Raw genomic sequence first — 144,179 nt, 5'->3', positions numbered from 1 at the left:
GGCCAAACTACCAATTACTCCATGGAGCTCTTTTCGCATACCATGCCTGGGTTATCAAGTCAAATTGTGAATTCCCGAGTCCAAGATGAATCTGACATGGAGTGCACTGATGCACAGCCACTGCTAGATTTTTCTGCTGGTACATTCACTCAGAGCACTACATTGTCCTCTCAGTGTACTGAGGCAGAATCAGACCCTGATGAAACTCAGGTGCCCCTTCCTGCATACTATACCACCTTACACGGTGAGACAGAAGAAGGTGCACATGAAATTGAAGAGGAGGTGATGGATGACCCAGTTGTTGACCCAGATTGGCATCCATTGGAGGAAGGGGGTGCCGCTGCCAATAGCTCAGAAGAGGAGGATCCGCAGCAGGCAACGACATCGCAACAGCTGTTATCTGGCATGACCGTAGCAGCCCAAAAACGTGTTACAAAAACAAAAGAGTTGCAGGACAGCTTGGCCAGATGGTCAAATTAGCACAGCGTGCAAGGTCTCAAATTGTCTTCCATAGTAGGAAGAGTGCAGTGTGGCACTTTTTTGAACAAAATCCTAATGATCAGGCAAAGTTATCTGTAAGAAGTGCGCAAAGACCTTTAGCCGAGGGAAAAATCTGAGAAATTTGAATACCAGTTGCATGCTTAGACATTTAACCACCATGCACTTGCAAGCGTGGACGGACTAGCAAACCTCACGTACCACATGTGCACCTGCTCCGAATGAAGGTAGTCAGCAACGCTACATCGCTTCCCCCACTGTAAGCCCACCGGTTAGCACACCACCAGCAGCAAATGTCGAGGTGTCGTCGCAAGGGCAAAGCAGTCATGGAATCACAATGTAATTGCTACAAAAGACTGAATCTAGGCCATCAGCAACACCACCAACACCATCACCAACCCTCTCCCAGTCCGCCATGTCCACCGCTAGTTCCACCATATGCAGCTCTCAAGTCCAGCTCACCCTACCAGAGACTCTGAGTAGGACAAGAAAGTACTCATCCTCTCATTCGCGTACACTGGCTTTGAACGCCCACATTGCCAAACTAATCTCGTTAGAGATGATGCCCTACCAGTTGGTTGAAAGCAAAGCTTTCCACGAGCTCATGACCTACGCAGTACCACGCTATGACCTACCCAGTCGGCACTTCTTTTCGCGAAAAGCCATCCCAGCCCTCCACGTGCATGTGAAAGACCGCATTGTCCATTCACTCAAGCAATCAGTGAGTGGAAAGGTGCACCTCACAACAGATGCATGGTCCAGTAGGCATGGCCAGGGCCGTTACATGTCCATCACTGCGCACTGGGTTAATGTGGTGGATGCAGGGTCCACAGGGGACAGCGTTGGTGGGACAGTGCTGCCTAGCCCACGGTATAAGAAACAGTTGTAGGCGTTCGACCCTCCTCCTCCTCCTCCTCCAGAAGCGAAAGCTCGTCCACAGAGTGCAGTCGCACGAGCACTCCATTCACAGCTACCAGTGTTGCACACGAGGTACCCCACTATCGAACAGCTAGTGGTAAGCGTCAGCAGGCTGTGTTGAAGATGACACCACGGAGGTACTGCCTGACTACTTGCAGCGACAAACTGAGTCATGGCTGGGCAGTCTACAGCGTGAGGCAGGCAAGGTAGTTAGTGATAACGGCCGGAATTTTGTGGCAGCCATAGCCCTTTCAAAACTCAGACACATACCTTGCCTGGTTCACACCTTGAACCTGGTGGTGCAGTGCTTCCTCAATAATTATCCTGAGTTATCACCCCTGCTCCATAAGGTACGAAGACTGTGCTCTTACATCCGCCGGTCGCAGCAATTGCTCCACCTTCCCAAGCACTGCCTAATTATCGACATTGCAACAAGGTGAAACTCCACCCTGCTCATGGTTCAGAGGCTGTGCGAACAGAGGCAGGCTGTATTTCATTTGTGGGAGGATACACGGGCAGGCAGTTTGCAGGCAGACATGGGGTTGTCTGGTGTGCAGTGGTCGAAGCTGAAAGACCTCTGAAAAGTCCTTCAGTGTTTTGAGGAATGCACACGACTGGTAAGCGCAGACGACGCCATCATAAGCATGAGCATCCGACTTATGCGTCTGCTAATGCAAACTTTGACGCACATTAAGGAGCTGGCATCTGCAGCCGAGGAGGAAGAGGAGGAGGGAAGCCTTGATGACAGTCAGCCATTGTCTGCTCAGGGAAGTCTCGTGGACGAGGTGGAGGAAGAAGAGGAAGAGGAGGAGGAGGAGGATGGGGATGATTATTTTGGGGAGGAGGATGCTTCTCAGGGGACAAGAAAAAATGTTGGCATGGCAAGGTCAGGTACAGGGTTTGTGCGTGACTGGAGGGATGTGGATTTGCCAGAAAGTGCTCCTCCACCCAGCACTCGCAGTGCATCATTGACACCTGGAACATTGGCCCACATGTCTGATTATGCCTTGCAGATCCTAAAAAGGGACCCCCGCATTGCCAAAATGATGAACAATGATGACTACTGGTTGGCCAGCATCCTGGATCCACGCTATAAAGGCAAATTCCAAAACATCATGCCACAGGAGAACCTAGAGCTAATATTGGCTAACAAACAAGCAACTCTGGTAAACCATTTGTTTGAGGCATTCCCAGCACACAGCGGCAGTGATGTTTTTCCAACGAGCCGTAGGTGGCAACATGGAAGAGGTGTTCGTGGTGAACACAGCCGAAGTGGTATTGGACACAGGGGTTTCATGCCCATGTTGTGGACTGATTTTTCAAGTACCGCTCACACGACTGGTAATACTGCATCGATCGAAAGTGACAGGAGACAGCAGTTGTCAACTATGGTAACAAACTACTTTTCGTCCCATATCGATGTTCTCCCTCACCGTTCATTCCCCTTTGACTATTGGGCCAGTAAACTTGACAACTGGCCTGAATTGGCACAATATGCCTTACAGGAGCTCGCTTGCCCTGCTGCTAGTGTGTTATCTGAACGAGTCTTCAGTGCTGCTGGATCAATCCTGACAGAAAAAAGGACCCGTCTGTCGACCCAAAATGTTGATGATCTAACCTTCATTAAAATGAACCATGCATGGGTTTCAAAGGATTTTGTCCCACCCTCCCCTGCTGGCACGTAGATTGCCAGAAAAATGGCTTGCTTTTGTCCTCCCCTTCCGTGGACTTCTCCAATTACTCCATTTGCAGCTGCTGAATGTCCAACATCAACATATGCCAATTTTTCCACCTCCCTAACTGGGATGCCTCCCCCCACAGGGCCAGGGTCACCACCTGGCGCACGCACCCGTGTGAGTGCCGTTGCCCTGGACAGGTGGGTGGGCACACTCTTTGGCAACGGCACTGGCACAAGGTCCCTCATAGTAGAATCAAGTGTCTCTGACGGTGGGGGTGCACACCCGCTGTCAGACACACTGGCGTACTATGAGGGGCCCTGTGCCAGTACCGTCACCCACGAGTGGGCCCCCCCTGCTTGCTCAGGGCACCAGCACTTGCAATACTTACCTCTCCCTGCTCCACCACTGTGTAGTCTGGCCTGTTAAACACTTCACTGGGACTGCCAATACAAATTTGGTGAAATGATAGATGATGGTTAAGACGTAGCTATGCCCTGTCCTGCTGGGCTCTATCTTCAGATGATCAATGGCTTACATTTGTTATGGACATCGACTCACAATGAGATGCAGTGGTGGTTTACCATCAGCTTTCACGGTTTTCCGACTCACAGACGTGTGACATTCCTGCCCACATTTTTAAATGTGTTCTCTCATGCCAATCCAATAGAATCGCCTACGGCCTGTGGCTTGTGTCTTTTGCACTCCAAAGTTACCTGACAGAACATGATAGGCAGTGAGGATAATGTCTACATCTGTCCCTGTGATAACAATTTGATGGAGTAACGGTGATGGGTTCCACGGTATTGCGATACAGCAAACCTTTCTTCACAAGAACTGGTTTTGCTGTCTCCACAGACAAAGTAATTGAGGGTCAGCATCGCCTCTGAGAATTCTACCGGGAGTTTTTACCGTGATTAGTAATTCCAAAATTTCTGCAATCACTCGACTTTCCGTCTGTACTTGGATCCATCTCGTTTCCTCTTGCGGAGAGTCCTTACTGTCTTACTGAGACTGAAAAATATATGAAGATTGAAAAATACCCCAACAGTGTAAACTGGTGTACGCTTCGAATACATTACCTTTTTTCTACTTTTTAGATTCTTGTCTAATCCATACTGAGGCTGTGAGTGTCTTTGTCGGACTCCGGAAATATACACGCAGATTTTTAATGTTTAAACTATGCTATATATACCTGTTATCCAGTGATACTGTACCCTTTCTCAACTTTCTACAATCTTGTTGAATCCATACTGGGCCTGAGAAGGTTTGAGTCTGCCTCCTGATTAGAGATGAGCGGTGTTCGAGTCGACCTGTTCGCCAAGTTAAAATTCCAGCTGTTTTGGGCGGTGTTCGAGCCGTTCGTCGAACTCCAACACTTTGCTTAAAATTCGGCTGTTCGAGGTTCCGTTCGAGAACGGTTCGTTCACCAAAAGCGTGACTTCATTTTCACATCAATAATGGTTTTCAATGTTAATAGACTGTTTCATGGCATAGTAGCGGTGTGTGGTAGCAAGCGGTGTGGTACACCTGTCAAGAAGCCACACCGTGTGTGTTTCTAATTATTTTTTACCGCATCTTGTCCAGAAAATCCTTTTGGTCCTTGTAGCACTGTCTGCTACTCAGCAGAGGAGCCCACCAGTGAACCAAGCTATGCCGCCTGTTTATGTAAGAACTGCGTGCTACTCAGCATAGGAGCCCAGCTGTTAAGCAAGCTACAGCACCTGTGGTTTGGACACTTAATTTTTTCATTTTTTCTGGAATGCCGGTTAGGCCTAATTCTGGAATTCCGGTTGACCTGCACTTACTGGGAAATCCTCGTTCGTGGGGAAGAATTGTAATCCCAGATCCCCATCACTGACGAGGTTCAGCGGGTTATCTGCACCTGTAAGCGACACACGCTGGACCTTTCAGTGTAGTGCGCATGCAGCCCCGGACATGTAAGGGCATGACAGACCTGTTATTGATCGATCTCGCGTGCCAGAGCCTCGCGTGTCCCTTTAGCAAGCTTGACGCGTACCTCGGGGGCATGCCGGAGTCTCGTTCGTTAACGGAATTAAGCTGACAAATCTCTAGCACAACTAAAAATGGACATTCACCACCACCCACAGAATCAACAAAGCTTGCAATCTGTCAATCTTTTCTGTAGCTGGCATGGTGGAGGTTTCCCGGGTGGAGTCCAATTAAGCCGCAGGCTCCACTCCTGGTGGTGCCCTTCTGGACATTCCTTTAAGATTCAGCTTTGCAACCATACTTCACCCGGAAACCAAACACTTTGCCTTCATGGACGCTGTTCGGAGGTTCGTGGGAATAACGCCGCCCGATCAGCAGTTGGCCTAATTTATGGTGGGAAGTCCGACGGTATATGACCGTCTTCGATTTCAGAATTTTACTGTTTTTTGGTATTTTACATTTTTATTCCAGCCTTTCTTGACTTCATAAGGGAATGACATGCCTCTGTGTCTCCTCCTCCTCCTTTTACTCCTCCACCTCTTTTCTATATGTAGTTGCCGTTTTCCATATGTTATTTTTGTATTCTGAGCATTTTGTCTGCTTTGGGACACCTTTTAAGGTGTTTTGTAATTGTTTTCTATGTGTTTGTATGTGTTTGTGTTTGCCTGTCATTGTTTTCAATGGTGTTCGACGTTGTTCGTCGAACGTTCGACAAACATCGAACCAAAACGAACTGGAACACTAGCGGGGTGGCTCAACACTACTCCTGAATATATAGGCGTACATTTTTAATGTTTAAACTATGCTATATATACCTGGTATCTGGTGATACTGTACCCTTTCGCCAGGATGTCCCACATTGTCCCACATGTGTGATTATTTCTTGTGTATCTTCTTGTTATATTGTGGTGTGATCCATCCTGAGCGTCTGAGAGTCTGTGGGTTACTACTGCAATTTATATGTAGATTTAAAAATTACCCCAACACTAGTGTATATAGCTCTACGCTTGTGATACATTACCCATTTACTGCTTTTTATATTCTGGTCTAATCCAAACTGACCAAGTGAAAGTTATTTTCTGACTGTGGAAATAAATACTGAGATTGACAACAATGACCCCTTAACTGTGTACAGCTGTACTCTTTAGATCCATTACCGTTTTACGGCTTTTTATATTGTGTTGTAATCCATACTGAGCCAGAGAGTGTCTGTGTCTGCCTCCTGAAATATCTACGGAGATTTAGAATGTTTAAACTATACTATATATACCTGCTATCTGATGATACTGTACACTTTTTCTACTTTTTATATTCTTGTCTAATCCATACTGAGCCTGTGAGCGTCTGTGTGACTGATGGTATATTGTAATGAATGAGTCACCGGAGGAGGAGAAAACAAAAATACAAGCTAAGTCCAGAAAACCGGAGAGGTTGGTAGCTATCGGATTGCAGACCCCTGATCCTATACACCACCACTAACAGTAGCCGTGGGGGGTTCCTACGGTGCCCTAGACCCCTCATCACAGCCGGAGAACTACATAAGCCTTTGTTTATATGCATTTACATTTTGCATACACATTAATTTACTTTTTCAGCTCAGACCTAGTTTCTCATTTAGTTCAATGTGCATTCTGTGCAAATAAGGGTGTGACCGCAAAACCGGAGCAGAAGTGAACCTTCGCTTCAGCTCCTGAAAAGAAGAAACAGTCTCCGGAGTCCGGAGACCAATTCAGCACATCAGCCCCCTTCTTAGTCAAATCAGTCAATGGTTTGGCAATACCAGAAAAATTAGCTATAAATTTACGATAAAAATTAGCAAAACCCAAAAACTTCTGGAAGGCCTTCAAAGAAGTGGGCTGAACCCAATCATAAATGGCCTGTACCTTGGCCGGGTCCATTTCAATAGTTGACGGAGACAAAATAAATCCCAAAAATGAAATCCCCTGTACACCAAAAAGGCATTTCGATCCCTTGACATACAGGGAATTCTCCCTCAAAATCCGGAACACAGTCCGAACATGTTCCACATGAGAGTCCCAATCCTTGGAAAAGATCAAAATATCATCCAGATAGATGATCAAAAATTTATCCACAAAGTCTCGGAAAATATCATTCATGAAGCACTGGAAGACAGAAGGGGCATTAGTGAGCCCAAAAGGAATCACCAGGTACTCAAAATGTCCCTCCGGAGTATTAAACGCCATCTTCCATTCATCCCCCTGCTTAATGCGAATAAGATTATACGCCCCCCTGAGGTCAAGCTTGGTAAACCAGCAAGCACCTTTAACTCTGGAGAATAGATCAGAAATCAGGGGTAACGGATACTGATATTTAACAGTAATTTTATTGAGGGAACGATAGTCAATACAAGGCCTTAATGAACCATCTTTCTTGGCCACAAAAAAAAACCCAGCACCTAAGGGTGAAGAGGATGGTCTAATATGACCCTTCTCCAACGACTCCTTAATATAGGATCGCATAGCCTCGTGCTCGGGTACAGATAAATTGAAAAGTCGACCCTTGGGAAATTTACACCCAGGGCTCAGCTCAATTGCACAGTCATAACTCCTATGAGGAGGCAAAGACGCAGACTCATTCTCACTAAATACATCATAAAAATCAGCCAAATAGTCAGGAACATCATGCGACTGGGGAGAGGTGGAGAAAATAGGAGCGTCACTAAGGGCACACCGACAACCCCAACTCACCACAGACACAGATTTCCAATCCAAAACTGGATTATGGATTTGCAACCAGGGAAATCCCAGAACGATGGTATCAATCAAATATGCAACACCAAAAATCTGCAATTTTCTTGATGGTCTGGGGTGACCCGCATTACCACCTGGGTCCAAAACTGAGGTTTATTCTTCACCAAAGGAGTAGCATAAATACCCCTCAAAGGGATAGGCGTCCGTAGAGGTGTCATAGGAAACCCACAATGTTTAGCAAAACCCAAGTCCATCAGGTTCAGAGCTGCTCCCGAATCCACAAAAGCCTTAGCGGAAAATGTGGACAGGGAGCAGATCAGAGTAATTGCCAGAAGAAACTTAGGTTGAACACCACCCACAGCAAATGTGTGTGCAAAACGTTTCTCTCATTTAGGGCAGACAGAAATAATGTGAGAGGCATCTCCACAGAAAAAACACAGCTTATTACGCCTTCTGAACTCCTGACGTTGCACACTAGACAAAACTCTATCACATTGCATAGGTTCAGACATTTGTTCAACAGGTGGCAACACCTCTCGTGCAGTTTTGCGTTCACGCAAACGCCGATCAACCTGATTGGCTAATGACATAGAATCGTCAAGACCAGAGGGAACAGGAAATCCCACCATTGTTTCTTTTACGGTTTCTGACAAAACCTTCCATAAGAGAGCTGCCAAGGCACCATCATTCCAGGTAGTAAGGACCGCCCACTTTTGGAATTTTTGACAGTACAACTCTGCAGAATCCTGACCCTGGCTCAATGCCAACAGGGCCTTTTCAGCCTGATCAATAGCATTAGGTTCATCATACAACAACCCTAAGGCCTGAAAAAATGCATTCACATCAGTCAGAATAGGATCATCAGGTTTCAAAGAAAACGCCCAATCCTGGGGATCGCCACGCAGCAAAGAGATGACAATTTTAACCTGCTGCACGGAGCTCCCCGATGAGTTAGGCTTCAAGGCAAAAAATAATTTACAATTATTCTTAAAATTCAGAAATTTAGACTGATCCCCAAAAAACACATCAGGAGTAGGGATCTTTGGTTCAGCAGCATGTGAATGAGCAAGATAGGCAGAAATTCCCTGCACTTCAGCAATAAGCTGCTCCACACGATCAGACAATTGCTTAATCTCCATTGAGAAAAAATTCCCCCTATGGCCTCAGAGAAATAGAGGAAAAAATATACACAAAAAAAAAAAATTCTGACACTTTTTTTTTTTTTTTACGATTCTCTCCTGCTATTGAGCACCCTAGAATCTGCGGTATGGCTGGTGATTCTGTTATGAATGAGTCACCGGAGGAGGAGAAAACAAAAATACAAGCTAAGTCCAGAAAACCGGAGAGGTTGGTAGCTATTGGATTGCAGACCCCTGATCCTATACACCACAACTAACAGTAGCCGTGGGGGATTCCTACGGTGCCCTAGACCCCTCGTCACAGCCGGAGAACTACATAAGCCTGTGTTTATATGCATTTACATTTTGCATACACATTAATTTACTTTTTCAGCTCAGACCTAGTTTCTCATTAGTTCAATGTGCATTCTGTGCAAATAAGGGTGTGACCGCCCTGTTTCTGAGTTGGAAAATCCATCCTGTCTAGCCTATGCTTTACTGGTGGTTCAGCCCCTCAGTCCTTGTTCACATTTAAGTCACTTGACAAGTGGAAAGGTTTTAAATACAAGAGTTAGGACTGTCCCACAAGGGTTGCCTTGACGTGGCAGGATGGCTTGTACATTCTTTTGATCAAAATTATGTTTACTAAATAAACTTATTATTATTACTACCTTCATGCAATTTTTGCAATTTATTTTTTACTTTTTTATTTTAGGATATTTGTTTATTGTTTTTGGCTTTCTCTGTGTAAAGGTCATGTGTTTATATGCATTTACAAGTACCATACTGTATATAGAAACCGTATGCACCAAAGAACTGTGACCTGCCGGTAGATTCTTGGCGATGATTATTAAGAGCAAACTCAGACAACGGACCCGTGGAAGCGTGTTAAAGGCGAAACGGCCATAGTCCTGTCTCTTGTCTGCATACCTGCACTTGTCCTGCCCTCATAAACCTTGTCCATGTATACTTTTCTAAAATAAAGGACTTAGGTTTTTTGATACGGTAAACGGAGTGTGCTGCTTTTTTTTTCTTATTGTTTGAATTGCCTCATGTGTGCTTAGTCAAGCAAGCACCTTCACTACCATGCTTCCACCCTGTAAAGTGTCGCTGACTCAGAGTCCACCCACTCCACCAGTAAGTTGACTGTTTCTTAGTGCCAATCTATTTTTTTTCTTTTTTATCGGTCAGCCAACGGTAAATAAGGTGCCCAATCCTCCTGGTTTTCGGAGACAAAACACCTGAGCTAAGTCTCTAAATTCTGATTAATGCACTCGGTCTGTCCATTTGACTGAAGATGGAAAGCATAGGAAAAGGACAGCTGCACACACAGTTGAGTACAGAAAGCTTTCCAGAACTTAGAAACATATTGGGTCCCCCAATCTGACACCACATCGGAGGGGACCCTGTGAAGCCTCACAATCTCATTAATAAAAACTTGAGAAAAAGTCTTGGCATCCGGAAGTGCCGGTAATGTGATGAAATGCACCATTTTACTGAAGCTATCTATAACCACCAGAAACACCATCTTGCCTGCTGATACAGGTAGGTCAGTAATAAAATCCATGGACAGGTGTGTCCATGGTCTACTAGGAATGGGTAGTGGAAGAAGAGGACCCGACGGATGGGTATGCAATACTTTAGAACGCGTGCAAACACTGCAAGCAGACACCTGTTCAACCACATCCCGATGCTACCCCGGCCACCAAAAACGACAAGAAAGGAGGTCCGCTGTTGCCTTACCCCCTGGATGACCAGCAAGCACCGAGTTATGATGTTCCCTAATAACTTTATGGCGCAAATCAGATGGTGCAAATAACCTCCCCGAAGGGCAGTAGGCAGGAGCGTACCCCTGAGTCTCCAACACATCTCCTTCCAGGTTAAGGTACAAGGCCAAAATGACTACCCCCTTCTGCAAAATTGGGGCAGGGTCCTCATGGTCACTACCACCAGGGAGGTTCTGAAACAAAGCATCCACTTGTTGTTTTTTTTTAACTCCTGTACAGAAAGTGACAACAAAATTGAATCTAGTAAAGAACAGGGACCACCTAGCTTGTCTAGGGTTGAGACATTTAGCAGATGGAAGATATGGCAGGTCTTTGTGGTCCGTGATTACAGTAATAGGATGAACTGCCCCCTCCAACCAATATTGCCATTCCTCAAACGCCAGCTTAATTGCCAAAAACTCGCTATTACCAATGGAGTAATCGCAGGCACATGGGATGCAGTGACGAGACGGGAGCTGGAGTGAGCTTAGAACAAACCTATATATATATATATATATATATATATATACACAGTATATATATGTATCTATAGGGGCTATCTCGAGTAACCAACATGCTAACAACAGTTATCCTCACAGGGATCAGAACAATAATACACAGGTGATATGATAATAACTACCCGGTCGGAACCGGTAACTAAGAGGCCACGGTATGGCCGACTACGGGTCCAGAAACTATGTTTGATTAACTACAATGTGTCACTTATCCTCCTCTGACGTCCAGCAGAGTGGTGGTCAGTGTTTCTTCGGTGTGTCAGCCGCTGGGCCCAGCCGACGAGGATTAGGCGCAGGCTTCTGACTTTCTTACACCCAGGCGGAGTGTGGGCACAACAGGCCCCTGAAGAGTTCCTCTGCGTTGCGGAATGGGGACAGCTGGGGCCCGAGGCGTGTAGGCCGCAGCCGCAGGCTGGGGCTGGACAGCGGCGGCCGTGGGTGGCAGCGGGCGGGCCGCAGCCCCAGACTGGTGTCGAGCAGTGGTGGTCACAGGAGGCGGCAGGCAGGCAGCAACCGCGGGCTGGAGTCGAGCAGTAGCAGTCACAGGAGACGGCAGACAGACCGCAACCACGGGCTGGAGTCGAACAGTGGAGGCGGCAGGCATCAACCGCAGGCTGGAGTCGAGCAGTGGCAGCCATGGGAGGTGGCAGGCAGGCCGCAACCACGGGCTGGAGTCGGGCAGTGGCAGTCGCGGGAAGGGGCAAACAGGCCGCAACCATGGACTGGAGTCGAGCAGTGGCGGCCACGGGCTGCAGCGGACAGGCCGCAGCCGCATGCTGTAGTCAGGTAGCGGCGGCCACGGGTGGCAGCGGACAGGCTGCAGCCGCGGCTGGAGTCGGGCAGTGGCGGCCACTGGAGGCGGCGGGCAGGCCGCAACCGCGGGCTGGAGTGATGGGAGCGCGGTCGTTTGATCGGTGCCTCGCTGCTGAGCTGCTCGGGGCTGTTTCCTCCTTGTCCGTGGTGAGTCTCTCCTCAGTCCCTCTGGTCGTCGCTCACTCCTTTTGGCTTTGGCTCTCTGGTGCCACCTAGGCTCCCTGCTCCTTCTCTCCCGTGCTGTCGAGTGCCCTCTGCTGGCGTTCTCAGCTCCTTTTATACCTGCTCTGCCCCCACTCCTTCTAGAACTGTCTCTGGTCCGTCCTCCAATTATGTCCCCCCGGAAAAAGTCACCCTAGGAACCTTGGTGACAGTCCCCTTGGTTCCGGCCCAGTTACACAGTGGGGACTTTTCCTCCTACAACTGCGTCATTATTAAATCATCCAGGAGATGAAGAGGAGTGTAGACTACAACAATAAGAACTGATTAAACAAATGATGCAAGGAACACGCCGATGCTAAACATCTAAAGGTACGGTCACACTAAGCGATATCGCTAGCAATATCGCTATAACTTGTGACGTTATAGCGATATTGCTAGCGACATCGCTATGTCTGATACTTACCTACAACCCGCTCCCACACTGGTTATCGCTGATCGCGCGAGAACGTCCAGGACTGTTTCTCGTCTTCAGCTTCCTGCGGCGCTTCCTGTGGAGAGACGAGCGACGAGCGTGGAGCTGGGCGGGAGGACGCAGGATCGCCTAGTGTGACAGGTAAGTAGCGACCCCCGTCACCAGCGATGTCGCTGGTGAGATCTGCTTGTGTGGCAGCTCACTAGCGACCACTTAGCGATGTATCAATTCTGGTCAAATATCCAACTCCTTTGGCTGTGAAACAACCCTATATGATCAGGCTTTCTCCACTAAACTTGACAGTTCCTTCAATTTCTCTATCCATTAGCCCCTTTTTTCCCTTGTTTTATCCAGACAAACTTGCACCCATCAGAGACTAGTCTATTAACTTTTGTATCCTTGTTCCAAATCACTCGTTTCCAATCTTCTACTGTTCACTTTTTGCATTTTTTGCAAAATCGAGCCAATGCTTGTTATGATATTGAAGTTGAGGTGCTTGTGAGGAACTGAAATACTTTCCCAGCACAGATGACTAGTTACCTCAATTTATGTTGTATTTACATGCAATGACCTTATCTGGTGGGGGAATATGTGCCTTTCTTTCTCTCGGCAGGGGGGCCACTTGGGTTCACACCACTCCAGACTGGCCGGAGACTTCACTGGCTGTGAATTCAATGTACATTGGTTAGGGGGTTGGGAGTAGAGTTGAGAGACTTGATGGGGGAGTGCAGTTGTGTCTGGGGATCTGAAGCGAAAGGAGCAGAGTTAAGGCCGCTCCTGGAACCCATGAATGGACTATCGAACTTGGAACTAAGTTTTCTCGGGCTTCGGTTGTGAGATCTATATTCCCCTAGGAATTATCCCATGGACTATTTTTACTGACTTGTTGCTGATCCCGTGGACTGGGGGCATTACATTGGGGTCATCTACCTGGACTTACTGAAATGCTTGTATGGATACAAATAAAACTTGTTGCATCGTTAACCTGCCTAGGTGATTACTAACACCCACAACTCTAGATCTTCACAAGTGGTGGCAGCAGTGGGATCACCTATCTCTGAACAGCGCAACAGAGAAAGTTACTGATGGTGACTTGGCAGAAGAGATGGCAGACTCCATCTACAAGAGACTCAAGTAGGAGCAGCTGAGAGCCCTGTGCTCTGGGAGAGAGCTGGAGTGGTCGATGGCGGACAACCGGATGGCCCTAATACAACGCTTGGACGAGTGGGATCGAGAACACCCACAGGAGGAGATCAGTCCAGATGTAGAAGAGGACAGCCCAGTGGACGGACAACAGCCGCGGGCAATCATTCCGATGGCAGAGGATCGATTGACCAAGTTGGGGCGGGTGCTGGCTGCGCTAGGAGAGCGGGCCACAGAAAGAGAACGGGCGGCTGTGATAAGCAAATATCTGGGTGTCCGTGTAGCCGTAACCCCACCACCCTCTGCGCAGATGACAGTGGATAACGGGAGAGAGGGACCCGCATCTTTGAGTTTCCGGGACATACCACAGTTTAATGAAGACACCACGGGTATTGATGACCATCTTTGATTATTTGAGAACCTCTGCCTGCTTCATGAGGTGTCCATTGAGGACTGGCCGAGATTTTTGAGTGCTGGCCTGACCTGGAAAGCCAGAGAAGCTTTTAATAACTTGTCTTCTGGGGATCAGAGGTGTTACACTACCATTCGCAGCGCATTACTAGAGAGGTATGCCGTCACACCTGAAACCTACCGGAGGAAGTTTCGGGAGACTGAAAAGCTCAATGCACATACGCACCGGGAGTATGCCAACACATTACATACAGCATGTGCTCGGTGGTTCGAAGGACTGGGAGCTCGGGAAGCTGAACATGTCTTGGATATATTCATGCGGGAGCAATTTATGTCCAAGCTCCCACGTGACATAAAGGAATGGGTGGCGGATAGAAAACCACGGAGTCTGGAGGAGGCTGTAAGATTGGCTGATGATTGGTCTGCCAATCGTCCAGGGCGGTGTGGGAGAACAGCTCCAGCAAGTCAGGAACAGGGGCTTCCCGAGAGGCCAGCGAGACCCATGGTCCAGCGAGAGGAGGAACTGCGAGGATTTCGTACTCTACAAAGAGGGAGAGGTCTCCAAAAACCCCAAGTATGGCCAGCATCAGGGCGAGGGGGATTAAGCTGCCATAGCTGTGGACGCATGGGACACTTCGCCAGGGAATGCCGGGCCCATTCAGGTCCACGTCATCCGCATTTCCAACCTGTGAACAGTGTACTGCAATGGGGCTGGAATGTTGGGGGCGAGAAAAGAGGGGGAGGTCCCCCAAAACCCCAAGTACGGCCCACATCAGGGCGAGGTGGATTAAGCTGCCATAACTGCGGATGCAGGGGACACTTCACCAGGGAATGCCGGGCACATTCGAGTCCACGTAGCTGGAGGAGAATCTCTGAACATTCGGACAGCCCGACTACATTTAGACTGGAGACACAGCAAGGGAATGGTGGATGTGGGGGTAGTGCGACACCTACCTGTGGATGTGTTGCTGGGCAACAACTTAGGAGCAGTGTTGGTGTGCCACTGGACCAGTTCGCAACTCGAAGCCAAGGACTCATTCCCGCTGCATCAGAAGACCTTGACATGCCAAATAACCTCCCGCCAGTGTGGGAGAGACCACAGCAATGCCGATGGACTATTGAGACAGACTGAGGAAGCCACGAACTCTGGTAATTGTCGTCAGAAGAAGGATAGTGGGGGAATATGTGCCTTTCTTTATCTCGGCAGGGGGGCACTTGGGTTCACACCACTCCAGACTGGCCGGAGACTTCACTGGCTGTGAATTCAATGTACATTGGTTAGGGGGTTGGGAGTAGAGTTGAGAGACTTGATGGGGGAGTGCAGTTGTGTCTGGGGATCTGAAGTGAAAGGAACAGAGTTAAGGCCGCTCCTGGAACCCATGAATGGACTATCGAACTTGGAACTAAGTTTTCTCGGGCTTCGATCGTGAGATCTATATTCCCCTAGGAATGATCCCATGGACTATTTTTACTGACTTGTTGCTGATCCCGTGGACCGGGGGCATTACATTGGTGTCATCTACCTGGACTTACTGAAATGCTTGTATGGATACAAATAAAACTTGTAGCATCGTTAACCTGCCTAGGTGATTACTAACACCCACAACTCTAGATCTTCATAAGTAAACAACCCTATATCATCAGGCTTTCTCCACTAAACTTGACAGTTCCTTCAATTTCTCTATCCATTAGCCCCTTTATTCCCTTGTTTTATCCAGACAAACTTGCACCCATCAGAGACTAGTCTATTAACTTTTGTATCCTTGCTCCAAATCACTCATTTCCAATCTTCTACTGTTCACTTTTTGCATTTTTTGCAAAATCGAGCCAATGCTTGTTATGATATTGAAGTTGAGGCGCTCACCTTTTTTCGGATCACCATTCCAGACTTGTGTAAACTGCGTCACATGGCGCTGGTGTAAGAAGATGAGCTGAGACAGAGTCAGTGGTTTCCGGTGCCGTTTATGGCCTGAACTATCGGGACTGTCACCACTGTTGCCAGGGGAGGTTTCTTCTGGGAGAGAAGGACCTTCACGCTGGGCAGCAGGGGGCGCAGGGAATATAAGGAGGACTGAGTGTGGGAACGGGTCAGACTTGGCGGGAAAGCAACAGGAGAAGGTTGACTCCCTCTCTGCTGCTCTCGCTGACAACTCCATGCCATTCATCCCTCAGCATAATGACTCTCAGATTGACTTTGACACTACTGAGTTATTGTCTGATCCTGTTCTTTTGAGCAGCTCTGTCCTGTCTGCAGTTACAGAAAAACTGACCTGCTCCGTTCCTAGAGACTACTCCAGAAAACCGCCCACTGCCACCGTCTGTGAGCGTTACCACGGTTCTTGCCCGGCACCATTCCTGAGGAATCTACACAATGGACTGTTCCCACGTTCCAGTGCACCCAAGCCAAACCAAACCGGATACATCAGCACCGTCAGAAAACAGTGCTTCTCATTCCTCCATAACAGAGCCAGAGACTTTGTGATGCCGTCTTGAGATTTTCCAGCCCTTCCCCTGCAAGAACTGCAAGCGATAAGTTACCTTGTTTTTGTATATCTTTTTCTTGTGCATTGTGTTTGGGTGCAATTCCCGTTGTTGCTGTTAGTAGTCTTGCCTCCTTGAGTGGAATATTCCTTGTTCGGTTGCCTGTTCAGTAAATCCTGTTAACCCCTTCTCTGCCTCCAGCTCTCCATTTCATCCAATGAACCTCTCTCCTTTACATTTTGGCATAGTCGGCAGGATGCAGTTTGATAGCACGGAGGTGGCAGAACAGGCAGCTGGGCCCAGAACCAGTATTTCTCTGGGGGCCATGCTGAGTAACTTGCCAAAAATTACAGGGTCTAATACTAGTTTGTAGAGTTGGACGGAACTTTTGAGGGTATGATGGGAATGCACCCTATGACCTCTGCACTCGAGGCCAAGGTGGCCATTATGGCTTTGGATGGGCATGCTCGAGACTCTGTGATGCTGCGTACCCCCCGAGACCGTGATACATTTGCAAAAGTGCTCCAAGTCCTTGAGGCGACCCATGGGGACCCCACTGACATAGAAGAACTTAGGACTCGCCTGTTTAGCCGTATGCAAAGAGAGGGGGAGACGGTTACACAATATATGAATGCCCTACAAGAATTACACACCGCCATTGTCAGAAAAGATGGGATGGGGATAGGGCTGACAGATGTTGTGTTGCGTGACTTGTTGGTGACTGGCCTGCGGGACGCCAGGACCAAACAGACCCTGAAAGAGCGGAGTGGTGAAGCAGCAGTGCTTCTCGTTCCTCCGTAATAGAGCCAGAGACTTTGTCCACGATTGGCGACGCTGTCTGGAGATTTTCCGGCCTTTCCCTTGCAAGAACTGCAAGCGATAAGTTACCTTGTTTTTGTATATCTTTCTCTTGTGCATTGTGTTTGGGTGCAATTCTCGTCATTGCTGTTATTAGTCTTGCCTCCCTGCGTGGAGTATTCCTTGTTCAATTGCCTGTTCAGTAAATCCTGTTAACCCCTTTTTTGCCTCCGGCTCTCCATTGCATCCAACGAACCTCTCTCCTTTACACTTGCATGGACGTGTGTGTCCTCACTATTACAAATCATACGAGCCACCTCCACTGCCGTGTTTGTCGCGCTAGAACTGATAGACCTCATGATGAGCCGACTAGTTGACTCCGAAATTTTGCCTGGACGTCCACCTCTTGGGCTTCTGAATGGATGGATGGACTTGATTTCATATTTTTCCAACTGTTTGTTGTTGCACTCACATGATGCAATGTGCCAATTTTCTTGTCTGACAGACCGCTGTCAATGAGCTGGATTATGCTGTTTCTCTTTACTTGGGAAATCTTCTTCATGTCTTTGCCTTGATTCAAACCAATGACCTTTCACTTGGGAATCAACCTAATAACACTGAGCTATTAGGGAATGGTGAGAACAGGTTGTAATTTGTAGTATACAGGAAGAAAAAGATTTTCCCACCACCAGGAGCAAAACAGTAACAATGCAGTGATATGACAAGAATCTGCATAACTAACCATATGCTAAATAGTTGCAAGTCAAATTTATGTATGAGATATCCAAGATGATTGTCACATTCGAAGCAGTAGTGCATGGTGAGATATGGAGGCTGGAAGTCAAAAGTTCAAAACATTGTTACGCTTTTGCTCGTTAGTGTATATAATTCAATTTACTTTACTGATCTGTTTCTGTAGTGAGCATTCTTGCATAATTGATCCACTTATGTAGTTCTTATGGCTGACATACCATTTATGCAACTGCAAGGGTCTGATACCACTTTAATTAAAAATTCCTTAAACTGTCTACTGTCAAATGTTCCCTGTGCTTATAATTACAATTAAATAACGATCCACAAGATATGAAATGATCTAAAATCACAGTATGACAATTGCCTTCTAATGATAAATTAACTTTTCAACAGCAAGGGACCAACATATTGTTGTTGCACAAGGGCTGACTTCTGTCCATCTCAACCACAGTAATCAAGTATTTAAGTGTTCTAGTGGGAACATTATGCTGTATAAAGAAGGGCTTTTAACACTATCTTTTCAATGTTGATCATCTCATTGTTCTTATCGGCATTCTTAAGGTTGCTATTACTTTAACATCTGCTATATAATTACTTGTGTTACACATACCTTCTATTCTTGGGGTTTGTATTTGTGCAGCTTTGTATTACTTTATCAGCTGGTATTAATGACTCATCAAGGATTTTAACAGATGATTAAAATATATTATCAAAGTTTCTCTTTCATTTTGTGTAGCGCACGTTGCATAGAAAGAGTTGTCATTTTATACCCAGGGATGATATTCTGCCCGTGCTCACTGGAACCCTTGAACCAGTTGTTAAAATGACATTCCATTTGGTAAACCAATGAACGCAGGATGCCGATTTGGTGCCCTGACTCCTGGATTAATTTTTATCTGTAAAATGCAAATACAATTGAACATGAGTATGCCGGAAATGCAGAAGCAAAGTAGAGCTAATCAGCTTTCTGTCCCGAAGTTTAGCGGCTTGATAAAGCCACCTGTACTGCAGCACAGTGGTGGCAAAGACGGGGCAAAGGTCAGCGCTTCATATTGAAGCTGAAGATTCAAGGGCAGCTTGGAAATGCTGTGAAATTGACCAGCAGCATGTTATAGAGGAGGATGAGCTGAACAGATTAATATATACAGTGGGTGCGGAAAGTATTCAGACCCCTTTACATTTTTCACTCTTTGTTTCATTGCAGCCATTTGGTAAATTCAAAAAAGTTCATTTTTTTCTAATTAATGTAAAATCTGCACCTCATCTTGACTGAAAAATAACAGAAATGTAGAAATTTTTCACATTTTTAAAAAATAAAAACTGAAATATCACATGGTCATAAATATTCAGACCCTTTGCTCAGTATTGAGTAGAATCACCCTTTTGAGCTAGTACAGCCATGAGTCTTCTTGGGAATGATGCAATAAGTTTTTCACACCTGGATTTAGGGATCCTCTGCCATTCTTTCTTGCAGATCCTCTCCATTTCCATCAGGTTGTTTGGTGGATGTCTCTCCAGAAATGCTTAATTGGGTTTAGGTCAGGGCTCTGGCTGTGCCAGTCAAGAATGTTCGCAGAGTTGTTCTAAAGCCACTCTTTTGTTATTTTAGCATTTCTACATTTGTTTTTTTCAGTCAAGATAAGGTGCAGAGTGTACATTAATGAGAAAAAAAATGAATTTACCAAATGGCTGCAATGAAACAAAGAGTGAAAAATTTGAAGGGGTCTGAATACTTTCCATACCCACTGTAGCTTTGTGGAAAATGTCAGTAACATTTGTATTTTCAAAAATGAAATCACTGCTCTTTATGGGCACACAGGTCCATTTTTATGGTCCTGCATACTCAGAAGAAGAGTTAAAGGGGTGGTCCGAATGCAAATCATTTTTCCCTATCTATTTAGGCCCATAATTTTTATGCTGGGATACTCAAACAAAGCGTCATCAAAACAGTGGGCAGAAGCTGGGGTCATCATCATAGCCTTTGCCCCTCCTTGAAATGCAGCCACATCACGGTACAGAGGCTACAATCATTGTCACAGCCCCTGCCCCCTCCCTGAAATGAAGCATCATCAGTGATGCTCGTGTCCGTGGCTGTGCTGTCCATGCGCTATACGCGAGGTTCTCCTCCTTTGTACAGTGTGTTAACCAGTGCCCTGTGCAATGAGCGTTTTGTCCAGTCTGCTGTCTGCTTAGCTGAATAGTAATAAGCTGGCATCAGAGCAGTGCCGCTACACCTTGTGTGCAGGAAGACTAGCACCTCCCCTGCAGGTGATGGTCACTGGTCTCTGCGGGGAATAGTGACACCGCTCTGCTGCTCTACTTTTTTTCTCTGTCCATATACTGGTCTTGTTTTACCTTTCTTGGCTGGCTTCTCTCCAGGTGTTTTTCATTTTCCATTTTGGAAAACTGTCCTATCACATTTTGTGATGGGCTTTACATTTTCACCTTTCACTTACTTCACTTGCTGGCTAAACTTCCATATAGATTAGTGTTTGGAGTTCCAGCTCTTCAGCTATCGGTTTACCTTGTACGGTAAGTCCCAGTTGTTTTTACTGCTGCAAATCTGAGTTTTCCTCCCTGGCACCTTTCTCTTCTTCTCCATGTTTTAGGGTCTGGGAGGTTTCACTTATTCAGATTGTTTTTTGATTCTCCTTATCAATCCCTTTCTATCTTTTGTGAACTTGTTTTACTTTCTCATCCTGGGTTCTTGTGTCACCCTGCACGCTTTCCTGTACCTTTGTAGAATTTGTTTTTCCGGCATTCTCTCTGGTTTCTCAATGATCTTTTAGGGAGCCTGGTCCAAGGAGGTGTATATGATGAAGATTTCCCAACAAAAGAGAAACAGCATTATCCAGCTCAACAACAGCGGTCTCTTGGCCAAGAAAATTGGCACATTGCATCAGTTGAGTACCATGACAGTTGGAAGAATACGAAATTAAGTCCATTCAATCTTCTTAGGCTAAGTTCACACGTACCGGAACTCTCGCGGAAATTACCGCGAGAATTCCGGAATTCCAGTCCGCGGGAAAATCGCATTTTAAATTCCCGCAATTTTCCCGCGGAAAAACTAGCATTTTGCAAGCGTAATTAGCTTGCAGAATTGCTAGCGTTTTCCAAGTGATCTGTAGCATCGCTTGGAGAACTGATTGACAGGTTGGTCACACTCGTCAAACATAGTGTTTGACGAGTGTGACCAACTTTTTACTACTGAGGCCGCCTATGCAGCATCAGTAGTAAAAGATAGAATGTAAAAAAAAATAAAAAATGGTGTTATTCTTACCCTCCGACGTCCCGCACATCCGTTCCCAGTAATCCTTTGCGAAAATGCCCGCGATGACGTCCGTTCTCGCGGGATCGCGATGTCTCGCGGTAATTCGCGATGACGTTGCGTGAATGACCGCGAGACTTCGTGATCCCGCGAGAACGGACGCCATCGCGGGCATTTTCGCAAAGGACTACTGGGAACGAGAGCGTGAAGAGAAGCGGGAAGACTGCGCGGGACGTCGGAGGGTGAGAATAACAATATTTTTTATTTTTAAATTCTATTTTTTACAGGGATATGGTACCCAAAGCCCGGAGGACAGTCTCCTCTCCTCCGGACCGTGGGTACCATCCGCAAATGTTCTGCTTACTTTCCGCATGGTGTGCACAGCCACATGCGGGAAGTAAGCGGAACAATGCATTCCTATGGGTGCGGGATCGCCGCGATTCCGCAAATTAATGAGCATGCTGCGTTTTTTACCGCGAAGCGATTCCGCCGCGGTAAAAACCGCAGCATTAGCACAGCATTGCGGAATCCCATAGGAATGCATGGGATGCTTATTTTTCGCGTTTTCGCGGCAAAATCGCGCGGTTAAAACCGCTGCGGAAACGCGAAAAAAACGCCACGTGTGAACTCAGCCTTAAAGTCAAGAAGTGGACATCCAGGCAAAATATCTAAATCAAAAAGTTGTTTCGTCACAAGGTCTATCAATTCTGGCACAACAAACATTGCAGTGGAGGTGGCTTATATGCTTCGTAATACCAGTCCATACAAGCACTGTGCACACACGTTACACAATTCTGGAATGGTGGCCCAAAAAAGGTGAAGAAATCTCTTCAATATCATCATAAGAAGCATCTGATTGACTTTTCAAGAAAGTATGAAAAGTGGACAGTGGAAGATTGGAAATGGGTGATCAGGAGTGATGAGACAAAATTCAATAGACTAGGCTCTGATGGGTGCAAATGGGTTTAGAAGACACAATGGGAAAAAAAGCTAATGGATTGAGAAATGGAAGGAAATGTCAAGATCAGATGTGGAAGCCTGAAAATATTGGATTGTTTCACAGCCAAAGGCATTGGATACTTCCGCCCCCTCTTTATCCAGCCTGTCAGAAATTTCTCCGGGAGGAGAGGGGCATGGATGTTCTCCCTGGGCTCCCAGGACCTCTCCTCAGGCCAAACCCTCTTCCAATTCACAAGAAAGAACGTCTTTCCTCTTACCTTCTTGGTGTCATGATCTGCTGAATTTGTGTGATCAGGTAGTTCAGAGGTTAATCTGGACAGCCTCACTCTGAGATTCTGGGAGGCTTTTTATAGCCTCATTGTGGGCTCACTCCTTGTCGCTTATATTCAGACCCTTGTCCGAGTGTATGACCCTGGTGTGCTTTGTGACTGATACTTTGTGCTTGCTTGGTTTTGATCTGGTTCTGTCCCTGTTACGAGTTCTGCCTGTTCCTTTTGTACTGCTCTGCTATTCCTGTGTATGACTCTTTTGCCTTGGACCTGACTACTCTCTGACTGCCTCCCTTGTACTGCGTTGCTATCTCTGTGTATGATTCATTGCTTATGTTTTGACTATTCTCTGCTTGTCCCTCTGGTACCGCGCCATCCTCCCTGTGTATGACCCCCGCTTGTCTGACCTGAGTTTCCATAGCCTTTGCTCCAGGATTCCTGTAATAGAACCCTATCCTGCAGCAGGACGCTAAGCCACGCCCCCTGTGCTCACATGATCGTAGGTCCTTGTACTGCTAAACTGCTTTCAGTGTCACAGGTCTTGTTGTCTGAACTTTCCCTGCAGTATTGGACCCCGGGTCCTCCCGTAGTCTGGGTGAGTTACCCTGTTCAGCTGCGGCAGTCTGCCGGCACTGACAGGATCCTGATACTTGGTGGCCAAAATGTTCTTTACCTCAAAAACATCCTCAGTGCTGAAAAGAATCAGAGTGGCACCAGGAACCTTGAAAAAAGAACTGAGGACAACAGGTTTGAGAAGAGACACATGGAAGGAATTGGGGATCGCAAGGAGGCAGGGAGTTTGAGTTTGTAGGCTACTGGATTAATCCATTTCAACACCTTGAAGGGACCAATGAAGCGAGGACCCAATTTATAGGATGGTATCTTGAGACGGATATAGTTAGATGATAGCCAGACATTATCTCCAAGATGAAACAGAGGTGAATCCATACGTCTCTTATCCATGTGTCTTTACATCCATTTGGAGGATGTTACCAAAGATGCTTTGGTGTCTTCCCAGATCTCAGAAAAGTTCCTGACGAGGGAATCGGCAGCAGGAATATAGGAGGTGACAGCCACATGGAATGGCACCTTGGGGTGTTGACCGTAGATCACAAAAAACAGAGATTTGGCTGAAGACTCGCTCACGCATTTATTGTAATAGAATTCAGCCCAAGGTAGGAGCTCAGTCCAGTAAGTGTGATGAGCATTGACAAAATGTCAGAGAAAATTAGTCAGGATCTGATTGACTTGTTCCACTTGGCAATTGGACTGAGGATGGTAAGAAGATGAGAAATCCAAAGTAACACCCAGTAGCTTACAGGTGGCCCTCCAGAAAAGAGAGGTAAACTGGACACCTCTATTGGAGACGATGTGAAGCGGTAGACAATGGAGACGAAAAATTTGAAGAATGAATTCTTTTGCCAATGCTGGCACAGATGGAAGACCGGATAGCGGGATGAATTGACCCATCTTGGAAAAACGATCCACCACCACCCAGATGACGGTACATCCAACTGACACTGGCAGATCCGTGATGAAATCCATGGAGATATGCTGCCAGGGAGCAGACGGCTCAGGCAAGGGAAGCAACCGACTGGTTGAAAGCTGTATGGGAGTCTTATTTTGGGAACACGAAGGACAAGCAGAGACGAAATTTGCAACATCTTTGTGCAGAGTTGGCCACCAATAGTGTCGAGAAATAAGGATAGTAGTGTTCGTCTGTCCAGCATGGCCTGCCACTTTAGAAGAATGTCCCCAGAGAAGAACCCACTGTCAGGATCAGCCATGTAAGTCTTACCAGAGGGTAGACAAAATAAGTCTAGTGGAGCGACTGTGATTATTTTGGGGGGCTCAATGATATGTTTAAGCGCGTCCGCCTTAACGTTTTTTTCAGCCGGACGGAGTGGAGTGTGAAGTTAAAGCAAGCAAAGAACAAAGACCACCTGGCTGGATGGGGGTTAAGCCACTGAGCAGACTGCAGATAAGCCAGATTCTTGTGGTCAGTGTAAATTACCACAGGATGTAACGCTCCTTCCATCAAGTACCGCCACTCCTCCAGAGCCTCCGAGAAGAGTTTAGAGAAAAAAAAAGCAGGACACCATTCGACCAGATGAAGACTTCTGAGTGAGGACGGCTCCGACCTCTATGGAAGATGCATCCACCTAAAGGAAGAACTGCTTGTTTTGGTTTGACGATCCATCACCGGAGCCGAGGAGAATGCCTGCTTGAGGGATACAAAGGCGTCTGCTGCTTCAAGAGTCCATTCCCTAGGATTGGCTTCTTTGCAGGTTAGGGCAGAAATAGTAGCAGTCCGGGAAGAAAAATGCAAAGTGAATTGGCGATAACAATTTGTAAATCCGAGAAACTACTGGATAGCCTTAAAACCGTTTGGATGGGGCCACTTCCTGACAGTGGATACTTTTTCGGGATCCATCTTCAGACCGGTCTCAGAAACGATGTACCCCAGGAACGGAAGGGAGGACTGTTTGATGACACACTTTTCATATTTGGCATAGAGATGGTTAGTTCTTAACCTTAGTAGAACCTGGCAAACGTCCCTCCTGTGTGTTGTCAGATCAGGAGAAAATACCAAGATGTCATCCAAGTATACTACCACACACGTATAGAGCAGGTCACGGAAGATGTTGTTCACCAGTACTTGGAAGACAGCTGGGGCATTACAGAGTCGAAACGGCATAATGAGATACTCGTAATGGCCATCGCTGGTGTTGAAAGCCGTCTTCCACTCGTCTCCCTGGTGAATTCAAACCAGGTTGTATGCCCCTCGTAGGTCAAGCTTCGTCAAAACTCCAGAACCCTTCAGGCGATCAAACAGCTCGGAGATCAGGTTTAGTGGGTACTTATGTTTTACTGTGATTTGATTAAGGTCTCTGTAGTCAATGCAGGGTCGCAGAGAGCCGTCCTTCATCTTCACAAAGAAAAACCCAGTTCTGGCTGGAGATGAAGATTTCTGGATAAATCACCTAGTGAGTTTCTCTTCTAGATACTCAGGCACAGTGCGAGTCTTGGCCTGGGACAGGGTGAAGATTTGGCCTCGTGGAGGTGAGGTGCCAGGCAGGAGGTCAATCGGGCAGTCATACGGCGTATTTGGTGGCAAGGTCTCAGCCTCCTTCTTGTTGAAGACGTCCGCATACATCCTGTATGCCACGGGCAGGCCAGACAAATTAGCAGGAGAAGTAGGAGAAGTAGTAGACCGGACAGGGCATTTAGGAGCAAGGCACATTTTGTGACATCCTGAGTCCCAACGGATTACTTCTCCAGACCTCCAGTAAGGAACAGGTTTGTGTTTTTGCAGCCACCGGAGACCTAGAAGCAGAGGATAATAGAGACCAGGCTGCACATGAAGCGAAATCTTCTCCGAATGCAGCATCCCCACCTGAAGCTCCATGTGCTCCATGATGAACTGGATGGTCTCGGGAAGACGCTTTCCATCCACTGAAGAAATCACCAATGGATCCGGAAGACATAGGACAGGAATCTTGTACCGCTCTACCACAGCCTGTTGAACAAAGTTACCCTGGGAGCCGGAGTCCAGGTGGGCCAATTCAACAAAAGACCCATTGCTGCAGGAGGCAGATACAATGAATAAGGTGTTCGGCACTGCATCATTAGAAGCATGTCTTTTTGACCCTATGAACCTATTGGCGACTCTTGGATAGCTTCACCTGGTCAATCTGCATAGGTTCAGGCGAAGAAGTCACAGCAGAAGCTTGCTTAATGACCAGTTGTTAATAGGTGGGAGTCAGGTGTAACTATCTTCTCTCGCGGTTCACCTATTTGGTCGGTTCCTGGAACCTATTGTCAATTCATCTAGAGAGGTGGGTATCTCCCAGCCTACCAGTTCGTCCTTGACTCACCCGGAGAGACCTTCTGAGAAGGTTGCCACCAGAACCTCATTGTTCCAAGCAAGTTTAGAAGACAAGGTACAGAATTGGACCGCATACTGGCCCACGGAGAGGCTACCTTGGCGCAACCAGATCAGAGAAGAGGCTGCAGAAGAAACGCGCCCGGGCTCGTCGAAGACCTTACGGAAGGCCTCCAAGAAGGACTGTAGGTTTGACACTAACCTTGGTGTAACCAGTGCAGAGAAGAGGCTGCAGAAGAAACGTGACCGGGCTCGTCGAAGACCTTACGGAAGGCCTCCAAGAAGAACTGTTGGTACTAGGGCCTCACCAGATAGATGTGACATGATGAAGGCCACTTTGGCTCGGTCCAAGTTGAACTGATGAGCCAAGAGTTCGAAGTGCAGCGTGCACTGATTAGTGAACCCCCGACACATGGTGGGATCCCTGCTGAAGACTGGAGGAGCTGACAGATGAGGTCCGGAACCTGGTGCATAGCTTGCTGCCTGTTGGGTCACCGTGGTGGTAACTGCCGCATGAGAGGATGTGGAAGCGGCCAGTACTGCCAGTGTATAAAGACTGGTATTCACAGACCGTAGGTAGGATAGAATCTTGTTCTGCTGATCCTTCTGGCGGGAGACCTCCTGGTATAGATCCGAGAGGGAAGATGCCTGGGAGCAGCGGATTACATGGCCTGTGCAAACTGTAATGGGCTGGGTGGTGCAACCACTGTGCCAAAGCCCAAGGAAGACCTGGAGGGCCATGACTAGGAGCCTCACCCAAACCGACCATGGACATGCAGCAGCTAATGACACCGAAGTCTGTGGAGAGACAAAGGGAGGTGATCCAGGTGCTATTCCAGGACTGACCTTGGGTAGATGGCAGCTGACCCCTAGGAACGGGTAGCTGGGATGGCCTGGAAGAATGGCCAACAGATGCAGGCAGGAAGAGAAGATGACAAGAACCGCAGGTGCAGACAAGACAGTCTGAAGGAGAGATTGCTCAGTTTGGCTGGACGGCCAAGTCTAGGAAGACTTCAGGTGGTCCTAAACTTCTTCCATTTAAGGATTATGGAGGAAACTGTGCTCTTAGGAACCTTGAGTACTGCAGAAATTCTTTTGTAACTTTGGCCAGATGTGTGTCTTGCCACAATTCTGTCTCTGAGCTCCTTGGCCAGTTCCTTTGACCCCATGATTCTCATTTGGTCTGACATGCACTGTGAGCTGTGTCTTATTTAGACAGGTGTGTGCCTTTACAAATCAAGTGCTATCAGTTTAATTAAACACAGCTGGACTCCAATGAAGGAGTAGAAAAATGTCAAGGAGGATCACAATGAAATGGACAGCATGTGACTTAAAAATGAGTGTCTGAGCAAATGGTCTAAATACTTATGAGCATGTGATATTTCAGTTTTTATTTTTTAATAAATTTGCAAAAATTTCTACATTTCTGTTTTTTTTCAGTCAAGGTGGGGTACAGAGTGTACATTAATGAGAAAATAAGAACTTTTTTGAATTTACCAAATGGCTGCAATGAAACAAAGAGTGAAAAATGTAAAGGGGTTTGAATGCTTTCCGTACCCACTGCAGATTAAGGGCAGTTTCACACGTCCAGATAATTCTGGTACCGGAAAAACCGGTAACGGAGCTATCCGTGCCCGTGTGTCCGTGTGCATACGTATGCCATCCGTGTGACATCCTTGTGCTATCCGTATGTCCGTGTGTACCATCCGTGTGCTGTCCGTATGCTCTCCGTGTGTCTGTGTCCGTGTTTTTGAAAAATTATTTTCAATGTTATCCCTTTGACTTTTAAAAACGCACACAGACAGCACACGGACAGCATTCGTGTGCGGTACGTGTTTACATGGACCCATTGACTTGTATGGGTCCGTGTGATCCATGCTGTTGCACAAAAACGGACATGTCAGCGTGTTTTGCACACGGACACACGGTCCGTGAAAACATGAAAACACGCTGACATCTGCATAGACACATTCATTCGAATGTGTCTACGTTTGTCAGTGTCTCCGGTACGTGAGAAAACTGTCACTACACGTACCGGAGATACTGACATGTGAAACTGCCCTAAAATGTTCTGAAAATGCTAATTCTATTTTTTCATCAGTTGCATATCATATTAACATGTCAATCTATCCTGTAATTTCCATAATTTTATGACTTTTCCTTATTGGTGATGCAAGGTTGGTGATTGTGTGTGTATATATATATATATATATATATTTTTTTTTTTTTATTCTTAGCAAGAAAATAAATGGTTTTCAATGTCTCTCCCACCAGTAAATGAATAGTTAAATTGTATTTCAAGAATAAATACTGTGATTAATTAGCTAATTCTATTTGCGTCAGGCTATAGACAGAAAAAGAAGCAAGAACGAGCAATGAAATTATGCAATAATCAATAAATTAAGATGTGGCCCTTCTGTTCTTTTTTTCTCCATTCTCATTTACATGAATAGGGATGTAATGGAAGCTGCTGGAGGAGGGTAAAAAAAAAAAAAAAAGAACTATGAGCATTTGAAAATAGATTTTTTTTTCTCTGTATTTTGAAATGATCAAACTTTAATTAGAAAAGAAATGGTATAATCCAACTTTTCAGGTTAAAGAAAACATGAAAAACTGCAATGTATGAAGGCGGCTTGATTTAGAATTTCTGTCATTGTGCTGCTTATTACTAATATATGACATTTGGGGGGATGCCTGCGGTCAGACCCTAACACGCGCGATCTCCCTGTCTTCGCCGCTTTCTCGGGATGCATAAGGAATAAGGATTCATTTCAAACTGTACTGGGATGACACGATCCAACCAAAAAGCAAGATGCAAATGAGGCCAGTGCATTGTGTGCCGGTGCTTTCCTCCTGCCTGGTTGTTATAGTGATAAGCCCAGGGCCTGTGCATCACCGCCTCTACTAAGAAGAATTAAACAACAGTCTTCTCTTCCTCCCGGGAATAAGGCAAGAAAGCTCGGAAAAATATCCACTACACTACACTGAATCCCCCAGAGAAGTTGCTCATTGTGGAGGGAGCTGCGGAAAGCATCTTCTGGCCATGCCAGTTCTCAGCCTTGATGCTGAGTCAGAAACAGGTATCCCAAAATCCCTTTGTGGTGAGCTTCCCCTAGAAACCATGGAAGAATTGGAGCACACTTGTCCCCATCCTCGCTCGGTGAGTAATATGCTGCTCGACATATGGGATGTCTGGAAAATAATAGGATTTAGGAGCAGAAGGTGATGTAAACAACTTGGCCGCAGACTAATCCATCGTGTGCGTCTCGGGCAGCATCTGCAGTATAGGAAGTTGCATTACAAAGCAACATTTCTGTGTGGTGCTGAGACGGGAGTCTTCTCTTCCTGCCTCATCTTCCCAGGCCGGCACGCTCATTACTCCTCAATGCTAACGCTTCAGCCCTGAACAGTGGATAGAAGAGCATAAAAGGGCCATAAATCCTATACAAAGTATCGAGCTTATAAAAGTAAAGCTTCTTATACGAGCAGGCCGCTATTCTCAGCCCAAATTTGTATGTAAATCTTCTGGGAGACTCTTAGAAAGGGGGAGTTGTTAGATAAAGTAGTGATCATGGGTCAGAGATTTTTAAGACTTTGGGCCCAATTCATTATTGCACTCGTTTGTTTTTTTTTTGGTCGACTTTTTCGTCCCCAGTTGAACGTTTGCAGTGGTTTTGTTATTAAGCCACCTTTCTTTTTCTGTCTTGTGGTATTCACTACCGTGGTTTTGTTTTTGCAACATAATTTTCCAATGGCGTTCATAGTTCATGAATTTTGCACAAATTAAAAAAAATGGTCTTTATTCTTGTCTTTTAAGCTTTTGTTTTGCAACCATTTAGCACATTTTACAAAATGATGCATTGAGAAAAAATTTTCTGGTATACGTAAAATCATTCCGGGGGACGGGGGATTAAAGTACACTTTCAACAAATTTTGTGTATTTTTTTGTCTCTAATAAATAAGGCAAACATATTTGGAAGCAGATGAATAAATATAAGAAAAGAGTTCAAGTGAAAAGATGAATATGGCGCAAATAAAAAAAAACAGGCGAAAGCACCAAAAACTAGACAATAAGACTGGAGCAAATGCAATAATGAATTGGGCTCTTTGTATTTTGCACCTTTTTTTCTTGGCACCTTATTTCTGTTTCCATTTGCACTTTGTTTTTAAAAAGAACCTGTCATCAGGATTTAGCACTACTGTATAGATTAAAGTCATGGCCATAATGGTGCTGTTATGCTGGCACCAGATCGAGATTTATGCTTTATGAAGACGCCATATGGCCTAGATCTCGATCTGCGCATGTGCCGCTACTGGCGCCATTTTATTGAAGACCGTCCATAGAATCACATTGCACAAGCACACTCATATTATGGTGGCGGCACATAATTTTAAAAGGGAGGCAGGTCACTAAATAATCAGTGAGCTGTAAAAGAATCACAGTAGAAAAAGAAAAGTAGAAAAAAAAAGAGAGTAGAAAAGATCCGACACCCATCCCGATGCACAGAAGAAGTCATTAGAATAAAACTTTGGAGGCTAATTAAACAACCAGTGATCAAATTCCTTCACTGCAGATATCAATTTAAGGATGGGGTCACACTTGCGAGAAACTCGCACGAGTCTTGCGTCTCAATACCTGGCACTGCCGCGAGCACTCTGACCAGAGCGCTCAGCTGCATAGAAATACATGCAGCCGCACACTCCGTCCCGACTGCCGGTGACAGTGCCAGGTATTGAGACGCGATAGTCATGCGTTGAGACGCGATAGTCATGCGAGTTTCTTGCAAGTGTGACCCCGGCCTAATCAGCATAACAGCGCCATTATGGCTATACCTTCACTTTATAGTGCTAAATCCTGCTGACAGTTTTTTTTAACCCTTTAACATCCAATGACGGATATATCTGACATTGGATGTCTCACCCTCTTTGGTGCAGGCTCCGGCAATGAGCCCGCACCTTTTCCAGAACATGACAGCTGATCTGATCACCTGTCATGTGCCCCTAGCAGCTGCGTGTGGAATCGTGATCCACCCTGGGTTGTTAACATGTTAAATGCCGCTGTCAATCTCTGACAGAGATCTGGAAGTGCGTCACTAATCCCGCCCATCAGCGCCCGTCTCACATGACCGTGGGTCGCCAATGGGTTGGCATGACAACCCGCTATGAGCGCCATCCAGCCTAAGATCACAAAAAAATGGAGATGCTAACAGTTTTGGAAAATGGCAACTTTTTTTTTTTTTTACAAACTTTGGATTTTTTTGTCACCACTTAAATATAATAAATAATAAAATAAATAAAAAAGAACCTAGACATGTTAGGTATCTAAAAACTCATTATGACCTGTAGAATCATAATGGAAAGCCAATTTTAGCATTTAGTGAACATGGCAAAAGAAATTGTGGAATTGCACTTTGTTTGCACTTTCACCTCACTTTGAAATTTTTTTCCCATTTTCCAGTACACAATTTAGTAAAATCAATAGTGTTGTTCAAAAATACAACTTATCCTGCAAAAAACAAGCCCTCACACGGCCATATTGACAGAAAAAAACAACAAAGTTATGGCTATGGGCAGTACGGTGGCTCAGTGGATAGCCTTGCAGCACTGGAGTCCTGGGTTTGAATCCCACCAAAGACAACATCTGCAAGGAGTTTCTATGCTGTAAAGCGCTGCGGAATGTGTTAGCACTATATAAAGATTATTATGGCTCTGGGAAGAAGGGGAGCGAAAAACAGAAGAGCAAAATTGGAAATACCCCTGGTCCTTAAGGCGTTATGTTTGTTTAATGTGTTCGTCTGTTGTTTTATTTGTTTTTTTTAGTTTACCATTGTGGGAGGAGTTTATGATTTATAGATGTTTTTGCCTGATTCATCGTTTGAGATTTTTTGAAAAAGTCACAATATTTTTCTCAAATGTACTCATGTGCAATTTTTTAACAAAAAGTTAAGGATCACAATAAAGACCAGCATTGACCTTATGCAAAATTCATGAACCACGTGCGCTATTTTGAATAATTAAGCACAAAAAATGGCAATAAATACCACTAGACAAAAAAGAAGCTTTTAGGGTGTGTGCACACGCTGCGGAATGCTCTGCGGATTTGTCCGCGCGGATTTAGTAAAATCCGCAGGTCAGAAGATCTGCGGTTTATCTGCGGTTTTGCCCTGCGGTTTATTATCTCTACAATGGAGCAGATGGCAAACTGCAGCAGAATCCGCAGAAAGAATTGTCATGTCATTTCTCTGCGAATTGAGAACCGCAGCAAAACCGCGCAGAAAAATCCGCACCGTCTGCACTGCGGTTTTCGTTTTCCATAGGTTATAATGCTACTATACACCGCAGCAGAAACTGCTGCGGATCAGGACCAAAAACCACTGCGGATCCGCAGCAGAATCCGCAGCCTGTGCACACACCCTTCGGGCAGTTTCACACGTCAGTGTCTCCGGTACGTGTAGTGACAGTTTTCTCACGTACCGGAGACACTGACACACGTAGACACATTCGAATGAATGTGTCTATGCAGATATCAGCTTGTTTTCACGGACCGTGTGTCCGTGTGCAAAACACGCTGACATGTCCGTTTTTGTGCAAACAGCACGGATCACACGGACCCATACAAGTCAATGGGTCCATGTAAACACGTACCGCACACGGATGCTGCCCGTGTGCTGTCCGTGTGTGCAATCCGTGGCTCTTTCTTTTTATTCATGAAAACACTAAAAAAAACCTTCAAAATATTGCTCTTCTGCAAAATTTGTAAAACTGCCAAGTGCTTGAAATTCGTCTTCAGTATAGGCCACATAAGATTGTTATTGCAGCAGTAAGTGTTCCCTTGGACCGTGATGTAAAGATGCAATGTGGGTTGCTATAAGTATTCTATGAAAGCATGTGTTGTCATGGAATTCAACTATAGATAGAATGGGCATCCCGATAATTGGTATCACATCATCCAGCAGCTTTTTACAACAGGCAATGAAAAATTCCAATGTAGCCAAATATGTGAAAAATCCATTATTTTTTTTATTAATGTTCCAATATTTAGCATGGAAGGATAATAACTGGCACATGTGGAGTTGAGTTACCGCTCCCAAGTGCAATATAAATCTGATCCATTAGTGGGTAACACGTCCTCTTTATTAGTCTGGAAAGTAGGGTAAAATATCAGTGAACCAACTAACGGCAAGTAGGGGCAAGTTTCAAATTATACATGGAGTCTGAGGCTGCAATCACACATGCTGCAACATGGCCGATTACTATGCGATAAATTATCGCAAAGCACTCGTGTAATTCTATGGGGCAGCTCAGAGCTGCAATTATTTTCTCATGAGCAGACAATCGCAGGAAGTTGCATTTGCGCTCGAGAATTGGATTGCACTCACTCATACATGTCTATAGGTGCGTGTGAAACATCGGACTGCACTCGGATGTCATCCGAGTGCAGCGCGATTAACACAAATAGAGGAGATGGAGAAATTACTTTTTACGTCCCCTCTGCAACTGTGCTGTGATCCTCTCAGCATCGGTATGGCTGCCAAAACACAATGACAATAGCGTGTGAAACCAGCTGCTGTGACGAGTGGTGATGTCATTAAGTTTATCGCAGTTCACAGCCGTTGAACTTCGTTAACTTACTGACGTCACCACGTGTTGCAGCAGCTGGTTACTGTCATTGTGTAACGGCTGCCGTACTTAGCGGTCACATTACTGATGTCACTCCTCAGCACTGCATCCCCATATAGCAGATCTCTTTGGATTATTTTATTTTTTTAAATTAGTAAATGGGTAAAAGAGGTTATGGGGAGTGTTATATATGACTAAAGGACTTTTCTTTGTGTGTGTGTTTAATACTTTTGACTATGGGGTTAGTACTGGGAGTGTCTTATTGACGTCTCTCCATTACTAACCCCTGGGCTTGATGTCAGCAGACATTACACAGATGATATCAACCCCAAAACCTTTTTACCTTGCTTTTCATCTCACCAAGGAAAGCAAGACGAGCTAAGGCTAAGGCTGGAGTCACACACAACCATTAAAAAATCGGTCCCATTTTATCGGTACGAAATCGCACAAAGAATTCTTGGCCAGATATCCGTCTGTCATCCCATTTTCCAGCAAGGAACCAATTTTAATCGCATCTAAGCATCAAATTGACATCCAATGCCAATGCCTGATGCCCTATCCTGTAGACCTGGAGAAGTTGTGCGATTTAATCGCAAGTCACACGTTTGGTGCGTTTTCCATGCGTTTTTTTAATGCATCCATAGACTTGCATTGGGGAATCCGATCCGAAAATCGGTGACAATCGCAGCATGCTGCGATTGTCTCGGTCCGAGGATCGGATGTGATAAAAAAATCGCATGATGTGAGCTGCCCCATAGAATAACATGGGTTTGAATGCAATGCGATTTTTTATCGCATTGCATTCGACCGTTTTAATCGCTAGTGTGACCCCAGCCTAAGTGCCAGAATTGAGGCATATAATGGATGCACCATTTCTGGGGCAGCTGAGGGCTGGTGTTCTTAGTCTGGGAGTGAGACAAAATACATGACTCCTTCCCAGCCTATTCATTTCAGTCCACAGCTATCTGCTTAGTCTTTGCGGGTTATTAAAAATAGTGGTAACCCCATGTCATTTTTTGGGGCCTCCCCCCCCCCTTTTTAATTGCCAGTAAAGGCTACTCAGACAGCTGTAAGCTAAAATTAATAGCCTGGGAAGCTTCATTGATATTGGCCCCTTCCCAGGATAATAATAACAGCCCTTAGTTGTTTGCTTTCCCTCAAGCTGGGTATTAAAAATAATGAGGACCCCACTCCATTTTTTCCATTATTTCTTTGTTTATTAGCTAAATACATGTACAGTAAGCTACATATGCACTGCACTAATTATATACTGCATCTCACTGAAGTATTTCTTACTATGCACAAGCACTGGCTGATGAATTCTCTCTCCAGATGTTTGGGTCCCCAATTCACTTGAATGGAGTTCGGGATCAAGTTAAACCAAACTTTTTTTATAAAGGACAGGACATCCATAGGTCTGCCCATCCCTAGTAGTAATGATTTTGATTTCATGGGTGTTTTCCAGAAACAAGCAGCAGTGGGTATTGCTGAGTGAAAATTGCAAACTGCCATTGTAGTGCCCAGTACGTTATAGTGCCCAGTACATTGTAGTGCCCAGCTTGTGCTTCTAGAGACATGCACCAGTAAAATAGAAGGGCTCTCATCACTATAGAAATGCCAAACGTGGACTCTAAGGCCTCATACCCACTGGCGATTAAAAAAAGGTCCGATTTTTGGACTGTAAAAAAGGGTGGAGTGTTATGCGAGTGTCATGCGATTTCTATGCGATTTTTAATCTTTCCATCCGTTTTCGATCTGTTTTCCTTCCGTTTTACATCCGTTTGCAATCCGTTTTTTTTACAACCAACTCTTTTTCTACAGTCATTTACAGGACCATTTACAGTGTTCTATACCACAGAATGGTAATGTATCCGTTTAAAACGGATGGAAAACGGATGGTCCGTTTTTGGTCCTTTTTTTAATCGCACCCATTGATTGTATTGGAGAAAATCGCTGCAAATCGCAGCATGCTGCGATTTTTTTCTCAGACCGATTTTGGATGAGAAAAAAATCGCAAGTGAGATTTCACCCATTCAATAACATTGGTCAGAGTGCAATCCGATTTAAAATCGGATTGCAATCGTCCGATTTTATCGCCAGTGAGTATGAGGCCTAATTGTGGTTTAGGCACACTGAGGCTCAGAAGGAAGGGGAGCATTTGGATTTAGGCACCCAGAATTTGATGGATTTTTGTTGGGGGATGAGGAGCCATTTAGCTTTTCCAGAGCCTTTGTACTACCAGTAAAGTTGAAGCTCCCTATATTTCTGTTAACAGATGACAGACCTGAGTGGAAATTTGCTTTTTTTGTGGATTGATTTGAAGTTTTTGTTGTGAGCATTGGACATAATATTTTGGATCACATTTATCCTGCGCTTTATGCTGAGCACTTTGGGGTTTCCATCTAAATCTCACAGTGACGTGATTCAGGTTAAACCCCCGAGGGATCCATTCACTATAATGAGGCAGCAGAGAAACTCTGGACTCCATCTGGCCTCTGTTCAGCACAGCATTATCCTTATAATAGTCTGGTATGTTCACAGACTTACCAGTGGAAAAGCCAAACTTCACATGCCACAAATGCAAGCTTGTGTCCCTGTTGGAGGAAAAGTTGCAAAATCTCGAAGAGAGGTTAGCTACGTTGAAGATCATTAAGGAAGGTGAAGAGTTCTTGGACAGAGCAGAATTATCTCTTCATGTTACAGAAAGAGAAGAAATTCGAAGTGCACCTGAAGAAACAGAGGAATGGAGACATGTGACCCAGAGAAGCAGGAGGATCAGGAGGCAGTCAGCACCCATACTGCTCAGAAACCAGTACCAGGCTCTCACGCAGGAAAACAATGAAGAAATACATCAGGATAAGACTTTGCCAACAAGCAGCAACCTTGTACGCCTTCAGAGTCCTCCTGGATGGAGAAAGAAAAATGTTGTGAAGAAGAAACGGAGAGTGGTGGTCATGGGGGATTCCCTGTTGAGAGGAACTGAGGCCGCTATCTGCAGACCGGATATAACTTCAAGAGAAATGTGTTGTCTTCCAGGTGCAAAAATTAAAGATGTGTCTGACAGGATATCAGGACTCTTCAGACCTACAGATGACTACCCATTCCTGCTACTACATGTGGGGACAAATGACACTGCAAGAAACGACCTGGAAACCATCTGCAGAGACTTTGAAGACTTAGGCAAGAAAGTGAAAGAACTGGGAGCGCAGGTGGTCTTCTCTTCCATCCTCCCAGTGGATGGCCATGGAATAAGGAGGTGGAATAAGATTCTGCAGGTGAACAACTGGCTACGTCGATGGTGCCGTCAGCAACGATTTGGATTTCTGGATCACGGAGTGAACTACTTATACGATGGACTACTTGCTAGAGATGGGGTGCACCTTACGAAGACTGGTAAGCATGTATTTGGAAGTCGCCTTGCTACACTTGTAAGGAGAGCTTTAAACTAGAACAACATGGGAAGGGAAGCAAAAGACCAGAAAAAGCCATACACCTGACAAATGCTATTGAGAACTCTGCTATTAGAAGTGGAAAGGAAGAACAAAGACGAAAGAATCTAATTAATAAAAATATTGGAGAAAGAGAAACCAATCACAAACTAAAATGTTTCTATACTAATGCACAAAGCATGGGCAACAAACAAGGAGAATTGGAACTACTAACACAGGAAAAGAAATATGATGTCATTGGAATCACTGAAACTTGGTGGGACAATACACATGATTGGAATACAAGACTAGAAGGATACAACTTATTTGCAAGAAACAGACTTGATAAACGAGGAGGGGGAGTCGCATTGTATGTTAGAAACGCGTATATCTGCACAGAGATTGAAGCTTCAGAGACTGGGAGTTCTGTGGAAACTGTTTGGGTAAGAATACAAGGACAGAACAATGGAAAGGACACCATTGTAGGCATTTACTACAGGCCGCCTGTGCAAGCTGAAGCTATGGATGAACTCTTTATGCATCAAATGGCCAAGTTCTCCAAAAAATATGACATAGTTGTCATGGGAGATTTCAACTATCCAGACATTTGTTGGGAATCTCTCTCAGGCAAAACTAACAGGTCAAGGAAATTCTTATCCTCTCTTGCTGACAACTTTATCTTCCAAAAGGTAAGGGAGAAAACAAGGGGAACTGCTACCTTGGATCTAATCCTTATGAACAGGGAGGAAATGGTTGAGGAGGTAAAAGTGGATGGGACCCTAGGAGGTAGCGACCATGCTATTTTAGAATTTTGGATAACTAGAGGCGGAAGACCTGTGAAGACTCAGACGTCAAGGTTAGATTTCAGAAAGGCAGATTTTAAGGGATTCAGAAAGAGAATTGGAGGGATCCAATGGCTGGATATCCTTAAAGACAAAAATGTCCAGGAAGGATGGGAAATCTTGAAAAATGAAATTCTCAAAGCACAGTTGTTAACAATTCCGAAAAGAGGGAAGAATAGGAAGCAGTTAAGGAAACCAGGATGGATGAACACAGAACTTAAGCACATGCTAAAAAGGAAGAAAAAAATGTTTATAAAATGGAAAGAGGGAGGCATATCTAAAGAAGAATATAATGCTGTCTGCAGAACCTGCAGGGCACAAATCAGATTATCTAAAGCTGAAAATGAATTGAGGCTTGCAAGAGATGTCAAAAGCAATAATAAAGGATTTTGGGGATATGTCAAAAGTAAAAGAAAAGTCAAAGATGCTATAGGATTTTTACAGGATGAAAATGATGAAATGGTAAGACAGGATGTTGAGAAGGCTGAACTTTTAAATTCCTATTTTGCATCTGTTTTCTCTCAGAAACGAAATGTAACATCAACTGTTCTTCACTGTCCTATTAAGGGAATAGAAGAATCCAGGATATCTATAAACAGAAAGATAGTGAGGAAACACTTAGCTAGCCTAAATGAATTCAAGTCTCCAGGTCCAGATGAATTACACCCCAGAGTACTGACGGAGATAGCAGAAGAAATTTTTGAACCCCTCTCTATAATCTTTGAAAATTCTTGGAGAACAGGAGAAGTGCCAGAAGACTGGAGAAGAGCAAATGTTGTTCCTATCTTCAAAAAGGGGAAGAAGGTGGACCCAGGCAACTATAGGCCGGTGAGTCTGACTTCTATACCAGGAAAGATCTTTGAACAAATTATTAAACAACATGTATGTCAATACCTGGATAAGAATGAAGTGATTAAACAGAGTCAGCATGGGTTTGTAACTAATAAGTCATGTCAGACTAACTTAATTTCCTTCTATGACGGTATCACTGATTGGGTGGATCAAGGAAATGCTGTAGATATAGTATATCTTGACTTCAGCAAAGCATTTGACAAAGTCTCTCATACAATCCTTATTGAAAAAATGATTAAGTATGGAATGGACAAGGCAACTGTTAGGTGGATTCATAACTGGCTTAGTGATCGGACCCAAAGAGTGGTCGTAAATGGCTGCACATCCAGTTGGAAGAATGTCTCAAGTGGGGTACCACAGGGCTCTGTCCTGGGCCCTGTATTGTTCAACATCTTTATCAACGATTTAGATGAAGGAATTGAGGGTAAACTGATTAAATTTGCTGATGACACAAAGCTAGGAGGGATAGCTAATACTAGAGAAGAGAGAGAGAGGATTCAAAAAGATTTAAATAAACTGGAGAAGTGGGCAGCAACTAACAGAATGGTTTTTAACAGGGAGAAATGCAAAGTACTACATCTGGGCAATAAAAATGGAAAAAGCATATATAGAATGGGAGGAATAGGGCTAAGTGACAGCACATGTGAAAAAGACTTGGGTATACTAATAGATCACAGACTGAATATGAGTCAACAGTGTGATGCAGCAGCAAAAAAGGCAAATGCAATTCTAGGATGTATTAACAGAAGCATACAGTCTAGATCACGTGAAGTCATTATTTCCCTCTACTCCTCTTTGGTCAGACCTCATCTGGAATATTGTGTCCAGTTTTGGGCACCACATTTTAAAAAAGACATCAACAAACTGGAGCAAGTTCAGAAAAGAGCGACCAGAATGGTGACCGGTCTGCAAACCCTGTCTTATGAGGAAAGGTTGCAGGATTTGGGAATGTTTAGTTTGCAAAAGAGAAGACTGAGAGGAGACTTAATAGCTGTCTACAAATATCTAAAGGGCTGTCACATTGTAGAAGGATCAACTTTATTCTCATTTGCACAAGGAAAGACTAGAAGCAATGGGATGAAACTGAATGGGAGGAGACACAGATTAGATATTAGAAAAAACTTTTTGACAGTTAGAGTGATCAATGAGTGGAACAGGCTGCCACGAGAAGTGGTGAGTTCTCCTTCAATGGAAGTCTTCAAACAGAGGCTGGACAGACATCTGACTGGGATGATTTAGCGAATCCTGCTTTGAGCAGGGGGTTGGACCAGATGGCCCAGGAGGTCCCTTCCAACTCTACGATTCTATGATTCTATGATTCTATGATTCTATGATTATATTCAGAAGTGCAGAAAACTGTGGCAAAGCGCTTTTATGCGTGCCTGAGGCCGGAGTCACACTGGCGAGGAATACGGGAGAGTGAGAGGCGCTAAAAGCACGCATTACACACGGACCAATGATTCTCTATGGGGTCACTCGCACCAGGCGTATATTTCTCATCCGTATCCTACGCTCCGTGCCAATCGCAGCATGCTGCGATTGTCAGCGTACTACGGCCGTAGTACGCCAATGCAAGTCTATGGGTGCGCAAAAAATACGGATTACACACGGACCACGCGTGTGACCTGCGAGAAATACGCACCCGGTGTCTTTTGCAAAGCCGACAATTCAGTGCGCTATACAGTAAAGTCATCCTGGCAGGTTTAATAAAGAAACGAAAGAATAGATATAGACACATAGAATACATATATATATATATGCATTCTATTTGTCTATATCTATTCTTTGGTTTCTGTTAGAAACCCTGTCATAGGGCTCCATTATATGTCCATTTTGCAAGCCTGCGAGAAAATCTCACCATACGGATGCCATACGGATTACATACGGATGCAGACATGCGCAAAATACGCGACCACACCTTGATTACGGATGACATATGGAGCACTGTTTAGGGGCCATTCATCCGTATTACGCATGTAAAATACTGACCGTATTTTGCGTCGCTTAGTGTGACCCCGGCCTAAAAAGACGGATATCTCCGGATCATAGGCCAGACTGTATTTGTCTCCATCTTCCTTATTATATGGAATTTTCCTCTGGGGTTCCTTCTGAATCACGTATTTCAGAGATGTACACAGAAACCCTGGAGCGGAGTATTAATTTGAGCCGAGCATTACTGAGATCTTTGGGAGACAAAATGATAAAATCAACAGCAGGTCAAGAATAGGTTTTATTAATTTTTTATGCTGTTCCTCATGCGGCATAAGTGATTAGAAAACTTTATTCTTCAGGTGAGTGCAATTACAGCTTTACCAGATTTATACAGTTTTTTTCTGTTTGGCTCCTGTCACACACTAAAAAATGCTTACAAGTTTTTGCAGTGCCATATTTTGAGAGCTCTAATTTTTCCATATTTCGGCCGACACAGTCATGTGAGGTCTTGTCTTTTGTGAAACGAGTTAACGTTTTTATTAGTTCCATTTTTGGGCACATAATGTTTTTTTATCACTTTCTATTCAAACTTTTTGGAGGCAGAATGAACAAAACACAGCAATTCGGGAATTTTTATTTTAATGCCATTTGGAATGTGGTAAAATTGATAAGGCAGTTTAATTCTTCGGGCCAGTACGATTACAGCAATACCACATTTATATTTTTTTTTTATGTTTGGCGCTTACACACAATAAAATCTGTTTTAAATAGAAAAAATAGTTATTTTTGCATAGCTGTGTTCTGATACTTATAGCTTTTTTTATTTTTCTGCTGATTGAGCTGTATTGCGGCTTGATTTTTGATGATGTTTTCAGCTATACCATACCAATTTTATTTACATTTGTCTTTTTGATCGTATTTTATTCCACTTTTTGTTCGGCGGGATGATGAAAAAGCATAGTTTTTATCCCCCCCTTTTTTTTTACGTTGTTTACTGAAAGGGTTAACTAGTGTGATCACTTTATGGGGCGGGTCGTTGTGGACGTGGTGATACCAAACGTGTACTTTTCTCTTGTTTATTTTTTTTTTTTACATAAAAATACAATATTTTATTTTTTTCATTATTTAGTGATTTTTGGGATGATGCAATTCCAGCATTTAGGGAATTAAACTGTCTTGCAGTGACAGCTGGGTGTCAGCTATGATATTAGCTAAACACTTGCCAGCGATCGCATGCACAGCTCCTATGCATGCAAAATCGCCAGGATGTATGCAGTACGTCCAAGGTCGGGAAGTCATTCGCTTCCATGACATACTGGTTACGTCCAAGGTCAGGAAGAGGTTATATTTCTGCATTCCCACAAATCCATCCAGTGACTCAACCTATTTATTTAAAAATGCAGTAAAACTCAATAGAAAAGTAAATATTTAAATATATACATATATATATATATATATATATATATATATATATATAAAACTTTAAATCACCCATCCTCCTAAAAAAAATAAAAAACAAAACCACAAACATATTTGGTATTGTCGAGTCCATAAAACATCAAAATCTAAAAATATTTATACCATAAATTGAATTCCCCAAAAAATTAGAAATGCCGGAATTGCCTTTTTTCTGTAGCTGCGATTCCTTAAAAAAATTCAATAAAAATGTATCAAAATGTTATATGCATCCCAAAAAGGTATCAATAAAAAAATTATGGATCAGCCCACAAAAAGGAAGACTTTATAAAACTAAGGGACCACATGAAGACTCCCACACAGGGCTCCCCGAAGCACGAGCATATCATTAACTCAAACCTGAAAATAAAGATTAAACAATGACCACAAGACCGATTTCATCACCAGGTATCAGTGTAAGGCCATGTGCACACACTGAGTATTTGGTGTGTTTTTCACCCCAGTGTTTGTATGCCAAAACCAGGAGAGGAACGGACAGAGGAAAAGCATAGAAACATTTGCAGCACTTCTGCATTTTTCACCCACTCCTGGTTTTGGCTAACAAATACTGGGGTAAAAAACTCACCAAATACTCAATGTGTGCATCTGGCCTAATCAGTATAACGGCGCCGACCTGACACTGTCTGTAGGTTACTCACCACTATCCTGCTGACAGGTTCCCTTTAAGCAAAGACTCACCAAAAGTTTTTTTTGTTAATAAAGTTGTGTCTGGCGTCTGCAGCGAAAACTGCACCCCAGTATGTAAGTTTATACTACAGATTTTCAATGCAGGATTCTACAGATTTCCCTTTGTAACCAAATCTGCAGAATTTTTACAACAAAATCTGTAGTTTTCCCCACTGTGGATTTTATTGAAGCATTTCCTCTGCAGAATGTCTGCAGTTGATCAGTCCTGTGTGGCAAATCCTAAAGTTTTTGTCAAGTCAGTATAGGCCGTATGTCATATGCTCTAAAAATGCAACCTTTTCTTAAGAGCCCCATACACATTAGACTAAGGTCAGCTGAACCTGCTGATATTGACAGGTCTGCAAGACGGTTTAACGTGTATGGGTGAGTCACCCAACTAATGATCGGGAGAGCTGTCAGATTTTGGACTGCCGATCGCTTTGTTCTTCCGTTCTTCCATAAATAAGCCGCCAGCCGACTTGTCAGTTTTCTAATAGAGAACACAGGAGCACTTGTCGGAACAAGGATCTAATACAGAAGTGAACAGTCCTTAGACTTCAGGAGCAAAATGTTAAATGTAATAGCTCTCTGGCTCCTGTGATTTAGGGGTTGTTCACATGACTGTATTTTCAGTCCGAGTGCGAACTGATAAAACAGATCACACTTGAACTAATGTTATTCTATAGGGCCGTGCACGTGTCCGATTTTTTACTCGGACCGAGTGATTCCGAGGAATAAAAATCGCAGCATGCCCGACTTGGTTCCGATATTCAAATAAGGCCTGGATCACACTTGCGATTTAAACGGCCGAGTCTCGCATGGTAATACACGGCGCTGCCGCCGGGACTCAGGAGCGGGGCGTGCGGCCGCATAGCAATACATGGAGCTGCACGCCCCGCTCCAGAGTTCCGGCGGTAGCACCGTGTATTACCATGCGAGACTCGGCTGTTTAAATCGGAAGTGTCATCCCGGCCTAACACTCAGCCACACAAAGTAATGAGTTAGTGGAAAACATGGTGCTGTACTAGGGTGACATCTGAGTGCAGTTCGATTTCTGCGCACTGACAGAATGGAGAAGATGGAGAATTATTTATTCTATTTTTTCTTCATCTATGCTTAGACTCTGATAAAACTCTGATCAGCGTGTGATTACCATAATCGCCCCAATTGTCTCGGATAAGAGAAAATGCTCTTGTGTGACCCTAGCCTTATCATGACTAATTCTTCATTTAATTCTGTTTTGATAATTTTCAAACTAAGATCTCATTCAGACATCCATGACTAGAGTACATGTTCTAGCTATGTTTTTCAATGATAGAGCTCAGACTGATTCATAGTCTACGGGGCTGCTCACATGTCTGTGAATGTTTTGCTGATCAAGCAGTCTGCAAATAAATCACAGAGATGTTTCTGTTTTTGATCTGAGACCTAGATCAAAATTACACAAACAAGTCTATGGGTCCATGAAAATTATGGACAGTACAAAGATAGCATCAGTAATGAATGGCAGTAATGACAGTAAAGATAGCTGTCCGTTATGAACATTGCAAAGGTTTAGAGATGATTTTTAATGTATTAATTTTTTACATACATGAGAATCACTTTTGAAACAGAGATGCAAAAATCTGATGCACTAACCAAATACTGATGAGGGCCAGATAAAAACAACTGACGAACGGCGGTATGAGAAAAATTCTAGATGTCTGAATGAGGCCTTACTAGTTTGTGTATGTTTAATTATGTCCATTTTAAGCATTCCTCTATGTGTTCGATTAATGTAAATGTTTTTCCTTATTGATATAAATGGAACATTATAAAGCTTATACTTATAAATGGGTCATCTGCTGTAAGAGATGGGGCCATCAGCAAGGATGTCTCCTAGGCATGCCGTCCCACCTAGGAAATGTTACTGGGTGGACAGTTGGCAAATTATTTATACTTAGCTCCACAGATAAATCTTCTGTTAGAATAGTAAAATGGTCGAAAATAAGGCTGCGACAATTTGCTCTGTTTGAAAACAAATGGTGGAACCCAGGGCTATTTTCTTTCAATAATCCCCCAGGGCGCGTCCTCCGCCTGCCTACAGACTGATTACCAGCTGCAGGCCCCAAAACCATACTTATTATTAGTTTAAGTTTCCAACCTTCTCCTTTATCCCAGCATGAACTGGAAGTGGACTACATGATACATAGCGCAACTTGACCTTGCTTGGAGATAAAGACACGGTGTGCGGTCTATTCAAGAGGAATACAGTCATTATGTAATAAAACAATTGTGGCTACAACATCATGCGTTCCAGTAAAGACTCTAGATAACAGACCTCTGAAGAGTACAATCCAGACTGGATGTCCTGGATGGTTTTATTTGTTGCTTCCATCTTATATTGTGGCTTATTGTGTGTAATGTAAAAGACTTGTATTATTCTAGTTACTCTATATTCTCTAGTTACCGGAACGTAACAGTGCGGACACCAAGCCTAAGATATCTCAGTCCACCACGGAGTTACAGAAATGACTAATTCTGCTACATTTATAACAGCAAAAATTTCTATTCACAAATATTATTATCTGGATATTGTATTAATACATTTCTAGATGTGAATAGAAGTAGGGAATACCTGCAAATTGTAGATGCTTAGAAGAAAGTAGCTTGGCCGGTGCAAAATTTTCGCACATTGGTCATCTGGGGCGCAGGCAATTTCAGAAAAAGCAAGCTGGTCAAATGTAAATGTACTTCATGAGCTGATGAACACAGACAGGTATTTATATATGTAGACTGGTAATATAATAAATTGTTTTGATAATTAGAGGCCAAAAAATGTTTTATGGTTGAGGTGCCACCTGCAGGTCATTGTGTCTTTCTGCAGGTTTATGAAAATGAATGTTTAAACTGTTTTTAGTGATAAAATCGTGAATGTGTGGTTTGTTTGGCTGTTTTCTTGCTGAAGATGCCGTAGGGAGCGAGTTTTCCTGTCAAATGGTGTATCGTGTGTTTGTGGGGTGAAATAATCAGCGAAAAAGCAGTGCATGTTTACAAATGTGTTGGTAGTCTGCTTTGGGGTGCTGTGGTGCCACCTGCGGGTCATTTTTCCTTACTGCAGATTTCTGAAAATTAATGTTTAAACTGTATTTTGTGATCAAATCGCGGTTGTATGGTTTGTTTGGCTATTTTCTTGATGAAGGGGGCAAGTTTACCTTTCAAATGGTGTATCATTTGTGTGTGTGGGTGCAGTATGAACGGGGATACAAAGATATCACCGAGAAACAGCGTTTAGAAATGATAGAATACATTATTGTAACTATTACATGAATGAGGCTTGCAGAAATCCGTCTGCTTCTCACAAGGAAATCCCAATCACATGTATAAAATTTTTTGGGCACAGAAATTTCTGCAACAAATGTGACATTTGTGATTTAACCTTAATGATTTTCATTATATATGGATCAGGATTTGTGGTGGTTTATGACAGGATATAAAATGCAACGTACGTTCCCATGCAACGTATTTGCTACATACCTCTAGCAGTGAAGGCCCCGCAGTGATACCTGCAGAAGTACTGTATATACCACTGTGAATATGATTGTGAGAAAACAGAAAAGGATTGGAGAAGCCATATATTGAACTCTTTGCTTGGTAATGGATGAAGCTCACATCGATATCCGCAGAAGAAATTTACATGCTGAGAGTCTCAGTCCCGCCACAGTTCCTGTCAGTTTAGGCTGAGGACATATTTTGCAGCATTTGCATGAGATTTCTTTTAATCTCCTGTAGTTTGTTGGGACTGTTAAATGCAGTGGATTTTCGGCAATCGAATACGCAGTGGAAAATCTGATGTGCATTTTGCACCAAAAGATACTTGTTACATGTAAAAAAAAAAAAAAAATTCCATCTCATAAAATTATAGTGTTATTTAGATATGTACTAAGGGATATGCATTAAAAGTGACCACTTAGTAATGGTCCAACCACATAATAATAAGGAAAAAAGACCCGGATAAGTATAACTATCAAAGTATCATAGGCACAAACATGTAATAAGTTCCTTATGATGGTGGATCAGAAGGTCAGCAAAATAGTGTGTGGGGGGGGGCCTTGTGACACCATCAGGACTCAATAAAAAAGAATCTATGTTGGTCTATTTCAGTCCATTTTTGTGTGGCCCCTTTTAAGTCATATCTAATAAATACTAAGATTTTATAAGGTGGATTATTATGTGATTTTTTTTTGATTATTGTGGATGCCTTGGTCAAATATTTCTATTTGTCGGTATTTACATTTTACGTCTAAGTAAATCTTATAATTTCCAATTCAAAATATTAATCTGCATGCCGCCCTACATCTTGCACCAACAGGTGAGATAGCGGCCACACGTGTTGTTTGTGCTTTCCCTTGGGATTCACACTGGCTCTGGTTGTACCTGGGATATATAGCCATCAGCTATTGGTGATGAATCTCATATGCATGGTTTGAAGTTTCATTATGAAGTTCCGCATTGTTAGCATTTGATGTTGACATCTGGGCATGGTTTTACCCAAACAGTGGATAATAATAATAATCATGTGTATATTGCAATATCTGGGTGCAGTTTAGGTGTCAAATTTCTGAAAGGCTATGTGGTAACTTTATTATCCAGGTAGTTCATGATAGATTGTCTGAGTTTTATTGCTGCAGTCCATATTGGCTGTTCCAGCTGGGATTGTAGTTGTGTATTCCACCATTTACTCTATTTGTATGTATATGGTGTCCACATGCACCTGTCCTCAAGCGCGGTATCATTCTTGGATATACAGTTAGGTCCATATATATTTGGACAGAGACAACATTTTTCTAGTTTTGGTTCTAGACATTACCACAATGAATTTTAAACAAAACAATTCAGATGCAGTTGAAGTTCAGACTTTCAGCTTTCATTTGAGGGTATCCACACTAAAACTGGATGAAGGGTTTAGGAGTTACAGCTCCTTAACATGTGCCACCCTGTTTTTAAAGGGACCAAAAGTTGATTCCAAGGCTATTTCATGAACAGGTGTGGGCAACCCCTTTGTTATGTCATTCTCAATTAAGCAGATAAATTGCCTGAAGTTGATTTGAGGTGTGGTGCTTGCATTTGGAAGGTTTTGCTGTGAAGGAAACATGCGGTCAAAGGAGCTCTCCATGCAGGTGAAACAAGCCATCCTTAAGCTGCAGAAACAGAAAAAACCCATCCGAGAAATTGCTACAACATTAGGAGTGGCAAAATCTACAGTTTGGTACATCCTGAGAAAGAATGAAAGCACTGGTGAACTCATCAATGCAAAAAGACCTGAGCGCCCACGGAAGACAACAGTGGTGGATGATCGCAGAATAGTCTCCATGGTGAAGAGAAACCTCTTCACAACAACCCCTTCAACCCCTTCACAACAGCTACTCCTCTGCTTCTCCTCTCTGCAAATCTCTTCACTGGCTCCCATTCCCTCAGCGTATCCAATTCAAATTACTAATACTGACCTACAAGGCCATCTACAATCTGTCTCCTCTATACATCTCTGAACTAATCTCCCGATACCTTCCCTCACGTAATCTCCAGTCCTCCCAAGACCTCCTTCTCTCCTCCACACTTATTCGCTCCTCACCCAACCGCCTCCAAGACTTCTCCCGAATAACCCCCATCCTATGGAATTCCCTGCCCCAACACGTCCGGCTATCAACCACACTCGGATCCTTCAGACGGAACCTGAAAGCCCATCTCTTCAGGAAAGCCTACAGCCTGCAATGATCCCCGCTGCCTCCTCACCACTACTGGAGCCACTGCCTCACCATCACTGGAGCTGCTGCAACCCCCCAACCTACTGTCTCCTTCCCCACCATCCTGTAGCATGTAAGCCCGAAAGGGCAGGGTCCTCTCTTCCCTCTATATCAGTCTGTGATTGTTAGTTTGCTTACTGTAAGTGATATCTGCAATCTGTATGTAACCCCTTCTCATCTCATGTACAGCACCATTGATCCAATGGTGCTTTATAAATAAATAATAATAATAATAATAATAACAGCCAACCAAGTGAACAACACTCTCCAGGAGGTAGGCGTATCAATATCCAAATCTACCATAAAGAGAAGACTGCATGAAAGTAAATATAGAGGGTTCACTGGCACAGTGCCAGCCACTCATAAGCATCAAGAATAAAAAGGCTAGACTGGACTTTGCTAAAAAAACATCTAAAAAAGCCAGCACAGTTCTGGAAGAACAACCTTTGGACAGATGAAACCAAGATGAACCTCTACCAGAAAGATGGAAAGAGAAAATTATGGCAAAGGCGTGGTACAGCTCATGATCCAAAGCATACCACATCATCTGTAAAACACGGCGGAGGCAGTGTGATGGCTTGGGCATGCATGGCTGCCAGTGGCACTGGGTCACTAGTGTTTATTGATGATGTGACACAGGACAGAAGCAGCCAAATGAATTCTGAGGTATTCAGAGCCATACTGTGGGCTCAGATCCAGCCAAATGCAGCCAAACTGATTGGTCGTTGTTTCATACTACAGATGGACAATGACCCAAAACATAAAGCCAAAGCAACCCAGGAGTTTATTAAAGCAAAGAAGTGGAATATTTTTGAATGGCCAAGTCAGTCACCTGATCTCAACCCAATTGAGCATGCATTTCACTTGTTAAAGGCTAAACTTCCGACAGAAAGGCCCACAAACAAACAGCAACTGAAAACCACCACAGTGAAGGCCTGGCAGAGCATCAAAAAGGAGGAAACACAGAGTCTGGTGATGTCCATGAGTTCAAGACTTCAGGCAGTCATTGCCAACAAAGGGCTTTCAACCAAGTACTAGAAATGAACATTTTATTTACAATTATTTAATCTGTCCAATTACTTTTGGTCCCTTTAAAAACAGGGTGGCACATGTTAAGGAGCTGAAACTCCTAAACCCTTCATCCAGTTTTAGTGTGGATACCCTCAAATGAAAGTTGAAAGTCTGAACTTCAACTGCATCTGAATTGTTTTGTTGAAAATTCATTGGGGTAATGTCTAGAACCAAAATTAGAAAAATGTTGTCTCTGTCCAAATATATATGGACCTAACTGTACATGCAATCATAATAATAATTATGAGAAAATTGTAATAGAAACTTGGACGTCTGAATGGAGCTTGAACTGCTAGAAGCCTACAAAAGGCAAGCCGACAATTTTATGCAATTATACAAACAGGTAATGACACTTTGACACTCCGTGATTTAATAATTGACATTTCAATGACTATTGACTCCCATTAACTATAGGTAATGTAGGGTTTCGCTCAGGTAGAGCTTGAGGTAGGCATTAGGGAGCAGTCACACAGGCAATGTTTTGAGTTCAACAAGGCAAGGTTTGTTAGCTCCATAAACCCAGTTGAGCGCCTGCCAGGGCCATGGGGATACTCAGTTCATAAGGGGATGTGTCACGGCAGCAGTGACCCAGTCCGTAGCCCTGGGCGTCAAATGAAAATGATGATGATGATAAGGGAATAAAGTTTATAAAGGATTTTTCGTGACGCCACCTGTGATATTCTGCAATTAAGATGTTAGCCGACATTGCATCTTCAGTCCACTGGGGCAGATGGTGATGCAGCAGAGTTGGTTCAGCTCTACACAGGTAGAGCTATTCCCCAGGGCAATTATGGTGTAAACGATGTTGATAGTGTTGTAGTGCAGGGCAGATGACGCAGCAAATAAACTGAGAACACAGCAGAGTGCAGTCTTCACACTTTTACTCACAGTTCTATTGTTACAGTCCCCAGCCTGGGTGCTGTGTCATCCAGGTTTGTGGTCCAGTCAGCTCCCAAGTAATTTGGTAATCACCTCACCAGGATTCCCTTCAAATGTTCCTTTCCTGGCCATCTTACTATGCTGGCTACCACCTCTCCTGCCCTGCGTCTTCACACACAGTGTCCCAATTCAGCAGACTCAGATCTTGTCGGGCGACGTTGGTCAGGCCCCTGGCTTTTCGGCGAATATGTATGGCTGTAGCTGTAGCACTTGCAATGCCTACCACCTCCGGTTTCCTAGCTGAGTCCTTAGTTTCTCCACTAGTTTTGGGGCCGGTCCCCTAACTGCGACATGGTCCCTCCACCGACCATGCCGGTGGATGCGGGCCCCATGGATGGATCACTCACTATCTGTTCCCCTACGACCTCTTCTTCCTTTCCACTACTGGAGCCTTTCCTTCTCTTCCTTCTTCACTTTACTTTCTGTAGTCTGGGTACCAGCTGCTCTCAGCTTCAGCCCATCGTAGACTGACTGCCTGGTGACGGTCTCTCAGACCACTGCATAGTACACTCTGACTCCTCCTCCTTCTCTACTTTCTCCACCCACACCCTCTACACAGCTCTCCCTGTCAACTGAGAGATCTAATGTTGGATGCAAGTGTTAGAATCCTGGGTATTGACCCCTCCTTACCTGAGAGCGGGGTACCACACCTCTAGGTGAGGTGGAATACCTCTGTGGTGACTGAACCGCAGGGGCACTACACCAGCAGGGACTATAACACAAAACAGCCATGCTCCTGCACAAAGTTAAACATAGCAAGATTGTACAGGTCATGCTGCAGGTCAGTACTCCAGCAGGTGTGCATCCAATACTCCAGCAGATACACATTCAATACTCCAGCAGGTGTGCATCCAATACTCCTGCAGGTATGCATCCAATATATGGGTGAGTATAAGGTCTTCCCAGCTCCCAATCTCTGGTAGACTGTCCACCATTAAATTGTCCTTTTCTCTTTAGGACCCAAGACTGCTCAGCTTTTCATCTGGCTCCCCAGTCACTCTATGCAGAGAGAGACCCTCAGTTATCTCTCAGATACAGCTCACATCTTAGCTGGTCACTCATGAGCTTACACACTAGCCACTGCTACATACAGCAGACTGACAGACTCCACAGCCAGCAACACAGGCTTTTACCAAAACACTGCAGGTGCACTCCTAATCAAGACATGCAGTTTGAGGATTTAACCCTCACCATCCTGGCCTTCCTAGAGTACCATAAAGCACACACACTGCTGCACTGTCTACACAAAGAATGCAGAAAGGATTTGTGTGCCTCCAATATGGCCATCCACAGGAAATTAAAAAATAAAACATCTACTTTAAAAAAAAATCATTCACAGATTCACATGCATGAAACTAAAGTTAAATACACAGCTTAACGAAGCTTTACAATTCTATCATGGGATATTAATATTTCATAGATTAAATTGCAGCTTGCAATGCCAATGTTAATCAGCTGCTTCTGGGGCAAGCAGAATATTGTCATGTACAGTGGGGAAAAAAGTATTTAGTCAGCCACCAATTGTGCAAGTTCTCCCACTTAAAAAGATGAGAGAGGTCTGTAATTGACATCATTGGAAGACCACAACTATGAGAGTCAACATGAGAAAACAAATCCAGAAAATGACCTTATCTGATTTGGCAAGATTTATTTTGCAAATTATGGTGGAAAATAAGTATTTGGTCACCTAAAGACATGCAAGATTTCTGGCTCTCACAGACCTGTAACTTCTTCTTTAAGAGGCTCATCTGTCCTCCACTCATTACCTGTAGTAATGGCACATAAACGGAAGGTAACGGATCCCAAGTGCACTGCGGAACTTTATGCATTTCCGCATCCATCGTCCCCTGTATGCCAGAGGATAAGTGTTGAAATATGATTAGCGCAACAACTCCATTCCTGTCTATGAGTGTTTAGTGGGTAGATTTGTATGATGTTCATAAAGTTAGAACAAAAAAAACTCCCAGAGGCTCACACAGGGAGAGCATGTGACTGTATTTCCTGCTTTTCCTGTGTCTGTGTATGAGAAAAGCAGCCTGCTGAAGATGCTGCACAGATAGAGATACACAAATGATTTATTCCTGATCTATTAAGTATATCATATATTGTTCCTGTTTGTTCCTGAATAAAGAAGCTCTGTTGTCACGCGCTTGGAGAAAATCCTGAATAATCCACTGCCAAGGTACTCTTCGTAGTACCTTTATTGACCTTTGAGCTTTGGTTTCTGCAGGAATGTCGACAATGAATCCCAGTAAGGACTCCCACTGCCCAGAAAGATAGATGCTGGCCTATTGCAACTTGAACTTGATCTTGGTCACTGTACTTCCCCATCTGGCCATCTATCAGGAAGCAGTTTCCTTTTACTGAGACTTTCCATTCCCACTATGGGCTTCTCCAGAACTTTAACTATGGCTGTCCCTACAGTATGTAGCTGACAGATTTCCTCACAAATCTATGTATTCTATCTATTTATGTAGCAGTCTCAGTGTATCCTATTTAATTGCCATCAGTGTCAGTGTATAGTATGTGATGTATACTGCAGTTGCAGTGTATTCTATGTGATATACAGCAGTCACAGTGTTTCCTTTGTGATATACAGCAGTCACAGTATTTCACTTTCTGTCCCCATCTAGCTTCCTGGGTCTGAACAGAACTCCTTACCTACCTTGCAGTTGTCACCCATAAGTCTCTCAATCCTTCAATCAGTTACAGTATGTAAGTTTTAGGAGTCAGATTTCTGCGTTTACTCAGCAGGGATCCAGATCCTCACATTCTGCACTCTCCTCCTATTTATCCACTGCAGAGGAGATTGCAGAGGAGATTGCCTTGCAAATCTCTCCTGAGGCTGTCCTTCTGTCCTCTTACTGGGCATGCTCATGGGACGATCTCCCATTGGAGATCGGGAGTCATGTGCTCAGGTCCCGCTCCAGTTCTCATTGGTCCATCTCAGAGATCTGGAAGCGTGCAGAAGGTCCCGGCTGCTATAAAAGGCGTGCATGGCTGTTCCGCCATGCGCTAGTATAGACTTACTTGCTGCTGTGTGTATGAGGACGGATGCATGATTCTGGTGACTGACTCATTTGAAACCCCTTCCCTCTGATATTACACATGTGGATAGGGACTGAGTTAGAATCAGCGCCAGAGCTCCTCTGCTGCAACATCCACAGCCGCTAGCGTCCGACATTGCGCTTGCGCCTTGCCTTTGTCGTTTAGCGGCAGTGTCCACGCCGCGCTGCAGTAGCAGCCTCCTTTGCGTTTGCAGTTGCAGCGCCGCGCACACGGTAGGTCTAGACGAACGTAGTGCCGCCGTCTTGGGCTACTCCTGTGACCTGATACCGTGTGTGCGTTTTTTACTGAGTACTGTGACTACAACAGGCTCAGTCATTTGTGTTTGTACTTTTTGGCATCTCTGTGAGTTAACTGAGATTGCTCTGCGCACCTGGGTGAAGTTTAACCCTGTGTGCATTTCCGCCATATTGCTCCTGCCACCACTTAGCAGTGGTTATATCACCTACTGCACGGTGGACCCAGAGCGGCGAACGCACTTTATTATTAATTTTATTTAGTGCGTTCCGCCGTTCCTAACAGTAAGTGTATTGAGCAAGGCCACGTCCACTAGACAGGTTCTGACCAGGAGCATGCATATCGCATACTTGATTTCTGTTCCCAGCGCAGACAACTGTGTATCCTTGCAGCACAGAATGCGTGCCGTCCTGAAAAGATTCACAAGTCTGCTGTCACACAGAGTGACTGCAGACTTTTTATTCTAGACAGGAAAATTCCTTTAACATCTGTGGAGTTCCTCAGCAAATCAATTCTAAAAGGAACAGGCAGTACATAGGCTACAAATAAATGGAGGTCACCCTCTTCACTGTATACTGTGTTATATGCATTATTTATGCAGTTGTTTTGAAAAGTCCAAGCACAAGCATTTCAATATACAGTGGGGAAAAAAAGTATTTAGTCAGTCAGCAATAGTGCAAGTTCCACCACTTAAAAAGATGAGAGGCGTCTGTAATTTACATCATAGGTAGACCTCAACTATGGGAGACAAACTGAGAAAAAAAAATCCAGAAAATCACATTGTCTGTTTTTTTTTTCATTTTATTTGCATATTATGGTGGAAAATAAGTATTTGGTCAGAAACAAAATTTCATCTCAATACTTTGTGATATATCCTTTGTTGGCAATGACAGAGGTCAAACGTTTTCTGTAAGTCTTCACAAGGTTGCCACACACTGTTGTTGGTATGTTGGCCCATTCCTCCATGCAGATCTCCTCTAGAGCAGTGATGTTTTTGGCTTTTCGCTTGGCAACACGGACTTTCAACTCCCTCCAAAGGTTTTCTATAGGGTTGAGATCTGGAGACTGGCTAGGCCACTCCAGGACCTTGAAATGCTTCTTACGAAGCCACTCCTTCGTTGCCCTGGCGGTGTGCTTTGGATCATTGTCATGTTGAAAGACCCAGCCACGTTTCATCTTCAATGCCCTTGCTGATGGAAGGACGTTTGCACTCAAAATCTCACGATACATGGCCCCATTCATTCTTTCATGTACCCGGATCAGTCGTCCTGGCCCCTTTGCAGAGAAACAGCCCCAAAGCATGATGTTTCCACCACCATGCTTTACAGTAGTTATGGTGTTTGATGGATGCAACTCAGTATTCTTTTTCCTCCAAACACGACAAGTTGTGTTTCTACCAAACAGTTCCAGTTTGGTTTCATCAGACCATAGGACATTCTCCCAAAACTCCTCTGGATCATCCAAATGCTCTCTAGCAAACTTCAGACGGGCCCGGACATGTACAGGCTTAAGCAGTGGGACACGTCTGGCACTGCAGGATCTGAGTCCATGGTGGCGTAGTGTGTTACTTATGGTAGGCCTTGTTACATTGGTCCCAGCTCTCTGCAGTTCATTCACTAGGTCCCCCCGCGTGGTTCTGGGATTTTTGCTCACCGTTCTTGTGATCATTCTGACCCCACGGGGTGGGATTTTGCGTGGAGCACCAGATCGAGGGAGATTATCAGTGGTCTTGTATGTCTTCCATTTTCTAATTATTGCTCCCACAGTTGATTTCTTCACTCCAAGCTGGTTGGCTATTGCAGATTCAGTCTTCCCAGCCTGGTGCAGGGCTACAATTTTGTTTCTGGTGTCCTTTGACAGCTCTTTGGTCTTCACCATAGTGGAGTTTGGAGTCAGACTGTTTGAGGGTGTGCACAGGTGTCTTTTTATACTGATAACAAGTTTAAACAGGTGCCATTACTACAGGTAATGAGTGGAGGAAAGAGGAGACTCTTAAAGAAGAAGTTACAGGTCTGTGAGAGCCAGAAATCTTGATTGCTTGTTTCTGACCAAATACTTATTTTCCACCATAATATGCAAATAAAATGAAAAAAAAAACAGACAATGTGATTTTCTGGATTTTTTTTTCTCAGTTTGTCTCCCATAGTTGAGGTCTACCTATGATGCAAATTACAGATGCCTCTCATCTTTTTAAGTGGTGGAACTTGCACTATTGCTGACTGACTAAATACTTTTTTTCCCCACTGTACATAGTTTTACTGGTATACAATGTAGCTCAGCTAAATAAATGCCAAGGTGCTTTTATGCGTACAGCAAATATTGGGTGAATCAAGCTTTAATTAATGTTTTTCTGCTCCAAGCACATCATCTTACAGGGAGTTTACAGACACATGGAATATGGAAGCATTGTATAGACTATCATAAATGAAGATGCAAAACTGTAGAAAAAAGACATGGACTGCTCTTTCAAAACTCATACATTGATCTATTGCAGCTAAGGCCTGTTTCACACTTCCGTTTGTCACCATCAGTCAAAATCCGCCGTTTTGCAAAAAAAAAACGAATCCTCCATTTCTCTTTGCAGATCCGTTTTTTTCCCCATTGACTTTCATTGTGGGCGGATTTTGACTGATGATCGTCCGTTGCGTCCGTGTTTGTGCGGATCAGCGAGAATTTTGGCGTCCGCCGAGATCACCGAACGGAGCCTGTAACGTTTTTTTGCTTCACGGATCCGCATTTTCCCTTTTTAACCCTGAATCTTCTCTGGCTGCTGGAAGAAAATTCTCTCTCTCTCTCCTTACCCGCCACTTCCTCCATTCCTGGCGCGATCTCCAGCCTCATTGCGCGATCTCCAGCCTCATCGCACGATCTCCAGCCTCATCGCGCGATCTCCAGCCTCATCGCGCGATCTCCAGCCTCATCTCTCTCATCGCGTGATCTCCTCCCTCATGGTCTCACTTCGCGTGGGATGTGTGATCGCACCGCAGATGCCCGCTCTCTTCCAGATACCGCTACATCCGCCGGTATTTTTTTTCCTTTTCCTTTTTCCAGCCGCGGTTCCTTTAAATTTTTACCATCGGCGGATCCGTACATCTGCCGATCCGCTGTCCCCCGTTTCTGTCAGTCCGCCTGCGGATCCGTTTCCGCTATTTTGGCGGATTTAGACTGACAGAAAAAACTGAAGTGTGAAACAGGCCTAAGCAAACATTTACAAAACTAAACAGGAAGTTCTTAGTAAACATTTTGATCAGACTATATAAAGCCCACTGCCACATCATGGCAAAACTCCTAGTGGGTCCCTAACCTTACAGTTGTGGCACAATGAGAGGATCAACCCTGATGTGTTAGCACCAAAGTGTTACTTCAACAGCTGGGGAACTACTCCAGATACTCCACAGTACAGATGCTGGGAGGCAAATCCCCCATGGCTATTTTTCACACCACCCTACAGGCACAGCACCACAGCAACAATGGCCACCACATTGCACAAACACCAAGTAAAAAGGATTCAGCACAGAGAAACTGATAAAACCAACCACTGTCGCTCAGTGCATCATCGCAGGGCAATACATGTAATTATGCCTTCCCACATGCTTGGATGCTTGGTTTCCATTTATCTCTGCCCTTCACTGGCTCTGTAAAGCAAGAGCTGTCAATCTAAGAAGAGGGAAGGCGGGGAGATAGAGGGGAAAATAAGCATGAAGGTGAGGCGAACCTAAATGTTTGGTCATACCATGATGTATTGAGTGATTGTACTTGTTTTAAACAGTCATTCTGTGTTGACAGAGTCCCTTGAAATAAGTTGAAATACACCTTCCACATGGGCTCAGAAAGCTGAGAGCAAATTAGGTGGTACTCCTCTTGCAGGCTCCTGCTAAACTAAAAACACCTTGACCAAATGGAAGGTATGTTGATACTATGATACTAAGTAAAATAATAAAGAGAGGAGACAGTATGCAAGATGCTATAACTGAAAAAAAAAAATATGGACCAAACATCCAAAACTCATATATTGATGCGTACTACAAATATGGGGTGATTAAAAATTCAAAAATCTAAGGCACCAGACATTGTCCTCCAAGGGATCTCATTACACAGGTCTGCAAAAAAATATTTTTTTGTAATCATCACAGGTCACTTTGTACTTTTCCGAATCATCTTTTTGTCCTGATTTCAAAAATGTATATAGTTTTTCTGTAGTAAGTATAGTTTCCATGGAGCAGCATCATTATAAGGTAAAGGAAATATACTGGTGACAATAAGAAAACAGCAATCTACATATCAGAAAAAAATGTTTCACCTTACAAAACAGTTTTTATTGAACCAAAATAATTTCACATGCAAAATAGAACCAAAATATGAGCAGACATGAAAAGTGCTTGACATTAGACTGTTGTTGATTCGATTTTTCAGGGTTGTCCCTATAAAACATCCAACAGTAATCTGCCATTATTGAGTCATACCAAAACCCCTGGTAGCGGTATTCCATTACTGTAATGTCCTGGTGAAACCACTCGCCTTGTTCATCGCTTACATCCCCAAGATTTTGAGGGAAGAAATGTAAATGTGAATAAAGAAAGCACATTTTCAGAGACATGCGACATCCAAGACACTGGAATGCATTTAGCAGTTCCTCAACACCTTCAACATATTCTGGAGATTTTTTTTCCTAAGAAGTTTTCACAGATCCACTTGAAGCTTTTCCAAGATCTCAATTCCTTATCATTTAGAGTTCCTTCAAACTCATCATCTCTCATAAGCTCTCTGATCTGAGGACCAACAAACACCCCATCCTTCAGTTTTGCTGGTGAAATGCTGGAGAATTTCTGTGAAATGTACTGGAACCCTTGTGAATTTGTCTTTGCCATGGCTTTCCCAAAGTTTTTAATCAATCTCAACTTTATATGTACTGGAGAAAGAAAGATTTTTGTTGGAGCAACTAAATGATTATGCTGAACATTATCTCTACCTGGAGCATAGATGTTTCTCTGTCCCCAATCACGACAAATATAATTCTCTACTGTATTTCTACTGTCCCATAAACACAAAAAGCAGCAATATTTTGTGAAACCTCTTTGCATTCCCATTAGCAGACCAATCACTTTCAAATCTCCACAGATATTCCATTGATGATGCTTATATTGTATAGCATCCAAAACAACTGACAGATTTTCATAACTTTCCTTTTGATGACATGAGTGAGCAATAGGGATTGATGGTTTCATATTTCCATTGTAAAGCAACACTGCTTTCAAGCTTCTCTGGAAGGAGTCAATAAACAATCGCCAATCTACAACAAAATACTCTTGATTCACTTCTTCAAAGAGGCCATTCACATTGTTGCAGTACACCATTGGTCCATCAACTGTGAAAAATTGTGTTAAAGTGTTACTTCTGTTTTGGTAATAATACACTTTGACATCATCATGAAGAAAATTCTTCTGTTTCAACCTAGATTTAAGAAGTTCAGCGTTATCTTTTGACAATGAAAGGTCTCTGATGAGATCATTTAATTCATGTTGAGTAAAGTGTTCTGGCTGTTCGGCTGCACCGGTAGATACTCATCTTGACTTGAGGTCTCCATGGCTTCACCAGTAGCTTCAGCTCCATAGTCTTCATATTCTACTTCATTTTCATACAACCCAGACAACGGTGGTACAGGCAACACCGAAAAAATACAGATCTACAGTTTTCATAGAATCATAGAATCGTAGAGTTGGAAGGGACCTCCTGGGCCATCTGGTCCGACACCCTGCTCAAAAGCAGGATTTGCTAAATCATCCCAGACAGATGTCTGTCCAGCCTCTGTTTGAAGACTTCTATTGAAGGAGAACTCACCACCTCTCGTGGCAGCTTGTTCCACTCATTGATCACTCTAACTGTCAAAAAGTTTTTTCTAATATCTAATCTGTGTCTCCTCCCATTCAGTTTCTTCCCATTGCTTCTAGTCTTTCCTTGTGCAAATGAGAATAAAGTTGATCCTTCTACAATGTGACAGCCCTTTAGATATTTGTAGACAGCTATTAAGTCTCTTCTCAGTCTTCTCTTTTGCAAACTAAACATTCCCAAATCCTGTAACCTTTCCTCATAAGACAGGGTTTGCAGACCGGTCAACATTCTGGTCGCTCTTTTCTGAACTTGCTCCAGTTTGTTGATGTGTTTTTTAAAATGAGGTGAACAAAACTGGACACAGGCAACAATAATGACTTCACGTGATCTAGACTGTATGCTTCTGTTAATACATCCTAGTTTTCTGGGACACACCTGAAAGATCTAATATGTTTATACATAAGTGTGAAAATATTTAACCTGAGATCCGATTAAATAAGGGGATTTATTAGAATATAATTTTTATTGCACATCCATAGCAAAAAAGACAAAAAAACAGGTAATAAGGCAAGGTAGGAAAAAAAAGCAGCTAAAATGACTGATGCTAGACAAATGTATGGATAGAAATATTGATGCATCGAAGAGCACTACAGGCACCTTCACAGGGCTAGGTAAACAAAAAAAGGATAAGGATTTGTGCACACGTTGCGGATTCGTCGGATTTGGCCCTGCGGATCCGCAGCAGAATCTCATGCAGTGTACAGTACCATTTTAACCTATGTAAAACAAAAACCGCTGTGCACAGGCTGCGGAAAATTCTGCCCAGAAACGCAGCGGTTTATTTTCCGCAGCATGTCAATTCTTTGTGCGGATTCCACAGCGTTTTTACATCTATTCCATTCTAGAAATCCACAGGTGTAAAAACACAGGCGAAATCGCACAAAATCCGCAGAAAATCTGCAGTTAATCCGCAGGTAAAGCGCAGGTCATTTTACCTGCGGATTCTGCAGAATCCGAGCGGAAAAATCCGCAATGGAACGTGTGCATATACCCTAAATGTCCACAAGGGATAAATATGGAAATATACACTAACACCAGCTGATAAGAACTGGCTCGATACCTCAGAGCCAGCTGCTATCTTCACCATCTTCAGCAGTGGCTTGACACCTAAGAGCCAGCTGCTACCTTTACCATCTTTCTCTGCTGCAAACACCGGGCAGCAGAGTTCAGCACCAGATCAGCTTTCAGCAGTGGCTAAACACCTCAGAGCCAGCTGCTAACTTCATTGTGGTTCGAATCCACAAAGGACCTGCTATAACCAACCCCAGCTGATAGACCAGGTGACCTTATAAAGCAATGGAGGAGTGGTCACATCAGCAGGGAAAACAACAGACATGTAATAACACCTGTGGCCACCGGGGGCAAAAATCCCATATTAAGTCCCCAAAGGCCTGAAAGGAAAACAAAAAGGTTTAAATGAGGGAATCCAGAATCTGACACAGATCCAAGAATTGGACTGTGACACACGTGTGAGGATAAGAGTGAGACACGCTGGAGCCTCGACAAGCGTTTCACTGCCCGCGGCTTCATTAGGAGGCATGGTCAAGTTAATAAGGCCAGGAATATTTATATGAAGGAATGTGGGCCCTTTAGCGAATCGTCACGCATCTTTGTCCTCGAGATGTAATGACAGGCTGAGTAATTACCACATGGAAAGCAACTCCGTGGGGGGCCTTGACTGTTGGTTGAAAAGGGATTGATTTTAGGAGGGACATAATGGCTGCTAAAGAGTATATCACCCAAAGTGCTAGATTTGCGCCAAGTGATAGAGGGATAAGGTGTCAATTGATGTTGAAGGTCTTTATCCATCAACAGAACGGGCCATTGTTTCCTGAAGATATTATTAATTGCGGCCCAATTAGAGCTAAACCTGGTGATGAATCTAGTTGTTGTCTCTAAACTTCTATTTCTATTTTTGTATGGTTTAGTTAGCAGGATAGACCTATCAGAATTAATCACTCGAGAGTACCCTCTGCTCATCTCCCTATTCAGATAGCCTCAATTTTTTAAGCAATGAAATAGGTCCCTATCTTGTTTGTGGAACGTAAAATAGTCTGATCAAATGTGGCGCGCTCGCAAAAATTGCTTTACTGGTATTGAGCTTTTTAACTTGAATATGAAGAAGTAAAGTGTAAAAGTGCACTTGTAGCTGTGGCCTTATGAAAGATATCAGTGCTAATGGAACCATCAATAGATTTTGAAATTTGGAGATCCAAAAACTCAATTGATGTATGACCATATTTCCAAGTCATCTTGATATTTAATTGATTGTTGAGGTGGCTGAAGAAAGCGGCAAGTTGTGATGTGGAGCCCTGCCAGATGAAGAGTATGTCGTTGATATAGCGTGATCACGAGATGACGGAGCTGTGACCTGTTGTGTCAAGGACCGTATCCCTCTCCCACAGCCCCAAGAAAAGATTAGTACATGAGGGCGCACAAGATGCCCCCATTGCTGTTCCCTGGAGCTGTAGGAAGGGGCAGTCCTTGAACACAAAGAAATTATGAGTCAATGGTCGTACAGGAACTGGCAAGGTACCGTCATGTGCATCTGGCCTAATCACAGTTTCAAGTTCAGGGTAATTAATCTTATGTTTGTTCTTTGTAGAAAAGTTCTTCAGTATGACAAAACAAAAGTAACAGTTATCACTATGATTTTTGGGTTCTCTCCAAATCATGGGAACAGCAAATGGCATAGCCACTTTCCTCATATTCAACCAGTCACGAAGACCATTTGAACTACTTGAACATATGACATGATGAGCCCAGCTTTTGTCTTGATCACCAAGTGGACACTTAGGCTATGTGCCCACGTAGCGTTTTAAAACGCTCACTAAAAACCGGACTCCTTCCCAGAAATCGCGCGTTTTTTTCCACGCGATTTCACCGCGATTTTACCGCGATTATGATCGCGATTTTGCCGTGATTTTCGCGTGCGATATTCAAGCACTTTCCAAGCGATTTGAAGCATCGCTTGGAAAGTGATTGACAGGTTGGTCACACTCGTCAAACATAGTGTTTGACAAGTGTGAGCAGCTTTTTACTATTGAGGCTGCCTATGCGGCATCAATAGTAAAAGATAGGATGTTAAAATGCTAAAAAAAAATAAAAAAATCGGTGTATATTTACCTTCCGGCGTCCCGCGCTGCATTCCCGGGCCACAGTGTTCCCAGTAATGCCTTGCGAGACCTGTGATGACGTAGTCTCGCGTTGCTATAGCGATCTCGCAAGACCGATAGAGTCACACGAGACTACGTAATTACAGGGCCTTGTCGCAAGGCATTACTGGGAACGCTTAGGCCGGGAATGCAGCGCGGGACACCGGAAGGTAAATATACCCCGATTTTTTATTCTTTTTTTTTACAGGGGTATGGTACCTAGGGCCTGGAGGACAGTCTCCTCTCCTCCACACCGTGGGTACCAACCGCACATGAGACGCTTAACTTCCCGCATGGTGGGCATAGCCACATGCGGGAAGTAAGCGATTCTCATGCATTCCTATGGGTGCGGAATCGTGGCAATTCTTTGCAATTCCGCACAAAAGAATGAGCATGCTGCGATTTTTTCCGCGATGCGATTCCGCCGCGGAAAAAAGCGCAGCATTAGCACAGCATGTGCAGAATGCCATAGGAATGCATGGGGGGCGTTCTGTACACGATGTTTAAACGTTTTCGCAGCGTTTTCGTGCCGAAAATCGCAGCAAAAACGCTTAAAAATCGCTACGTGGGCACACAGCCTTAAAGTACATCTGGAACATCTTTTTAATATTATGAGTGATTGAACGTACTAGGCCTATTGGTGTAAAAGAACCACTCCCATAGCAGAATCTGTTTGGATGATTGATACACTGACAGGGCATTTTTCTCCTTTAATATCAGATCAAGCAGTAGAGTTCAGTTCAATGGTGGTGACAAAGTAAAGAAAAATTGCGATGAGCCGACTTACTATATGTACGTATTTCCCCAGAGATGACAGAGGCAGCTTGTATTTAGAACTGATTTTACTGGAGGTAATCTGGTAGATAACTATATACAACTAGATTATGGCCCGATGCTATCGCATCGGGAGGATGCGATAGCATCACACCTCTTGCCATGTTAACCCTCAACACACACACTCCTCTCACCTTTCACCATCTCCACTCACTCTTTCTCTCCACATACGACCCCTTCTCTCACTCCGTCTCTCATACTCACTCCGTCATCGCCGCTGCTCCACGATCCCCGACATCTTCTTCCGCCGGCACCATCCTGGATCCAGACGTTGTCCACGCCGGCGACATGTTCTTGCGGCGACGCCATCTTGAGTATCGTGAAAAAAAAAATCTTGCGAGTTTTCGCCGACGCCATTTTGGATCCCGACGTCGTCCTCGCCGGCGACATGTTCTTGCGGCGACGCCATCTTGAGTATCGCGGGATTTCGCCGATCCAAAATAGCGTCGCCGCAGGAACATGTCGCCGGCGTGGATGCCGTCGGGATCCAAAATGGCGTCGGGGAAATCTCGCGAGATTTCGCCGATGCCATTTTGGATCCCGCTGTCCTCCATGCTGGCGACATGTTCTTGCGGCGACGCCATCTTGACTATCGCGGGATTTCGCCGATCCAAAATGGCGTCGCAGCAAGAACATGTCGCCGGCGTGGAGGACGTCTGGATCCAGGATGGTGCCGTCGGAAGAAGATGATCGTGGATCAGCGGCGATGACGGCGTGAGTATGAGAGACGGAGTGAGAGAAAGGGTCGTATGTGGAGTGAAAGAGTGAGTGGAGATGGTGAAAGGTGAGAGGAGTGTGTGTGTTGAGGAGGAGTGGTGTGTTGAGGGTTAACATGGAAAGAGGTGTGCAGTGACGTCACTGGTTACAACTGGACAGAAGTTGTTACAACCGGAAGCTGCTTAGGGCATTTATTATTATAGATTGTGAGGTAAACAGATCAGCCTATTCCTTACAGATGAGCATTTGCAGACAGGCAGTTTTTCAGTGTGATTTTGGCTGCTTTCAGGTTCTCTCTCTCTGTGAAGACCCTCACTCAGTTACACCTCAGTGACTGAGCTGTTTTCTTCCTTCTGAGGAGACTTGCCCTTCCAGAAAGGCAGTGAAAATCCTCTCACAATTGCGGCTATCTGCTGCCTTCCCTTCTATCTCCCTGTGGCAGGGCTCAGATTCCTGTAAAGGCCTATCTCCTGTCAGAGTCTCACATACCAGTCCTTTCTGCCATCACCATCCTTTTCTGACTGACTCAAATCTTACCGCCTCATAACAGATAGCTCCTCCCCATGTGACTTTCTGAGAAGCAGTCATTGGTTGGCTGCACTGTCAATACTCCTTCCTATAAGACTCACTAAAATCTTTACTGATGTTGTCCCTGTAAGAAAATTCACAAGCAAAGAAATGGGAATAACATAGGAAAAACCACATACATAGAAAATGCAGAAATAACGTAATAACTAAAATACTTCTATCCAGAAACTTTATGTGACAGAGCAAAACTAAGCATATTTTTGGAATCAGCACATCAAACTCTATGAAATAGACATATTACCTTTGCTGATGATTTTTTTTGTTAACCAGTGTTATTGATTACCGCATGCAAAAGATAAACGATACATGCAATGTTTTGACCACAACGGACCTTTTTCAAGCCAAATAAGAATAAATAATAAGAGATGCACCTTATCTTGAAAAAAGGTCCTATGTGTTTATCTTTGATTGTTCTCATTGGGATACAGAAAATAATAATCTCATAGTTATGATACATTTTTATTGCTAACAAAATTGAAATAAGTGATGTTACAATGCAAGCTTTCCAGACTACTTAGGTCTTTTCATCCATAGTGTCATAGCATGTAAACATGAAATATATGACATTTGAATTGCATTATTGCTCTAGAAAATAGGAAAAAGTTAAGATACTTAGCACATGATTTGGCCAATTCATGCATGCCCAGCAGCCATGGCTATAAGATTTTTTTGCTGGGAACCTATCGTAATGTGATTCCTCTCCTGGGATAAAGCCTATGTTTGTATGGGAAGGTAAGATCCTGCTATAATTAAAACCACCACGGGCTGATGGCTGAAGTGCTTGGGTATAACTTAAAGAGCCTATGTATAAATATTAAAAGATTGATAGTCACTTCCAAACAGAAAACTGGTGTGTACAGGTGCAAGGTAGCTCTCTCCATACATCACTAACAAATAAAGTTGCTTTCTGTAGTGCTATAGCATGTAAACATAAAATATATGAAATTTGAATTGCATTACTGTTCTGGATGGCTATTCTCACCAGTTTTCCGTTTGGAAGTGACGGTCACTCTTTTGATATCTATATATATAAATGCCTTATCATGTCTGTCTGTAACCGAAATCGTGTGCCGCTAATTGGTCGCGGCCGCCAGGCCTCCGCCAGGCCGCAACCAACCAGCGACAGGCGCAGGTGTTTGTAACGGTAAGCTGCGCCTGCCACTGATTGGTGGCCGCGACCAATCAGCGGCAGGCGCAGTCGGGCGCAGCGCTCAATCGGGCGCAGGCCTTAATCTGTAAAAAAGAGAATTAAAATAAAAAAAAGGTTATTCTCACCTTCCGACGGCCTCCTGTCTTCTTTCCACGCGCCCAGCCTCGCGTTCCCAGTAATGCTTTGCGGCTTAGACCGCTGATGACGTCACTCTCGCGAGAGCGAGAAAGAAGACCGACGTCACTCTCACGAGAGCAAGAAAGAAGACCGACGTCATCAGCGGTCTAAGCCGCAAATCATTACTGGGAACGCGAGGCCGGGCACGTGGAAAGAAGACAGGAGTCGGAAGGTGAGAATAACTTTTTTTATTTTTTAATATTATTTTTTTTACATGCTAGAGGGCCGCGACGCTGATTGGTCGCGGCTACACGGAAAGGGGTGTGAGGGGACCATGCATACCAGGATTGGGGGTGAGGGAACCATGCATACCAGGAAAGGGGGGTGAGGGGACCATGCATACCAGGAAAGGGGGGGTGAGGGGACCATGCATACCAGGAAAGGGGGGGTGAGGGGACCATGCATACCAGGATTGGGGGGTGAGGGGACCATGCATACCAGGAAAGGGGGGTGAGGGGACCATACATACCAGGATTGGGGGGTGAGGGGACTATGCATACCCCAAAAGGGGGGTAAGAGGACCATGCATACCAGGAAAGAGGGGTGAGAGGATCATGCATACCAGGATTGGGGGGTGAGAGGACCATGCATTCCTGGATTGGGGGGTCAGGGGACCATGCATACCAGGATAGGGGGTTGAGGGGTAGCATGCATATCAGGATTGGGGGTGAGAGAACCATATATATCAGGATTGGGGGTGAGAGAGCCATACATATCAGGATTGGGGGTGAGAGTGTTAGGCGTCGGATTCCTGCAGCTGCACAGCAGGAATCCAGAGCCATACATCCAGCGGTATTCCATTCCTTTCTGAACACTCAGGGTCCTGCACAGCAATCTCAGTGATCCAGGCGCCCTGCTCAGACCAGCTCTCTGGGTCTGGATATTGCTGCTACCTCTGGACCAGCAATGGTAGCGCAACCTGCTTTGCAGGAAACCACTCCAGAGGCTAAGTCCTCTCGCCGCGCTACTGGGCATGCCCACGAGACGATCTCCCAGTGGAGATCGGGGGTCACGTGCTCAGGTCCTTGTCCTGATCTGATTGGCCCATCTCAGAGGTCTGGAAGGTCCCAGAAGCACATGGCTATAAAAGGCCCGAATGGCCGCTCGCCCATGCGCAAGTATAGACTATACTTGCTATGTGTGAATGGTGACGGATGTATGATTCTGGTGACTGACTCATTATGAAACCCCTTCCCTCTGATATTACACATGTGAATAGGGAATTAGAGTTATAGTCAGCGCCAGTCAGTGGCAAGCCATATGCCATAGTGCATACGGCACCGCTACACTAGTGTCCGATAGTGTGATGCCTCACGGCACTGTCGTACAGCGGCAGTAGTTACCGCCGTGCTGCAGTTAGCAGCACTTAATGGCGTCCGCGGTAGTGACGCCGCATGCACGGTAGGTCAAGACGGACACCGATCTCTGCCTTGGGCCGTGTCCTGTGACCATATACCGTGTGTGCACGCCAGCTGAGACCTGTGAAGCTAACAGGCTCGGCGTTTATGCTTTATTTGTACTAAAGCGCCTCCGTGAATTTAACAGAGTCCGCTCTGCGCACCTCGGGTGACGTTTAACCCGAGCGCAGTATACCGCCATATAGCGAGTCTGCCATTACTCAGCAGCGGTTGTTACACCTACTGCACGGTGGACCCCGGGCGGCGAACGCACTTCCTATTTATTTAGTGCCTTCCGCCATCCATAACATTATACTAGCGCCAAGGTCTGGCTAGTAATGGCGGACCTGCAGCAGCTGCAGCGGTACATTCGGCAGCTGGAGAGCAGGTTGGCGGCTATCGAGAGCTCCACCTCAGCTGCGAATGCTACGGTAGCCGCTGCTCAGGCAGTCGCAGAGGCTGTCTCACGTGTGCCCACACTCACGCCTATGCCGACAATATCTTGCCTCCCGCTCCCTGACAAGTTTTTGGGTGACAGCGCCACCTGTAGGGGATTCGTGAGTCAGTGCTCTATCCAGCTTGAGTTACTGGCTGCACGGTTCCCTACAGAGCAGGCTAAGGTGGGAGCGTGATGATCCCGTGGTTCAGGGGGCTGCTCAGTTTCTCGCAGCTCTGAAGCATGTATTTTTGGGACCACAGATCACGCACGACACCTCTCTCCAATTATTGGCCCTAACACAGGGGTCTCTCTCGGTCAGCCATTATGCCGTCCGATTCCGGACATTGGCTTCCGAACTAGAGTGGCCCGATAAAGCACTCATCCCTGTGTTTGGAGAGGGCTAGCAGAGCATGTCAAAGATGCTCTAGCAACCAGAGAGGTCCCCACAAGTCTGGAGGAAGTGATTGCCATCTCCACCCGCATTGATCTCCAATTTACAGAGCGCGGGCTGAAACGTGCGCAATCCAGACGAAGGGTTAACTTGGCTCCCACCTTCACCGAGCTGCTAAGATCTCCCGCTCAGGAGCTTACACCCTCAGAACCTATGGAGGTGTCTCGCGCCGGCCCCAAGCCACGTTCGGTGCGAAGCTCCGCACATTGTTACCAGTGCCGGCAGTTTGGTCACTGGGCTAGCATGTGTCCTCTGCGGTCAGAAAAACGATCACGTCCAGTGGTCGCAGGTGGTGGTCAGGCAAATATGAAACTCTTTTCTCCCAAACCGGTATTCCGAGGGACATTAGATAGCGGGGCCTCCACCTGGGAGGTAGAGGTTACCGTGGATTCCGGGGCTGAGGGGAACTTTATGTCCTCGACCTTCACCCAGAAACACGCTATTCCACTGGTGTTACTGCCCCAACCTCTGACCATCAGGGTGGTTAATGGTGCACCTCTACCTTCTCAGATGACCCACCAGACGGCCCCACTCGGGCTCTCAATCTCACCCTCTCATCGTGAGATTCTGTCCTTGTTCATTTTGCCAGATGGCATCGACCAGGTGCTTCTCGGAGTTCCCTGGCTCCGTTGTCACTCTCCTCATATTGATTGGGCTTCGGGGAATATATTGGGTTGGAGCAAGGACTGTGAGGGAAGGTGTCTGAGGGGCAGTGTTCAGGTAGCTTCCACTGAAGTGCCCGCGGATCTCTCTGCGCTTCCTAAACCTTACCACCAGTACGCGGACGTCTTCTCTAAAAAATCTGCGGAGACGCTCCCGCCGCACCGTCCTTACGATTGCCCGATAGATCTTCTGCCAGGCACGGAACCTCCTAGAGGCTGTGTGTATCCGCTGTCACTCCCTGAGACAGAGGCTATGTCTCAATATATCTGGGAGAACCTGGCTAGAGGTTTTATCAGAAAGTCGGTGTCGCCGGCTGGTGCAGGGTTCTTCTTCGTGCAGAAGAAGAGCGGAGAGTTACGGCCCTGCATTGACTACAGAGGTCTCAACGCCATAACAGTTAAAAACAAATACCCTCACCAGTTGATCTCTGAGCTATTTGACAGGTTGCGAGGGGTCCGGATCTTTACGAAATTAGATCTACGGGGGGCATACAACCTGATCTGCATTCGTGAAGGAAATGAGTGTAAGACAGCCTTTAATACCTGGGATGGCCACTACGAATATCTGGTCATGCCCTTCGGCCTTTGTAATGCGCCTGCTGTCTTCCAGGATTTCGTCAACGACGTCTTCCGCGATATGCTCTCCACCTCGGTGGTGGTCTATCTGGATGACATCCTCATCTTCTCGCCAGATTTGACCTCCTACCGGAGAGACGTCTGCAGGATCTTCGACTGTCTGCGGGCGAACTCTCTTTTCACCAAGCTGGAGAAGTGCCAGTTTGAGCAGGAGTCCTTGCCGTTCCTGGGCTACATCATCTCGGCCCAAGGGTTCGCTATGGATCCGGCCAAACTGCAAGAGGTAATGGACTGGCAGGAACCACACTCACTCAAAGCGGTGCAGCGCTTCCTGGGGTTCGTCAACTATTACCGCCAGTTCATACCTCACTTCTCCACACTGGTAGCTCCTTTGGTTGCTCTCACAAAAAAAGGAGCTAATCCTAACGCTTGGTCTGAACAGGTCTCCAATGACTTCTCGTCTCTAAAATCCCATTTTGCTGGCGCTCCCATCTTACACCGTCCCGATGTGGATAAACCGTTTATCCTGGAGGTAGATGCCTCTTCCGTCGGTGCAGGAGCAGTCCTTTTCCAGAAGGATGCTCAAGGTCGGAAGCATCCCTGCTTCTTCTTCTCTAAGACCTTCTCACCGGTGGAGAAGAATTACTGCATCGGGGACAGGGAGCTGCTACCAATGAAGTTGGCCTTTTCCGAGTGGAGACATCTCCTGGAGGGAGCCCGGTTTCCCGGGCAAGACCTTTGTGCCTCCTCAGCTACGGCCAACATCCGCGTGTCCCTGTCCTGATGCCAGTGTCCTCCGCTGACTCCAGGGTGGCAGACTGGGCAGTGGAGGCTCGCGACATTTGGGATCGCACTCAGGATGCTATTCGTGCCTCTAAAGAAAGAATGAGGGCATCCACCGTCACACATCGGCGACCTGCTCCAACCTTTTCCCTCGGCGACTTGGTGTGGCTCATGCTGCGGGCCAAGTCCACCAAGTTCACGTCGCGATACATCGGACCTTTTAAGGTTCTCAAGCGAATCAGCTCGGTTGTCTACCACCTGGCTCTTCCTCCACATTTAGCCATTTCTGACGTTTTCCATGTGTCCCTTCTCAAACCTGTTGACATGGCCCGGTTCTCTGAGTCATCTGCCGGGTCATCAGACTTGCCTTCGGACGAGTTTGAGGTTAACGCCATTGTGGGACGCAGGATTGTGCGTGGCAAAAAGTTCTATTTGGTGGACTGGAAGGGTCATGGTCCAGAGGCCCGGACCTGGGAGCCAGTGAGGAACATCCACGCGCTGCTCCTGATCGTAGCCTTTGAGCGTAGCGAGGCTCAGAGGGGGGGGGCAATGTTAGGCATCGGATTCCTGCAGCTGCACAGCGGGAATCCAGAGCCATACATCCAGCGGTCTCCCATTCCTTTCCAACCACTCAGGGTCCTGCACAGCAATCTCGGTGATCCAGGCGCCCTGCTCAGACCAGCTCTCTGGGTCTGGATGTTGCTGCCACCTCTGGACCAGCAATGGTAGCGCAACCTGCTTTGCAGGAAACCACTCCAGAGGCTAAGTCCTCTCGCCGTGCTACTGGGCATGCCCATGAGACGATCTCCCAGTGGAGATCGGGGGTCACGTGCTCAGGTCCTTGTCCTGATCTGATTGGCCCATCTCAGAGGTCTGGAAGGTCCCGTGTTATGATTGAGTCACCGTAGGAGGCAAAAACAGAAATGCTAGCTAAGTCCAGAAAACCAGAGAAGTTGGCAACTATCAGATTGCAGACCCCTGAACCTATCAACACAACTAGCAGTAGCCGTGGGGGGTTCCTACGATGACCTAGACCCCTCGATCACAGCCGGAGAGATACATACAGTGGGGAAAAAAAGTATTTAGTCAGTCAGCAATAGTGCAAGTTCCACCACTTAAAAAGATGAGAGGCGTCTGTAATTTACATCATAGGTAGACCTCAACTATGGGAGAAAAACTGAGAAAAAAAAACCCAGAAAATCACATTGTCTGTTTTTTTTTCATTTTATTTGCATATTATGGTGGAAAATAAGTATTTGGTCAGAAACAAAATTTCATCTCAATACTTTGTGATATATCCTTTATTGGCAATGACAGAGGTCAAACGTTTTCTGTAAGTCTTCACAAGGTTGCCACACACTGTTGTTGGTATGTTGGCCCATTCCTCCATGCAGATCTCCTCTAGAGCAGTGATGTTTTTGGCTTTTCGCTTGGCAACACGGACTTTCAACTCCCTCCAAAGGTTTTCTATAGGGTTGAGATCTGGAGACTGGCTAGGCCACTCCAGGACCTTGAAATGCTTCTTACGAAGCCACTCCTTCGTTGCCCTGGTGGTGTGCTTTGGATCATTGTCATGTTGAAAGACCCAGCCACGTTTCATCTTCAATGCCCTTGCTGATGGAAGGAGGTTTGCACTCAAAATCTCACGATACATGGCCCCATTCATTCTTTCATGTACCCGGATCAGTCGTCCTGGCCCCTTTGCAGAGAATCAGCCCCAAAGCATGATGTTTCCACCACCATGCTTTACAGTAGGTATGGTGTTTGATGGATGCAACTCAGTATTCTTTTTCCTCCAAACACGACAAGTTGTGTTTCTACCAAACAGTTCCAGTTTGGTTTCATCAGACCATAGGACATTCTCCCAAAACTCCTCTGGATCATCCAAATGCTCTCTAGCAAACTTCAGACGGGCCTGGACATGTACAGGCTTAAGCAGTGGGACACGTCTGGCACTGCAGGATCTGAGTCCATGGTGGCGTAGTGTGTTACTTATGGTAGGCCTTGTTACATTGGTCCCAGCTCTCTGCAGTTCATTCACTAGGTTCTGGGATTTTTGCTCACCGTTCTTGTGATCATTCTGACCCCATGGGGTGGGATTTTGCGTGGAGCACCAGATCGAGGGAGATTATCAGTGGTCTTGTATGTCTTCCATTTTCTAATTATTGCTCCCACAGTTGATTTCTTCACTCCAAGCTGGTTGGCTATTGCAGATTCAGTCTTCCCAGCCTGGTGCAGGGCTACAATTTTGTTTCTGGTGTCCTTTGACAACTCTTTGGTCTTCACCATAGTGGAGTTTGGAGTCAGACTGTTTGAGGGTGTGCACAGGTGTCTTTTTATACTGATAACAAGTTTAAACAGGTGCCATTACTACAGGTAATGAGTGGAGGAAAGAGGAGACTCTTAAAGAAGAAGTTACAGGTCTGTGAGAGCCAGAAATCTTGATTGCTTGTTTCTGACCAAATACTTATTTTCCACCATAATATGCAAATAAAATGAAAAAAAACCAGACAATGTGATTTTCTGGATTTTTTTTTCTCAGTTTGTCTCCCATAGTTGAGGTCTACCTATGATGTAAATTACAGACGCCTCTCATCTTTTTAAGTGGTGGAACTTGCACTATTGCTGACTGACTAAATACTTTTTTTCCCCACTGTAGGCCTAAAGAAGGAAAGGGGAAATCTAACTGCCCCAGAGCAGACCCCAAAGCAATAGGCAGCCCCCCACATATAATGACGGTGAAGCAAGATGAAAACACTTACACAGACAGAAAGACAGGCTGAGCAAAGACGGGGCCCAAAAACTACCTAGATAGGAACGGATAGGAAGGCTGCTGTCTGCAATCTGCCAAAACCCTATCAGAGACAAAAGCCAACAAGCTGATATAAAAATGGCCCTGAAGCAACTAAGCTTCAAAAACTAAATCAGCACTCAGGTAATTTCAGAAGACAGAGCTAACGGAACACTGCACACTCCAGCAGGGAGTGGCAGAATCTAAAAAGCAAGAAAAACAAAAACAAATCTTAAATGCAAAAAGGCAAAACAGAAAACTTAGCTTTAGGAGAGCAGGAATCAGACTGGTGTCCAAGAGTCCACAGAGAAATCACCCGCAGGGCCGAAAAGGCGTAGGCTGCCTTAAATCCAGTCAGTGACTCCACTCAGCCAATCGTCTTCATTAGTCCCAGGTGCCTGATAATCAGGCTCACTACCTTCCTTCACTAGAACAGGGAGTTCACCAGGCCTCAGTGACGGAGGGGAAAATGAACTCACAACAGTCCCGGAAGTGCATGGCTATAAAAGGCCTGAATGGCCGCTCGCCCATGCGCTAGTATAGACTATACTTGCTATGTGTGAATGGTGATGGATGTATGATTCTGGTGACTGACTCATTATAAAACCCCTTCCCTCTGATATTATGCATGTGGATAGGGAATTAGAGTTATAGTCAGTGCCAGTCAGTGGCAAGCCATATGCCATAGTGCATACGGCACCGCTACACTAGCGTCCGATAGTGTGATGCCTCACGGCACTGTCGTACAGCGGCAGTAGTTACCGCTGCGCTGTAGTTAGCAGCACTTACTGGCGTCCGCGGTAGCGACGCCGCATGCACGGTAGGTCAAGACGGACACCGACCTCTGCCTTGGGCTGTGTCCTGTGACCATATACCGCGTGTGCACACCAGCTGAGACCTGTGAGGCTAACAGGCTCGGCGTTTATGCTTTATTTGTACTAAAGCGCCTCTGTGAGTTTAACAGAGTCCGCTCTGCGCACCTCGGGTGACATTTAACACGAGCGCAGTATACCGCCATATAGCGAGTCTGCCATTACTCAGCAGTGATTGTTACACCTACTGCACGGTGGACCCCGGGCGGCGAACGCACTTCCTATTATTTATATTTAGTGCGTTCCGCCGTCCCTAACAGAGAGAACCATACATATCAGGATTGGGGGGTGCATTATTGCATTATTATTAAATCTTCAAAAATAAACTGCATACATATTCTAGAATACCCGATGCGTTAGAATCTGGCCACCATCTAGTTTATACATAGTCTTTCTGACTGAGCACTCCATCTATCAGCCTCTGGCAGTTTAACTTACAGCAGGATCGTACGTACCCATGTAAATGAGGTCTTCAGCCCAAGAGAGGAATCACATCAGGATTGGTTCTGAGCAAAAAAGGTTGCCTTGCCGTGGCTGCTGAGCATGCATAAGTTCCCCAAATTACTGTATTTTAAATCCTCACAGGGGGGCCTGCAGCATTTCAACACTCCTGCCACAGTTGGCCTCCTGAAGCAGGGACCCTGCCTCCTGTGACCATGCTCTACCGCCACCAATGTCTCGTTAAGCTACCATAAAATGGGACTATAAGACGCTCCACCATTTTATTTAAAACATATTTTTGTCATGATCTCAGTGCGGGTTTGACTCGCACACGTGGGGTTAATGTTTGGAACCAGTGCTGATGACTGGCATTTCTGGGGTTAAAGGTTGTGATCCCGGTGCAGGCTTACCTGCACACCTGGGGCTATGATTGTGGCCTCTCCATGGTTCTGGGGGAGGCTTCTTATAGCCTCAGGACGCTCCCATCCCTGACAGTTATACTTTCGCCCTTGGCATTGTGTGGTGACCCCTGAGTGTGTTAGTGCTGTGTTCTGGTTACTTGATTCTCTGTGTATGACTCGGCCTGTTCCCTGGATATCGCTTTGGATTCTGCCTGGTACCTTATATGTCTGTTTGGTTTTGATCTCTGCTTGGCCCTGATTATCCGCTCTGTCTCCTCCCTGGTACTGTACTGTGATCCTGTGTATGACCTTTGGCTTTGTCTGACCTCCCATCTGTTTATCTCTCCTGTACCTCGCTGGTCTGTACTGTGCATAACCTCTGCTTTGCTTGGACTCTGAGTTCTCTTCCTTCTCTGTGTGCAGGACGCTAAGCCCCGCCCCCTTGCAGTCACATGACCATTCACATGACCATAGGTCCTATGCTGGCTTCCTAAACTTCAGCATCCACAGGTCCTGTGCATCGGTACTTTCTGGCTGTACCTGACCCCGGTACCCCTACATTGCGGGTGAGTCACTGCTCAGCGGAGGCTGCACGCCGGCGCTGACAATCAGGACACGCGCACTGGCTCAGTGAGCAAGTACAGTGCGGTGTTCCTGACAATTTTTTCCTATTTTCCTCCCCAAAATTTGGGGTGCGTCTCATGGTCCAGTGCGCCTTATAGTCTGCAAAATATGGTATATGCTAAGTATCTTTATTTTTTCCCATTTTTTACAGCAGTAATAAAATACAAATTTCATAAATTTCATGTTTACATGCTACAGCATTATACTGTAGAGAGCAACTTTATTTGTTATGTATTGAGAGGAGTACTCAGCCTGCACCTGTTCACACCAGTTTTTTATTTGGATGTGACGGTCAGTCTTTTGATATTTATGGTATCATGGAAAGCTTGCTTTATAACATCACTTATGTTATTTTTGTTAGCCATTAAAATGTATCATAACAACATAATTATTATTTCGTTTATCCCACTGATAATTTTCTTTCTATCGGCTAACACAGTAGCAAAATCTTTTTTTTCTTTTATCTTTTGCATGTGGGTACTGATAAAAAGATCCCGTGGAGGAGAACATCTGGGTACTTTGGATTTTTAAATTTTTAATGATCTGGCAATACTGTAGGGAGTTACACAAAGATTGCACAGACCACAGAGTAGAAATTCTTCAAACACAAATGGAGTGAATCAAGCCTTAATTAAGTTGTTTTACTGTTCCAAGTACAGTCATGGCCGAAAGTGTTGGCACCCTTGAAACTGTTCTAGAAAAGGAGGCATTTCTCCCAGAAAATTATGCAATTACATATGTTTTGTTATGCACATGATTATTTCCTTTGTGGGAATTTGAACAACACAAAAAAATGAGAAAAAAAGGCAAATTGGCCATAATTTCACACAAAATACCAAAAATGGGCCAGACAGATTGTCGGCACATTTCTAAAAATGGTGGGTAACCAACTTTATTTCAAGCATATAATTCTCGTTCAAACTCACCTGTGGCAAGTACCAAAAAAGGAGAAGAAAACTGTTTGAGGACATGAGAACCAAAATTGTTGAATAATTTCAACAATCTCAAGGTCATAAGTACATCTCCAGAGATCTTGATTTTTTTTGTCCATGGTGCGCAACCTAACCAAGAAGTTTACAACCCATGGTACTGTGGGTAATCTCTCTGGACGTGGACGGCAGAGAAAAATTGCTGAAGGGTTGCGATTGATCTATAGGCTGGACACAGATCTCCAGAGCTTTTTTTTGGTTTTTTTTTATAAGAAAGGGGCATTACCAGTATGAGGCATGCAATGACTGACAGTCTGCTCTCCTGTTTTACATGTCTCACACTGTAAACACCCTCTTTAATTTAGAATAAGCTCTGGAGCCAGATTCTAAGAGAGATCTTTGTGCGGCTCATAGTCATGAACAGCTCATTTACATATTAAGAAAAACATGGATTTCTCTGGGAAAGAAAACATTGAATATCAGATATCAATATGTTAATTTTTTTCTACTTTTTATTACCTACTTGCTTATATAGGCTTAGGATGGGTTGATCCTACTGACATATTCTCTTTAACAATTACCCAGTAAATCATGTCCAAAGTCATTTATAAATATGCTTAAAAAATACTATTGATCCTTGTTTTTATTACCCCCCAAAAGTTAGATTAACCAAATAGTGATAGTGATGTATAAGTACACAAAATAAAATATCACTACAGTATCCGAAGTATAAATATTGTGTTTTTGTAATATTTTGTGGAGAGCATAGAATCATTTTGGTATATAGGGCACACTTCATTTCTCACCCCCTACTGTTCATCATTTAAAGGGGCGTTTAAGTCTGAAGATTCTAAATGTAGAAAAATCTCAGCAGTTATATCTGTAGTGAGTTTTCTTTCTTTTCTTCTTACTTTCCTCCTGATTGCTAGTATGACCTTCAAGAGACAATAATTCCCTGCTGTGAGCCTGTTCCAGGAACTCCAGTTACTCAGGTTTTCTTTTTTCAGAGTTCTGTTTCCAAGTGATCGATTTTACCATGGCCTCTGATTGAGCTATAGTGTGTCTGCTTCCAAGTTAAATGCCCTGAGTCATGATGTAAAGAACACATGAGCAATTTCTTTAGGTCATCAAAAGAAATAAAACAAATCTTTATATTGTTTGAGTCAGAAGTGGAATAGTAGTAAAGATAGTGAAACAGAATTTAACTGATGGAAGCTATTAGTTGGCTGGCTTTAGTAAAGATCATGCCCTGTGAATGTCCCATACTAGAAGATAAAAAAACATACACGCTCAAATATAACATTCTGAAAAATAAAGAAAAATGTTTCTTTTATTTAATTTCTTTTACTACCATTTCACGGCAATTAAATTTATGTTATGTATGTTAGAAATTTGAAATCTTATATCCCCCATAAATTCTTATTACTAGAAATTTAGAAACAAAATTTTGTTATTTATTTATTTTACTCATTTATATAGCATTAATTCCACAGCACTTTACAGACATTACTGGTACTGTCCCTGATGGGGCTCACAGTCTAGATTCCCTATCAGTAGGTCTTTGGAATGTGGGAGGAAACCGGAGTACCCGGAAGAAACCCACGCAAACACGGGGAGAACATACAAACTTCCTGTAAGATATTGTCCTTGGTGGGATCACTGAGCCACCGTGCTGACCATAGAGTTATATGTAGGCTAGTTTCCTGCAGCTCCTTTTAGAAGTAGACCTCTATTAGGTCTGATTAATTATGCCTTTAATCGCTAGTTAACTTTATCCTACTTCTGGAACAGTATGTGAGATCTCTGCTTTGCAGTCCAGCTGGGCATTTCTTCACAGTCTTCTCTAGAGGCCTGAGCTTTCTCCCCTGTTTCCTAGACGTTGTTAATCACAGCTGATCAAACAGTGGATCAGTCTCAAATGCTGCCGAGCTGTGATTCCGGTGTCTAGAAAGAAGGAGTCACACCCCTAGTGAAGACTGTGAAGAAATGCCCAGTGGGACTGCAAAGCAGAGATTTCACATACTCTGCTCCAGAAGAAACAAATATGAATATCTCTGCAATGGGGAGATGTACTACATAACTGAAAAAAACATCAGGATCAGGGTAGTTCAAGGATTTTTTTAAGGTATTTAAACCTGGGCAGCACGGTGGCTCAGTGGATAGCACTGCAGCGCTGGCGTCCTGGGTTCAAATCCCACCAAGGACAACATCTGCAAGGAGTTTGTATGTTCTCCCTGTGTTTGCGTGGGTTTCCTTTTTTGGGTACTCCGGTTTCCTCCCACATTCGCAAAACATACTGATAGGAAATTTAGATTGTAAGCCCCATCGGGGACAGTGATGATAATGTGTGCAAACTGTGAAGCGCTGCAGAATATTAATGCGCTATATAAAAATAAAGATTATTATTATTAAATCAATTTTTTGAGCAGGTGTCAGTTCCTTTTTAAGAGTTCGTACACAGAATTAATCAACATAAAAAGTTGTGTAAGGCCTCCATATAGTATAATACACTCCCCATAGACCTCAATATAGTATAATATACTCCCCATAGTTCTCTATATAGTATAATACACTTCCCATAGTCCTCAATATAGTAAAATGCATCCCATAGTTCTCCAGATTGTATAATGCCCTCTACATAGTCCTCCATACAGCATAATGCCTTCCCCATAGTCCTACATTTAATATAATACAATGCAGGATTCACTAAATCAACCCAGACAGATGTCTATCCAGCCTCTGTTTGAAGACTTCCATTGACGGAGAATTCACCACCTTTCATGACAGTCTGTTCCACTCATTGATCACCCTCACTGTCAAAAAAGTTTTTTTCTAATATCTAATCTATGTCTCCTCTCATTCAGTTTTATCCCATTGCTTTTCGTCTTTCCTTGTGGAAATCAGAATAAAGCTGATCCCTCTACACTGTGACAGCAATTGAGATATTTGTACACAGCTATTACATTTCCTCTCAGTCTTCTCTTTTGCATGCAAACATTCCCAAATCTTCTAACCATTCTTCATAGGACATTGGAGGACTATGGGTGCAGTGGCGTAGCGTGTGGGGGGCGGGAGGGGCGGTCCGCCCCAGGCGGCACATGTGTGGGGGCGGCGCAGCAGCAGCAATTTCACCCTGTAGGAGAAGCGCAGAGGCAGTGAGGCACAGTGCAGTGCAGCGGCGGGCAGGGAGCAATCACAGCAGCTCCGCTGCCTGCAAGCGGGAATAGCAGGAGCGGAGCTGCAAGGACCCGTCCTGCTTCCTGCCCGCCGCCCGCGCTTCCTGTTTGACACAGAGGAGTGCCGCTGAATGACGTCATCATTCAGCGGCCGCTGCTGTGTGAGCGAGGAAGTGCGGGCGATTCTGCGGACAGGTGAGAGGAGAGAGGTGGTGTCTGTGTGTATGTATGTCTGTGTGTGTATGTACATGTATGTGTGTATGTGTGTGTATGTCTGTGTGTATGTCTTTGTGTGTATCTGTGTGTGTGTGTAGGTTAGCCTGGCCCTGGAGGAGATGGGGACATGAGAAGACCATGATGGGGAGAGAAGGCTATAATGCCTGGGGTGATGGGAGAAGGCCATGATGGGGGTGATGCAGAGAAGGCAATGATGGGAGTGATGGAGTGATGGAGCAGGCAATGATGGGGATGATAGAGCAGACAATGATGGGAGTGATGGAGCAGGCAATGATGGGAGTGATGGGGAGAAGGCAGTGATGGGGTGATGGAGAAGGCAATGATGGGGAGAAGACAATGATGGGATGATGGAGCAAGCAATGATGGGAGTGATGGGGAGAAGGCAGTGATGGGGTGAAGGAGAAGGCAATGATGGGAGTGATGGAGTGATGGAGCAGGCAATGATGGGGGTGATGGAGCAGACAATGATGGGAGTGATGGGGTGATGGAGCAGGCAATGATGGGAGTCATGGGGAGAAGGCAGTGATGGGGTGATGGAGAAGGCATGGATGGGATGATAGGGAGAAGACAATGATGGGGTGATGGAGCAGGCAATGATGGGAGTGATGGGGAGAAGGCAGTGATGGGGTGAAGGAGAAGGCAATGATGGGAGTGATGGAGTGATGGAGCAGGCAATGATGGGGGTGATGGAGCAGACAATGATGGGAGTGATGGGGTGATGGAGCAGGCAATGATGGGAGTCATGGGGAGAAGGCAGTGATGGGGTGAAGGAGAAGGCAATGATGGGAGTGATGGGGAGAAGACAATGATGGGGTGATGGAGAAGGCAATGATGGGAGTGATGGGGAGAAGACAATGATGGGGTCAAGGAGAAGGCAATGATGGGAATGATGGAGCAGGCAATGATGGGGTGATGGAGAAGACAATGATGGGAGTGATGGGGTGATGGAGCAGGCAATGATGGGAGTGATGGGGAGAAGGCAGTGATGGGGTGAAGGAGAAGGCAATGATGGGGAGAAGGCAAGGGTGGGGGTGATGGGGAGAAGGCAATGATGGAGGTGATGGGGAGGGCAATGATGGGGTGGTGGGGGAAAAATAAATGATGGTGGGGGAGAATGCAGTGGTGGTGGTGGAAAGGGCAATAAATGGGGGTGGTGGAGGAGAAAGTAAAGAAAGTGGTGGGGGAGAATAAAATGATGGAGGTGGTGAAGAGGGCAATGATGGGGTGGGGGAGAGGACAATAATGGGATGTGAGGGGAGGAGGACAATGAGGGGTGTGGGGGATTGGGATGGGAGGAAGGGGGACTTATAACGGCCTTAGGAACAGGGGGAGGTGGAGGAAGACATTATCGTTTATTATGTCTAACACAGTCCCTTAGTGTATAGTGTACTCACTATGTCTAACACAGTCCCTTAGTATATAGTGTACTCACTAATTCTGTATAACATCATCCTTAGTTACATAGTTTCCTCTTTTATTATGTATAACACCATCCCTTATTACGTACCATCCTCTCTAGTTATATATGATGCCGTCCCTTATTATATAGCTTCCTCTGCTGTTATGTACAGTGCTGTCTCTTACATAGTGTATTCTTGTTAATTTTGTTATTTACAGCGCCCTCTTTTATTACATAGTCCCCTCTCTTTTTAGATATAAAATGACTGCTGATCGAGGAGCCGGTGACCAAACTTCCAGTCCATCAGCTCCTCCATTAGAAAGGAAGCTTTCCCATGCTCCATCAGCCATCATTGCATTATACAGCTAACAAGACAGGACGGTATGTAATAAAAAACAGGGCTCTATATAATCCAATATGTAAGGTCTGTCACATTATTAAAAATTATTATTAAAAAAGCCATTAGGTCTTCATCCAGCATCATCACGCTAATGCATACATATATAGAGAGAACTGCAAGAAGATGAAAGTCTAGATAGAAATAATAACAGTAGAGTTAGTAGCAGACTAAAAATTAGATCTTTGAGTGTAGTGTGGGCTCTTCGGATGCTTCCGGATTATCAACAACCAAAGGGGCGGCAAATTTTTCGACCACCCCGGGCGCCACAAACAGTAGCTACGCCACTGTATGGGTGCATTATACTATGTGGAGGACTATTGGATGTATTATAATAATAATCTTTATTTTTATATATAGCGCTAACATATTCAACAGCGCTTTACAGTTTGCACACATTATCATCACTGTCCCCAATGGGGCTCACAATCTAAATTCCCTATCAGTATGTCTTTGGAATGAGGAGGAAACCCACACAAACATGGGGAGAGTATACAAACACCTTGTACTTGGTGGGATTTGAACCCAGGACCCCTGTGCTGCAGTGCTAACCACTGAGCCACCATGCTGCCCATTATATTAAATGAGAAAAATGCTGTCTAATCATCGAGTGCTTGGATTGGTTATGCCAGAACCAAAATCATTGTTCTCAGCAGTACTTTGCCCGGTGAAAACTGCAGATATGCTCCTAATAATATAATACTGTATGGGGACAGATTGATCTATTAGTGATTGTTCAGTGCCCATCATTCTTCCTCAGCCAGAGTAAAGAGGCCGGGAAACAAGCGTCAAACGACTTCAGTATTGTTGATCACTCTCTTTTACCGGCCTAAATTCAGCACATGTAAATACAACCAAAATGTTTGATTTGACCAAAAAAACACTTTTTCATCCATAGCATCCCCCCAAAATGTCACAAAAACTGATATTTAAAGGGTCGAAAACTCTCTTTCTTTGTTCCAGGGGTCTCTCAACAATAGTACCGCAATCTGCACGGGTTTATTTTTGTGTTTTATGTCAAGTGATGCCATATTTTGGCTAGATGCTTCAATATTTTGTTGTCTAAGACATAACAAGCTGTTCAATTTAGATAATTTTCAAATTTTCCCAAAGGAATCCAAGAATATTAATACTATTATCTGCAATGGTGTATGGTTAAGGTTGCAACTTGCTCAGAACTGAACTTGTATATTTTCTCTTCAACAGTTCGCTAACACCAGCAGGAGTGATATCTGACAGCACTCGAACCAATGTTATTCAATGGGGCAGTGCTAATGCACGATTGTTTTCACTGACTTGATTTGTAAGTCGGACGAGACTTGATCATTCAAGTCTTTGGGTGCATGGAAAACATTGGACTGCACTTGGATGACATCTGAATGCAAGCCGATTTCCACTGACTCACAGAGTCTAGAAGATGGAGAAATTTGTTCTCCATATTCTCCTTGTCTGAGAGAATCAGATAACCCTATGCTGACACTCAGATCAAACTCTGATCAGTGTCATTTACATAATCGGCCCAATTCTCTCAAATCAGAGAATAGACGGCCATCTGACCATATCCTTGATCATAGTTTGCTACTAAAATATATTAAGAGACTACTGAGGAACGTGCTCGAATAAGGTGTTATCCGAGCGTGGTCGAAAAATATGTACAAGTCCCCATGGCTGCATGTCTCACGGCTGTTCGACAGCAGGGATTACCTGTTTGTTAGTCAATCCCTGCATATGTTGTTGCTGTTGAACAGCCACGAGACATGCAGGCACAGAGACTCGAACATATTATTGGAGCACACCGAATACACTCGGTTCGCACCTGAGCATGCTTGAAAAACTCCTTATCCGAGCACATTCGCTGATCACTAATAAATACAATTCAGAATTTTAAAAAGGGGTATTTTGGCTTTGTTCACCCCACATTCAGGCATTCCATTTGTCAGGACCTTGTGAAATGTCCTGAATTGCTATACAGTTGCATTTGTTTGCCAATGATTCCCACTACAAAGTGTAAGAAGTGTTATATGTTTTTGCATACATTTCAGTTGACTATACATCTGCACTATGAGCTTTTAGATTACCGCATTTTTCGAATAATAAGATGCTCTGGATTATAAGACACACTCCAAATTTTGAGGATAAAAATAGGAAAAAAACTTTTTTTAATGAAATGGTGGTGCTCCTTATAATCCATGCGTCTTATTGCTTACCAGGGGTGGAGGCTGTGGTGAAGCGGGGTCCCAGGGTCGCGGCTGGAGGAGGCAAGAGTGAAGTATTGCTGCTTGCTGCAGGCTCTGATGAGGGGGTGTTCGGATGTTCGTCACGCCGCTGCAGGTGTCCGATGCTCCCAGTGTCCGGGTGCTGCTGCGGATATGCGGCGCGCCACTATGGTTGTCTGGTACTGCAGGTGTCCGGTGCTGCTGCGTGTGTCCGGTGCTGCTGCATGTGTCCGATGCTGCTGCGGGGGGTCTGCCGACATTTTGTGAAATGCCAGTTCCCCTGCAGTTCAATAGTTTCCTATGCGGTGGACTCCGGGAAAATGGCTGCCGTGGTGGCGCATGCGCAAATGGAAAATTTTGGGGAAAAAAGTGCGTCTTATAATCCAAAAAATACGTTAATTGTTCTCATGCTTTTTTTATGCACTTAACTTTTTTGCAGCAGTAAACTAATCAAGTGCCAAGAACGATAATATGTAGGAATAGAATCATTCTTCTAAGTAGCAAAAGTGTGTTCTGAGCTGAATCAAAATCAGCATGCTAGCCAACAATATCTGAGGACAAATGCTAGAAGACTTTTAAAAGGATTGCCTGGCTTCACAGTACGCTGTGACCAGTGTCAGACTGAAGAAAATTGGGCCCACCAGAGAATTTGATTCTGGGGGCCCACCCTTCTCCCCCACTGAAGAGCCCCATAGCAACTGCAAGGTTTGCACTATGAACTCTCCTGAAGGAGAAGCCAGGGCTCACCGGAGGATTCTCCGGTTCTCTGGTGGGCCAGTCCAACCCTGGTTGTGACAGATGAGCCGCCCAGTGATTGGCTGCACAAGTCAAAAGCTGAAGACCAGATGTCTACAGTGAAATCAGACAACTCCTTGTGAGAATATTAAGATGGATATATGTCTTAAAAGGAACCTGAACTTTGATTTGTGCTGCCGAAAACGCCAGCAGCATGTATCAGATCTTGACTATGCGATTGCCATATCTTTTTGAATTGCTCCGTTTCAGAGAAAATATAGTTTAAAGATCCAACCGCGGACCATAGCCAGAGACCAGACTAGTCCGGCTTCTTTCAGTTTTGCTATAGTTGTTTAACAGGTCTCCCACAGCAAGAGACTTGTCAATTACATAGAGCAACTCTGGCATAAGCTGAACAAGGGCGGCGCTGGACTAGTCTGGTCTCTGGCTATCGTCCTCTGATGGATCTCTAACCCCTTCACCACCTTCGAAGTACTTGTACATCAAAAGTAGTGTCCCTACCTTTGATGCGGGCTCACACACTGAGCCCATATCTTTCCCTGCTCTTGATGACTGATTTAATCAACGCGTTTTGAGCTATACTAGCTTTTAATCCTTGAAATGCATTGATTTTAGTGCTAATATGTCCTTTTAATTTTTTTTTTTCATGTTAATCTACAAATAAACATAATGTTTTAATGAACTTTGCGGTTGCTGGATTTTCCAATTTTTTTTCCATGGTTTACTTGCTCAGGAAACCAGCCTAAAAACCAGCCTAAAAGCCGTGCACCTTGCCCTCATCCTAGGCATTTCTCAACTTGGTGAGCTGATGATTTCTTTGTTGTGTTTTTCTACCTCCACAGTACTGCCAAGATTCTACTGCAAATTTGCACAGTTTCCTAATTGTTAATGTATGCAAGTAAAACTGACATTTCCTGTGGCCTCTACATATGTCCTTATCCTCAAAGTATCACACATTCTAATGGAATGAAGAAATCATAGAGGATCATTAAGGAATATTCATACGCGCCATTTTTATTGGCTTAAATTAAAGGAAATCTGTCAGTAGGATCAACCCTGAAAAGCCGTTTATATGGTCAAAGGAAGCTGAATAAAATTATACCTTGATATCTGCCATCTGATGTTTTATTTTAGAGAAATCCACTTTTTTAATATATAAATGAGCTGTCAAGATCTATGGGTGGGACACTAATCTGCATGAGAATCTGCTTCCAGGACTTATTTTAAGTGACAGATGGAGTTACCAGTTTGAGACTTGTAAAGACTGACAGTCTGTTCTCCTGATCTCACTGCAGAGCTGAGTGTGATTATACCTGATACTTCTTCAGCTTCTATTTCACAGGCAGTGAGAGTGGGAGAGGGGGCAGTACAGCTGATTTGACAACACTATGAGAGCTGCAGCCACAGAAACGTTTGTAATGAGCCAAAGTTCAGCTCTGCTATACCGTGTTAGTTACAATCACACACAGCTCTGCAGTGAGATTAGGAGAGCAGACTGTCAGTCATTACATTACTGGTAGAAGAGCAGAAGGCTAGCACTCGACTCTTGTGGATATGATGGTGCTAGTGAACGGAGCCAGTGGTCCCATAAATAGTAGAATATATAATCACTGCACTCATAGAGGTTGAAGAGGTTTGCTTCAAGTGAATCGTTTATTACAGGTGATAGGTGAACTGACAGGCAAAAATTAGCGTTTCGGCCAGTTAATGGCCTTGATCACAATACCGCTGAAAATAAGTGAAAGAAAACAATAAATCATGCAGAAAAGACAGAAAATATTTACATATTTACATATATATATATAAAGAAAACATGTCATGGCAAAAAGCAAAATACCAGTATGGGAGCATGACTATAGGTTACCAATGAAGGTATAGTTACTTTACCATACATACTTTAATTTTTGAACATATTTTAATTATTATACAAAGCATAGAGACAGCAATGGCAAAAGACCTGGTAAAATTGGCAAGGTCTTGTGGATGCATATCAAGACTCTCAGAGGTTTGTAAGAACTCAAAATAGGACATACCCTTTGAAAATATCTCTCTAGTTTATAATACAACCGATCAATGGAGACGGTTGATGTAGAAATAGACAGAAAATTCCTGTTGAAATTGATAAGGAACAGTGAGATAGCGTGCTGAGCAAGCATAAATCAAACACTGAAGGTTCACAGGATGGATGGTAGGAATAGCTTTGTTATAAGCAGTAGAGAGTAACAGAAAAGTCTCCAGGAGAGATGGTTAAAAGGAGAGAATAACTTTGTATAATAATTAAAATATGTACAAAAATTAAAGTATGTATGGTAAAGTAACTATACCTTCATTGGTAACCTATAGTCATGCTCCCATACTTATATTTTGTTTTTTGCCATTACATTACTGGTAACGCTCTCTTTCATTTAAAATAACCTTTGAAGGCAGATTCTTGGAGAGATCTTTGTCCTGCCTATATATCTTAACATCTCATTTGCAATTAAGAAAAATATGTGGAATTCTCAGGAATAAGTAAGTGGATCACAGATATTAAAGTATGATTTTATTCAACTTTTTATGACCAGCTTGCCCATACACACGACTTAGGGCCCCGTCACACATAGCGATCTCGCTATCGAGATCGCTGCTGAGTCACAAGTTTTGTGACACAACAGCGATCTCACCAGCGAGATCGCTGTGTGTGACAGCGATCAGCGACCGGCCCCCCTGCCGGTATCGCTGCAAGAAACCTCTGGACATTTTTTTCGTCGCTGATCTCCCGCTGGCCAGCACGCATCCCTGCATGTGACAGGCGGGAGACCAGCGATCAGCTGGTAACTAACGTACACATCGGGTATCCAAGGGACGCGCGTCCCTTGGATACCTGATGTGTACGTTAGGTACCAACGAATTACAGGTGCTGCTGCCGCCTCACGCTGGGGACCAGGAGCCCGCGGTGTGTGTACCAGCCGCCGCCGCACGCTGGGGACCAGGAGGCAGCAGGACGCCGCCAGGAGAGGCCGGGGATGCAGGCGCGCCCTCTGCTGGTGGAGGACTGGAACAGCAGGCACACTTGTCCGCTGCTCCCGGGCTCGCTTCTCACCTTGGCGTCCTGATCGCTGGTGAAGCTGTCTGTGTGACAGCTCACCAGCGATCACATAGCGACTTACCAGCGATACTGACACGTTGATATCGTTGTCGGGATCGCTGGTAAGTTGCTATGTGTGACTCCAGCTTTAGGAGGGTTGATCCCACTGACAGATTCTCTTTGAAGTAAGTGTTAGAGATTTTGTTCTCCACTTCATTAATGAGAAGGAAATCCAAGTTTCCAATATTAGATCTAACAATATATATATATGTCTTTCATAACAAATAATGCAATCAGGTTATTGTAATTAAGAGACTTTCAGAAAAATATTCTGATCGTACGAAACACAGCAGGAGACGGAGGGTATAAAACGTGTCTGTGAATACTGACGTCGTTGTCTTATTTATAGCAATCAGCTCAAGAAATAATGGCTTCTTTTCTGTGTTATTCCACAGACTCTTGCCACACCTGCTCCGTTTGCTGTTGATACAAGCTGCCAATGCAAAGCTCCACATGAGAAATTAACCATTGCTCAGGCTCATTTAGGAACACCGGGTGAGTTACAATGCATTATGCTTTTAAAGCAAGTTCTTATTAGAACAGGTATTCGGTGGTTTCTCATATTTTAGACCCAATGAGGTGCAAATGTCGAAAGGAGTATAAAATCGGAATTCTTTAAAATGCAGATTACAAGATCATCATTATTAATACTCTGTTTTTTTCTTCTTTCTGGTCATTAAGTTGAATCTGTCCAGGTCACTATCTGTGTATAATGGACTTCCTTAGGGGTATCAGCCCATTTTCAGTAATATGCTACAAGTAAATTGTAATATAAAACTTTCAAGAGAAGCATACAGGCTATTGTTTTAGTTTCGTAAAGTACCACCAAGATTAAGATTAAAAATATAAGGTAAAAAATAAAAAATAATAAAAAACAAAAATATATAAATAAAAATAATTGTAAAAATAATAAAAGTGATGACAATAAAAATAATAAAATTCAAATAAAGTAGAAAAAGGATAAAATAAGAATTTTTTTTGAAAAAATGTATGTAAAATAATAATAAAAATAAAAAATAATAAATAAAAAATCAAATAAAACAATAGATAATGTGTGAAATAATAAGGACAAGAAGGAGGAAGATAAAATACAATGCCTTTATTAGTGCAAAAATGGGCAAATAGGTGCAAATGCACAAGGGTGTCCACACAAAAAATAAATAAGATTTTTATATTTACCAAACGCTACCAAAGAAATGGCAGTAATATATATATATATATATATACATATATAAAGATGTTATAACAAATGCACAATATTATATATAAAAATTGTATAAAAATTATGGTCCAATACTGAATATGCTGCTAGCTGTCCATTAGAACACCCCCTGACCCACATATAAGTGATGTACAATTATATATAAATAATAACCACAGGTCAGCAGTGCATCTCATGGAGTATGGAACACTCCATGCAAGGCATAAAATGGCCAGAGAACATATATTTTAATAGAAAGGTTAATACCTGATGGGCAGCTGAGGCGGACCACAAGTGAGTGTGGGACACTCCCCGATGCGCGTTTCGGATCGGCGTCCTTCATTTAGGCTATTGTTTTGGTAGGGTTAAGATCAGCACGTGAAAAATCATCCGATTTTCATCCATTGATTCATATTGTCACCCGTGTGCCATTGTGTGTCTGTATTTTTCGTACGTGTGACATCTGTATTTATACGTCAATAGTTTAATATGTACATGATAAAATACAACGTTCTATGTTAGAAATTGCAATGTACCCGTAAAAATCAGATGCAATATGGATGATCCATATGAGAAGCAACTTTTTTTTGCATGCCGATAAAAAAATGGAAGAGACTAGTGCATGCTACGATTTTCTTCACATAGACATTGGTTCCATCTTCCATGTGAAATAACTGTCATCTGAACAGCACTATTGTATTACATTAGTTAGGGTGCCACCGATTTTAACTGAGACTACACTAGCGGTCTGAACAAGCTCACTAAGTGGATCAACTATTACAACTTCTTCTGCTCTTAGGCCGGGATCACACATGCGAGAAACTCAGATGAGTCTCGCATCTTAATACCCGGCACTGCCGCCGGCACACGGGAGTAAAGCGTGCGGCTGCATAGAAATACATGGAGCCGCACGGTCCGCTCCCAAGTGCCGGTGGCAATGCCGGGTATTAAGATGCGAGACTCGTCCAAGTTTCTCACATGTGTGACCCCAGCCTTACAGTAAAGATCCCCTTCCATGTTGTTGCTGCAGCCTTGTTTCCTATAGACATAGAGTATACCCCCTTTATCATTGACACACACATAAATAGATAATTTGGCAAATCTTTGTAATCACCTTTTGTACATAGTGATTAGATCACTCAAAAATCATTTTTTTCCACACTGGCCCAATTTTTTTTTAATTATTCATTACATCTAACTGTTTATGAACAATAATTGAAGGCATCTAAACTCTCCATTCCAGTTATGGCCTTCTTCACCAGTGCATATCACATGTCCGTTGGAATGTATAGGTGGTTTTCTGCACTGCTAGTGTAGTTCCATGGATGAGCCAGGACACACAGGATGAAGGAATATGCGTTTCTAAGTTATCCAACTTGTTCCTCAGGAAACAACCACAGTAAGAAGATCCACAGAGAAACCACCCGACTTATATTGGACCATATAAGACAGGTTGTTTGTAGGTGGATCTTTTTACTATGGTTGTATTCCAAGTAAGAAGTTGGATAACTTAGAAACACGTAGATAATAAATACCGAATATTCCTTCATCCTGTGTGACCTGGTACATTTGTGGGACTTCACCAGCAGTGCAGAAATCTCATCCTGGTTTTTAACCTGTGACTTGCAGCAACTGATTCAATTTGCTCAAAAAAGGGTTGTGTGATCAAAACCTCACCAGATTAGCAAGGTTTCTACTTTATATCCTTTTCGCGTGTACAATTGGATAAAACCTTATTTGGCTCTTTTGCTCCCCAGTTTCTCCCCCTTGATATGTTAGATATCCATGAAATGGACCATTTTTCATTCGTTCTTCAGTTTTTCATTCATTTATGTTCTGTGTCTGTTTTTTACCATCCATGTGTCATCCATTTTTCATGTATGCTTAGTATATGTAGGTTTTTTCTAGCTTTAGCAACTAATCTACACTAATCAGGAACAAAATTTATTGGCAAATTGTCAGCCAATCTGTCACCCACCTACGTCAATTATAGGAAAAAAATTATCATGACAAATACTGTAATAAAAAATGTAGATGTTACAGTAATGATGTAAAATAATCAACTGTGGAAAACAAATGAATAAGGGATCTGTTGGATCTTCCATTATTATAAGGGTATTTCTAACAAAAGTGCACATTAGCAGTTTTTGCAGGGCACCATATTGCCTTCAAGTCACGTGATATAATTTTCAATTATAGCAAACCTTGATCATGGTTTGGTCAGAAATTCACGCTATTTTTATAGGACTGGTTAATTATCTCATTCTTCCTATAATGGGATGTCGGTCAGCTGTAGTAGGCCAGTGAATCCAGCAGTAGAAGAAGCTTCATGCTGTCAGTTGAGCAAGTTGACCCACTATGGCCTTGAGATCAAACATCAAGTCACTATAACATGTTTGGCCGTGCAGTACAAGCCTTTAGAAAATGAAGAAAAAACATAAAATGAAGAATTTGGTATATTGCACGGCTGTTGTTTTCTCCCGTGCAGTAATATTCTGATATTATTAGCTGTGTGTGTAATTTAGATTGAGTAGATTACTTTCTATTGAATATGTCTGGGTTTACATCGCTTGTATACCATATGGTGATGGAATGATGGAAGGAATACTTTAATGCTTTGGAGAAGATTAGTTGGAAGCACAGAAATCAGGCGTTACGGTTGTGTTCAGGCTGAGAACACAGATGGCAGGAAGAGCCTAGAATAGAAGGCTTAAATGGTACAAGAGTTCTCATTTGGAAAGGAATTTCTTTGTTAGGTGACAAACAAATTACAGGCACATAAAAGAAGAATAGCCTAGCCTTGTGATAATACAAATTGTATTGTGCCATGAAATTTTCTTTTCTTTACAGCAGCACAGTTGATCCTGCAATTTTCTTTTCAATGATTATACCTCAATGGACCACTGCATTATATCAAATCAAAGCAGTATACACTATCCGTTCATCTTTTATTCCAAAGACTGGCTATAGAAAGAAAATGGGGTGTGCCCCCTCCAAATCCCCTCTCTGCCGCCATACTTCCACAAGAAAATGTTTATTAATAATAATGGCAAGAAGCATTATCTGTCTGAGTGACAGGAGATTATGTAACAAGACTATGACAGCGCCAGGTAATGGGTGGGTTGTGTAAGCCTCTGGAAGCGTGTTGAAGCCACAAAATACAAACCATCTTTACAGCAGATGATTTCCTGGAGAAGGTATTGAATTGAATCATTGCCAGTCAATTAAGCACTTCTTATGTCATCTTCTGCACCACAGACAGAACCTTCCTCCTGTACTTTCCCATAATGTGAATATGTGTGTGGCACTTAATGTTAATCCGCGATCATTGTCACCTAAACAAAAAGTGTACTGAAGACCAGAAATGTCGTCAGAGGCAAGTACTGCATACCCCCAAAAACATATAATACTATGGCAATGTCAAGGGGCGGTATGCAAGCACTACCCACCATTTTGAGTGGGAGCCTTGGTTTACCAAAATCTCTATTGATTCCAGTTAGTTCAAGGAACAATTTTAACACAATGTCAAAAATCCTATTAGTCCTTATTGGTAAATGAAACAACACAGTTCTGCAGTCTTACACTTTAGTCCGAGTACCGGTGCACCAGGTGGCTGCTGAATATTGGAAAGTCGCTTGTCTCTGGTGGCTCTGACAACTTTTCCACTTATTCTGTAGGGCCTCTGATATCTGGGTAGGTAGCAGGGATCCAGGTGACTTATTGCTGCGACTGCCAGTGGTTAGTCTCTAGTACATTGTGAGTGGACCAGGAGATCAATTCTGTACTTTCACTGGTTCTGCTTTAACTCTATGTCCCTTTGTCACTTGTCTGCTTCTGTAACATCACAGTATTCACCAGTTCCTGGTTTGATCATACACAATAATGCTCTACGAATCTCTTCCACTGAGAACTGAAAAGTGCATAGTGCTCATAAAAAAAGCAGGATATGTATGGGCACTGCCAAAGTAAAGATTGGATAGAAAAAGGTAGTTTTATTGCATATGGCAGCACCCATTCACTTTCTGCCTTTTTGGTGTGCACTATTCACTATAGAAAAAGGTAGTTTTATTGAATAAAAAAAAGCCAACATGTTTCTGAACCAGCCTGTGTCTATTTTCAGGTTGCCTGAAAAAAGAACAAGTCTGGTCCCGAAACATGTTTTTTTTATGCTATAACACCAACTTTTCTTTATTCAATTTAAACGCTGTTTGGCGGCATCCATACGCAAACTGCCTTTTTTTTGAACACTGTCTGCTCATTATTTCCATTGGGAGCTGATCCGTTTCAGCATGCTGGTGGAGCAGCAACTGTGGTCAATCTTGTTTACGCTCTATCTCAGAGTAGCATCTGCAGTAGCACAACCACAGTGGTTGGTGTGAGATATACGTACATCCCATTGTTTACGATTTTACTATTTTACACTACAGAGTTTTTTTTGTGTTTTCTTCCACTGGGAATCCTCTCTCTAACTGTGACACCAATAAGATAATAACTAGAGTTGGTGTAAACAAAACCCTGTTCTGCGGACAAGTTAGTAGTCTGTGACCATCGGATGGGAATCCTGAGAACTGTCTCTTACCTGACGGTATCTGCAACCTTTCTTTTGATTAGCTGGCCTGGCGTGATGTCATGTGTACGTCATACCACAGTGAGGACATAATATAAAACTATTTAATAGTAGAGCCAGGGATACTATCAGGTAAACGAAGGTTCTCAGGGTTCCCATCCAATTATTTGACGAAAACCTTGGCACTGATGGAGATAAGGATAGCGAGTCTTTGTCGTAGATGATATTTAATAGTAGGCTACTCACCTACCGTAACCTACATATACTCGGCAATACTTGACCCAGATGTCCTTGATAAAGTCCACCTGTTGGTCAAAATGTTGGACATTTTCTATCTGTTTCTTGGTGCCAGATCTAAATAAAATTTGAAATGTTATCTACGACAAAGACTCACTATGCTTATCTCCATCAGTGCTTAGGTTTTCGTCAATTATATTACAGAATCACTATTCTGTCCTCAAGCATGACCACCTATACAGCAATAGTGCAAGCTTCTTCCTACGTGAGGGTTCACATCCAGCAACAACAGATTGCTGATGTGGCCACTGGAAATTAATTTGCAGCAATTCTAGATATTGAACATCAGTTATGATGAGTCTTAAGGAATGTCAGTAGTGATGCATACAAGCTTCCAACCTTTAAGACTAGACCCTCTAGGGCTCAACCAAAGTGGCAGGTAGATACTCTGCATGTGCTTTTTAATGTGTGCTCCAGAAGGTTTATGACAATAGAAATGATATAAAAACATACATTTTACTACAACTTGGTTAAAGACTTGTCAAACGTACCATGGCCTAAACACAGGGGCATAAATTGATGCTCTTAGGTCTAATTTAAAATCTAGAACAGGCCCCAGCTCCCTCTATCTCCTCACCTAATATTTGCTGTTTATAATACTTGTCTAGTCTTATATGGCAGATTGACTTTTGGGTCCCCTCTTATACCAAGTCCCTGGTAAAACTGATGCCCCTGCTCTACCAAATCAGTTACAAAAATCAAGTCAGACCCAATCTATGACTGGATTATAATAAAATATGAAACCAGAGTTAAATATATCTGTTTTCTTAATGTCACCCTGTAGCTTGACAGAGCTTGAAGAGTTTTGCAAAGAAGGTGGAAAAAATTACTGTGTTCACTCATATAAAGCCGACGGAGACCCATCTGTATAAAGCAAAGTTCATAATACCTGCAAAATGCCCTTCTACTAAATACTGACTAGGGATGAATAGTTGTACATTCAATGTTAATTTGTATGGATTTGTCAATTGATCAATCACTTTGTAGAATACACCTACTACCAAAATGATCCTACTCTTACTTGTTACATATGTTCCAGGTAACTCAGCTGGAACTCTGAAAGGATTAAGCTTGGCGGGAAAAGTTTTCCCTCTAAGCTTTCCCGGTATTTTTTTGATATCAGAGATTGGTCGAAGTGGTTAGCCTGTTAGTGGCTCGTCGCTGGGTGAAGTATAGCTTTTCCCCCAGTGATGGCTGTTGATAGGGCAGTCTATTTGTAAATAAAGGAGGGCTGGGGGGATAAGAAGAGGCAGTGATGAAAGGGGTTTGCCATTCCCCATCACTGCCAGAAGGAAGTGCTGCCCCTCCCTTAATTTTTCTTTGCCATGGGCCTGGGGTAAGTTGTTCAGGAAACTGAATGACCGTCAGGTTTTGGATATGGTTAACGGGCTTGAGCTTTTGCTGAGCTGCATTTGGTTAGAAGTTTAAAGTTTGGTATGTGAATTTTTAATAAAGGCCGTGGCCAAAAAATTTCCAACCAAGTGAACTTGTCTTGTGTGTTAATTAAATATTGTATGTTTGTGAATGCTAAAAAAAAGAGGTTCTTTTGTAGGAATTGACTGTGTAATGCCATTGTATTGTCTTGAATAGAAAAGATGAGACAGAGAAGAGCTTTCTGTTAGTTAGTTAGTAAAAAACAAAGTCACATGGATCCTGAGAGACATGGTGACATCTTTTCTTTGTCTTTTCCAGTTGACCGACCTGTCAGAGTGTATGCAGATGGAATATTTGATCTTTTCCACTCGGGCCATGCAAGAGCTCTTATGCAAGCAAAGAACCTGTTCCCAAACAGCTACCTGCTGGTTGGAGGTAAATGAAGGATTGGCAAAAAGATCTTGCTAGTCAATGTAGATTAAAATGGATTTTATTTTCCTTAGTGTTTTTAGTCCATTCACTTATCTTTAAGTCTTTGGACAAAAAATATTCCTCAATATATTATTGTTACCTTTAGTTGAAAAAATTGCACTAAGTTTTAGTCTGCTGTTTGTCTTCCTTCCTTCCTTCATAGACACCCTGGCATGATCTAAGTATCAAAAGTTCTATTGTTGGAGTGACATTTCCTGTAATACATGCTAGTTGTAAGCTCTGTGTGTTTCTATGGTGCTGCTCTTTTCATTTTCATGTACAGGTGTGTAAGGGTTGGCCAGGACTATAGTCGTGGCCAGAGACACTAAAGCATCAGTGTCCCGGCCTCCCCTCACAGAAAATTGCAATCCATTGTTCGGCGTACCTGCGTCTCCAGGTTTGGGTCCCCCTGGGCACTTCCCAAGCGGTGATGGCCTCTCTCCGAAGCGACTCCCAGTAACTGAGACACAGTCCATGGTAACTTGAATGGTTTCTTTACTGATAACTTGACACAATATGTCCACAGTTGGCACATCGTAGATAACTCATTCGTCTTTACTTGCTTCCTCAGCTCTCCCTACTTTGCTGACGCTTCTATACTGCTCGTGCCGGACCGGACCGTCCTAGACTGTTTCCCAGCTTCTTCCTGGCCTAACCTTGCTTTGATGACAATTCCTTCTGCCTGTTTAGCTCCAGACTTGAAATAATCTGCCACCTGGTTTGGTTGCCTCTGGAAAAGCATCCGGCCTGTTTGTACTGCTCCTTGTGAAGCTACAGCATCCTTCTGTTCCTCACTCCATCTGACTCCTGCCCTAAGAGCATCCGCCCAGGCTACAAGTCATCACATCTTCTTCAACTGCTTTGGTCCACTAAACTGATGCCCAATGGACGTGGATAAATTGTACTGTCACTGCTTAACGTTGCGTGGCTGCTGATTTGTCCTGGGCCTATAGCCCATGAGGACACTTTGGGGATCCTGGCTCCATCTGAACTAACTTCCCTTCTCATCTAACCTTAACTCCCGGCAGCCCCTCCTACACTTAACCCTAACCTAAGAGTTCTATATACTGGAGTGCCCCCCTCTAGTGTCCAAAGGGAGCACTATGCTTTCCCTATTCTGTAGATGGCAAACTTTGAAATGCCGTAAACATTATCACAACTATGTGTAAATAAAAGCAACAATACATTAAAACATCAAGACAAAACAATGGTAATACCCAGAAAGGAGTAGCAGTACCACTTCATATGTGTGGTAATACATGTAAACATGTAGCAGTACCATTTAGCAATAGATAATAAATACAATAAACATCTTACCTAACCCCTTTACAATCCCCCTTTCCTTAAATTTTGTCATCCCTGACCAAACACTTTTTCAAAACTAATATTTACAATGCATACTCCGCACAGGGAGATCATATGAGGTAGTCACATCCGTTACGCACCGACGTTTGTGTCCTACGCGTGGGACAGCAGTCCTGGGAGTAAGCTTCCCCTTTCCTTGAGGGAAGTACAGTCTGTCTTCTTTTTTTATCGTTAGTTTCCAGCCGAGAAGACAGTCTCCGCTTTTCCAACAGAATGGGCGCAACAGGTGCAACAAAAACAATAAGAGACCATGGGCTTCAGATATTATGCCTAGCTCGTAGTCCTCCAGGTCAAAAACAAATAAATGTATAAAAACCAAAAGAATTGTTCTGATGACCAGTTTTGGCCATATAACTCCCCCATCCTTTGAGGAGAAATCATTTGGGCTTTTCCTCTACCCTGAAAGATGCAGAACAGTCCTTCGACGCATTCTATAAATGACACAACATGCGCAACATACACACATTTTTTCCAAATGGACAAAAATTTTCAACAGCGTACTTTCCGTTCCTTTTTCGTCGGTTCCCATGCCCTGGTACGGGCCGAAGAGGTCCCTGCAGCCACAGAATCCACAGTTCATTCTGGCATGGCAGCAGCAGCACAAAACTGTAATGTAAATGAGAGCGGGTTTTCTTCCGTTTGGATGGAACAGGGAATGTCGACTCTTACTCTAGCATCGGCCTCGGTTCCGGTCCCCCATACCCGGTGACTGAGCGTCAGGTCTAGTGGACCACTTTCCTTTTCATGGGGAAGGGACTGGCCAAGTGCTACGGAGCTGGAACCGGGGTGTGCTCACCACCTCCCTGTATAGCATCCTGCACACCTCGTTTCCGCGGCTGTTTTCTTCTGCACTGGCGGCCGAACAATCCAGCTCCCAGAGGCACAGCACCGTACCACTCTGTCCTTCTGGCGTGGGTCACCCTGGGGCGTTTTCTGCTTTCAACCCACTACTTCTTGACTCCTGGCAAATTAGTTCCGGCTGCTGAAAGGAAGATTCCAGGCCCCTCCACGACGGCTCCAGTGGCTGGAAAAACTCGGACTCCGCTGGGGAAAGTTCCGCTCTCCACCAACATGCCGGTCCCGGCTTCTCCATGTCATCCCCCTTCTCCAACAGGTATCGATATACTCAGCCATACATGGCTCGTTTCTTCAGTTCCCACCCATTTTCAGGTGGGACCGCCTCCGGCCACTCCACCCGTTTGTTGTTAGTCAGTGGAAGGAGGCGGGTTCTTCTCTTCTTCATCTGCGCCCAGCAGGGGCGGACCGGGGCATACTGACAGGCAGGTTTTGGTGCCAGGGGACGGCTGCAACGCCCACGAAGGATGCGGTTCTTGTTGCTGTCTACTTCTTCTTCACCATCTCCCGCCAATTCCACAGCCGCTATCTTGGTCAAAGTAATGGTGTCAGACTTTCTTATCAAAGAAGCCAAGTCCAACTTGGTAGTCAAGTCTGGTGTTGTCACAGAATCTTCAGTAGTCAAATCCAGTGTTTCATACATATCCACAAAATCTTCTCCAGATCTAGCGACCACTTGCTCCCTTTTCCGGTTATTTTCCAGGGGCACAGCAGTCGCACACACATCATCATCAGCTCTTTTCTTCGCAGGTTCTTCGCATTGCGAGGTAGTCGCATCCTGCCGACTACACCAAATGTAAGGGTTGGCCACGACTATAGTCTTGGCCAGAGACACTAAAGTATCAGTGTCCTGGCCTTCCTTCACAGAAAAAATTGCAATTCATTGTTCGGTGTACCTGCGTCTCCAGGTTTGGGTCCCCCTGGGCACTTCTCAAGTGGAGATAGCCCCTCTCTGAGGCGACTCCCAGTAACTGAGACACAGTCCATGGTAACTTGAATGGTTTCTTTACTGATAACTTCACACAATATATCCATAGTAGGCACATCGTAGATAACACATTCATCTTTACTTGCTTCCTCAGCACTCCCTACTTTGCTGACGCTTCTATATGGCACATGCCCGGACCGGACCGTCCTTGACTGCTTCCCAGCTTCTTCCTCTCCTAACCTTGCCATGATGACAATTCCTTCTGCCTGTTTCATCCCAGACTTGAAAACATCAGCACCCGGTTTGGGTGCCTTTGGAAAAGCATCCGGCCCATCAGTACCGCTCCGTGCGAAGCTACAGCATCCTTCTGTTCCTCACTCCATCTGACTCCTGCCTTAAGAGCGTCTGCCCAGGCTACAAGTCGCCACATCTTCTTCAACTGCTTTGGTCCACTAAACTGATGCCCAATGGACGAGGATAAATTGGACTGTCACTGCTTAACGTTGCGTGGCTGTCGATTCGTCCTGGGCCTATAGCCCATGATGACACTTCTAGCACCCTAGCCCCGTCTGAACTAACTTCCCTTCTCATCTCCAGCAGCCACTCCTACACTTAACCCTATCCTATTAAGAGTTCTATATACTAGAGTGGCCCCCTCTAGTGTCCAAAGGGAGCACTACGCTTTCCCTATTCTGTAGATGGCAAATCTTGAAATGCCATAAACATTATCACAATTATGTGCAAATAAAAGCAACAATACATTAAAATATCAAGACAAAACAATAGTAATACCCAGAAAGGAGTAGCAGTACCATTTCGTATGTGTGGTAATACATGTAAACATGTAGCAGTACCATTTAGCAATAGATAATAAATACAACATTAAACATCTTACTTTACCCCTGTACATGTGCATCTCACTAAATTAGAATAACATCAAAAAGTTAATTTATTTCAGTACTTCAATACAAAAAGTAAAACTCATATATTAGATAAAATCATTACAAACAGAATGATCTATTTCAAGTGTTTATTTCTGTTAATGTTGATGATTATGGCTTACAGCCAGTGAAAACTCAAAAGTCATTATCTCATTAAATTAGAATACTTTATAACACCAGCTTGAAAAAATGATTTTAAAATCCGAAATATTGGCCTACTAAAATGTATGTTCAGTAAATACTCAATACTCATTATTCATCTGCTCAGAGTGTCTGGGACTCTGTGATGGACAGCTCTGGCATCCTATCCTGTGCTGGGGCGTGCTGAGCTGTCGGTGCTTTGATTAACAGCTTGGTTGACCTATCTGAATGGAAGGTGCAGAAACTTCCACAGGTGCTCCATATTCTTGGTAATTGCCCTGTTATTTAGGTGAGCTGTCTGGCCCAGATCATTGCCAGTCAAAAGCTTGTTCTATCCTGGTGGTCTCTGGTGTGTTCGCCTGTACCCTGTGCTGTAAGTTCTGCTGTAAGTTGTGATCTTCTTCTGCTGCTGACCTTTTGGACCATGTTCAGACTACCTGTTTGTCATTGTCCCTTTGCATCTGATATTCTGCTGCTGACCTTTGAACCGTGTTCAGACTACCCGCTTGTCATTGCTCCTTTGCATCTGATATTCTGCTGCTGACCTTTGGACCGTGTTCAAACTACCCATTTCATATTGCCCCTTTGTTTATCTACTGTTTCTCTGGCATTCTGACCCTGGCATGTGACCTGACTTGCGACTTCGTATTTTCCCTTGGTTTACTACGTGATCTTTTGGTATTGACCCCAGAACATCTGACTGCACTTATTCATGGCCTAGCCGTAGGTTGTGACTAGTGTCACAAATACTTGGTCGGGGCTCCTTTGGCATCAATTACTGCATCAATGCGGCGTGGCATGGAAGCTATCAGTCTGTGGCACTGCTGAAGTGTTATGGAAGCCCAGGTTACTTTGAAAGCAGCCTTCAGCTTGTCTGCATTGTGGGGTCTTGTGTCTCTAATCTTCCTCTTTACAATAACCCATAGATTCTCTATGGGGTTAAGGTCAAATAAGTTTGCTGGCCAATCAAGCACAGTGACAGTGTTGTTTTTAAATCAGGTATTGGTACTTTTGGCAGTGTGGACAGGTGTCAGGTCCTGCTGGAGAATTAAATGTCCATCTCCAAAAAGCTTGTCAGCATGAAGTGCTCCAAAATTTCCTGGTAGACGGCTGCACTGACTTTGGTTTTGATAAAACACTGTGGACCTATATCAGCAGATGACATGGATTCCCAAACCATCACTGATTGTGGAAACTTCACACTAGACCTCAAGCAGCTTGGATTGTGGCCTCTCCACTCTTGCTCCAAACTCTGGGACCTTGATTTCCAAGGTCTAGTGTGAAGAGAGATGCTCTCTCACCTCTCCACTGCAGCTATGTGTACTCCTGCTATCATTACACTAAGGGAAGTGAGGGAGGAGCAGAGATTCATCATAACAGGAGGTCTGACAGATTGATAGCATTTCTGAACGTTCTCGCGCGATCAGCGATAACCAGCGGGGGAGCCGGTCGTAGGTAAGTATCAGACACAGAGATATCGCTAGCAATATCGCTATAACGTCACAAGTTATAGCGATATTGCTAGCGATATCTCTTAGTGTGACATGCCCTTAACTTTGCATTTATGAAACAAATAATAAAAATAATTATGTATTAAGGTGTACATTTCATTATATCAGTCCAAGCATTTGTATTAGTACTTAATTCTTATTAAAAGTGTTTTTATTGTATAATGTCTGTATTTCATTGCCGTACTAAGGAGAAATGACTGCAGGAACAGGTATCTAATGGTGTTTGTCAGTTTGCAGTGATGAGTTAACTCACAAGTACAAAGGTTTCACAGTAATGAATGAGAATGAACGCTACGAGGCTCTGCGCCATTGTAGGTATGTGGATGAGGTGATCACTGATGCCCCATGGACGCTCACTCCAGAATTTTTAGAAAAACATAAGGTAATAATGAACCCAAAAATCTTTATTAATGTTATTAATGATTACAGTAAAACTCTGTTCGGCATGAATCATACACTGACTCTGTTTTTGCAGCTGTATAAGCTTTACACTGAAGCACTGCAGCATTTCAGAAATTAAAATATACATTGAAAAATGAGCCAGGAACTATGCAACTAAAATGACTAGTCGGTGCCAGTTTGGCGACTACTCCCAACCCTGCACCCCCAGACTGACAGGTTTCTCCCTATGTGTTTACATTGGGGCAGATCTGTTGGTCATGGGCAATGAGGAGAGGAGAAACTGCAAAGGACCTGCCTCAGACTAGGCATCCAAGACATAAGGTCCCCAACTGGCATTTTAAAGTACGGTATGTACGCCCCATTGTTTCTGTGTAAAACATAGACAGGACTGCTATAATACAGCACTGTTAGGTTTCCATTAATAGAAGAAAATTTTATGATGGAATAAGAACTGTATTTGAATCTATGCTAATCTCCATGTCTTGTGTCCGTCTGTCTGTCTGTCTATTTCTTTATCTATCTCTATCTATTTGTTTCCTAGTTAATATCGCAGCTTTTCTGTGGATTATACACATATAAGTATATACAGTTGTGTGAAAAAGTGTTTTCCCCCTTCCTGATTTCCTATTCTTTTGCATGTTTGTCACACTTAAATGTTTCAGATCACCAAACTATTTTAAATATTAGACAACGATAAAACAAGTAAACACAAAATGCCATTTTAAAATGAAGGTCTTTATTATTAACGGAAAAAGAAATTCAGACCTACAGAGCCCTGTGTGAAAAAGTGATTGACCCCTAAACCAAATAACTGGTTGGACCACCCTTAGCAGCAACAACTTCAATAAAGCATTTGTGATAAGTGGCAATGAATCTTTTACAACGCTCTGGAGGAATTTTGGCACACTCATCTTTGCAGAATTGTTGTAATTAAGCCACATTGGAGGGTTTCCGAGCATGTACCACCTTTTTAAGGTCATGCCATAGCATTTCAATCAGATTAAGGTCAGGACTTTGACTAGCCACACCAAAGTCTTAATTTAATTTTTCTTAAGCCATTCAGAGCTGGACTTAGTGGACTTAGTGTTTTGGATCACTGTCCTGCTGCATAACCCAAGTGCGCTTCAGCTTGAATTCACGAACAGATGGTCAGACATTCTCCTTCAGTATTTTTGGTAAACAGCAAAATTCATGGTTCCATGAATTCAGCAAGTCTTCCAGGTCTTGAAGCATCAAACAGCCCCAAACCATCACACTACCACCACCATATTTTACTGTTGGTATGATGTTCCTTTTCTGAAATGCTGTGTTACTTCTACACCAGATGTAATGAGACATTCACCTTCCAAAAAATTCAACTTTGGTATCTCCAGTCCATGAAGATTTCTCCCAAAAGTCTTAGGAATCATGAAGATGTTTCACTGCAAAACTGAGACCAAAATTTATGTTCTTATTGCTCAGCAGTGTTTTTCATCTTGGAACTCTAGGATGTAAACTCAGATTTCTGACACTGAAAACTACATTACTACCAAAACTCAGATGGTAATTTTCAGATTTCAAGATGCCTTGCACACAGTAAAGGCATCCAGTGCCAGAGGCAGCAAAACAACCCCAAAACATCTTTGAAGCTCCACCATATTTGACTGTAGGTACTGTGTTCTTTTCTTTATAGGCCTCATTCCGTTTTTGGTAAACAGTAGAATTATGTACTTTACCAAACAGCCCTATCTTGGTCTCATCTCTCAACAAGACACCTTCCCTAAAGGATTTTGGCTTATGCACATTTTGGCAGTCTATCTTTTTTATGTATCTGTGTCAGCAACCGGGTCTGCTGCCACAGCGTTCTGTTGCGGTCATGGCTGGGCCAAGCAGACTCTTACGCACGTGCATTTGTAGACTCACTGTGCCACAGGTCCAGGCCTAGTCAGGATGGGGCTTAACTAAGCGGCTATCTTGGTGTTCACTGGTTTTGCAGCTGCTGACCCCAGGGGTCAGAAGACAAATAGAGCTTAGATTAGTTGCACCACTCCAGCGCTGAAATAAAAAATCCTACTGGAGTGCTGCTTTAAGTAAAGATTTCCCTCCACACTCTTGGCATAACCCATTCCTGTTCTTGTGACTATTTATGTACAGTACATCTATATTATGTTACATAACCAATAATAATAATAATTATTATTATTAATATGCATTTATATAGCGCCATTTATTCCATGGCGCTTTACATGTGAAAAAGGGAAATAGACAGGTACTGTAAACATGTGTAAGACAAGGGACACACAAGTACATAAGGAGAGGGGACCCTGCCCGCGAGGGCTCACAGTCTACAGTCTTATAATGTAATTGAAGTATATAAAACAAACTTATGGAAAGCACCATGAACATGAATGACACTGTAGCCTACTTCATAATAAGGTTTTGAGTTTAAATTTGACACAAATTAGGAAGAAATGCATCACATCTTCCCTTGATCTCTAAATATCTCTGTAAACCATGAATATATGATAAAGATGTAGAGAGTTTCTGTATCTTTGATCAAACGTCGCTTGATTCATTAAACTTTTATCAATTCCAGACATCCCTCTAACCAAAGTTAGATTAAGTTGATTTGCTGAACTTTATTTTTTCTAGATGAGTTTATGGCTTGATTCATGTTTATGGAGGAGTCTGATGAAGGTCTACAGCAGCTTCATCTCAGGAGTCATATATTATATTGAGCACTATGTGCCTGATCTCCGATTAATCATCACTGGTTTTTATTGTCTTCTTGTCTAATAACTTGATTAAAAATGTAAAGTTCAATAATGCTGTGTTCTTTACTTCTAGATTGATTTTGTGGCTCATGATGACATTCCATATTCATCAGCAGGTTCTGATGATGTCTACAAACACATAAAGGAGGCAGGTAATGTGCGTTATTCTGCAATCTGGGCAGAAATATTTAATTCCCCATTGTGTATGTGTGCGTGTGAGAAAAAGGGGGTTTACTAAGACCTCTGTGATAATGTAGACAATTCGGATAAATCTTCTCCAATGTGCCCTCCGTTCATTTACTAAGCAACCAATTTTAGCTAACCCCAGTAGCTCCATCTGCTTTTTCACATGTGTCATTATTAATCTTTTTAATTGTGGAACTACAATAGTGTGCATTGTGAAAACTAATTATTTTCCAAGTTCTACAATTTTTCGTCTACATAAGTTACAAAATGAAAATATTTTGATTCTAGTTTGGTGTGATGTATTACTATCTGTTCTTGCTACGTCTTACAAGGTGAACCTGCAGAGGCATGACATGAAACTTTTGCATTACCCTCCCATATTATTGATAATGCTGTCACATCGGCAATCGATACTTCTTTGTATGATCTTTATGCACTGTAACATGAAGTGTTTGTGTAATGAGATATGTCTAGTATATCTTCACAATGGAATTTCCATGAGACCTTAGTTTCTGAAATGTTACTTTTAAAACCCCCACATACACTGATGAAAAGGCGTCTGAATCCGCTGATTTCCGCGCAACCAGTCGACTATGTTATGTGTTTAGGAGAACTGTTATGAATTGAAGCGCATGGGCCCCAATGCAAAATCTCCAACAGGGAATCTAACTATTACCGGTTTTTAATAATATTGGTCTTCTCATATTGGACAAAGGGTCCATTTGTGCCCTCCTGGATTCCAGGGTCTAGGTGTGACCACAACCCCCGATCCCACTATAATTCCACATCAGCAGATAATGTCGAGGAAATAAGGATTGATCATGGTGAATTTTCGTGTCTGCTCCTCTTCTTCTCAGAAGAAGATAGGTCCATATATGTCCTGCAGTGGATTGCTCATTTCTCCTTTTTAAAAAAAACATGCAACCTCTTATGAACCAAGGCTGTATGCATATGAGATTGGTGCGGTGTCTGGAGGAATACTTATCAGTAGCGATGAGCCCATCGCTTTGAGCATCCCTGGTCCACGATCCATGTCAGTGCTCTCTAGCCATGGACAAGAGTTGCGTGAATTTCCTGAGCTTCTGGGTTCCCCGGTGTGGCATTTGATTTTCTGGAATGATATGACGTCATCTGTGCGGCGTACAGCGCAGAGGTAATATCTCGCCTGCCTTGCTAGTCATAAGCCAAGCCTGGGATCCCAGAGTGTAAGTAAATTCAAGCAGCTCCTGTCCACGGCCAGCTCAAGATAAACGGAATTGTGTGATACGAGACAACCAGCATTGAAACAAAATTCTGATAATGCCTCATCTTGCGCTACTAATCCAAGTATTTCTCAAGACATACAAAGAAAAGATCTAAACGTCTTAAAAAATGCTCTATGTGCAAAGAAGACATAAATGATGAGTCCTTTTGTTTACAGCCATTGCAAGATATTGTGAAGCTCTGCAGTTACCAAATTCATATTAACTCCTTTTGTTTATTTGATAAAGCATTTAATGCAATATTTGTTCTGAAAAATTAACAATAGAAGTTGTGTGAGATTCGTGTGACATCCATTAGATTAATAGAAAATCATGTTTTAACTACATTCACATAAGATCCTATCATCCAGCGCACCTTTCCTCTCTGTGACAGGCATGTTTGTACCAACACAGAGGACAGAAGGTATCTCAACGTCAGACATAATCACTAGAATCGTCCGTGATTACGATGTTTATGCCAGGCGCAATCTCCAGAGAGGATACACTGCAAAAGAGCTAAATGTTAGTTTCATAAACGTAAGTATAAGGACTGCTGACAACGCTGCTTCCCATAGTGAGTGAGTTTTTTTCCCTTTTTGTTAAACACGGTGTTTAAAACCAGTTCTCCTATTTCATTTGCTGTGTCTATACAATGTGAAGTGCTCTGTGTTGTAAACGACATTGGATAGAAATCTCAATTTTCATTTGAAATCATAAATTATTACAACAGTTTGATGGATTATAGGGGGATTAGAACTTTAATCCCCTCTTAAACATAAATGAATTCCACGTGTAATACCAGGATTCATTTCTTAGACCTGATAATAAGGTTTTAGTGTAAGAAATCCCTGTGAAAACAGTAATGTTACAGTTTCTAATCACATAACCGAGCATCATCTGACCGTGGCCATAATATTTCACAGAGCGCTGATAATAAATGTGAAATATATTTAATTTATATGTCAGATGAGAAATACAGGGCCGAATTTGTATGTTCTGCATTTGACAGTGGGTAAAATTTATATGTTTGGAAACTATTATTAATTAGCCTTAAAGGGAGTTATCTACTACTAGACAATTGATTTTGGACCCCAATTTAAAAAAAACCTATGTATACTCACCTCCCTTCACTAGAACTGGGTGACCTAGCCCAACCCCCGACCTCATAGTATTATACCTTCTCCACTAAAATTTAAAGTTGTCACAATGCAGTAAGGTAGACAATGTTCTCCTGGCATTCGCCACCTAGACTCATCCGTCAGGCAGCTAGATAGAGAAACGTGATCCATCACTCTACAGAACACATTTCCACTGTTCTAGAGTCCATTGGCAGAGTACTTAGCACCATTCCATCTTATGCCTAGCACTTTTGCTTTGTGATGTAAGGCTTATATATAATTAGTTATTCTGCTATGGTAATTTCATGAAGCTCACAGTTCACAAGTTTTGTACTGATGTGGTACTTGCAGGTACGCAGGATGCAGTGACGAGTCGCGAGACCGTTTGATGCATTTTATAATAACGTTTATAGGCCTAGAGGTAACTATCCTCAGTCACAGCCTGACCAACAAAAAGGGGTAACAAGGGTTGCCCTCGCAGGGGCTCTATACAAGCAAACACAAACGGGGTAGAACACGACTACGTCCGGCAATAGCCGGTCACTATAGAGCCGCGGTATGGCCGACTACGGGTCCTTAATTATATAGTCAACTTAGCCGTCCAGACGTCCCTCGCCGTTTGGGATGGTGGTCTTTCGGCGTAACAGTCGCTGGGCCCAGTTGCTGAAGCGTTGACAGTCTTCGAGCGCTCTGGCGCTCTGATGACACTGGAGCATCACAAGCCCCGGCGGAGTCCTTGGACGGACGGGCAGCAGCCCCCAGACTGGAGCAAGCGGCAGCGATGTGGGGTGGCGAGGGGCAGGCCACCTGCGCAGCTAACAGCTGCAACGGGGAATTCGCGGCAAGCAGAGGCTCGGCCCCTGCCGCGGACCGGACTGGGACAGTGGTGTCTGCTGACAGCACTGGACTTGCCGCAACCACGGGTGAGGGCAGAGCGGCTGTGGGCGGCGGGAGACAGGCCGCATCCGACGGGCTGGAGCGAGGTGGCAGCGGCCGCTGGGGTCCGCGGGCAGGCCGCAGCTGCGGGCAGGAGCGAGGCGGCAAGGGCCGCTGGTGACCGCGGGCAGGCTGCAGCTGCGGGCAGGAGCGAGGTGGCAACGGCCACTGGTGACCGCGGGCAGGCCGCAGCCACGGGCAGGAGCGAGGCGGCAACGGCCGCTTGTGAACGCGGGCAGGCCGCAGCCGCGGGCAGGAGGAAGGCGGCCGCTGGTCGTGGCGGGGCAGCGGCTCTCGGTCGGTCGTCTCGGCGCCGTCCCACTGATGTCCAGGGGAAGTATCTCTCCTGTCTCTGGCCTCCTTCCTGGCTCGGGTGAGTCGCTCTGGCTCTCAGTCGCTCCCATAATCTCCTGCTCCTTCTGTCTCGTTCTGCTGACTCACTGTGACTCGCGTTCCCCGCCCCTTTTATATTGGCTCCTCCCCCAGTCCACCTGTCAGTCTCCACGGTCTGTCCCTGAACTCTGTCCCCCAGAAACAGCTTCCCCCGGAACCCAGGTGACGGTCCCCTTGGTTCCGACCCGGACACTCGATGGGGACCCTCTCTCCCACACTCCCCCACTCTGTATGCTCACCAGTCCTCGGGCGAGGGCTTTAGTAGACTCGAGTTAATCTTTGGAGACGACAGTTCTTGTCGCTATACGAACTGGTCCTGTTCGTAACGTTCAGGGAGTTTGCCAGCTGTTGACCGCTCGGAGCGTCTAGGTTCGACCGGGGTGGAGCTTTCTGCGGCGGTGGATGGTGGTGGGTTGGTCGATTCTGGCAGGCTAACTGGGTCTGCTGCAATGTCATTACTTGGAGGGCCCACGGATATGGCTGGGAAGTCCTCTTCGTCATCCAGGTTCCAGACCGTTGACGGGGGGTCGGGGACCTGAGTGATCAGCTCGGGTCGCATGGGATCAGTGGACGCACAGGGGCGCAACATATTTCGGTGCACAGTACGAGTGAGAGGTACACTGTCTCTTTCCGATTGTATTTCATACACAGGCCCGTCTGAGCTTTTCCGGTGCAACACTCGGTACGGGTTCTCCTCCCACCGTGGTTCTAACTTGTTTTGGGGCGTTGATCTAGTACGAGTACCCGATCTCCAGCCTGGAAGTCAATTGGTGGGGGCAGCGCTCCCCCCGGGTGTTCTAGATCCTGGAGCTTTGTATGGATGATTCGGTGGAGGGTCTGCAGCCGGTGCCGGAGGTTTTGGACCACGGAGGATACTCCGGTCCAGGGTAGAGGTTCCTCCGGGTTTAACTCCAATTCCGTGATTCCTTTGCCTTCCCGTCCAAAAAGCAATGAGTAGGGGGTGTAACCAGTCACCCGGTGCGTCCGGTTATTATATACCCACACCAGCTCAGGGACGTATTGAGGCCAGTGGGCCTTTCAGTTGCTCTCCAGGGTATGCAGCATTTGGATTAGTGTCCGATTGAATCGTTCACAGGCTCCGTTTCCCTGCGGGTGGTATGGTGTAGTCCGAGACTTATCGATACCGTAGAGATGATGTTATTCTTCCATGACTCTTCCTAGGAAGCACGCTCCTTGGTCCGAATGTATTCATTGCGGGCAGCCGTACACTTGGATAAAGATTTTACAAATCGCATAGGCGGCCGACTCCGCTGTCTGGTCTCGGGTGGGGGTGACCGCGGCGAACTTGGTGAAATGGTCCACCATAACGAGACAATATTCGTACCCCTGATAGGCCGGACCTATGGTCAGATAGTCCACCGTGAGGAACTCCAGGGGAGCTGATGTTACAATTGTCTGCACAGGGGCTCCTTGCGCGGGAGGTTTAGCGAGCTCACACGAGTGGCAGGTTCGGCAATCCTCTTCCACAGCAGCGTGCAAGCATGGATGGTACACCATCTGCTGCAGCCATTGCAAAGTCTTTTGAGCACCAAAGTGAGCCCCGTTCTCATGGGCCTCCGGAGCCAGTTGGCTGAGATGGGTTCTGGGCACGATTACTTGCCATATTGTAGCCGACGTTGTTCGTGACACGGCTTTTCGATATAAAAGGCCCTTTTTGATGACTAGCTTTTCACACTGGCGCAGCATCAGCAACATATGCTGGGTCAAAGTCTGTCTCTGTGAGCCAGTGGGCAACTTGCCTGTGGCCACCCATCGGCGCACAAGTCCAATTTCTCTATCTTCCTGCTGCTGCTGAATCCATTTGTTGTGTGGCTGTTCCAGTATTCCTCCTGAGAGCTCCAGATGAGGCGCTTCTTGCGCGTTGACTGTAAGCGTGGCGGTGGTGAGGGCAAACAGCGTCTCCTCCCCCTCTAATTCGTCATCTCAAATCCTCCCTGGGGTGGTGTGTCGGATTCTGGAGAGTGCATCGGCGTGCACGTTTTCAGCTCCCCGTTTGTAGATGATCTTGTAGTTGAACTTGGCCATCCGAGCCACCCACCGCTGCTCTAGGGCCCCCAGTATGGCATTCTCCAAATGGGCTAACGGGTTGTTATCTGTCCGCACCACGACTTCGGAGCCCGCCAGGTACTCTGCGAACCGCTCCATCTTTGCCCACACCACCGCGAGGAGCTCGAGCTTAAAGGAGCTGTAATTGTCCGGGTTGCGTTCGGAGTCGTGCAGCGACCGGCTACCATAGGCGATCACTTTATCCCAGCTGTCCTGCACCTGTGACAACACAGCTCCTAGTCCCTGGAGGCTCCCGTCGGTATGCAGGATGAACGGTTGCGAGAAATCTGCATATGCCAAAACCGGGGCGTCCGAGAGTGCAGCTTTGAGATCTTGAAACGCATCCTCTTGCGATTGCTGCCACTGGATCTTCCGTCCATTCGCCCCGGCTGGAGCCCCCTTCAGCAGGTCCTGCAGGGCTCGGGCTCGGCGTGCAAAATTCTTCACGAACCGACGACAGTAGCTGGCCAACCCCAGAAATGCCCACATGTCTTTCACCGTCTCGGGGGTAGGCCACCCCTGGATGGCAGCAATCTTTTCCAGGGATGGTCTGACACCCTCCGCCGAGACGGTATGCCCCAGATATTCAATCTGGGTGTGGAACAGGTGGCATTTCTGGGGCTTCATCTTTAACCCGTACTTCTACAGCAGGCTGAACACCTGCCCCAACCACCGCAGGTGGTCCTCGAACGTGGCGGAAAAGATAATATCGTCCAGGTATATCAACGTGGCTTCAAAGTTGAGGCCTCCTAGACACCACTCCATCAACCGCTGGAAGGTTCCTGGGGCATTGGCCAGCCCGAACGGCATCCAATTAAACTCGAACAGTCCCATGGGAAGGATAAATGCCGTCTTAGCTCTGTCGTCCTCTGACATCGGCACCTTCCAGTACCCACTGGCCAGATCTAGAGTTGAAAAGTACGTCGCGTTCCCCAAGGCGGACAGAGATTCTTCTAGGCGGGGCAATGGATACGAATCCTTGATGGTGCAGGCGATCAAATTTCGCTAGTCCACGCAAAAACGCAGAGTGCCATCTTTTTTACGAACCAGAACAATGGGGGCCGCCCAAGGGCTCTGGCTTTCTCGTATGACCCCCTTCCGAAGCATTTGGGCTAAGAGGGTTTTCACTTCCTGGTATAGCTGCGGTGGTATTTGCCGATATCGCTCCCGGATGGGGGCTGCTCCTGCCGTGGGGATCCCATGCGTGATGGCTGTGGTACATCTGAAGTCATCCTCATGACTGGCGAAGACACTGTAATATTGTCCAAGAAGTGTCTCTACCTGGAGGAGTTGGGCTGGCGCTAAGCCGGAAAGTTTGGCCCGCATTCTCTCCAGGATGGCTCGACCTTTCTCCTGGGTCGAGGATACGGCAGCCTGTTGGGTTCGTACCGTTACTGCCCAAGGATCTTCGGGCTGCACCTTCAACTGGACCACGGGGTCCGGCAGCATCTCCTCCAAAGGCCCCACTAGTTTGGCCATTTCGGCCCGGGGCTTCAGGGGGCGATATCTTGGTCTTCCAGGTTGACACAACGCACCAGGACGGTCCCCACCTGCACCGTGGCCAGGGAGCGGGCTACCAGTATGCCAGGGTGCAGGCGCTCTGAGTAACATGGTTCCACCTGCACCTCCACACCCTCCAGTGGCATCGGGGCGTGGATTGGCAGGGCTACCACCATCTGCCCTGGAGGAAGCACGAGCGGGGGGCCGCCGGCGCGATGACCTTGCCTAGCGCCTCACCCTCCTTGCACTCCTGGAGCGCTCGCGCCTCCCTCACCAACCGCTGGAAGACCTGCCCTTGGGCCGTGCGAGAACCCCAGTGGCTCAGAGTCTCTTGTGTGGGCTCATTGAGGAGGTTGCCGAACTCTCGTAGTATGTTCATACCCAGAGTAACAGGATGTTTGCTGTTTGTGTCTCCCTGGGTCAGGACCACTCCCCGGCGGCCGAGTGATTTGCCGCTTATCGAAATCTGCATCCAGGCTACTCCGATGACAAGAACTGGAATCTGGTTGGCGGCTACCAACTTTATCACGGTCCCCCACTGAGGTCTCACTGCTTTGGGAAAATGCTGACGAAAATAAGTCTCTGGCATGGTCGTTACTTGCGATCCCGTATCTACCAGGCATCGCACGGCACGGCCTTCGATCTCTGCCCATACAACTGGGCACCGCGCGACCAGGTCTTCGTGCTTTCCTCCACCCCGTGTGATGGGCTCCGGCTCCGGGCGGTGTCTCCATGGCTCAGGGTCCTCTGCTCTTCTTGGCCAGCTGGGTGGGTTTCCCCTGGAACGTGGGCACTCTCGGGCGGAGTGTCCCAATTCTCCACAATCGTAACAGGCGAATGGTCGTGGGGACCGACTTGGGTGAGGGCTGCGATGGTTCATGCCTCCTTTACGCGGCCCCGGCTTACTCCTTGCGGCCGCTTTCTTGACTTCGGCCAGTTCACCTTTAATACTCTGTATCTCTTGCTTCACCTCTTGTACCCAGTGGGGTTCGCTCAGGGCGCTTACGGATGCTTCGACTCTCCGAGCCATCCCCACGGGGACCGTCACCTCTTGCTCCTGTTCCCGATCCCGTGCCTCCTTCCCTATTTCTGAAAAGGTCAGATGTGGGTGCAGTCACACCCGCTCCCGCAAAGCCTGTCTTGTCAGGGTGTCTCGTAACCCGATCACTAACAGGTCACGTAATGTTATGTCCACTGTCCCCATGCCGACTCCATCCTTCCTTTCAATGGCTAAAAACAGTTCCTGCAAAACATTCATATACTGGTTCACGGTTTCCCCCTCTTTCTGCATGCGTCCAAACATCTGGGTTCTCAGTTCCCCCACATCGGTCGGTTCCCCATAGGTCTCTTCAAAGAACTGTAACACCCCGACGAAGGTGTTTCGCTGCCCCCGGGGCCTCAACATTACGGTATCCCGGGCTTCCCCGTCCAACGCCATCAGGGCCACTTCTGCCTCTAGGTCAGGGGTAAGCGGATGCATCCTAAATAACCCACGCATTCGCTCTGTCCAGTTCCACAGCATAGTATTGTTGCCGGAGAACCTGGGTAGATGGCTTAGCATAGCCCCCAAAAGAAAAGCTGGGCCGGGGGCCCTCGTTGTCCGCGCTCGGAGACTGCATCCTGCCGACTACGCCAAATGTGGTACTAGCAGGTACACAGGATGCAGTGACGAGTCGCGAGACGGTTTGATGCTTTTTATAATAACGTTTATAGGCCTAGAGGTAAATATCCTCAGTCAAAGTTCCTTACACTTGCCAGTCCTACTCTAACGTGAAAACCACAGAAAGAGGAAAGAATCCTCCAATATTTGAGAAAAAACCAAAACAGGCAGAGATGCTTATTTGTATAAACAGGCCTCAATACAAATGCACTAACAGGGTGCAGCGGACCCAAGTAAAATGGCAACTGCACAGGTGCAAGAATACCTAATGAAACAGCCAGCCTACAATCAGGGATTGGCCGTGTGGCACACCAGTGCAAAAAAATAATCCGTATGTGGCAGTGTTCACACAGGGAATGCAAAGCATATGGTTCACAGCCTCTTAGTAACACCATATAGGGGGGCTGCCCAGTGCTAACTATAATGCCTCCCGTGTGAACAGAGGCCACAGTTTACAGAACCATTTGGGCCCAACTGCACCCTGAAAAGATAAAAAGTGCACAAAAACATATCCATATATGTAAGGTATTGGTTAATATTATGGCCATAATACGTAAGCTGGCAAACTAACGTCAAAGTTCCTTACACTTGACAGTCCTACTCTAACATGAAAACCACAGAAAGAGGAAAGAATCCTCCAATATTTGAGAAAAAACAAAACAGGCAGAGATGCTTACTTGTATACTTACTTGTTTTAGTTTTATCCTCAGTCACAGCCTGACCAACAAAAAGGGGTAACAAGGGTTGCCCTCGCAGGGGCTCTATACAAGCAAACACAAACGGGGTAGAACACGACTACGTCCGGCAATAGCATTCCAGTTGTATACTTGTAGTTATGCACAAATAAAATAGGTAAAAAAGACTCTTCTGAACCAGAAATGCAAACACATGAGCTTCTAAGATGGCTGACAAAATGTGAATTAGGAAGAAGGTAGGGGTTACTGATATCAGAGCTATATCAGAGTCACATGAAGGAGGCAGGGCAATTTCTAAAAGGGGCCTATTGCAAGGTAGCATAACAACAACACAATGATAATACAATACTGTCTGTATGATTCCTAAATCAGGAGACATGACAGCTGGTGACTAAGGATGAGCAAGTATACTCGTTAGGATTCGGTACTCGGTGAGAAATGTGTTACTTGCAGTACGCGAATTCTAGCGAGTAAATTTCACTACTCGCCTCGCAACATACGGCACAGCCCACACAGTCCCCGCACAGCCCGGCACAGTTCCCGCACAGTCCCCATACAGCCCGGCACAGTCCCCCGCACAGCCCGGCACAGGCCCCACACAGCCCGGCACAGTCCCAGCACAGCCCCACACAGGCCCGGCAGAGCCCGGCACAGGCCAGCACAGCCCTGCACACACACACACAGCCCATTACTCACATTTCCCAAAGATTTACCTTGTACTCACTACTCGTTACATATACCTGAGCATTAGGAACCACTGGTAACGAATACAGCGAGTCCGAGTATTTCACTACTCGCTCATCCCTACTGATGACTTCTATACACTATGCGTTTCAGCAGTAAGTTCTGTCACTTATTAATAATACCACTTACAGTTGATTTTGGAGTATTTAGTAGGGAAGAATTTGTACAAATTGACTCGTTACATCCGTGACCCTCAGTTACTGTACTAGCTGACCTCTGAGATCTTTAGAAAAAAAACATAATTACATACATGGTTGAGGCTGGTGTTATACACCTGTGGAAATGTGACTGAAAGAAAAGTGTAAATTCAATGATTAAGAGATGTCCTCAGTACATTTGTCCATTTATTGTATGTTGGATTCATTGTAAAGATGCCAACAAATCCCAGTGGGCCGAACTGACATCACTTTCTGATGTTAACCTGCACTTTGCACATAGCAAACTTCCTTCTCTTACATTTTGCTTAAAATAATGTCAGTACTGAGAGCTTCCCGTTCTCTTAGGTAATTCTCGCTGCTACCTGGTCAAAATACCAAGGCTCCGACAACTTTAGCAAGAACCCCATAGCAGCTACGGGCAAATAAACTACAATAATTTGGCAGCTGTACTTTTTGTATACCAATTATCATTCTCTATGTATGCTGGATAATTTTATTTCTATAATAATTTGAACTGTAATTGTTTTTATAACAGGAGAAAAAATACAGATTTCAAAACCAAGTAGACAAAATGAAAGAAAAGGTGAAAAATGTGGAAGAAAAATCCAAAGAATTTGTCTACAAGGTAGAAGAGAAGAGCCACGATTTAATACAGAAGTGGGAGGAGAAATCAAGGGAGTTTATTGGGAGTTTTTTAGAGTTGTTTGGTCCTGATGGTGCCTGGGTACGTCTGCAGTTCGCTTTCTTTAATGGCTGTCCTAATGGTTTAAGTTTCTGTACAAGGAAATATATTTTTTTTATGCACAGGAATGAAATAAATTAGACTATTTCAGCATAACCAAAACCTCAGAATAACCCCATTAACCCCTTAAAGACTGACCAATGTTTTGCTTTTGTGGTTTTATTTTTTCTTCCCCTTCACCTTACAAGAGGCAACTCATTACTCTTGTAATGAGAGCTTTCTTTTTTTCGGGATGAGTTACAGTTTTGAAAGACACTATTCAATTTGACATAAAAAAAATGCGGAGAAATTGTGACAAAAATGCATTTCCACCATGTTTTCTCTGTTAAAATTACTCTAACTCATGATTCTCTAGGTTAGTATGATAACGGCGATACCAAACACCTGTTTTTTTGTGTTTGGTACCAATGTTTTTTGACACTTTGATCTTTTTTCATTAGTTTTTTGGGAGTAATGGTGTCCACAAAAACACAATTCTGCCCTTTTTATTTTTTTAAATCTCATTACAGATTGTATTATATGGGTTAGTTCATTTTACATTTAGATAGACTGAACTTATACTGACACAGCGATACTAATAGTTTAATTTTTTTACATCTTTATTTTTAACATGGGAAAAGGAAAGTGATTTAAATTTTAATACGTATTCTTCTTTTTCAATTTTGAAAAACTTTTAATTTTTTTACTGTGTAAGATAAAGACAGCAGAGTTTAAATAATTAAATATTTAAAATTTGCGCTTAATAATGAACCCTGTTGTGAATTCTCTCTCTGGCTTCCCTCTGGTGATTTCTGAAGATAGTGGAGCTGGTCAGATTGAGAGTTCTCTTTCTGGGCTCCCTCTGGTGGTTACTGGAGGTAGTGGAGCTGTTCTGATTGACAGAGGCTTGCCACCTGATAATGAGGAAGACGATTGTAGATTTGGGGTTTCTGATTGGGATTTAAGACAGCTGACTCGCTGTATCCCTGCTGGTGATTTTCTTCTTGTGCCTCCTGAGGTCTGATGTCTCCTGCTCTTTCCCTGCATGTTCAGCTAAGTGGTTCATTTGCTATTCTGTTTGCATTTGATCTGGCTTGTTTATCTCTGCTTTGTGCGGGTCAGCTAGTTCCAGCTTGGGCTGTGCTGAATCACCGCCCATATGTTACTGCATGTGCCAGTTTGTTTTGTCCCCTTTTATATTGGTCTCTTTTTGCTTTACTTTCAGAATATACCAGAGTGCTGATTAGTGGGGGTGAAGTTGTGCGACTTCATTGTTTTGTGCATCAGACGTGTTGGACTTTTTGGCAGGGTTTTTTGCGTGATTGCAGACAGTGTCTTTCCTTTCCTGTCCTGTCTAGTCAGTGTGGGCCCCATCGATTGCTCAGTCTATTTTCTGCCTGCGTTTGTGTTTTCATCTTGTCTCACCGACAATATATGTTTGGGGGCTATCTATTCCTTTGGGGTCTGCTCCGGGGCAGTTTAGATTTCCCCTTTCTTGCTTTAGGCTTAGTTAGCTCTCTGGCTGTGCCGAGGCATCTAGGATCATCGTAGGTACGCTCCACGGCTACTGCTAGTTGTGTGGACAGGATCAGGGGTCTGCATCCGCTTAGATACCAACCTCTCTGGTTTTCTGTGGCTTAGCCTGGGCCTGCTATCCTCTTCGGTGACCCATTCATAACAGAACCCTTTTAGCTTGTAGTGAACTAAAAATTACACACAAATGAATTGGATTGCTCCAAGTTAGGTAGTTATTACCTTAAGTTATAATCTGAGTGGATGTCTGGACTCCAGAGGACCAGTAAAGAGCGCTGTATATCTTGATGTGAAGTCAGATTGAATGATATTTGTCAGATAAACGTGGGTTAATACCACGGCTCTTCAGGAGTGCTGTCCCGGACGGTGACAGACACTCCACGCTCCCCTCTTCCAGCGGCGCGCCGGCATGCAGTGTGCACGATGTGAAGCTGTGGCGTGAGATGAGCCAACAGGACCTTCGTGATGTCACCAGTCACGTGGGAGCGTGATAGATTACAGGGAGTACAGTGGACAAATTCCTCTCCGACTAGTTTAGGGAAAAAACACGGTTTCCTTAATCAGGGATAAAACTAGTCGGAGAGGAATTTGTCCACTGTGCTCCCTGTAATCTATCACGTAACTGGTCCTGTTGGCTCATCTCACGCCACAGTTCACATCGTGCACACTGCACGCCGGCGCGCCGCTGGAAGAGGGGAGCGTGGAGTGTCTGTCACCGGCCGGGACAGCACTCCTGAATAGCCGTGCTATTAACCCATGTTTATCTGGCAAATATCATTCAATCTGACTTCACCTCAAGATATACAGCGCTATTTACTGGTCCTCTGGAGTCCAGACATCCACTCAGATTTTGGCTCATCTCACGCCACATTTCACATCGTGCACACTGCACGCCGGCGCGCCGCTGGAAGAGGGGAGCGTGGAGTGTCTGTCACCGGCCGGGACAGCACTCCTGAATAGCCGTGCTATTAACCCACGTTTATCTGGCAAATATCATTCAATCTGACTTCACCTCAAGATATACAGCGCTATTTACTGGTCCTTTGGAGTCCAGACATCCACTCAGATTACACCTTAAGATAATAACTACCTAACTTGGAGCAATCCAATTCATTTGTGTGTATTTTTTAGTTCACTACAAGCTAAAGGGGTTCAGTATTAAGCGCAAATTGTAATTATTTATTTATATTTTATTGATCACATTGGTGGTGTGTGTTCCTAATTTGCAGCAAGTGTTCCTCTCTTTTTTCTACAGTTACTAGCACCACCTACAGTCTATACTAGAGTTTAAATAACAGCAGAGATTGTAGTTTAGCTCCTCAGTGTCACGGTTCCACCCCTCAGTGTGTCTGGGGTGCGGTTACTGACAGTTCGGCTGTCCAATCTGGTATAGGGGTGTGCTGAAGCTGTCAGTACTCTGATTGACAGCTTGGCCATCCAATCTAGTACAGGGGTGTGCTGAGCTGTCAGTGTGTTGATTGACAGCTTGACTATCCAAATCGGAGACTGTGAGGCGTCGACCGTCTCATGTGTTCATTATTCCATTTAATGGCCATGCTTCTTAACTGAGCTAAGTTTCCCAGAACACTGCTAGACATACATTCATCTTGTGAGGTTTCTGCTGTGCCTTCCTGTGCCTTCAGTTCTGTATGCTTGATCTGTTGCCTGACCTTGGACTTTTTTCTGACCATGCGCCTGTTTAACCCCTTCAGCTCTGATCCATTATCCTCCAATACTCTGACCTCGGAACCTTACCTACACTTTTTTCTCTTCCTTCTGTTTATGATGTACACTCCTGTCTTCTGACCTTAGACTCCTTGACCACTCTGACTCACAGCTTGGCCATGAGAAGTGACTAGCGTCATATTAGAAGTGACTAGAGTCACTTTACGTCTGGCCACTACGTTTTTCTTTTTTGCCAGTATGGGTCCTGTTCTCACGCTTTGCGGTCAGGTGGCAAATTTGTTGCAGATGACTCAGGATCTGGAGAAGGATGGCCAGAGTCTGGAATCATTGTAATATCAGTTGTAGGGTCAGATAAATAACTTGATGAAGACCTCCCTTAGCCCCCCACTGCCGGCAGTGGCTATAACGTCAGTACACTGTGATGTACAGTTGGTCTCTCCCGAACCTGTGATATCCCTCCCTGATAATTTTTTGGGAGCGAAAGACCAGTTTAGGGTATTCAGGGAGAGCTGTAAGTTATTTTTTACACTGCACCCCTGGTCGGCAGAGGAGGAGTTCCAGCGGGTGGGAATAATCATGTCACCAATGCGAGGGGGTCCTCAGACCTGGACATTTTCTTTGTCCCCACAAGCCCCAGAACAGTTTTCTGTTGATGCTTTTTTTTGAAAGTTTAGGTTTGATATATGACGAACCCGACAGTATCCAGGTCGCGGAGGCTAAGATCATGAACCTGGCATAAGGCAGTCGCACAGCTGAGGACTACTGTACTGAGTTCCGGCAGTGGTCCACCGAAGTTCTATGGAGCGATGCTGCTCTCAGGTGCCAGTTCCCAAGAGGCCTTTCCAAGACACTCAAGGATGCTCTGGTCCTCCATGATGCCCCTTGTTCTCTGATGTAGGCCATGACTCAGGCCATACGAATGGACCATAGAATCCGTGAGAGACATGGTGAACAGCAGGACACAGGTTATACTTCCCCAGAGCAGGTCCATTTACCCGAGGTTAGAGTTGCCAGTCTTCGTGTTGTGGAGAGAAGACGGAGACAAGATCTTGGACTCTGTCTATACTTTAGGTTTCCTGTGCCTTGAGTTCTGTATGCTTAATCTGTTGCCTGACCTTGGACTTAATTCTGACTATCCGCCTGTTTAACTCCTTCAGCTCTGATCCGTTATCCTCTCGGTACTCTGACCTCGGAACTTTACCTGACTACGCTTTTGTCTCTTCCTTCTGTTTATGATGTACCCTCCTGGCTTCGGACCTTGAATACCTTGACCATTCTGACTCACGGCTTGGCCGTGAGAAGTGAAAGTGTCACATTAGAAGTGACTAGCGTCACACTCAGATGGTGGGTATGTAATATAGTCTGCATCAGCCAAATGTGGAGGGACATCTGCCCCTGAGCCCTCTCAATACGCGATCCCCTACACAATCTTGAACATGCGTTACAGGGTTAGCGATGTCTGGTTTCGAAAATCCATTCTTGTATATGCTTTTGGGAATCCTGAGTTTCTGAGAGGGGGTATTTCCCAATCAGACCTCAATACATCTTTAAATTACATAGCCAGCCTATTATTGTAACAAAATTAATGTAATACTTTTTTGCACCTGTGGAGGCACTGCAGGGAAATAAAACACGTGCTAACCTGGTAGGTTACAACTTATGAGCTCCTTGTGGGCAGGTAATGATTGGGGAACTCATAACAAAACAAGATTATCTACAGTAGATAATATCTCATTTTAAACCATTTCATTTGGGCATTGCCAAGAATAGTTTATTTCCATATTCTTCTGCTTTAATGTGACTACTGATAGAACACTGAAACAAAGTTCCAGGATTGAACTCTGCTCAAAATACAAAGTGAGTTTTACCATCTTAGGGGTTGATCAAGAACCTTAAGTGTAGAAACATTTCTTTGGAATGTTGCGGGCTTTATTTTTACTCTAGGAAGTTTATTGGTCTCGATCTTTGGTTTATATAATAAGAATAAATTCTATATAAAAACTTACACAAATCACATAATGTACAGTCGTACAGTACTAATAGTGTTCATTTTCTTCCAGAAGCAGATGTTTCAGGAGAGAAGCGGGAGGATGCTTCAAGCACTATCCCCAAGGCAGAGTCCTACAAGCAGCCCAACTCGAGAACGTTCTCCATCTCGTTCTCCTTCTCCGCCCTTGCCATGGATGCTTAATAAGACCTCACCTCCATTATCACCCAAAGGTGCAGCATCTGCCTCTATCAGCAGCATGAGTGAAGGAGATGAAGATGAAAAGTAACCAGTACATGTTTTAAAATAAAAGCAGTTTAGCTTCTTTTTCCACCACGGGGTCTACACTCCTTATTGCTTAGGTGACTTTGCAAGGGCCAAAACAGATTTTCTCTTAAGTAAAGTTTAATTTGAGGATTCAAACTGAGAGCAGCATTTTTGGACACATATAAATATATTATATATTCTAGGGCACCTTGTTAAAAATGTAGGCAGTTGTAGACAAATTTGGATAGAAGATTCATTGCGCCATAAATGAATAGCTGTTTTTTCCAAGTTAGTCAGAATCTACCACGCCAAAGCAGTTTGATATTAAACCTATTAAAACAGCCAAAAAATTACAAGGACAGAAAAGGTGAAATGTTACAACAGTTATTTAGTGTAATACGGGCAAGTGGTTCCTGGTATACTTGAACCTTGTGTATGGCTGCAAACCATGCACAGATTATAGACCAGTATTGATTAATTTTTGATACTCAAGTGTTAAAACTTTAAAGATGAAGCAGGAATAGATCATTTTCTGCATGTTGCACTGTGTTAACTATCAGAAACCTAAGGTGCATAGACTGGAGTCCATTTTATGAATTTAATTAGCAGTAATTATGCAAGCCCTTGACACACTGGCGCTAGGGTAGGAGGATCATCTGCGTAATTGCTAATGCAGATATACAGTGGGGGAAATAAGTATTTGATCCCTTGCTGATTTTGCAAGTTTGCCCACTGACAAATACGTGAACAGTCTATAATTTTAAGGGTGAGTTAATTTTAACATTGAGAGACAGAATATCAAAAATAAAATCCAGAAAATCACATGGTATAAATTATATCAATTTTATTTCCATTTGCAGTGAGAAATAAGTATTTGATCCTTCTGGCAAACAAGACTTAATACTTGGTGGCAAAACCCTTGTTGGCAAGCACAGCAGTCAGACGTTTTTTGTAGTTGATGAGGTTTGCGCACATGTCAGGAGGAATTTTGGTCCACTCCTCTTTGCAGATGAATTCTAAATCATTAAGATTTTGAGGCTGTCGCTTGGCAACTCAGAGCTTCAACTTCCTCGCTAAGTTTTCTATGGGATTAAGGTCTGGAGGCTGGCTAGGCCACTCCATGACCTTAATGTGCTTCTTTTTGAACCACTCCTTTGTTTCCTTTGGCTGTATATTTTGAGTCATTGTCTGGCTGGAAGACCCAGCCACAACCCATTTTTAATGTCCAGCCGGAGGGAATGAGTTTGTTACTCAGAATTTTGCGGTACATGGCTCTATCCAGTCTCCCATTGAAGCGGTGACGTAGTCCTGTGCCCTTAGCAGAGAAACACCCTGAAATCATAATGTTTCCACCTCCATGCTTAGCAGTGGGTAAGGTGTTCTTTGGGCCATAGACAGCATTTATCTTCCTCCAAACACAGCAACTTGAGTTAACGCCAAAGAGCTCACTCTTTGTCTCATCTGACCACAGCACCTTTTCCCAATCACTCACAGAATCTACCACGTGTTCATTGGCAAATTTCAGATGAGCCTGCACATGTGCCTTCTTGAGCAGGGGGACCTTGCGGGCACTGCAGGATTTTAGACCTTTATGGCGTAATGTGTTAACAATGGTTTTCTTGGTGACAGTGGTCCCAGCTGCCTTGAGATCATTAACAAGTTCCCCCTGTGTAGTTTTAGGCTGATCTCTCATCTTCCACATGATCAAGGATACCCCATGAGGTGAGATTTTGCATGGTGCCCCAGATTGATGTTGATTGATAGTCATTTTGTATTACTTCCATTGTCTTACTATTGCACCAACAGTTGTCTCCTTCTCACCCAGCGTCTTACTTATGGTTTTGTAGCCCATTCCAGCTTTGTGCAGGTCTATGATCTTGTCCCCGACATCCTTAGAAAGTTCTTTGGTCTTTCCCATGTTGTAGAGGTTAGAGTCTGATTGATTGAGTCTGTGGACAGGAATCTTTTACAAAGGTGACTATGTAAGACAGCTGTCTTTAATGCAGGTAACAAGTTAATTAGGAGCGTCTAGCTAGTCTGTAGGAGACAGAACTTAATGGTTTGTAGGGGATCAAATACTTACATGCCTTTGTCAGTGAGCAAATTTACAAAATCAGCAAAGGGTCAAATACTTATTTCCCCCACTGTATGGTGTTGTACTATACCATGTACATAGAATTCTTAACAGATTTCCTGTCAAAACTCGGCTTTCCTCATCATTACAACTATGCTAGCATACAAGCACTTTTGACTTTATTCTTTGTATCACAAACTGATCCAAATCTACAAGATTATATCATGCACATGGTCGTTTTATGGCTCCATGCAGCCTATAGGGCCATATTGTGCCTCCGTATACACCGTGGTGCAGAATTATTGGGCAATTTGTATTTTTTATTATAATACTGAACAATTACAGAGTTTTTGATGAATCCATAAATCTGAGACCTGAATATTTAAGAAAGTGAAGTTTTGACTTTCTTAGGGTCCTTTCACATTGCATTTTGTTACACGCTCTGTGGACTGTCGGGGATTATGTCCGAACGAACCACCTGCAAAACGAGTTTTGGGCGTGTTCGCCACTGGGGCCATAGACTATAATGGTGCTGATAGAGTGAACATGCTCTCTGTCATGCATCATTTTCGTTGTATATGCCAAAAAGCAGCAGACACTCAGACTTGGTATAAAATGACACACAACAAGAAAACAGATTTGCAAAAATACTCTGCAGTATAATATATGACAGTAATCAGCAAGTGCTGGATAACAAATACAGGGTATTTAGTCGATACTTTTTTTGCAAAAAAATTTATACCAAGCTGCTTCACTGCGTCAATGTAACCCGTATCGAAGCAGTCCCTTTCTAATGTATTTAAAACCTGAACATCTGAACAGTGTCTAAAATGAACAGGATTCGGACAGGCGCTTCTTAGTATGGGCTTGTGGTGCAAGACAGTTCTTTTGTGCATGCCACACAAGAGAGGGGTGGGGTCTCTCAAACCATGCTAGGCAAGGAAAAAACGGATTAAAAACACATGTGACATGCACAAGTGTGAACAAGTCGGTAAGACAACATTCACACCACCCACTAACTGAGACACAACAAGAAAACAGATTTGCAAAAATACTCTGCAGTATAATATATGACAGTAATCAGCAAGTGCTGGATAACAAATACAGGGTATTTAGTCGATACTTTTTTGCAAAAAAAATGTATACCAAGCTGCTTCACCGCATCAAGGTAACCCGTATCGAAGCAGTCCCTATCTAATGTATTTTTGCAAAAAAACGTATTTTTAATCCGATTCAGTAATCCTCAAATGTTCAGGAGAATATAAGATCTAAAGCTACTTGTACATTAATACATTACTTTTTGCTACTGTTGAGATCTTAGCTATTCTTATAGTTCACAGCTTTGATAATGTATTTACACATATGCAGAGCATCCAACGGTAAAGAAGTTCATGTCACTTTTTATGAAATCTGTTGCACTGCCCATAGAAACCTCACATCAGTCCCATTTTTCTCTTTACTATTTTTTATGTAAATATCATAAGGAGTTTTCAGGGAATTTTCAGTCCCATTGACTTGACGGAATGCTTTACATTCAATAAAGTGTTTTGTGGTTATTGTGGTTTTCCAGAGCATACCCTAATGTTAAAGTCTTGGAAAACCCTTCTAGCCTTAATTTAAAGTTAAATCTAACAGGAGCATGCCATACTGGTTTAATCACGCAATATAAAACAGCCATATTGAATAGACTACTATTATGTACTGTATATAATCCAATAAGGCATTTTTCACTATATGGCTGTATAACTTAATAACTAAATATGATCATTCCCTTCAAAGTGTACACTAATCGTCAAAATTGTCCAGTCCAGCATGTTACATTGTACGGACTTGGGGTGTTCAAGGGATCCCAGCTGGGTTAGGCTAGGTTCACACTAGCGTTCAGGAGGACTGCAGATGGCAACCTACTTCCTCCGTTGTTCCTCCCTGAAGCTCCTCCTACGCTCCGCCTACTTCTGTATGCATCCTGCGCTTCCCTGCATACCTATCTTTAACATTGGGTATGCAGGGACATGCGTTGTATGCAGATGTGTCCGCATGCGGCGATTTGACGTGTGCAGCAACCGCATGAAAACGCAAAATTTTGCGTTTCCATGCGGTCGCCGCTCACGTCAAATCGCCGCATGCGGACTCATCCGCAAGCAAAGCATGTCCCTGCATACCCAATGTTATAGGCAGGTACGCAGGGAAACGCAGGACGCATACAGAAGTAGGTGAAGCTTCAGGGAGGAAAAAAAGGAGAAAGTAGCCCTCCTGAATGCAAATGTGAAACCAGCCTTAGTGAGATGATATAGCTTGAGCTTTACAGCCAAAAGTGTGCAGGCCTAACCATCACATCTGCATCAGCTCGTTGGAGTCCCAGTCAAATGCAGAATTAATGTACAGTGGGCCTCATTTTGTGTTATCGTTACAGCCACAGACTCTCTTATGGAAAGGCTTTCAACAAGATTTTGAAGAGTGCCTATGTGGATTTATATCTAATCAGGAAAAAAAGCATTTGTGAGGTTAGACAATGGTGTTTGGCATGAGGGTCTGTCTCTCAATCTGTGGACCAATTCATCCCAAATGTGTTCTTTGGGGTTGAGATGAGAACTGGGCAACCACTCGAGTTCTTCCATATCATACTCACCATGGTTTTAGGAGCTTTGCTTTGTGCATAGGGCACAGTCATTGTGGAACACGTTACTACAATGTTGGAGGCATACCATGGTTTAAAATGTATACTACTGTATTTCAATAATATTACTTTTCACTAGAAAATAAGTAAAAATCTTAAAAAACAGCCTCAAAGCATTAGCCTTTTTTCACCAAATTAGATTAGCTCTATACGTTCTGGTGGGCAATACTTTGGGGGCATTTACCAAAATTAGAATTGCAAATAGTTAAACATTAATTACTTCAGAGAAAATTTCCATTACTCCAATGTCCAGAGCTTTATTCCACTCCAGCAACAATGGAATTGTGCAACTTAGACTTGTATGCCACTACTCGACCATGGAAATCCTTTACTACAAAGATTCAGGAGCATACTTTTTGTGCTGATACAAGTTTTTCAACACTTGATGGCCCTGCATTGTAATTTTTTGTGTTCCACTGCTTTTCGACTGAGATGTTAAATATAGACACTACCACTTCACAGTGACAGTATCAATGTGATCTAAACTACCCTGCATTGTGATGAAGATGGTGCACAGTTGTTAGCTTAAATTCAGTAACCTGTTTGCAATTGGTATGGGTAACACACTTGAACTTAAAGGGAATCTGTCATCCCTGGCATGTATATGACCTATTACTATGGGCATACAGGTAATAGAAATGTTACACCAGTCCTACCTGTCTGCCTCATAGTAACGGTATTGTTGTTGTTGAGAAATGTTATATTCTGTCTTTATACAGTCATATGTTAAAGTTTGGGCACCTCCTATTAATGTTAACCTTGTTTCTTTATAACAATTTTGGTTTTTGCAACAGCTATTTCAGTTTCATATATCTAATAACTGATGGACTCAGTTATATTTCTGGATTCAAATGAGGTTTATTGTACTAACAGAAAATGTGCAATCTGCATTTAAACAAAATTTGACCGGTGCAAAAGTATGGGCACCTCAACATAAAAGTGACATTAATATTTCATAGATCCTCCTTTTGCAAAAATAACAGCCTCTTTTCGCTTCCTGTAGCTATTAATGAATTCCTGGATCCTGGATGAAGGTATTTGTGACCATTCCTGTTTACAAAACAATTCCAGTTCAGTTAAGTTTGATGGTCGCCGAGCATGGACAGCCCGCTTCAAATCATCCCACAGATGTTCAATGATATTCAGGTCTGGGGACTGGGATGGCCATTCCAGAACATTGTAATTGTTCCTCTGCATGAATGCCTGAGTAGATTTGGAGCGGTGTTTTGGATCATTGTCTTGCTGAAATATCCATCCCCTGCGTAACTTCAACTTCGTCACTGATTCTTGCACATTATTGTCAAGAATCTGCTGATACTGAGTTGAATCCATGCGACCCTCAACTTTAACAAGATTCCCGGTGCCGGCATTGGCCACACAGCCCCAAAGCATGATGGAACCTCCACCAAATTTTACTGTGGGTAGCAAGTGTCTTTCTTGGAATGCTGTGTTTTTTAGCCTCCATGCATAACGCCTTTTTGTATGACCAAACAACTCAATCTTTGTTTCATCAGCCTACAGGACCTTCTTCCAAAATGTAACTGGCTTGTCCAAATGTGCTTTTGCATACCTCAGGCTTCTCTGTTTGTGGCGTGCTTGCAGAAATGGCTTCTTTCGCATCACTCTCCCATACAGCTTCTCCTTGTGCAAAGTGCGCTGTATTGTTGACCGATGCACAGTGACACCATCTGCAGCAAGATGATGCTGCAGGTCTTTGGAGGTGGTCTGTGGATTGTCCTTGACTGTTCTCACCATTCTTCTTCTCTGCCTTTCTGATATTTTTCTTGGCCTGCCACTTCTGGGCATAACAAGAACTGTACCTGTGTTCTTCCATTTCCTTACTATGTTCCTCACAGTGGAAACTGACAGGTTAAATCTCTGAGACAACTTTTTGTATCCTTCCCCTGAAAAGCTATGTTGAATAATCTTTGTTTTCAGATCATTTGAGAGTTGTTTTGAGGGTCCCATGATGCCACTCTTCATAGGAGAATCAAATAGGAGAACTACTTGCAATTGGCCACCTTAAATACCTTTTCTCATGATTTGATACACCTGGCTATGAAGTTCAAAGCTCAATGAGGTTACAAAACCAATTTAGTGCTTCAGGAAGTCAGTAAAAAGTAGTTAGGAGTGTTCAAATCAAGAAAATGATAAGGGTGCCCATACTTTTGCACCAGTCAAATTTTGTTTAAAGGCAGATTGCACATTTTCTGTTTGTACAATAAACCTCATTTGAATCCAGAAATATAACTGAGTCCATCAGTTATTAGATATATGAAACTGAAATAGCTGTTGCAAAAAACAAAATTGTTATAAAGAAAAAAGGTTAACATTAATAGAGGTGCCCAAACTTTAACATATGACTGTATTAATTAATTCTTTCAGGCTCCAGGCACTGCATTCAGGGATCTTCTGTACAGGTGCTGGCGATTTCTGCTCCAGTGACTTCTGGCATGTGCGCCTATAAGATGCACTCCCCACTTCCTTCCTGCATAGTCATCGCTAAAAACCATGTGTACATAGTGATGACTATGCAGGGAGGAAGTGAGGAGAGCTCCTTTTCAGCACGCTCGCCTTAGGTGACTGGAGCGGAAGTCGCTGGTGCAGAAGATCCCTGAATACAGTGCCCATAGAAGGGAGGATAAGGTATGTATTTCTGAGGAGTGCTGAGCACAGGATTCCAGGACCAGAACTGACATGCATGGAAGGGGGGTCGTATTGTAATGAAGACAGGAGGCAGAGATTTCTTCCAGGCACCGCCCACCCCGGAGTCTGGAAGAAATCATTAACATAAGGAAAGAATATAACATTTCTCAACAACAAGACCATTAATATGAGGCATTGTAACAATGATAGTAGAACACTCAGGAACCTCTTGGCTTGAGACAAATGAGTCAACTGAACAAGAGTATGGTGACAAGTCTGTATTAGGCTGGTTTCACATTAGCGCTTTTGTGCGCAACGCATCGTGCGCACCCGTGCGCATTCGCACTGCGCACCTATGTTTAATATGACGTGCGCATGGTCTTGCGCACACTTGCGTTTTCGTGTGCATGCGTTTTTTTGTCTTTCGCACCAGGCGCGCCAGACGCAACATGTTGCATTTTTTGGTGCGCCCTCTCTCGGCAAAAAAACGCATGCGCACGCTTGCGCACGGAATGCGCAAAAAGAACACATTGAAGTATATGGGAACGCATGCGTGCGCATGGTCTTGCGCACGGTTGGGTTTTTTTGCGCATGCGTTTTTGAGTTAAACAAGTCTAGAATGTTCTCTAGACAATGGAAAAAATGTCACACCGAAAAACGCATGTGCATAAAAAACGTAAACGCATGCAAAAACGCATGTAAAACGCATGCAACGCTGCGTTTTTTTTTACGCATCAGCGTGCGCATGACGTTAAAAAAAGCGCGTTTGTTTTGCGTTTTTCTTTGCGTTTTTTTATGCGCCCGATGCGCTGCGCAAAAAAACACTAATGTGAAACTAGCCTTACACAAATAGACGTAGGTGCCGCAAGTGAGCAACAGTTCAAGAACGAACAGCAAGCAGGGAAATACAAGTAGTACATATGCAGCACTGCTGCAAGTATAGTCTCTTGGGAGAGGCACACACTAGAGTATGCTGATTATAAGACACAGTTCACAGCAGGGCAGGCAGTCTCTGCATAAGAGTCACGAAAACAGAGAGAGCTGTGAACCTCTTAGGAAGTCCAGTACAGTAAAATATACTGCCACTGCACACAAACAAAACTAGCTGAAGCAGGCCGAGCTTAGGTGTCCTAAGCGGGCAGACAGAGGCAGAAGCAGAGAACACACACAAAGCTTGCTGCAGGTGCAAAATTGAGAGCTGGAGAGGTTTGCAAGAAGGACTGAACCAGATCTTCTGGACAGGAACAGTCTCTTGCAGCACAGAGCCAGGGAATCAAGCAGAATACACTAGCATGGACTGGAAGGCAAACTAGGGTTATAAGGCAGGGAAGGCGGATCACATGAGCAGGAGCGAGGCAGCAGACACCATCTTGAAAAAGGGCTATAAAGCACAAAAGATGAACAGGGAATCCAGAGTCCTGACATTACTCCCTCCTTAACAGCAGCCTCAGGACAATTCCTGACCCCATTTCTCAGGGTATCTTTGATGGAACTGTGTAATCTTCTGCCACGGGTACCCAAGAGTTCTCCTCAAGTGGATATCCCTGCCATCTTTTAAGATACTGAAGTCAATTTCTGGCGATCCTGGAATCAGTGATTTCAACCACCAAGAATTGCTCCTGCCCATCTACCAGTACGGGTTGTGGAGGGGGTACAACGCATCTCTGAAAGCTATTAGGAGAGACAGGCTTCAGTAGAGAGACATGGAATACTGGGTGTACCTTCATAGTCCTTGGCAGCTTTAGACAGCAGGCAACAGAAATCGCGATACTGCTGATCTTGAAAGGACCGATGAACTTCTGTCCCAGTTTCTGTGAAGGAACGTTCAGTCTTAGATTCTTAGTGGATAACCACTCTGGGCATCCTGCTTTGATTATGGGTGCCGGCTTCCGGAATCTATCAGTCGATCTCTTGTTACGCGAGATCACATAAGCAGGAGTGAAGCAGCAGACACCAACTTGAAAAGGGCTATAAAGCACAAAATATGAACACTCCAGAGTCCTGACAGGCATACGGGTAGGACTAGTGTAACATTTCTATTACCTGTATGCCCATAGTAATAAAAGATGCCTTAGATTCCCTTTAATATTCAGGAGTCATGTTCAAATACTTTTAGTCCATCTTCCTGGCAACACTTGATACCATTTTAATAGTAATTGACCAGTATATTTTTTGTAAAAAGAATTGGTCAGATAGCAGCTCAATTAGTTCAAAAGACAATTTATTCAATTTGCAAAACAGATACCTCCTCCTTTGTAAATTCACTTCAATGAATAGTAAGAGAAGATTTCAAGTTTTAGTATGTTCCTACATTCCATAGTTTGCCACCTCAATACATCTGCAAGGATGAAGGACAAGGTCTGGAACGAAGAAGCTCCTGGCTGAGGAGATAAGTGCACAGCATTGTCATTACATTCATGCTCTTTTGAAAATAGAGAGCGTTTTGAGAGTTTGGTGCCTAATTTTTGGAAAATGAAAGCTTTATCCCTTATGATTTGAAGCATTTTAATACCTGTAAAAGTGCATGATTTTCTATACAATATTAATAATAAATATCTTATTAAACCTATGATTCTATGCGTACGTCTCTAACACCTTTGCACTCAACAATGTCAAGTAATCTAAAGCTACAAAAATGGGTAAAAAGACAATGGATAAGAAGACCTTAAAGGGCTTGTCCCATGAACAAAGTCCATTTTAATCAATAGACCTTGGAATAGTGATAATTTCCACAATTGGATGTGTTTAAAAAATTGTTCCAGTGCGGAGATAATCTTATAAATGTGTCCCTGCTGTGTACTGTGTAATGGCTGTGTCTGACCGTACAGGGACATGGTATGATCATACCACATCTCCTGGACAGGGGAGGAAGCAAAAGAGTATACTGACGTTACAGCATGGGATCGCAAATAATTCTTTATTTGAGGCAAAACATTTTTAAAAAGCACGGAAAAAAAGCAAATGAAATACGCTCCTACTAGTGCAAACTGAAGCTGCAGGTGCTTGAGCAGCCTCTGTGCTGATGGCTAGCAGTGATAAAAGATGCAAAAACAAAGAGGGCACCGCGCTAAAGGTGCTGCTGGGTGGGCTGGAAATACCTGGTCACAATAAACAATCAAAGAAACAGTGACTGAAAAGGTAGACAGTATAGCATATAGATAATAAGATGCCTGCCTACCTTGGGGTGAATTGGTGCTCCAGCAGAGAAATGAGAATGAAGTGGAATGGAGGGTCGTGCTGCTGACCCATGGGTTAATCCACAAGAATGACTACAGCAGGAGGAGCCTGAGCGCTGTAGCAGGAGGAGGTGAGCTCAGTAATTCACTGATACTCACGCAGGACCACACCAGCACATGAAGGGTGTTAAGTGCACTGAGTAGAGGGAGACCGGAGAGCGTCCTCTAGATGGAACCCACCTTATCCTCACCAGAGACTGGGTGCACACGGTGTGTGCCGGCCGGAAGACGCCGCTGTCAGTGCCGAAGTGTGGAGGAGCGTGGTCTGGATGACGTCACCTAGAGTAGAGAGCTGGGAGACGGAGGCTGAGAAGGGCCAAACGCCAACACATTTCGAAGGTACACAGACCTTCTTCGTCAGGGCTGCTGGCCTGGCCACCGTCATAGCCATTAAATAGGGAAGCAAAATACCAGCCCCTCTGCTAGAGTGCCCTCATCTGCCTATAATCCTGCTGCAATTAGCCTGAGGATATGCATTTATTAAGGTGCAAAAATATATGTTGGAAAAGTATAAAATTAAAATTATAGAAAACTTTATTAGAATTAATTATATTAAAATGAGTAGAAGAAGTAGCCCTAAAAACATGTCCATATATTATAAGGTATATAATTAAAATTAGTATATGAATATATACAATGATACAAAAACATGCACACATATAAATAAGTGAATATATCATAAAATTACACCCATACTACTCTATTAAAGAATAAAAATGAAAAAATAGAAAGGAAAACATAAAGGATCATTTTGAAATAAGACAAAGTGTATAGCCTAGTATCATGAGAAGGCATAAAGTTCTATTTCGTGGTTTAACCCTTTAGGGGCTAGGCAATCAAGGGTAAAAATCCATTTGGATTCGGTACGCGACATCTGTTTAAGATAGTCGCCCCCTCTCATGTTTTCTTGTACCCTATGAATGCCACAAAAAAGTGCCCCTTTCACTGATAGTCCTTAAAATGCCTAGATAAGGGATGTCCGATAAAGCCCTTCTCAATATTATTAAAATGCTCTTTGATCCGATCTGTGAGCTTGCGTTTTGTGCGGCCCACGTAAATCTTGTTACAAGGGCATGTGATTAAGTAGATCACACCTGCAGAGTTGCAAGACATGCAGTCCTTGATACGAAATTCCTGGGAGCCATTAAAATTGTAAAATGTGTGTTGTTTTTTCTTGAACTCTGTGCGGATGCAACAAGAGCAGGTTCCACATGGTGTGAAACCAGAGGCCTGCGACTTCAAGGCTCTAATATTAACGTTACCCACTGTACTGTAGGTGCCACAATATTGCCTATTGTTTGACATTTCTAAAAATAAATTTTGGATACTTTCGTAAAAATTCACCTACTATTTTGTCTGATCGGAGAGTAGACCAGTGTTTCTGAATAATTGTAATAAATTTTTTGTGACCATGATGAAAATGTGTAATGATGGGTAGCTGGCGAATTTGCTCAGGTACATTCGTTGTATCATCCCTAGCTGGTCGATTTTTAGCTATCAAAGTGTGTCTGCATGTGGATTTGACCTCCTCATTGGCTATGTCCACTAATTGTTTAGAATACCCCTTTTCAATAAACTGATTTGTTAAGTATGCTGCCTCGTTTTCACAATCTTGGATCTTAGTGCAGTTTCGCCTTACACGGGTAAATTGTCCTTTAGAAATATTTTCCAGCCATATGGGTAGGTGGCAACTGTCAATATTAATAAAGCCATTGGAGTCCACTACTTTATGATGGCATTTGGTGTATAATTGATTACCCTCAATAAAGATATTTAAGTCTAAAAATTAACGGTAGTGGTACTTGTGGTTGCTGTAAACTCCAGACCAAAATCGTTGGTGTTCAGATTGGAGATGAATATGTCCAATTCACTTTGAGGGCCTCTCCAAATAAACAAAACATCATCGATAAATCGTCACTACAAAACTAGATTAGAATTGGCATATTGAAAAATATGAGACTCCTCCCTTTTAGCTATGTATATGCTCGTGTAGCTGGGTGCGAATCTGGTACCCATAGCTGTCCTCTATGTTTGAAAGTAAAACTGGCCCTCATACATAAAATAATTGTGTTCTAATATGAATAAAATACTGTCTAATATGAAGCGAGATTGGATTTTCGTATATACATTTAATTTATCGAGATAGTGTTCGACTGCCTCACAACCCCTAGAGTGATTTACAGTATACAGTACAGTACATAGCGACTTTATGTCCAGGGTACCCAAAATAAAGTCACTGCTCCATTGATCTGTTTCCAATACCTGGAGAGCCTGAGTGGTATCTTTGAGGTAAGCCGGAATAATCGACATGAACTTTTGAAGGTGGACTTCGACATACCGAGATAGATTTGACGTTTGGCAATTAATCCCCGAAATTATGGGTCTTCCTGGTGGGCAGGTGTCATTTTTGTGGCTTTTGGGGAGATGGTAAAACATTGCCGTACTTGGAGTTTTATTAAAGATAAAGTGATATTCCTTCTTAGTGAAGATTCCTAAGGTTTTACCTCTTAGGGCTAAGATATCTAAACTCTAAATATACCGTTCCGTAGGGTCATTCCTTAGTTTCCGGTAAGTAAGTTCATCGCCAAGGAGACGGTTAGATTCATCTCGGTATCTCGTTTGGTCTAAAATAACAATGCTCCCTCCCTTATCGGCGGGACATATAACAATGGCATTATTGGCCTGCAGATCAAGTAAAGCTTTCTTTCTGCATTATTGAGGTTTTGAGGAATATATTTAGAATTGATTTTTTTCATTTTCCTAATGTCGCGTGTGACCATGGTTTCAAAGCTGCGAAAGGCATTGGAGTATTCATGAACAGGGTGAAAAGCAGAGGGGTTAGCTAAATTTGTATGAATAAACCGGGAGGCATCATGGTTTACGGAATGGATAATTTCTGGTCCCTTTTTAAGAAAATATTTTTTGATGGCCAAATTGCGTAGAAATTGCTTCAAACTAATATATAAATTAAATGGTTTTGGAGTAACAGTTGGTGCGAATTTTAACCCCTTTTGAAGAAGTGATAATTCATTCTCGGAGGGGGTATAGGAACTTAAGTTGAAGATCCTCTGAGTAGAGGATGTTTTCATAATTGTTTTCTTTTTGGAGAGTTGCCTCCCCCTCCTGCCTCTTTTGGATTTCTTAAATTTCTTACCCGAAAAAAATCCTGGTTGACTTACGGGTGAAGGGTACGGCCTTTACCATTTTTATGGAGGGGGCTTTTTTTAGTAGGGCCTGCTTTTTTAAAAGAATTGCTAGTTTGTGGTGCTTTTAAAATTGACGGACCTGAGCTGTTTACTGGTACTCCACTTCTCTGTTCAGTGATTGCCTTATTGGGCATTATATGCTTAGTGTTACCTAAGCTTTGACTAGGTCCCGGAGTTTCCCTTATGTTTTGAGGTTTCGCTTACTTCATTAATGTGAGTTGGGAAAAGCGATTAGTGATCGGGATAGGGATACTCCGTACTTCCAATATTTGATTAGGACCTCCATTTGAGCTAGATGTAAATGATAAATTCGTTACCTCCGTGTTCTCATTAGGAGTGGCCTCATATGGTCTCCTTGTTTGAGGATCCTTATTGTATATAGAGACAGGCGTATAATGTGTTGAATTAGTATTAACATATACTGAGAAGGTTAAGGACTGTTCCAAAGTGTTTTGTACTGGGGTAGAATTATATTCATCCAGAACTAAGAGATCAGCAGATCCTTGATATACTGTATACTAGTAGATGGTGAGTCTAGTTGAGCCAAATATGATTTCTCAGAAAACTCACTAGGTACATTATCTCTTTCGAATTTCTTCATTTTTTTATTAAAAATTTCTTTCACCTTTTCTTTTAACCCCTTAGGCCTGTTTCACACTTGCTTTTTTTTGCAGCGCGTTTTTCCCGCAAAAAAACGCATTGAAAAACGCATACAAAAGCATACAACTGCTGCGTTTTTTTCAAGCATTTTTATGAGCATGCATGAAAAAAACGCAGCGTTTAAGCGTTTGTATGCGTTTTTAGTGCGTTTTTACCGCGTTTGCGTTTTTTTCCAACATTAGGTGGCCACTAACACTAACCCAAACCATGACTTTACTAACCCTAACCCTGACCCTAACCCTAACCCTGACCCTAACCCTAACCCTTAACCAAACCATACTTAACCCTAACCCTGACCCTAACCCTAACCCTAACCCTGACCCAAACCCTAACCCTAACCCTTAACCAAACCATACTTAACCCTAACCCTGACCCTAACCCTTAACCAAACCATACTTAACCTTAACCCTAACCCTTAACCAAACCATACTTAACCCTAACCCTGACCCTAACCCTAACCCTGACCCTAACCCTTAACCAAACCATACTTAACCTTAACCCTAACCCTAACCCTGACCCTAACCCTAACCCTGACCCTAACCCTAACCCTTAACCAAACCATACTTAACCCTAACCCTGACCCTAACCCTGAACCTAACCCTTAACCAAACCATACTTAACCCTAACCCTGACCCTAACCCTGACCCTAACCCTAACCCTGACCCTAACCCTTAACCAAACCATACTTAACCCTAACCCTGACCCTAACCCTGACCCTAACCCTAACCCTAACCCTGACCCTGACCCTAACCCTTAACCAAACCATACTTAACCCTAACCCTGACCCTAACCCTGACCCTAACCCTAACCCTAACCCTGACCCTAACCCTTAACCAAACCATACTTAACCTTAACCCTGACCCTAACCCTGACCCTAACCCTAACCCTGACCCTGACCCTGACCCTAACCCTTAACCAAACCATACTTAACCCTAACCCTGACCCTAACCCTAACCCTAACCCTAAACCCCCTTAACTAACCCTAACTTTACCCAAACCCCTAAATTCCATTGTCTAAACTAATGGTAAAAAAAAAAATGCATGTGCAAAAAAACGCATACATAAGCATGCCAATGCGCACATATGCTCACCATAGACTTATAATGGGTGTCTTGCTGTAAAAAAACGCATTGCGCGCGCATGCGTTTTTTTGAGGCAAATCGGACGCACAAAAAATGCAACAAGTTGCATTTTGTGCGCCCGAGCGCATACCGCAAAAAAACGCATGCGCGGTAAAACGCGTACAAACGCATGTGTATGCGCACATAAGCGCATCCCATGCAAAGTATAGGGAAAAAAACGCATGTGCTATTTAGCGCTAAATTACCGCGAAAAAAAACGCAAATGTGAAACCAGCCTTAACGACCGCCGATACGCCTTTTAACGGCGGTAATTAAGGGTACTAAAACCACAGCGCCGTTAATTCACGGCGCTGTGATTTAAGTGAATAGCGCCCCCAAGTGTCGGATTTTCTCTGGGGTCTCGGCTGCCAGGGGTAGCCGAGACCCCAGAGAACATGAATCGGTCGGTTTTTACCGACCCCCGCTTTTGCGATCGCCGTTATTAACCCTATAACGGCGACCGCAAAAAAAAAAGCCGCGATTTTACATTTAATTTCTCTCTCCTCTGATGTGATCGCACATCAGAGGAGAGAGAAATAGGGTCCCCGATCCCCCCCGGTACCTCTCCGTGGCCCTCCGTCCCCTCCCGGTGGTCCCACGTCCCGCCGGCATCCTCTGATGGGCGCCGCCATCTTGAAAATGGCGGGCGCTTGCGCAGTGCGCCCGCCGGGAATCTGCCGGCTCCGGCTGGCAGATTCCATTCATTATTTTGATCACTATGATAAACGATCATAGTGATCAAAATAAAAAAAATAGTACATAACCCCCCCGTTTATCACTCCCTTATATAGCCCAATATAATGAAATGAAGAAAATATTTTTTTTTTCAGTTTTCCATTAGGGTTAGGGTTAGGGTAGGGTTAGGGCTAGGGTTAGGGTTAGGGTTAGGTTAGGGTTAGGGGTAGGGTTAGGGTTAGGGTTGGGCTAAGGTTAGGGTTGGGCTAGGGTTAGGGTTGGGGTTGGGCTAGGGTTAGGGCTAGGGTTAGGGTTGTGCTAGGGCTAGGGTTGGGCTAGGGTTAGGGCTAGGGTTGGGCTAGGGTTAGGACTCGGGTCACGACTAGGGTTAGAATTAGGGTTAGGGTGAACTAGAATTAGGGTTAGAATTAGGAATTAGGGTTGGGATTAGGGTTAGGGTTGGGATTAGGGTTAGGGCGGGGATTAGGGTTAGGGGTGTGTTGGGGTTAGGGTTGGAGCAAGAATTGAGGGGTTTCCACCATTTGCCAACTTTGGGGGTCTAAAAATTGGGGTCTAAAAAATCACTTTTGTGGAAATAAAAAAAGACTTTTTATTTTCACGGCTCTGCGTTTATAAACTTTTGTGAAGCGCTTAGGGGTTCAATGTGCTCACCACACATATAGATAAGTTCCTTAGGGGGTCTAATTTCCAAAATGGGGTCACTTGTGGGGGGTTTCCACTGTTTAGGCCCATCAGGGGCTCTGCAAGCGCAACATGATGCCCGCAGACCATTCCATCAAAGTCTGCATTCCAAATGGCACTCCTTCCCTTCCGAGCTCTCCCATGCGCCCAAACAGTGGTTCCCCCCCACATATGGGGTATCGGCGTACTCAGGACAAATCGCATAACAACTGTGTGGGTATGATTTCTCCTGTTACCCTTGTAAAAATAAAAATTTGGGGGCGAAAAGATCATTTTTGTGGAAAAAAATGGATTTTTTTATTTTCACGGCTCTACGTAATAAACTTCTGTGAAGCACTTGAAGGTTCAAAGTGCTCACCACACATCTAGATAAGTTCCTTAATGGGTCTAGTTTCCAAAATGGGGTCACTTGTTGGAGTTTTCCACTGTTTAGGCACATTAAGGGCTCTCCGAACGCAACATGGCATCCGATCTCAATTCCAGCCAATTCTGCGTTGAAAAAGTCAAACGGCGCTCCATCCCTTGCGAGCTCTGCCGTGTGCTGAAAAAGTGGTTTACCCCCACATATAGGGTATCGGTGTATTCAGGAGAAATTGTACAACAAATTTTGTGGTTGATTTTCTCTTTTAACACTTGTGAAAATAAAAAAAATTGTTTCTGAAGTAAATTTTTTGCAAAAAAAGTTAAATGTTAATTTTTTCCTTCCACATTGCTTTAGTTCCTGTGAAGCACTTAAAGGGTTAATAAACTTCTTGAATGTGGTTTTGAGCACCTTGAGGGGTCTAGTGTTTAGAATGGTGCCACTTTTGGGTATTTTCTGTCATGTACACCCCTCAAAATGACTTTAAATATGATGTGGTCCCTAAAAAAAATGAGAAATCGCTGGTCAACTTTTAACCCTTATAACTTCCTAACAAAAAAAAATTTTGCTTCCAAAATTGTGCTAATGTAAAGGAGACATGTGGGAAATGTTATTTATTAAGAAATTTGTGTGACACATCTCTCTGATTTGAGGGCATAAAAATTTAAAGTTTTAAAATTTCAAAATTTTCACCATATTTCCGTTTTTTTCATAAATAAACACAAGACTTATCGAAGAAATTTTACCACTAACATGAAGTACAATATGTCACAAAAAACAATCTTAGAATCAGCAGGATCCATTACAGCGTTCCAGAGTTATAACCTCATAAAGGGACAGTTTTCAGAATTGTAAAAATTGGCCTGGTCATTAAACTGCAAACTGGCTCTGTCGCTAAGGGGTTAATCTTAATAATATGTTCTCAGAAAGAGTTTGAAGGCCTGACAAATTGTTAAACTGGTGTAGCTGCTCAAATAGCTTAGTAACCTGCTGACTAGTTCTCTCTAGTTTTGCAGCCCGCTTCTAAATTATAAACTGGAGCGTTTTGCGGGAAAACTTTGAAAACATGATATCCCATTCATGTTGAATATGGGGGTCTCCAAGGTCACCTGCTAGGGTTTTATAGAGTACTAGCCCCTTGGGGACAATATTAGCTTGTGCATACTTTTCCAGTGACGCTAACTCCCACATGTCCCTCATTATAATGAGCAGGTGTTTCTCCAATGATCTTAATAATTCCCTTTCTTGATCATCAGTACATGTGGGTAGATTACTAAGAGTAAACCGTTCTTTAATACATGTGTAACGATGTTCCCTATCTAGTTTCAATGCATTTATGGCCATTGGTGCTGCCTGGGTGTATAAGCACAGAACCACTAACGGTTAATACAAGGAATAAAAGCAAATGAAATACATCGGCGCTCCTACTAGTGCAAACTGAAGCTGCAGGTGCTTGAGCAGCCTCTGTGCTGATGGCTAGCAGTGATAAAAGATACAAAAACAAAGTTAGTGCTGGGTGGGCTGGAAATACCTGGTCACAATAAACAATCAAAGAAACAGTGGCTGAAAAGGTAGACAGTATAGCATATAGATAATAAGATGCCTGCCTACCTTGGGGTGAATTGGTGCTCCAGCAGAGAAATGAGAATGAAGTGGAATGGAGGGTCGTGCAGGATAACCTGCTGGGCTGCTGACCCATGGGTTAATCCACAGGAATGACTACAGCAGAAGGAGCCTGAGCGCTGTAGCAGGAGGAGGTGAGCTCAGTAATTCACTGATACTCACGCAGGACCACACCAGCACATGAAGGGTGTTAAGTGCACTTAGTAGAGGGAGGCTGGGGACCAGAGAGCGTCCTCCTCTAGATGGAACCCACCTTATCCTCACCAGAGACTGGGTGCACACGGTGTGCGCCGGCCGGAAGACGCCGCTGTCAGTGCCGAAGTGTGGAGGAGCGTGGTCTGGATGACGTCACCTAAAGTAGAGAGCTGTGAGACGGAGGCTGAGAAGGGCCAAACGCCAACGCGTTTCGAAGGTACACAGACCTTCTTCGTCAGGGCTGCTGGCCTGGCCACCGTCATAGCCATTAAATAGGGAAGCAAAATACCAGCCCCTCTGCTAGAGGGCCCTCATCTGCCTATAATCCTGCTGCAATTAGCCTGAGGATATGCATTTATTATTATATGTTGGAAAAGTATAAAATTAAAATTATAGAAAACTTTATTAGAATTAATTATATTAAAATGAGTAGAGGAAGTAGCTAGGCAACTCCATGACCTTAACGTGCTTCTTAATATGCAATAAGGCTAACAGTTATTGTAAGGAGAACAGTAATATTAGATACAGGAAAAGATAGCTGAAGCCTGACACACAAGCTGCGCTCCAGCTAAGACAATGCAAAGTTAAATATAAACAGTATAAATAAGCTTCACAAACTACTCTATTGTAACCCACTAATTGGCTTTCGATTATCGGGTCACGCTGATACAGCGTCCAAGATAAAGAAGCCTGCACTACACCCTAACACAGTTAACATCAGTGTATACTCACAGTTCTGTAGGTTTACAAAAAAGTCTGGTAGCTATTATTTGGTCCTGATGCAGCTGAGCTGCGTTGCTTGAGTTGAGCTCTTCCTTCAGGTTAACTGATCTCTCTTTCCTGGATTAAGGCAAGTCTCATTCCCTCTTTCAATGTGGAGGGATAGCTTCTACCACAAAGTTATTTTCCTCTCAGGTTACAAGAGTTTCTGGAAAACTGCTCTGGATGCACAATGTGACTCTTTCCCTCTTTGGACATGGTCATGGTGATGAATCCTGCAGTTGACGATCACTATCTTCTACCTTGAAGCCGTTAGTTCACTTTTTAAAAGTCTCTGCCACAAAAACCCATCATGTCAGACTCCATCAGAAAGAAGCTCTCTTTACTTCCTGCTTCTTGTCCAAAACCAACACACAGCAAATGGCAGGGGAGAAAAGGCTAGTCCAAGTGCAAACAACTCAGAGGGGAGCATGGTCTCTTAAAGCCACAGTGTCATTCAGTACCTAGCAAGGGCTGACACTCTAAAGCTTGTAAGGTAGCGCTTGTTATTCAGGTAGGGGATACTCACTTTGCTGCAGAAAACCAGGTCCGGCACTGGTTTCTCATAAAACAATAACTGTCCATGCGGTTTATTCAGGCATCATAAACCATGACCAGCAACAGAAAGTTCATATAAAACAGCATAGCGTCCATGACAGAGTACTGCTTCGTTATCCCTGTGGTCACACAGGCTTTGATTCAGCCAACAGGCTATACAGTTTCTTAGTAACACTCCAGTGTCCGGGTTACCTCATAGTTGCTTCACCACGCTGCAGACGTCCATTCCCTTCCCTGGGAACTCTCAAACACCTGCAGCCATTATGCATACAGGCACTCAGGAAGGCTTGCACATCTTCCAGTGAGGCCTTCCAAACGGACCAACCGGGTCCCAGCATTCACTCATGTGACCTACCCTGGCCACCTTATATGGTCCGCAGCCACGCCCACCGGATCACATAGCTATGACCTCATCACAGGTCCTTCAATCATTCACACACATATAATTTACTATGGGCATTTTTAAACACACACCCCTGGGTGGATTTGTAGGTAGCTGGTTCCGCCCGTCTCACCAGCTACCTGGTATGCTCTCCCTGATACAGTGTAACAGAAGCTCAGCAGTACCTCTGCTGACCAACACACATGTTCAAGCTTCCATCCCAAGGCCACCCACCTTGAGATACATAACGGTCATACAGTATCCTACCACTCATCCTCACTCCTGGGACACCCACACAGCGCACCCTAGCGGACACAGTGGTCACTACACCACAAGCTATATAAGCCTCAAAAAGTGTGTTAAAAATGTATCTATTATATTGCTCACTTACAGACTATTCTATTGTCTGGAGTACATTTCATTGGTATATAACTCTCAAAAACTTGTTTAAAAATGTGTCTGTATTATATTGCTCATCTATAGACTTTTACATTTTCTTGGCTAGATTTCGTTGCTATATAAGACTGAAAAAACTTGTTCCAAATTTTAGACTGTGCGCACACGTTTCAGATTTGGTGCGCTTTTGTATTGTTTTTTCGGCATGGATTTGTCACAAAATCTGATGCCAACAAAGTGAATGAGAAAGTATTTTTGACTTGCAGATTGGTTGCAGAAAATAATCTGCAGCTTGTTAATTTTCTGTGCGTTTGTGCCCTGCTTTTTTCACCCTTGACTTTACTCAAATTAATCAAAAATGCAGGGAAAAAGCACCAAAAATGCATAAAAGTGTGACACCATTGTTCTCAGCAGTGATCTGGGAGTCAGGGATGCTTCCAGGGGTCTTCCCCATGCTGTTCTCCTTGGATTCAGCTCGTTTCCCATCAATTTGAACACCTTCACTGCCCCCCAGACATTTTGTATTGTCTGCTTTCCTATTGA

The 144,179-nt window shown here is 44.1% G+C and overlaps 1 protein-coding gene across 5 annotated transcripts; it reads left to right on the top strand.

Moving 5' to 3' along the window:
- Window positions 1–29,402: 29,402 nt before the first annotated feature.
- On the top strand, window positions 29,403–122,434 carry PCYT1B (phosphate cytidylyltransferase 1B, choline). 5 transcript variants are annotated; one of them, XM_073565905.1, is made up of 8 exons: window positions 29,403–29,731; window positions 89,063–89,162; window positions 96,425–96,541; window positions 102,549–102,700; window positions 105,547–105,625; window positions 107,295–107,437; window positions 116,707–116,796; window positions 122,175–122,434. In XM_073565905.1, the coding sequence occupies exons 1-8, from the start codon at window positions 29,615–29,617 to the stop codon at window positions 122,385–122,387; spliced, it is 1,011 nt and encodes a 336-aa protein (XP_073422006.1). In that variant the 5' UTR covers window positions 29,403–29,614; the 3' UTR covers window positions 122,388–122,434. The 5 variants fall into 5 exon arrangements, with proteins under 5 accessions (XP_073422006.1, XP_073422005.1, XP_073422004.1 ...); XM_073565904.1 differs by having other exon boundaries at window positions 122,172–122,434; XM_073565903.1 differs by having other exon boundaries at window positions 116,707–116,895; window positions 122,178–122,434.
- The last annotated feature ends 21,745 nt before the right edge of the window (window positions 122,435–144,179 follow it).

Source organism: Dendrobates tinctorius, unplaced genomic scaffold (genome assembly GCF_039654945.1).
Source record: "Dendrobates tinctorius isolate UK_male_01 unplaced genomic scaffold, ASM3965494v1 ptg000016l, whole genome shotgun sequence".
NCBI classification, from domain to species: domain Eukaryota; kingdom Metazoa; phylum Chordata; class Amphibia; order Anura; family Dendrobatidae; genus Dendrobates; species Dendrobates tinctorius.
This window is presented reverse-complemented; position numbering and strand designations above follow the sequence as displayed.

Bases quoted from the DNA above. Each gene is read 5' to 3' on its own strand.
- PCYT1B (XM_073565901.1), top strand. From the start codon at position 29,615: ATGCCAGTTCTCAGCCTTGATGCTGAGTCAGAAACAGGTATCCCAAAA. The intron at 102,701-105,546 runs GTAATAATGAAC...CTTTACTTCTAG, and splicing joins AATTTTTAGAAAAACATAAG to ATTGATTTTGTGGCTCATGA. The intron at 116,896-122,171 runs GTACGTCTGCAG...ATTTTCTTCCAG, and splicing joins TTGGTCCTGATGGTGCCTGG to AAGCAGATGTTTCAGGAGAG.